At 36.8% G+C, this 137,569-nt stretch overlaps 21 protein-coding genes and 1 long non-coding RNA gene across 34 annotated transcripts; 9 read left to right on the top strand and 13 right to left on the bottom strand.

The window, feature by feature from the left end:
- Positions 1-1,023: 1,023 nt before the first annotated feature.
- On the top strand, positions 1,024-3,345 carry LOC117618894. The gene is made up of 2 exons (XR_004584512.1): positions 1,024-1,104; positions 2,793-3,345. It is a non-coding gene; the product is annotated as an uncharacterized LOC117618894 (long non-coding RNA).
- Positions 3,346-5,944: 2,599 nt separating this feature from the next.
- LOC117617684 (protein TSS) lies at positions 5,945-17,723 on the top strand. 2 transcript variants are annotated; one of them, XM_034347168.1, is made up of 25 exons: positions 5,945-6,258; positions 6,466-6,592; positions 6,704-6,765; positions 7,335-7,430; positions 7,755-7,827; positions 8,039-8,374; positions 8,466-8,533; positions 8,639-8,770; positions 8,897-8,938; positions 9,025-9,549; positions 9,662-9,819; positions 9,917-10,448; positions 10,537-10,599; positions 10,699-10,800; positions 11,313-11,630; positions 12,382-12,474; positions 12,589-12,690; positions 12,776-12,880; positions 13,119-13,252; positions 13,610-13,793; positions 14,090-14,221; positions 14,320-14,432; positions 14,846-14,933; positions 15,154-17,381; positions 17,490-17,723. In XM_034347168.1, the coding sequence occupies exons 2-24, from the start codon at positions 6,532-6,534 to the stop codon at positions 17,218-17,220; spliced, it is 5,586 nt and encodes a 1,861-aa protein (XP_034203059.1). In that variant the 5' UTR covers positions 5,945-6,258; positions 6,466-6,531; the 3' UTR covers positions 17,221-17,381; positions 17,490-17,723. The 2 variants fall into 2 exon arrangements, with proteins under 2 accessions (XP_034203059.1, XP_034203060.1); XM_034347169.1 differs by having other exon boundaries at positions 7,338-7,430; positions 17,490-17,610.
- Positions 17,724-22,416: 4,693 nt separating this feature from the next.
- On the bottom strand, positions 22,417-24,630 carry LOC117619038 (cytochrome b561 and DOMON domain-containing protein At3g61750). Its single transcript, XM_034348858.1, has 4 exons — positions 24,308-24,630; positions 23,481-24,164; positions 23,046-23,358; positions 22,417-22,776 (listed from the first exon to the last, which is right to left on the bottom strand). Exons 1-3 carry the CDS (start codon positions 24,560-24,562, stop codon positions 23,080-23,082), a joined length of 1,218 nt encoding a protein of 405 aa, XP_034204749.1. The 5' UTR covers positions 24,563-24,630; the 3' UTR covers positions 22,417-22,776; positions 23,046-23,079.
- Positions 24,631-25,175: 545 nt separating this feature from the next.
- Positions 25,176-26,892, bottom strand: LOC117619017. Its single transcript, XM_034348835.1, has 2 exons — positions 26,605-26,892; positions 25,176-26,162 (listed from the first exon to the last, which is right to left on the bottom strand). Exons 1-2 carry the CDS (start codon positions 26,842-26,844, stop codon positions 25,524-25,526), a joined length of 879 nt encoding a protein of 292 aa, XP_034204726.1. The 5' UTR covers positions 26,845-26,892; the 3' UTR covers positions 25,176-25,523.
- A 1,000-nt stretch (positions 26,893-27,892) lies between these two features.
- LOC117618314 (O-acyltransferase WSD1-like) lies at positions 27,893-31,835 on the bottom strand. Its single transcript, XM_034347904.1, has 6 exons — positions 31,507-31,835; positions 30,567-31,130; positions 28,804-28,819; positions 28,453-28,697; positions 28,222-28,359; positions 27,893-28,129 (listed from the first exon to the last, which is right to left on the bottom strand). Exons 1-6 carry the CDS (start codon positions 31,804-31,806, stop codon positions 27,971-27,973), a joined length of 1,422 nt encoding a protein of 473 aa, XP_034203795.1. The 5' UTR covers positions 31,807-31,835; the 3' UTR covers positions 27,893-27,970.
- Positions 31,836-32,317: 482 nt separating this feature from the next.
- Positions 32,318-37,433, bottom strand: LOC117617933 (dynamin-related protein 1A-like). Its single transcript, XM_034347565.1, has 16 exons — positions 37,191-37,433; positions 37,041-37,104; positions 36,856-36,960; positions 36,650-36,751; positions 36,332-36,382; positions 36,196-36,257; positions 35,948-36,038; positions 35,430-35,494; positions 34,625-34,819; positions 34,343-34,462; positions 34,172-34,242; positions 33,856-34,081; positions 33,610-33,660; positions 33,198-33,426; positions 32,963-33,102; positions 32,318-32,671 (listed from the first exon to the last, which is right to left on the bottom strand). Exons 1-16 carry the CDS (start codon positions 37,317-37,319, stop codon positions 32,543-32,545), a joined length of 1,830 nt encoding a protein of 609 aa, XP_034203456.1. The 5' UTR covers positions 37,320-37,433; the 3' UTR covers positions 32,318-32,542.
- A 5,882-nt stretch (positions 37,434-43,315) lies between these two features.
- LOC117619976 lies at positions 43,316-45,863 on the top strand. The gene is made up of 2 exons (XM_034350055.1): positions 43,316-44,166; positions 45,286-45,863. The coding sequence occupies exons 1-2, from the start codon at positions 43,447-43,449 to the stop codon at positions 45,445-45,447; spliced, it is 882 nt and encodes a 293-aa protein (XP_034205946.1). The 5' UTR covers positions 43,316-43,446; the 3' UTR covers positions 45,448-45,863.
- Positions 45,864-46,438: 575 nt separating this feature from the next.
- Positions 46,439-49,042, top strand: LOC117619977 (calcineurin B-like protein 7). The gene is made up of 7 exons (XM_034350056.1): positions 46,439-46,766; positions 46,900-46,982; positions 47,104-47,160; positions 47,381-47,489; positions 47,596-47,648; positions 48,156-48,236; positions 48,319-49,042. Exons 1-7 carry the CDS (start codon positions 46,664-46,666, stop codon positions 48,484-48,486), a joined length of 654 nt encoding a protein of 217 aa, XP_034205947.1. The 5' UTR covers positions 46,439-46,663; the 3' UTR covers positions 48,487-49,042.
- Positions 49,043-49,676: 634 nt separating this feature from the next.
- Positions 49,677-52,561, top strand: LOC117617293 (phosphatidylinositol 4-kinase gamma 4-like). Its single transcript, XM_034346621.1, has 3 exons — positions 49,677-49,921; positions 50,062-51,715; positions 51,823-52,561. The coding sequence occupies exons 2-3, from the start codon at positions 50,330-50,332 to the stop codon at positions 52,207-52,209; spliced, it is 1,773 nt and encodes a 590-aa protein (XP_034202512.1). The 5' UTR covers positions 49,677-49,921; positions 50,062-50,329; the 3' UTR covers positions 52,210-52,561.
- A 225-nt stretch (positions 52,562-52,786) lies between these two features.
- Positions 52,787-58,064, bottom strand: LOC117617292. Its single transcript, XM_034346620.1, has 6 exons — positions 55,586-58,064; positions 54,808-55,436; positions 54,329-54,538; positions 53,777-53,994; positions 53,621-53,680; positions 52,787-53,534 (listed from the first exon to the last, which is right to left on the bottom strand). Exons 1-6 carry the CDS (start codon positions 57,996-57,998, stop codon positions 53,486-53,488), a joined length of 3,579 nt encoding a protein of 1,192 aa, XP_034202511.1. The 5' UTR covers positions 57,999-58,064; the 3' UTR covers positions 52,787-53,485.
- Positions 58,065-58,848: 784 nt separating this feature from the next.
- Positions 58,849-60,171, top strand: LOC117618315 (aspartic proteinase CDR1-like). Its single transcript, XM_034347905.1, has one exon. It carries the CDS (start codon positions 58,849-58,851, stop codon positions 60,169-60,171), a length of 1,323 nt encoding a protein of 440 aa, XP_034203796.1.
- A 1,722-nt stretch (positions 60,172-61,893) lies between these two features.
- LOC117618964 (E3 ubiquitin-protein ligase SINAT3) lies at positions 61,894-66,011 on the bottom strand. The gene is made up of 4 exons (XM_034348765.1): positions 65,457-66,011; positions 63,798-64,184; positions 63,034-63,364; positions 61,894-62,480 (listed from the first exon to the last, which is right to left on the bottom strand). The coding sequence occupies exons 1-4, from the start codon at positions 65,649-65,651 to the stop codon at positions 62,434-62,436; spliced, it is 960 nt and encodes a 319-aa protein (XP_034204656.1). The 5' UTR covers positions 65,652-66,011; the 3' UTR covers positions 61,894-62,433.
- A 2,276-nt stretch (positions 66,012-68,287) lies between these two features.
- LOC117619610 (UV-stimulated scaffold protein A homolog) lies at positions 68,288-71,127 on the bottom strand. Its single transcript, XM_034349602.1, has 2 exons — positions 70,828-71,127; positions 68,288-70,436 (listed from the first exon to the last, which is right to left on the bottom strand). Exons 1-2 carry the CDS (start codon positions 71,005-71,007, stop codon positions 68,679-68,681), a joined length of 1,938 nt encoding a protein of 645 aa, XP_034205493.1. The 5' UTR covers positions 71,008-71,127; the 3' UTR covers positions 68,288-68,678.
- A 1,625-nt stretch (positions 71,128-72,752) lies between these two features.
- LOC117618737 (aspartyl protease family protein 2-like) lies at positions 72,753-74,705 on the bottom strand. The gene has a single exon (XM_034348447.1). It carries the CDS (start codon positions 74,509-74,511, stop codon positions 73,072-73,074), a length of 1,440 nt encoding a protein of 479 aa, XP_034204338.1. The 5' UTR covers positions 74,512-74,705; the 3' UTR covers positions 72,753-73,071.
- A 1,736-nt stretch (positions 74,706-76,441) lies between these two features.
- Positions 76,442-78,407, bottom strand: LOC117617202 (cyclic pyranopterin monophosphate synthase, mitochondrial). 2 transcript variants are annotated; one of them, XM_034346485.1, is made up of 3 exons: positions 78,169-78,407; positions 77,682-77,813; positions 76,442-77,193 (listed from the first exon to the last, which is right to left on the bottom strand). In XM_034346485.1, the coding sequence occupies exons 2-3, from the start codon at positions 77,781-77,783 to the stop codon at positions 76,603-76,605; spliced, it is 693 nt and encodes a 230-aa protein (XP_034202376.1). In that variant the 5' UTR covers positions 77,784-77,813; positions 78,169-78,407; the 3' UTR covers positions 76,442-76,602. The 2 variants fall into 2 exon arrangements, with proteins under 2 accessions (XP_034202376.1, XP_034202375.1); XM_034346484.1 differs by having other exon boundaries at positions 77,682-77,848.
- A 411-nt stretch (positions 78,408-78,818) lies between these two features.
- On the bottom strand, positions 78,819-90,137 carry LOC117617200 (lysine-specific demethylase JMJ25). Of its 11 annotated transcripts, XR_004584299.1 has the most exons (15): positions 89,703-90,137; positions 89,469-89,602; positions 89,118-89,214; positions 88,882-89,014; positions 88,726-88,789; positions 87,336-88,119; positions 86,893-87,231; positions 84,825-85,505; positions 84,665-84,737; positions 84,489-84,574; positions 84,201-84,320; positions 83,478-83,548; positions 79,552-79,999; positions 79,322-79,381; positions 78,819-79,056 (listed from the first exon to the last, which is right to left on the bottom strand). XR_004584299.1 is itself a non-coding variant. In XM_034346481.1 (13 exons), the coding sequence occupies exons 1-13, from the start codon at positions 90,009-90,011 to the stop codon at positions 79,020-79,022; spliced, it is 2,928 nt and encodes a 975-aa protein (XP_034202372.1). In that variant the 5' UTR covers positions 90,012-90,137; the 3' UTR covers positions 78,819-79,019. The 11 variants fall into 11 exon arrangements, 3 of the variants coding, with proteins under 3 accessions (XP_034202372.1, XP_034202373.1, XP_034202374.1); XR_004584301.1 differs by lacking the exon at positions 79,322-79,381 and having other exon boundaries at positions 84,504-84,574; XR_004584298.1 differs by lacking the exon at positions 79,322-79,381.
- Positions 90,138-91,866: 1,729 nt separating this feature from the next.
- LOC117618316 (cytochrome P450 703A2) lies at positions 91,867-93,648 on the bottom strand. Its single transcript, XM_034347907.1, has 2 exons — positions 92,719-93,648; positions 91,867-92,505 (listed from the first exon to the last, which is right to left on the bottom strand). The coding sequence occupies exons 1-2, from the start codon at positions 93,646-93,648 to the stop codon at positions 91,867-91,869; spliced, it is 1,569 nt and encodes a 522-aa protein (XP_034203798.1).
- Positions 93,649-94,682: 1,034 nt separating this feature from the next.
- On the top strand, positions 94,683-97,451 carry LOC117619102. Its single transcript, XM_034348947.1, has 4 exons — positions 94,683-95,135; positions 95,571-95,676; positions 95,931-96,021; positions 96,209-97,451. The coding sequence occupies exons 1-4, from the start codon at positions 94,836-94,838 to the stop codon at positions 97,167-97,169; spliced, it is 1,458 nt and encodes a 485-aa protein (XP_034204838.1). The 5' UTR covers positions 94,683-94,835; the 3' UTR covers positions 97,170-97,451.
- A 220-nt stretch (positions 97,452-97,671) lies between these two features.
- LOC117618888 (protein DEFECTIVE IN MERISTEM SILENCING 3) lies at positions 97,672-101,252 on the bottom strand. The gene is made up of 7 exons (XM_034348649.1): positions 101,032-101,252; positions 100,283-100,373; positions 99,792-100,044; positions 99,058-99,249; positions 98,665-98,985; positions 98,345-98,577; positions 97,672-97,987 (listed from the first exon to the last, which is right to left on the bottom strand). Exons 1-6 carry the CDS (start codon positions 101,059-101,061, stop codon positions 98,397-98,399), a joined length of 1,068 nt encoding a protein of 355 aa, XP_034204540.1. The 5' UTR covers positions 101,062-101,252; the 3' UTR covers positions 97,672-97,987; positions 98,345-98,396.
- A 3,003-nt stretch (positions 101,253-104,255) lies between these two features.
- On the bottom strand, positions 104,256-107,118 carry LOC117618673 (transcription factor MTB1-like). The gene is made up of 2 exons (XM_034348347.1): positions 106,693-107,118; positions 104,256-106,463 (listed from the first exon to the last, which is right to left on the bottom strand). The coding sequence occupies exons 1-2, from the start codon at positions 106,777-106,779 to the stop codon at positions 104,616-104,618; spliced, it is 1,935 nt and encodes a 644-aa protein (XP_034204238.1). The 5' UTR covers positions 106,780-107,118; the 3' UTR covers positions 104,256-104,615.
- An 11,894-nt stretch (positions 107,119-119,012) lies between these two features.
- Positions 119,013-119,832, top strand: LOC117619170 (ethylene-responsive transcription factor ERF023). The gene has a single exon (XM_034349048.1). It carries the CDS (start codon positions 119,060-119,062, stop codon positions 119,666-119,668), a length of 609 nt encoding a protein of 202 aa, XP_034204939.1. The 5' UTR covers positions 119,013-119,059; the 3' UTR covers positions 119,669-119,832.
- A 5,419-nt stretch (positions 119,833-125,251) lies between these two features.
- LOC117618971 (exportin-2) lies at positions 125,252-130,900 on the top strand. The gene is made up of 2 exons (XM_034348771.1): positions 125,252-128,463; positions 130,465-130,900. The coding sequence occupies exon 1, from the start codon at positions 125,545-125,547 to the stop codon at positions 128,461-128,463; it is 2,919 nt and encodes a 972-aa protein (XP_034204662.1). The 5' UTR covers positions 125,252-125,544; the 3' UTR covers positions 130,465-130,900.
- Positions 130,901-137,569: the final 6,669 nt, after the last annotated feature.

The raw sequence follows: 137,569 nt of genomic DNA on the forward strand, positions 1-137,569 counted from the left end.
TGATCCAAAATTGTCATTCCATAATTTGTCCCACAAAAGTTCCAAAATTAAGCTTCTTACTATAAAACATGCACATCAAGAGTCCAAAAAAGAAAAGCAACACTAGAAAGTGTTTTTGTAACATAAGCAATTTTTATATATGCCAAACTTATCAAAATACCTTTTGATTGTCATGCATCGCATTTTGACATGTCAATAACACTCCCAAACAGACCCTAAATATAGTTGATCCCCTACTTTACTTTGCATAAGTTGTCTCAACTAAAGGACTAGAATAATAACAAGACAAGTTCAAACCACATATGAGTGCATGGGTGTTAAAATTAGGTCCAAACTCTAGAAGTGATATTAGGGAAGGATAATTCGAATCATGACCTTAAATGAAGGGGAAACCGCTCTTAACATTTGATCTGCAATCCCCTTATTAAATCTAGTGTTTAAAACATGAGATATGAGTTATACATAAGTCGCATTTGATCTAATCTTTTATGTGAACAAAACCTGGTATAATATTGAAATTATTATATGTGCGGTCTAAAGGAAGGATGGACAAAAATTAATTTATATTCAAAGATTTAAAAAGTACGTCGAACAACATGTACATAAAAAAGGTGACAAAAATACATAGTTGTGACTATTGAAAAACTAAGACACATGGGTTCGAAACCCGTTGGAAGTATTTTGTGGTAAGAGGCAAGTCGAACCCTGAGCGGGGATTAATCTCCACCCTTCAGGTGTGGGGACACCTCTTGGTATTTGTCAAAGAAAAAAACTAGGACATGCCCTCGCGCAATTGAAAATTAGGTTTTGTAAAAAAATTTGAAACTTAGGTGAAGATGGGCCGCATCTGGGCCTGGACGTTTGAGGACCATGCTTTACTATATTTTATGAGCCAGAATATTGGGCCTTACTTCTTTCTTAATTTTGAGCTGGGCTTCATTGATCGACCTGGGTGAAGAAAAACAAAACGACATCGTCTAGTGGACAAGGAGGACGCCCTAATAACACTCCAGTATCATTGTTCAAAACTCTTCGCGAATCTCTGCCTCCCTCTCACTCTTGAGTCTGAGGAGTTACCAGCTTAAGCTCTACGGCCTCATTCAGGTATATTCAGTTTTCCCTCTCTAAATTATCTGTTTGGATGCCTAGAAAATCAGAGAAGAAAATGCAAAAATCAACTTGTCATAAAAGTGAGATGGATATGATGGTGAAATAGTAAAAGGTTTGAGCAGGAATTTTGTGATGGCAGTGAAAGAACCGAAGAGGGCCCTAGTCCTTGTTAAAGCTTTTGCATTGCGACTTTCGCAACCTCTTCTAAATCAAACAGCACTGGGGTTTGATCTATAAGCCTCAGTGATGGGTCGTAAGAAAAGGCGTGGGTTACATTCTAATATTGAATGCCAGCCTAGACTGCTCCCAACATATTGCAACAGTGACTTAGCTGCCATCCAATTTCCAGCATTGATAAAAAATCTTTCTGCTGATCCATCTCGATGATATGATTGCCATTCTTCTTATGTGGATTTAGCTTTCGATTGTGATTTTTGTTGTTGTTGAGAAAGGAGCTTGACCTATATAAGTTATGGAAAACACTTTATAATCCACGTATTTTTTTTTTCCAAATTCTGTCGTATGGGTCGAAACCCATGTATATTAGGTTGTCTTTTGATTGTGGGTAACTATTATGTTTCCCCTGGTCCATTTTGTGTAACAAAATTTGTGTATATGTTTTGGGAAAATCAATGCTGGATGGGTTTTGTGTAATGGGCTGCTAAGTTTTTGCGGTTTTGGTTGTTTGGTAGTGGCTTTTCATGTTACTAGTGTTTTAAATATAGTGTTCATGGATGCCAGCCCTTAATTTTTGTGACAGGTTTTGGCCTTAATTTTTGGCTTGAGTTGATCGTTAACTTGTTCTGTTCTTGGTTATGTTGTGCATCTATTTTGTTGATGTGTTTAGTTAATCTCTTACTCATATGTGTTTGTGTGTGTGTTCTCTTTTGGTAGGAAGAATCTGTGCAAGTCCCAAAAGTTCCAGTGCAAAGTTAATTTTTCCCCTTTTAGTTTGAAGAGAATGTCTGCTTGTTTGTCTGTTTTTTAGTTCTAGCAAGATTCTATTTGCCCCCTCCTGTACAGTTAATCCCCACTTTCCCACCCTTGAATTCATTTTCTTCGTCCATATTTGATTTCTGCATCAATTGTACACAAGCATGGCTAGATTTAAGCATCTTTGTTTGGTTCAACAGGCACTAGGGCCCTCTAGCCATGTTATAGTGGTTGATTACTTGTTCATCTGACCATACCTTTGAATTAACTATGTCGAAAGGTTTTGCATATTGTACCTTTTGTAGTAGGAGGTTTAGCCATAATCAGCTCATACGTCTATTCAATCATTTTATGACAAGGTACATATGGTCTGGTATAAATAGAAAACACTATTGTTTGGATAAATTTGAGTATTCTCAGCTCTGGCAACATCTTTGACTTGCTCTGAATTGGGTAAATAGAAAAGAATATCACTTTATCTGGCTGCAGGTAGAAGTGCATATTAGCAATGTACCTAGAGTGATATGTTGTATTGCTTTACTTATTATAGAAAAAATAAGGAAAGATTGTATTGTTTGCTGAAAATGTATAATATAATGACAATGCATTACTAAAAAAAGACAATGTATTCAATTATTTTTATTTTTATTATCTGTATTCTCTCTCTCTCTCTCTCTCTCTCTCTCTCTCTCTCTCTCTCTCAATATTGCTTTTGTTCTTGATAACAATGAAATCATTGAAATGCATAGGAAAAGTGGAGCAATGAAATTGTGGACTAGGGTATTCTAGAGAAATCTGGATTTGATAGCCAGAGAAGGGATTGATCAAAACGAGGCTGTGACGGGATTGCTGGATGGGGAATAGGCTTCAGCATAGATGCCAGAGTGTTCTTGAGAGGATTAGGAATTTAAAGAGTATGTTTCTGTGAGCTTGAAAGAAAAAGGTTGCCTGGACTTTTTTCAGGTGATTGTTGTCTGAGACTGAGAGTATTGTAAGAGAGGATGATCTCTTAGCTCAAATAGAGTATTGAAGCTCAGTATGGAGAGGGGATTTGAGGGTTTATGTCTTTTTCTTATTTTATCAAGAGGTTGATTTCTAAACCAAAACTAGGGCTGAATTTTGATGGGACTTCCAACTGGGAAAGTGATGCTGAGCAGACCTAGACAGACACTCACACAAAGCTCACTAAAGAATGGGACTGTGCTTGGTCACTTATTGGTTTCCCAACAAAAATTATATTTGGCTTGTTTTGACCAATCTCCTATTTGCATTGCTATAAATTTGAGATACACTTTGCACCGATGATATTGCTTCTTGTTGGTGCATAATTGGAAAAAACACCGAGCTATTTAAAATTGATTGTCAAATCCCTTAAAAAAGAACTTATAATTTAATCCAAAAGGTGTTTTTTTTTCAAAAAAGTGCACACACAATCTAGTTACCGCCCCACTCAAGTTGTTCAAGTGCCAAATTGAATAGTGGCCACTAGTTGACCTAACGTTAAAATTGGTCTAGTTTGAGTGGGTTCTATTGCCCACATTTAGTAACGACTTGCAGCTATATGCAAGTGCATCATCATTTCCACTGGGCTTTCCAATAATACTGAAAGGAAAATACTTGCATTTTCTCCTGAAAGTGGGAACTTCTATTTTCTTGTTAATCACAATTTGTTGTGTATGTAGAGATTTATCGTTTTATGTTTTTTTAAAATTATTTTTGCATATGTATCATACTTTGATTTGCAAAAAATAGGAATACCTTTTTTGAGGAAACGAAGGAAGCAATGTCCCTATCAAAATAAAAGAAAACATAGAAGTAAATAAATTCCAAAATTATGTATGTATGCTTATGTGTCGCATATTATCATATGCATGTGTAAGGCAATGGAGGGAATCAATGTCGTGGGAGAAAAAAAAAAAGCAACTAAGATATCTTAGAAAATACTATAATCTTTCGGCTTATGTCAATTAAGGTCCAATAATTATACCACTAACCATTAAATTATTTTACGTGAATAATTACCCTATATATATATATATATATACAGTCCTGATCTCTTGGACCCCTGTAGTCTAAGAGATTTATGGTCACTCACCGTTGGATATAAATTCAACGGTTTACTCATTTATGACTTGAATCGGGTAATAATTATTTATGTCATATTGCATTTATATATATCATTTTGAACTATTGGATTAATATCCAACGGTGGGTGACCACAATCTCTTGGACTCCTGTGGTCCAAGAGATCGGGACTGTATATATCTCCTATAAACAATTAGGTCACCAAAAAAAAAAAAAAAGAAGCAAATATCTCCTAAAATTTGTTAGAAAAAAAAGATGTCCAATCTTATGATAACAACAAATAATTGGTGGAAAATTAAGAACCGTGCAAACAATGAAGAAAATTTGCTCAAGACAAAAAGGAAGGGAAGCGTGTCAAGCAAAGCAACAAATAAGCAACAGCAATTCAATCCTTTTTTTCATATGTGGATCACCACCAAACTTTATTTGCTTCACTTCATCTGCCAAAAAATAATAATAATAATAATAATAATAATAATAATAATTCTTTAAAAAATTAAATAAAATAACTGTATTAATAATGCAGTGAAAGTATCTTTGTCTGTACAGATATTAGATGCTTTAAACAATATTAACAGATTAATTAACAATCCAGTCTGTTGGGAAAGAACAAAAGAGGTAATATTCAAAACAAAGGAATTAAATTAAAAGGAGCCAAAAAATTCATAGGTCTGTGTCTAAGTTACCAAACAAAACATCAGTCTCAGGGACTATACATGCTGGTGGAGTGGTGGTTTCTCCATCCACATATATGCATTATAGCCCTGGATTTGCTTGTTTTTATATGACTTATGGAAACGCATTACAAACGTATAGGTTTTTTTAAACCCTGAAGAAGTAGAACTATGGACTTGACAAGTTTACATTAGTAGTAATGAAATGATGCATACCAAATTGCTATTCGTTCTTGAGATTCTTCACTATAATTTTAAAAAAGAAAGATTTCATATATGAAATACTAAACAAATAAAATTAATTAGTAATGAGTGAGTAGTCAAACTCTCCGAATTTTTTGATATGAGACAACACTTCACATCATCACATGTTCCCGTACATGTGATAAAATTTCAAGCATAACGTGTGAACAATGTATATTGAGTGACGAGTAACATGCGCGGTAGTATGATGTTTTCAACTCAAAATCAATTGGCAACAGAGAGTATTTTAATTCATTCTAAGTCCATTCTAAATACTTTATGATGTATGACAAAACTTCTTATAGTGACTTAAATCTGAACGCATTAAATTGTAAACACTTTCAAGAGGGTACGGATCAAATTGTCATCTATTACCCCCCATGTGAAGTTTGATTGAATTGAATTAGGATCATACAATTACGATTCTATCAATCTGCGGTGGAAAAAAAAGAAGGTAATGTAATTTCTTTAAGGTACGTAACTATTCCTATCACTGGGTGGGTCCCATAAAAATACCAATCCCATCCCAATCCAAAGGGAAGAGAAGCAAGAAGAGATTCTACAAAACGTTTACAACAAGTTCAACGGCTGTGATTTTCTGATTACTCTTACATGGTATCCAAGTCTCAGTGGACCCAACAAGAAAGTGGGCCCCAAATTCCTCCTACATTACAAAGTGCAGCAGAAACGTCATTGCCAACACTTTCCCATTAGATATATATATATATATATATATATATATAATAAGAATTTCAAAATTCATTAAAATTAATAAATTAAATTAGAAAAATAAAATACATCCTACAAAAATGATAATTACTCTGTATAAGCCAGAAAGAAAACTGCCATAAAAAGCCAAATATTTCCTTCTTCTGACTGTTAAATCTCCGCCCTTCCTTCCTTATCACACACCCATCTCTCTATATCTCTTTCCCCTCTCCTATTTTTCCATCTCCACCTTTTTTCTTCTTCCTCTTCATCTCCATACAAACCTCTTTCATTGTTTCTGCTCTCCTCATTATCCGAACTCTGAACCTCACCACTCGGAGAGAGAGTGAGAGCTTTTACTCCTCTTATCTTCTTCATAATTACGGTTTTCTACTTGCATGGTTAATTGGTGCAGCTCAGTTTAATTATCTCCTATTCATTTCTGCTTCCTTCTGCATTAAAAAAAACTCCATTTTCTCTGGAAAAGCTTAATTCCACATACTTGGTAATCAATTTTTTTATTGGTTTTTTATTTTTGTGTTTTCATTTAATCTTCAGCTCAGCTGTGTTTTTGAAGTGTTTCTGTTTCTGAAGTGTTTCTCAGAATAGAAAGAAACACTTTTGAGATATTATTGGCTTGTGCTCTAAACCTTATCTTAATTTATCCATGGAGTATCTTGCATCTTACTAACACTGAATTAAACTTGTTCAGATATCTACTTAGGTGGGTAATTAAGGATATTCGAGTTTAAGCTCATTCATTCAAGAAAAGCTGAAAATGGCACCCAGAAACAGTCGTGGAAAGGGCAAAGGAGAGAAGAAGAAGAAAGAAGAGAAGGGTAATCAATCATTAATCTGTCTTCAAATTGCTTAGTTTAGTCAAACTAATCATTAGTTAAGCACCCGGATTAATTAATCTTTGTGTCGTTTCTTTCTTTCTGTCTCTGCAGTTCTTCCTGTTGTCATGGACATCACTGTGAACCTTCCTGATGAAAGCAGTGTTGTTTTAAAGGTTTGGATGGTTTCTAAATTCAGCTCAAGGCCCTTGTGGCTGCAATTAATTTATAACAAGTTCTACTATTAGCTTTGTCAACCTTGGCTAACTAAGTCTTGTCTTGTGACTTGTACTCTTTTGTAAGGCAGGAACGTTTTGTTTTTGTTGCTTCCAATTCACATGGGCACTTTTTTTTTTTTTTTTTTTTTCAAGTACAAGCAATTGTATAGTGTCAAAGTTGGTTCATTGGCCGGTTTCGAATATGTGCAATAGTCTCCAAACTATAGGCATCACTCACCTACTTCCATAGTAGAAGCTAGCTAGAAAGCCAATGTAATGTGCTTTTTCTTGTCCTTGTCCTTATTGTTATTGTTATTGTTCATACCAAGTTATAATGACCCAATTCACTGTCATATTCTGATTCTTTAAGGACAGAAGTACATTATGTTTTTTAGTTAATGCTACATGTATGGTATATATGAAGGTTGAATTACTTGCGCTAAGTAGGTTCGTATGTATAAATATGTGTCATATTATGGATATTAGCATTATTGAGCATGTAGCGAAATTAACATTGATATTCTCAGCAGGGAATTTCAACAGATAGGATTATCGATGTTCGCCAGTTGTTATCAGTGAACACAGAAACTTGCAATATCACAAATTTTTCTCTTACCCATGAGGTAATTTTCATTACTCACAATACTTCGTCGTGATCATCTTATTCTTGTTTATGTAATCTTATTTCACAACATCTGATTGGAGGAGAAAATGGCATGTAGTTGAAGACTTTTCATTTCATTGCCTTTGACAAATTAGGGCATTTAGTACAAGACCAAATCAAAAGAAACCCTAAAATCAATTTCATGTGGCTGAACGCCTAGCAGAAAAAGTTAGATCATAATCACGTTCGCGGTGATGACTTGTATAATTACCCATGATTTATTGCAAAGAGGCCACACAAAAAAAGAGTCAAACGACCATAATATCGTTGTCGTTCATTGCAGGTAAGAGGGCAGCGATTAAAGGATACGGTGGACGTCTCCGCACTAAAACCATGCGTCCTGACGTTGGTCGAAGGTAAATATTCAAAAAATAAACCCGACGTCGTTTTGTCTGACTTCTATGATCTGTCTTTATGGCCCGTTGGTCTTTAAGCAGTTTGAGGCCCATTGGGCTTTAGACAGTTTCAGGGCCATTGAGCCGAACGTATCCAGAACGTCGTCGTACCCGCGCTTCTTCTTCTTCCTCAATCAAATTTCTCACTCTCTGTGTGCTCTGTTTTTCTCAGAGGACTACGATGAACAGCGCGCAACGGCTCACGTCAGACGCGTGCTGGACATCGTGGCCTGCACGACGAGCTTCGGGGCTTCTCCTTCGCCGACGAAGGACCAAGGTCTTAAGCTCGATGCCTCTTCTACAGGCTCTGGTAAAAATGCGCCGGGTGCGCAGGATAAGAGCGCCAAGAAATCCACCACCACCAACACCTCCAAGTCTCAAGTTTCCACAGGAGCCGATAAGCGAGACGTGGCGGTGGACTCGGAGACCGAGATGAGCCACTCTTGCCTTAAGCTTGGTTCTTTCTACGACTTCTTCTCTCTCTCCCACCTCACTCCTCCTCTGCAATGTACTCTCTCTGTCCTCTTTATCTCCTCTACGTATGTATGTATGTATTTTATGACATAAAAATTGAGTGTAAATGCTGTGAATTGTTGCAGTTATTAGAAGGGGGACGAAACGACAAGTCGATGAGATTTTGCCCCAGGATCACCTCTTTTCCCTTGAAGTAAGACTTTCGTCTACGCAGTCTATGCACACACAAAGACACAATTTTTATTTTATTTTTGAGTTCTCAACATCCAAACACATCTTATGTTTTTGCAATGATCAGGTGAAGCTTTGCAATGGGAAGGTGGTTCATGTTGAAGCTTGCCGAAAGGGATTCTATAGCGTAGGGAAGCAGCGGATTCTGTGTCACAACCTGGTCGATTTGTTACGGCAGCTTAGTAGAGCCTTTGACAATGTTAGTAAGCTGTTGTTGAGTTTCTCAAGTGTTTATTTTTTCTCAGCTTAAGTATGTAATGCGTAGAGCAATTCAGCTTTGCAATTGTGTAATGATAATATGCGTATTTAATTTCTCATATTTCAGGCTTATGATGAGCTCTTGAAAGCATTTTCGGAACGTAATAAGGTATAGGATCATTCATTATGCTTTCTTATATGAGTGTGTATTTTCCCAGTTCTATGTTTGTAACTGAGTTTCTTGATCTTTTGCAGTTTGGGAATCTCCCTTACGGCTTTCGAGCAAACACATGGCTGGTACCACCTGTTTCAGCACAGACACCCTCAGTTTTCCCTGCTCTACCTGTGGAGGATGAAACTTGGGGTGGAAATGGAGGTGGTCTAGGAAGAGATGGAAAATTTGATCTGATACCTTGGGCTAACGAGTTTTGGTATATTGCATCTATGCCTTGCAAGACAGCCGAGGAGAGGCAGATTCGAGATAGGAAGGCATTTCTCCTTCACAGCCTATTTGTCGATGTCTCCATTTTTAGAGCCATTAAGGCTGTGCAGCATGTAATTGGAAAACCGGAATTGACTGGTTCAGTTCCAAACAGTGGAATTCTTTACACCGAGAGAGTAGGGGACTTGAACGTGACAGTTACAAAAGATGTTTCTAATGCAAGCTGTAAGGTAGATACTAAAATTGATGGAATTCAAGCAACTGGAGTGGATAAGAAGAATCTAGCACAACGAAACCTTCTAAAAGGGATCACTGCTGATGAAAACACTGCTGCCCATGTAAGTTATTTTCTGAAATAAATGTTGATCAATAAAAATTTTCTCCACGCTATGAGATTTATTTTGTAACTTTGGCACAGTTAGGTGATTCTTGATAAAATTATGCGTGCAGGATGTCAACACTCTAGGTGTTGTCAATGTCAGATATTGTGGTTACATTGCAGTTGTCAAGGTTGAGGGAAAGGAAACTAAGAAAGTCAGTTCTCCATCTCAAAGCATTGAACTCCTTGATCAACCTGAAGGTGGCGCCAATGCCCTTAATATCAACAGGTACTCATTAATTCATCTGTGGGTATTATGTAAAGATACGAACCTTTTGTTATGGAGTTTTGCTATAAGAGCCTAACTTGTACCTTGTTCCTTGCAGTTTGAGATTACTACTTCACAATACAACACCTTCGGACCAAAATAAACCGGCATCGCATATGCAAATACTGGAGCATGAAGAGCTTTCTGCTTACTGCGTTTTTGTTGAGGGGCTCTTAGAAGAAAGTCTTGCTAAGCTAGAGAAAGAGGAGCTAGATTCTGATAGTTTTGTGAGATGGGAACTTGGAGCTTGCTGGATTCAACACTTGCAAGACCAAAAAAATGCAGATAAAGACAAGAAACCATCAACTGAGAAGGCTAAGAACGAGATGAAGGTTGAGGGACTTGGGACACCTCTTAAATCCCTTAAAAACAGCAAGAAAAAATCAGATGGAGGCAATATCAAACTGCAATCTGAGAGCTCAAAGTCTCCTGCAGATCGTGTTGTTGGGGAAGCTGACAATGCTACATCCCCTTCTGTAGAGTCAAAGTTTGAAACTAATGCCAAAGAAAATGAGCTTGTGCTGACAGATATATTGTCTGACGCTGCCTTTGCTCGACTAAAAGAATCTGAAACTGGACTTCACTGCAAGGTAATATATAATAGGTGTCACAAGAGGCTTTACAACATTGGCTTATTTGTACTATACATCGTGAACTAATGTACCATGTACTTGACAGTCTCTGCAAGAACTGATCGACTTGTCTCAGAAGTACTACTCTGAAGTTGCTCTTCCAAAACTGGTAATGAATAAATATTTTTTTTGCTTAAAATTTCTTATCTTTCTGCATGTAAGTATTGTTATGGTGATTCCTGTTTCTAGAATTTATCATATAATACAGGTAGCAGATTTTGGTTCATTGGAACTTTCACCAGTTGATGGTCGGACTTTAACTGATTTCATGCATACTAGAGGTCTTCGGATGCGTTCTCTGGGGCATGTTGTAAGTTTTCTACTAATTTAGAGTTTTCGTATTTTAAATACATGCCCTGTATAATTCATCTACCTAAGAAACATTTTTGTTTGCGTCCTTACCTTGCTGGGTGTGCTATGCCCCATCTGAACTTTAATAATTTGACATGGTGTTCTGATTTTTGGAGGTTGTTTGTTTATGTGGCTTTGAAGTGTAATAAAAAAAAAACAAAAAAGAAAGAATATATGACAGTTTTCCCAAGATCTGGAGCTAGCAATCCTTTCATCATGTGTTAGTGGCTGTTAGGCAATGTTTTTTTTTTTGGTCTGAGCTGTTAGGCAATGTTAACCAGCCACTAATGTTTGCATAGCGTCAAATTTATAATGTGCATTATCCTTTTGCTTATATCTGATACTTGCATTATCTCTCATCTCCAAACTGGAACTCTCAGAAAATTTGAAATCCTACATGTAGGTGACGTTTGTTATGTTGCTTAAACAGGATGCCATATTGAAAGAAAATTGCCTTTTATTTCTTTACAGGTCAAGCTTTCAGAGAAGCTATCCCATGTGCAGTCCCTTTGCATTCATGAGATGATAGTGCGAGCATTTAAGCACATACTTCAGGCAGTGATTTCTGCCGTTGATAGCACTGAGAAAATGGCTGTGTCGATTGCTGCTGCCTTGAATCTTATGCTGGGGGTTTCGGAAAATGAAGAATTAAATAAGCCATGCAATGTTCATTCCCTTGTGTGGAGGTGGCTGGAGGTATTCTTGCGAAAGAGATATGGATGGGATCTTAGCAGCTTCAACTACGACGATGTGAGGAGATTTGCGATTCTACGTGGATTATGTCATAAGGTATGTAGCATGTCAATGAACATTAGCTTTTGGAGATGGCCCACATTCTTTAATACTGTCTTTGTAAATTCACACTCTAGTTTTTAAGCTTGTTTGTTGACCATGAAGCTAGCAAATATATATCTATATATTAGGAACAAAATATTTCCATTACAAACAGAGTAAACCCGCTGTCTACTGGAAATACATAAAATACCTCTAAACAACTAGCTGCTAGAAAATTTAACGTTGCAAAGCATCTAAAACTAAACAATGTGTTAAGAAATAACGACCTGGCAATCCGCATGAATAAAAAAGAAGGGCGTATCCCAAAATTCAGAGGAAATCAGATCCCCAAAGTGAACTCATGATGAAGGTTGCAACTAATGCCTCAACTTGTTTGTCACGCCAATCTTCATAGATTACTTTTGACAGGTTAAACTCACTTATCAAAGTCAGGTAAAACTCCTATGTAACCATCAATGGTCATTACCAACCACTTTGATGAATCCTTCCAATCGTGAGTTTGCAATAAGTATTCTCCTTCCTGGCTCCAACTTTTCTCTAAATGCATTGATTTCTATAGTATAATTATCTATGATGTTAGATTATACATACATAGATCAGACTAATGTCTTATTGAATTTGAGGATAATCATAAAATAAAAATGATCATCAATCGTGTATTTAATAACAAGTATTTTGCATATGTACTAAAATATGAACACTGACATTTTGTTCTCTCTTTCCCCTTCCCCATCCCCCAAATTAGGTGGGTATTGAGATGGTTCCAAGGGATTTTGATATGGATTCTCCAAATCCATTCCGAAGTTCAGATATTGTCAGTCTAGTCCCAGTGCATAAGGTGAAGACTGGACATAAAATATTAAAAGCATTTTTTTTCTATTCTATTGAGTCTCAGAAGTTATTAGAGTGTGCCCATATTTTGTAATTTAACCTTTTAATCTGCTGTTTTCAGCAAGCTGCTTGCTCTTCGGCAGATGGTAGGCAACTCCTTGAATCATCAAAAACAGCTTTAGATAAGGGGAAACTTGAAGATGCAGTTGCATATGGCACTAAGGTATGTGGACTGGTACCAGAAGTTTTTCTTTCATTCCTTTATTTAGTATTCTATTTAGTTACCTGCTGTACTTCGGCATTTTCAGGCACTTGCAAAGCTGGTAGCAGTTTGTGGTCCATACCATCGAATGACAGCAGGAGCTTATAGCCTCCTTGCTGTAGTTTTATATCACACTGGAGACTTTAATCAGGTCTGTTGTTATCCCTTTTATTTTGGTGTTCCTGTGACATACCTGAGGTCAATTCTGTTACCTTTCATGACCAATCATAGATTAAATTTGGGGGTTGGCTACATATATCCTTTCATACTTTCATTCTAAAAGGCTTCTTGGAACAACATGCGCAAAAATGTGCAAAATATGTAAAGTTTCCCTTTCTTTTGGTAAAGGTTTCATGCCATGGATGATCAACAGTTTGTTCCAATTACAGGCTACAATTTATCAGCAAAAGGCTTTGGATATCAATGAGAGAGAATTAGGGCTTGACCATCCAGACACCATGAAGAGTTATGGGGATCTTGCTGTGTTCTATTACAGACTTCAACATACAGAGCTGGCTCTCAAGTATGTTTTTTTCTTGTTTAAGGTGATATCCGTGTATATAAATCTTTCACAGTTTGCATGTTCAGTGGAATCTGTGTTCTGTGTGATGATGTCAATGGTTGCTCTCATGATCTTATTGATGCATGCTGTTGGTTTGTTTGTCTTTGTTTATTTTACTATTTTTGTTCAAACCTGCTTTGTCTTTTTTACTCATTCGTTCTTGAAGTTTTTCCATTTAAAGGAAAAGAAAACAGGAAGATAAAATAGTCTAGACTCATAAGTCATAACTGCATGATGCATAGTCTCTTCATTTATTAGTCCAAGTGTTTCTGATTTACTTTTTCCTACAAGTATAAGCTCACAATTTTTTCTGATCAGGTATGTAAAGCGTGCTCTCTATCTTTTGCATCTCACATGCGGACCATCTCATCCAAACACTGCTGCAACATACATCAATGTGGCTATGATGGAGGAAGGCCTGGGAAATGTACATGTTGCCCTCAGATATCTACACAAAGCTTTGAAGTGTAACCAAAGGTTACTCGGCCCAGACCATATTCAGGTTTTGTTTTTGTTCATTTATTTGTTCACTAATTTATCTATGTCCTAAAGTTCTAACTTTCACAATATTTGAGGTAAGATGATAGATACAGTTAGTGCCAAAAATGAGGGATCAGTTTGTAACAACTAACAAGTATACCACCAGTGAAACTTTACATGTTCTATGTGTTCACAGATACCCCACTAGAAAACTTATTCAGGATAGTAAATAAATTTTATTTAAGACAGTAAATTTAACAATTTTTTATTATTTTTATATGTTTGAGAATTAAACATTTTAATGTTAAACCTCTCCAGACAGCTGCAAGTTACCACGCTATTGCAATCGCACTCTCATTGATGGAAGCATATCCTTTAAGTGTTCAGCATGAGCAGACAACTTTACAAATTCTGCGAGCAAAGCTTGGCCCAGATGACTTACGTACACAAGTATCCTCCTCATCTTGTCTTAGGCCCCCTTTTTCTTTTTTAAAAAAATATCTCTTCTGAGGATTAATCATTCTAAAATGTTTTAACAAACACTGCAGGATGCTGCTGCTTGGCTTGAGTACTTTGAGTCCAAGGCTTTTGAACAGCAAGAAGCTGCAAGAAATGGGACTCGAAAGCCTGATGCATCTATAGCCAGCAAAGGCCACCTAAGGTTTGATAGCATTGTCACTGTTAATATGGAACTTTATTTAATCGCCCCAGTTATAATGTACTTATTATTCTGCTTTGATGTCTAACCACACAATTGTAATTTTCAACTACCAATGAACTTAAATTGTTGATTGTGGAAGTGCAAACATGAGGATGGATTGTAAAAGGTGAACCTTTTACATGCCTACAAGTGTCATTTGTCGAAACTGAACTTGAAATTGAATATATTCCTTGTGGATTTTCTAGTTGTGAGAAATTACATGATTCTTCTAAGTATATTGGTTATGTTCTATTGTTGAATACAAAAGATTGTCTGGCTGAGATTATTTAGTGGATCATGTTTAATTGAATTTCTTCCTCATAACATGCATATCCTTTCTAATACCTTTTTTATTTTTTCACTAAAATTGGCAGTGTATCAGATTTGCTTGACTACATTAATCCAGTTCATGATGCCAAAGGGAGAGATATGGCAGTAAAGAGGAAAAGCTACATAACGAAGGTACGTTTGGGGCCAGGTCATTTTGTATTGTGGTTTTTTTTTTTCCCTTTTTTCTGTTTTTTCTCTTCGTTTACTTTCTTCCCCTTCTTGAAAAATAGAGTTTTGGTTGTGGTTATGAGTTTAACAGAGCTACACATACTACTACAAGAAGACTCACTTTCTTTCAACTCTCTATTCTCTTGTAACGCACCTGATCAAACTATTTCAATTTGTTGTGCAGTTGAAGGAAAAATCCTACCAAACTATCAGCTTAGAAAGTTCTGATGACTCTTCAAAAGAAACCACTAAAGAGGGTTCAGATGAAGAGACACATATACTTGAACCAAGAGATAAAACAGAGGCCATCCAGGAGAACAGCCCTGCTCCGGTTGAACCCCAGCATGTCGTGGAAGAGAATGCAGGACAAAATCAAACTGTTTTTGATCAGATATCTTCTGAAACACAAGTTGAAGGTGAAGATGGCTGGCAATCAGTTCAAAGGCCTAGATCTGCTGGCTCCTATGGGAGGCGTCTGAAACAACGGCGAGCAACTATTGGGAAGGTGTATAGTTACCAGAAGAAATATGTAGAAAGTGACATGGACTATTCTTCAGCAAAAAATACTAATCAAAACAGTAGGTATTACCTTGTGAAGAAAAGGCCAACATCTCATGGAAGTTACGCAGAAAACACTGCAAATTCCTCTCAAGGTACTAAGTTTGGACGGAGAACAGTTAAAGCTGTAACATACAGAGTAAAGTCTGTGCCTTCGTCTGCCAAAGTAGTTACAGCAGAGCCCTCTAGGAATGACGGCAAAAGTTTCAGTTCTCCATCAGAGCTCAGTCTAAACATTTCGCCACATGGCACTGCTCCAGTGAAAAATTCTATAGTCAGTCTTGGAAAATCTCCTTCATACAAGGAAGTAGCACTGGCTCCACCAGGTACTATTGCGAAAATGCAAACTGAGTTGCCCCATAGCAACGTTCCAGATAACCAGGAACATGGTGTTCAAATACATGAAGAAGAAACAACTGAAGTCAAAGGAGATTCCAAACCAAACATAACTGGGTTAGAAAATATACTTGAAGAAGAGAAGGATTCCGTATTGGTTACAACAGACCACTTACTAGAGGAAACTGGAGCTGCTGAGAAGAAAGGAGAAATTAATTCAACGGATGCAAAGGATGATATCTCTTCACTGAGGATGGTTGAGTGTTTGGATGGACAAGGATCCAGTGGGGTTAAGATTCATGAAGTGGTAGATGATAAATTACTAATAGATGGAGTGCCAAAATCTATGGGTTCTCCCACGAAGGGAATCTGTGAGAAGGATCCATCTGGCACTTGTGAACTGCATGACTCCATCTCCACTTTGCAAGGTGTAGAGGATGCTGCAAATTCAGTTGACACTCGAGGGCAGCCAAGTAAGAAGTTGTCTGCGTCGGCTGCTCCATTCAATCCCTCACCATCCGTGGCACGTGCTGCTCCGGTTCCCATGAGCATCGCAATACCTTCTGGTGCGGGTCCTGTCCCAACTATTGCTCCTTGGCCAGTAAACATGAATCTTCATCCAGGGCCTGCTACTGTCTTATCTACACCAATGTGCTCCTCCCCTCATCACCCATACCATTCTCCTCCTGCCACCCCGAACATCATACAGCCATTGCCTTTTATGTACCCTCCTTACAGTCAACCCCAAGTAATCCGAACCGGTGCCTTTCCTGTTACCAGCAGTGGGTTTCATCCAAATCATTTCGCATGGCAGTGTAACGTGAACCCTAACATACCCGAGTTTGTTCATAGTGCAGTTTGGCCTGGCTGTCATCCAATGGATTTCTCTGCCCCAACACCTGTTGTTGAGCCGATTTCTGATCCCCCATTGGAGTCAAACTTTCATAGTGATGATTCTGGTCCTGTTCTGCCAGTAGACATTGATAATGTGGGGGAAACTAAGAAAGAAGTCAATCTTCTGACATCAGAGCCAATGAGTAATGCAATTGAGAGTGTAAAGGAAAATGGTCCAAACCTTTGTGGGGTTGAAGATGCTCAGAATGAACCAAGTGACAGCCCAAACAGAAAAGCTGGAAGCAGCAGTGAACGGACAAACGATGGAGAGAAAACCTTCAGCATTTTGATAAGGGGAAGAAGAAACCGAAAGCAGACTCTGAGAATGCCAATAAGTTTGCTCAGTCGACCATATGGCTCACAGTCTTTCAAAGTCATAAATAACAGAGTAGTCAGAGGGAATGATGCTACCAAAGCCACCAGCTTTCCATCAAGTGAGAATTGCACGGCAACTGCTACTTAACACCCCTAATTTGCTTTTGTTACCCATCAGCTGCAGCAAGATTTTTGAGCAAAAAAAGTGGGATCAAAATCTTCTTTTGCATTATATCCAGAAGTGACAAGAATCAATTGATCTCTTGTGGTCAGTTTCTACTTACACATGCTTCTCAAAAATGAATTCAGGTTAGTGGTCTGCTTACACCTTTGTTCTAACAGTTTATTGTTATCATCATTATATTATTAAGATTAATATTTATACTTGGTTTTCTTTTTGGAACTGTCGATGTGCAGGTTTTACAGTAGGAAGCTTAATTTTGGAACTTCTGCGGGACTAATTTATGGGATGACAATTTTGGTTCATCACATATAAGAAATTTTGTTATTTTGAATTTTCAGACCACAGCATTCAAAACTGATATCACTTCTTTTGGTTACAATAAATGGGATTTTCATTTTTGATTTGGATCTGTTGTATATGACTTAATTATTTTTCTCCATTGTCCAAGTTGAGATTCTTTTGAACTCTTTTCTTCCTTCTTTAGCTTTGATGCCTTTTGTCACTCTTAGCTCAAAACAAGCTCACTTAATTACTGGTTGAACGTTCAGGTCGTTTCTAACCCTAAACTATAAACCCTAAAATCTAATAGAGGGGTGCCAACATAGAAATGTCAAAAGTACAAGAAAATTCAACATAGAAAAGTCAAAAGTACAAGGTAAGAAATTATGCAAGAGGCACATATTGTTTGGAATATATTCAATATATATATTTCGTTAGGTTGTATGCATGTACCTTCTTTGGCACAAGAAAGTTTTGAAAATTCTTGTATGATTTGGAACCTATAAACAAAGTCTATTTTTATTTCGTTAAAAAAAAAAAAAAAAAATCCCTAAAGCATTTGGTTACTTTGTTATAATATTTGGTTAAAAAACCGTAATAATGTCTTACATGGATTAGCCCAAAATAAAGAGAAAAACTCCGATGTGTTCATAAGCGAAGGTGCTCTTCTTCAACCCTCAAATGATCCATCAACACTTCTTCAGTCAAGAATTTTGAAGCTTGTAGTGTAATACATATCTTTGTCAGGTAATACGAAGATAAAAGTTTTTATTTTGAAAAAAAAAAAGATATTTGAATATTCAAACAGTATTGCCGAGCGGCTATACTTTTAAAATATATTTATATTTAAAGTGTATAGACGCGTGGCTACTCTTTAAATATACTCGAATGTTTTAAAAGTATAGCCGCGCGTCTATACTGAAGTCCTTTAAAAAAAAAAAAAAGAATTTAAAGCATTATCCATTACTATTACATCTTTACCCGAGTCTCTATTGTCCGTTTTTGATTTTTTTACTTTTCCACAGTTATTACTCGTATAAAGAATTTAGAATTTTTCATTTTAATACTCGTATTATACACGTACACATATTTTTCAATACTTCTTCCGTTTTCCATACACGTCTTAAAGAATTCGTAAAATACACATTTAAAAAATAATAAAAAATATAATACACGTACGTACATATTTGTCATGTTTAATGCACGTGTTTTTATTTAAAAAAATCAATTATACACACAAATTCACATATTATACACATAAGATTTATGGGCGTAAAAGTAAGAGGTGGTACTATTTTTCATGTAAAGTGTTGTTTGAAAAGTGAAGCAATTACCAAGACAACTCCAACTCAGAATGCAATTCTCTACGACATATAATGTTTGCAGTTATAGAATTTAATAGCATTCAAGAGAACGAGGTAGATCAAGGCAAACATTCCCTGGAAAAAAAGAAGGAAAAATTGAACTCTCAGATTCAAGATAGATTTGTAGATGGAAAGAGGCCTTGGAATTACTGCAGGAAAAAGATAAGATTCGGGTGCCTAATTGCTAGCAAGGTCATCTTTTTAAAAGTACAGCCGGGCGGCTATACAGTGGGTCCTTTTTTATTTTTTTAATCAATATTATAGCCGTCTGGCTATACTGAAGCCCCTTTTTTTTGCCCTCCTAATTTTCGTTTATCTATAGTAGCAGTTTAAAGCATTATACATTACTATTAGGCCTTTACCAAGTCTCTATTGTTCGTTTTTTATTTTTCACTTTTCCACAGTTTATCTGTGTAAAGAATTTAGCATTTTTCCATTTAATACTCATATTATATACATACATATGTATTTTTCAATAATACTTCTGTTTTCCGTACACGTTTTAAAGACTCGGTAAAATTTACATTTTTTAAAAAAGAAAACGTACAATACTCGTATTATACATGTATGTGTGTATTTCTCATATTTAATACACATGTTTTTTTACAAAATTTTCAATAATACACATAAAATTCACGTATTATACAAATAATTCTCACATATTATTGAATAAAAATAATGTATATTAAAAAATTATATAGTGGCCCGATTAATATCTAGTTGTGATATATATATATATATATATTAAAAATAGTACAACCGTGCGGCTATACTCGGTGTTCTTAATTATTATTTTGAAATAGTATACCCGCACGGCTATACGGCTTTGACAGGTGCCGCCTAGGTGCTGTGGACTACTCTGTTTTTAAACAAAAAAGTAGAGCCGCCCGGCTATACCCCATTTTTTTTTTCGGAAATAGTATAGCCTCACGTTATGGGGTTTTTTGTTTGTTTGTTTTAATTGCCTTTAATAAATAATATAGCCGAGCGACTATACTCTCTCTCTCTCTCTCTAGAGCAAAAGACAAAGAATGTGAAACATTTAAAATACCAAAAAATGCCCCTGGTTAATTCAAACATTAAGAATTTAAGAATTGAAATTATTAATTAAATGAGGATAATATAGTAAATTCATTTTTTTCATATTAAAAAAAAATCAGATAATAAGTCCTACTTCTATGGAACATAATTACCTATGTTATCTTTTCTGAATTCTTAAAAAAAAAGAAAAAAAAAAGAAAAACAATTTGCACATGCTTGAGCATGTGCCAAGGGGCTGGTATATATATATACTGGGATCTTTCTTTTTTCTTTTTTTTTTTAATATAAATTTTTTCTCCAATTTTCATTTATAGATAAGAGTCGTTTGTAGCATTATCCATTACTATTAGGCCATTATCCAAGTCTCTATTGTCCCCTTTTAATTTTTTAGTTTTCCAGAGTTATTATCAGTATAAAGAATTTAACACTTTCACGTTTAATACTATATTATACACGCATGGACGTAATTTTCAATAATATATATGTGTTATGTACACATCTTAAATACACATCTTAAAGACTCGGTAAAATTCACATTTTAAAAAGAAGCAAACGTACAATACTCGTATTGTACATATAAGTATGTATTTCTCATGTTTAATACACGTGTTTTTTTACAAAATTTTCAATAAGACACAAAATTCACGTATTATACAAATATTTCTCACATATTATTGAATAAAAATAATACATATTAAAAACAATTTATAGTGCCCAATTAATATCTATAAAGTATAACCTAATGCAACTAGGAGGGTGCTTTTTTCTTAATTTTTGATTTATAAAAAGGTATAGCCGTGCGGCTATGCCTCTTAAATATGATGTATTTAATAGTATAGCCTCTTAAATATGATGTATTTAGTAGTATAGCCATGCGGCTATACTTCGTGAAAGATCATATCAACACTGCCGCTGTATCGCATGTGCCATTCCACCATTATTCCTTGATGCATTAATTCTATGCCGTGGTGCTTCTCGATAACGTTGTCCACTACCGTGATGACAATAGCTCTCTCCATGGTTTACATTCGGGTGGTTTCTTGAAAGAAGAAGTATAGCAAGCTTCAAGGGCACGACGTAGAATGGAAGAGAGTTATCTAAAAGCTTCAAGATTATCTCATATTATCTCAGGGAGAGGAACTCATTTAGTAGAGGCACTCTTCTTCTTTCTTTTGGTAGCAGATTAAGGGCTTATCTAGTATAGGGCACTATAAGTAGTTGGATGTAAGAAAAAAGGCACCGGAGAAAATATTTGAGATCAAAGGAGAGCTTCGTCCACAGAACAAATGGGCAGTTAAAAGGTATAATAGCAGGGCGAACAGTGCTCTCTGTTTGTGTTTTTGGGTGAATACTCTCTCCAGTGCCCTTTTTCTTACAACCAGCTATGAACAGTACCCTCTACTAGATAAGCCTTTACTTTGCTACCAAAAGAAAGAGGAAGAGTGCCCTCTACTAGATGAGTTCCTCTGCCATAGATAATATGAGATAATTGTGGGAGCGATTTTCGTTCCATGGGAATATTCTTCTAAGATTTCGTATTCCCCTTCGTCTTTTCTTTCTCCCTACAAAACAAATCGGAATAAGAGAACCACACCCCGGGGGTGTTGGCCAAAGGCCATCCGATGCCTAAGTTAGTTCAAGTGTTTGTAGGAAAACAATAGCTAACAGAAAGGGTACGAAGTTGTATATATGGTGTGAACCGGGTAGCCGGAACCGTGTGTGGTGGCCGGAGCCTTGTATGAGAGAGAGAAAGAGTATGACGGCTAGGGTTTGTGAAAGATAATTTCTGCAGAGTTTCATAGAGGAATTTAGACGTACCTCAACCCTTGTGTGTAACCATGTATTTATAGAGCCTCGTAGGGTTAGAGTTTGGAGAAAAATAACATTGTAATGAAAGTTGTGTGTGTCTGTGACTAATGCTAACAACATTGAAGTTGTGTGAGTCTGTGACTAGTACCAATAACATTGTAATGAAAGTTGTGTGATTCAACAATGTAAAAAGCGATGTTTCTATGAGGGAGAGACGCACACTAGTGTCACTCCTCTCAATCTCATTGATTCCGTTCCGCCCCCAAGTCCCTCCATATTCCATCGATTCTGCACTGTGCTTCTTCTTCTTTGAACAACACTAGCAAGATGACTGACGTGTAGTTTTGATTCTTGATGGATTTGGAAAGTGCATTAAATTCCCCAACCCGTGCCCCACCACACATGTCATACAAAATGAGATATCATAATTAATGAATGAGATGAACTTTCAAACAAGATTTATGGTATAGATGTAGGGAAATATGCCCCTGAATGATCTTCAAAGGACATTGACTTGTAGACCGGAGATTTCAGGTTCGAACCCCCCCCAACATCATAGTTGTATGTGTGAGAAATCTCCCTTGTAGTTTAGACTATTACTTGTATCAAATTTATTATTATTATTATGTTCTGGATGAAATGCCTGAATGAAGCTGCCAAAATGATATGTCAGAAGAATAAAAGATATGTCATTAATGCCAAAATGAAGAAAAATCCTCAAAACATCTAATTAACAAATAATAATAATAATAAATCTGGATTTACAATGTTGAGGCATCAAGAAAATTCAATCATGACATCCAAAAGACATGTTAGTTTTGGCCACAAGAGGAACACAAATCCATACAAAGCAATCAACTGTCAAGCATCCACCACCTCATAGACTAGGATCAGCTGCCATGCCTTAAATTTTGGAAGTGCTCTACACTTCAACTCAGTTTGGTTTGAGCTCTTTTATATATTGCTGAAGTCCATGTATTTCTTACAATATTTGCCTGAGATGCCAAGCCTGGAATCATATCTTATCCTGTTTCATATCAGAAAGAAAGAATCAATCTGCATTAGTAAGTGTACATACATATCGTATACTAAAAAACACATCCATTTTCTGTATACTTCTCAATTCTACGAAAAATATACATTTTCAATCGTATACATATTATTTGTGTATTATACAAGTATTATTTCATTTATGTATTTCATACGTACTCTCCATTCTGTGTACTAACTATGATTTGCAAAACTAAAGAAGAAGAAAACAAATTGAAAAGAATAAGAAGAGAGAGAGAGAGAGACCTCTTAGAGGATACTTTAATGGTGTTGCTGCTGCCTATTGAACTGGATTCATTTGGAAGTTTGAAGGCAAAGTATCCTTCTCTGTTCTCCTCATCCTTGCCAATGCTTCTAAAACAATGACAGAGAGCAGAATCACACCGAGAAGAAACCCGTAGCCTATCTTCCAATCATTTCCAGCAGTTCCAATTTTGATCCCCAGAAGTATGTTCACAGCTGCAAAGAAGACTGCAAACCTTCCAAGCCAGTGGTGGTACCAATTCCAGTACTTTCTAATCTTGGCATCCTTGTTGGGTCTTAGAAAAAATGCCAGTATCTGAAACCCTCAAAGTCAAAAACTCAAAAATATCAAATCACAGTTCCTTGTATATAGATATGTACTAATCAAAACTATTTTTATAAATTTTTGTATAATAAATTTAATTGAGAGGGACAAACCTGAAGGATACTAAGCACAAGAACAAAGATCCCTATGGCTCTATGTGTTGGGAAGTTGGCTCCTATTTTGGTATAGAGTTGTTGCCCAAGTACCACAGCTGCCAGCCCGATGACAAACCCAACAAATTGAATAAGTGCATGGAGATAGTACCACAAAGGGTCCTTGTGCTTAAAGTATCTTGGGACAATTGCCCCAACAGGAATTATTAGACCCCATCCAAATATAGCCAATATTCCATGGTTCTTCTTCATCTGCCCAAAGTTTGTAGGTGCCTCAGATGCAGAACCTGCAGAGAAATCGAACAGGATGGTTGTTTTATCGTTGTGTTTGGTTAGGTGGTGGTGCTTAGGGTAACCGCTTCCGATAGCCAAGATAATTGGCTGCCGGGCGAGATGAGTCTGGAATTTCAACTGAAATGCCAGGTAAATTCTGGGGCCATGAAGCACAAGGGAAGCAGGGATGCCGGTGAGTGGCAATTCACCTTTGCCTGGTATAACTTCTGACACCTTTGAACCCTGCAAATAGTATTGCTTAATTCTTGCTTGGCCTTTTCTGTTAACCCATCCCACCATGGCACTTGAACCAACCATCATGCCATCTTTGGAAAATCCCAATCCTACCCATCCAGTGGTGTATACAGCAGACAATATAATGTTCATGACATGATCTTCAGTCTGAGAGTACTGCAACAAAACCAAATTTTTTTTATAATTATTTTAAATTTTGATGTTATATAATTAAGGATGTCTTAAACAACATTGCAAGTTGCAACTACAAGTTCAGAACCAACTAAACATTGAAGTACAAATTGAGAACAGAGACTTACCCTCAAAACAAAAGTGTTCCAAATAGGCCTACAGACTATATCTGATAAATTACCGTATGGTGGTAGCATAAAACTACTCAGCTCATTATCACAAAGCTCTGATACTCCGCCACCCACACCGGCACTATTGACTCCCGGAACATTACTGTCATCATCAGCCACAACCGAAATCTTGGTATCCAAGACAAGGGCCAGAATAACACATAACCTGCAAGCAAACCTCAAAGCCAAAGACCAAGATCCCGAACTCGCCATTCGAAAGACCAAGAACTTTGAATTGAGATCTAAGGCTCAGAACAAGCAGTGACAAAGACCAGGAACAATGTGGGTTGTGAAAGAGAAGCATATTCAGGTCAGGAGGTTGGGAGGTTTTAGTCTCTTGGGTTTGAAGTAAAATGGAATGTGGTTGGTGTTGGTGGGGGCTGGTGGTTGGTGTTGGCGGGTGTTTAAGTTTTAACACAAAAATTAACCAAATCAAAGATTTACAACATGACATCCTATAGCGGTTTGCCATCATTCCCGCCAATTCTTGCAAGTTAACCCTCCAACAATGTATCTCTTTCAACAGTTTATTTATTAAATCCTTTTATTTATTGGGAGAGACATCATTAAATTGCAAATATAGTGCAATTTTATTATTTGGAAATTCAACAATAACAACAACAACAAAAAATGATAATTTGTGGGTCATATAAGATGATGGATGGATGGATGGATATGATGAACGATGAAACCTTGAAGTTGACTTGTTGTGTATTACAAGATACCATGATGAAGGTCTTATAATTTGTTTATTGCTTTCAAAAGCATCTTAGCCATTAACCAAATATAACAGACAGAAACCTCACCACAAGGGAAAATTTGAAAAAAAACACTTGAACAATAGTGACCATTGATGACTTTTTAAGCAATACATAGAAGTAGAGACTACAAAAAATAGTAGAGTCAGTCAGGGTTGAAGTTCAGGCCACATTTTGGATGCAACCCTATTATTGCTTGCTAGAACCTGAAGTGCAGATTGAGTCAACAAATCTGTGAGGGGTGCAAATTCCCCAACCTGCCCTTTATTTATGATGGTGTGCAATGACATTTTTAACCTTGAGACCACTGATCTGATCACTGCACAGACTTGTTTGGAGAGTTCACAGATAGAAGAGATCCTGATCATCTTTTTCCCTTTGCATGTTGACACCAAAAGAGGGACATGAAAAGTGATTTAGCCAGGCACCCTAAAGATATGCTCCTCACCACTCTTCTCATCAACCTCGACAACCCATTTGCTCTTACCACTTCTCTTCTTCCTTCCTCCACCCCAATCTCCCTTTCCAATCTCTTTGTTCTTCCCAATCACGGTGACCTCCATCCCTTTCCCTATCGGATGCTTCGTGGACCTTACGACAACCCTCTCCTCCTTCACTTCCATATGTCCTCCCAGCCCTTTTCTTTCACCAACCAAGTTGTTAGCCACAACCACTGATTTTCTAGGATTCACATCAAGCAACTGCAGCAGCCTTGTGTACTCGTCGTTCTTGCAATCAACCAGAGAGAAATCAATGTTCTCATAATTTGACAATAGCTCAGAGGGGTCCCCGGTCCTGAATTCAACCAAGTCTTTTAGGCCTGAGTCTTTGATTACTTTCTTTGATTCGTCGAGAACTGGCTCTGGGACAATGCAGACCAATCTGCCCCCTGTGTGTTTTGCAGCAGCTGCTAAGGCTATTGTTGATGGGGAAACACTTGAGGCCACCTCCACTATGAGCTTGGCTTTCATGCCGGCTGCCAAGGCCGATACAAACTCATTGCTCCCTGGCTCTTGTGTTTTCCACGAGTCACTTTGTCTTTTTCGGTCATTACACTGCAGATTAATACATGAATTTGGAGTTAGCAAACATGAAAGTTTTTCTCACATTCTTCATTAAGCTTCAAACCATGAAGGGAAAAAAGATTCAAAATTGGAAAACTGTAGTCCTTGAAAATGCAATCTTATTTGACTTCTCGACATGTTGTCAAATTGTCAATCTGGGAAATTGATCAAGTAAATTTTCTTAGAATGTGCATTTGATTAACAGTTGAGCAATGTAACATGTCAAATTTTTGTTGCGAGAAAACATTATCACCACTAAAGTATGTGACAAAGCTTCCATGGTATCATTTCTGTAATGATCTCAAAAGGCAACAAAACCCTAGGAAATACCAAAAATTATGAAGATGAAAAAACCCAAATGACCAATTGAACCGATCATGGTTTCCAATACTCTAAAACAAAATTGAAGAAAACACAAAACAGAGAAATGTACCAGTTTGAGGGTATCAAAATAAGCATTTGAAGCAGAAGCTGCAGACCAATCCATCATCCCCATAGCCCCCATGAGATTAATATAACTGGTTCCAATTCCAACAAAAAACAGAAGATGCAAAAAAACTTGGGCGCAAACAATCAAGAGCAGGGAATCAGAACGTGTTTTTTGCTCTGAAACAGGACAAAAATTACAACGTTTACTGCAGTCCTGGTTTATTGTTTGTGCTCGACTGTTCATCTATGTCTTCTGTTTTGTTTTTTGGTTTGTTTTGATTGGTTTGGTTTTTGGTTTTTGGTTTTTGGTTTGTTTGTTTTGAACAAATATATAAGAGAAGGTGCTTCAGAAGCGTACGATTGGAGCAGAGGAAGGACGCGGAAACATACGCAGTCAAAGCGTGTTAATTAGTTGAAAACCGTAGAGCAAAATGTGCGGGAAAATTAGCTATTACTATTGCTCGTTTGTCTAAAAATGGCAAACTCTTAGTTTGACTAGAAGCTTCTTTAGACTCTTGAACTGGTTTGTTTGATCTTTTTATTTTTATTTTTCACTCTTCTTTTATATATCATAACAAGTTTGAAAGAAAAACAGAAGCCTCATCACTTAGCATATAAATCATAAAGTATGGTAAAAGTTGATCAAAGTTAAGTCAATTTCATTAAGATTTGACAAGTTTGCTGCAACCAAGTTGAAGACTTGAAATTAAATTGTTCCCTTTTCTTGTTAAAGAAAAATAAAATATAAAAATTAATTTACGAGTGTAATTCAATACATGTTGTGATGTTTATTAGTTCACTCTTTCAAGCTAAATAATAGATGTAAGAAGCTCAAGCTTCAACTTAGTGATACTTTGACATTTGGGTTGAATATGTTTGGAAGTGTTTCTGGAAAGACTACTAAAAACGTTTTTTGATAATTAAAAACGCTTCTAACAGCGTTTAGCAGAAAAATTTAGAAGTGCTTATGGGTTATAGAAGTGGTTTATGAGAAGCACCTGTTATGTGCTTCACTCTATAGTGGTTTTCCAAAAAGCACTTGGATTCTTATGAAAATTTCAACATCTTTATTATAAACACACATTTTCTAAAAGCGCTTATAAGCATAAGTGCTTCTTAAAGAAGTAGCCAAATGTCAATTTCTTGGTACGTAAAGAAAACGTATATATAATTCTTATTTACTCCTGAGAGAGTGCTATTGGCACTTATTAACTTTCAGCACTGAAATGTAAGAGTGCATTTACATTCTTATCACATCCACACCATCACAATGGAGTGTGACAAATTCATGCCCGATTTATTTCCCCTAAACTTAAACAAAAAATAATAAAAATAATAATATGAAAAAGCCATTTTTTCTTTTCTTTTTTTCACTTGACAAGCCCTCTTGCTACGACAGCTTCCTTGATAAGGTTGAGAGATTGTACAATATCATCACACAATAGGTGGGGATCAGGAATTGTCTCTTCATCCACTGACAGAACAATAGTCATCTTGTTTATGTAACTTTGGAAGTTAATCACCAATGCCTGTAAATTAATCAGTCCTAGTTAATCAAATGCTACATGAAAGCATTTAATTATACCCATAATTAATGAGGAAAAAAAAAAAAAAAACTTACATGTGGTTGACCATAAGAACTTGGAGCAAGGAAAGCCATTGGATGGCCATAAAAACCAATTTCCTCAAGTGGACCAACCAGATTGGAGAAGCACATTGTTGTGTGGGAGATAATTCTATGGGATAGAGCACTTGCCCTCTGTTAATTAAACATGGATTATTATGGCATTTGCACGATAATAACATACAGACATCTGGATGAGAGAATAACTAATAGATTAATTATATATACCTTAATGCCAAAAAGCTTAAGAACTAGTTCTGCAATGGAGAAAGTGTAAATGGCTTCAAGAGAATGTTTCTTTCTGTCAATTGTGGTCTTGGCTTCTCGAATATAGTCTAATGGATCATCTCTTAAAGCAATTGTGAAAGGAAGGAGGACATAACCAATCCAATTGCCCCATTTTGCTTCTGTGTTCTTCTCCATCATATCAGCTAAAGCCTGCACTCGCAAATATATAAAAACAAATATTGAAGCTTCAAATTATGATTTTGAGAGCTGCATATATTAAAAATCAAACATATTAATTAATAGGGCTTGTCCAATATAGGTCCCTACAATTTCTATTTCCTAGACATATACCCATCATTCTATAAATCTATGTGTAAAACTCAATTTCAAACTTAAATGACCAGTAGGATATAAGAGGTCATAGTATTCCTATGATTTTACATTCTTACCATTAGACTTCATATTTTATTTATAATTTATTCTAAGCATTTCATTAACTTTCATAATTGTAATTAAAACTCCCTATTAATAGCATATCAATCACCCCATTTCTTTTGGTTGCCATTCCCCCTAATATATTGCCCCCTAAAATTGCAAACCAAAAAAAAAAAAAGTAAATTACATATCCAATAATGTACATATGAAAAATATAAATATAAATATATATGTATAAAAATATAGGTATATTATTTACCAAATAAAATTTTTAAAAAATAGGTCAGTTACTTTGTAATTGAAATTTCCGTACATTTTTCATAAATAAAAAATTGGTACACAATAATTTATAAAAAATAGGTGCGTTGTATAATTAAAATTTATGCACATTTTTTATAAATTAAAAATAGGTACATTATTTAGAAGAAAAAAATAAGTTCATTGTACTAGGTAAATTGTTTTACTAGGTATAAAAAAATAGGTATATTATTTAAGAAAAAAATAGATACAAAATTTAGAAGAAAAAAATAGGTTCATTATACTAGGTAAATTGTTTTACTAGATACATGAGTAGATAAAAAAAAATATGCACATTATTTGGAGAGAAAAAATAGGTTCATTTAAAAAATATATATTTTCATAAAACAAACAATAAAAAGATGATCAAATTATTTTTCATAAAACAAGCAATAGGTGCCTTATTTAGAGAAAAAAATGGTACATTACTTAGAGAAAAAATAGGTTCATTTTTAAAAAAATGTTTATAAAAAAATAATAAATAGATTATCAAATTATTTTCAACATAGGTACATTATTAGAGAAAAAAATAGGTACATTATTTGGAGAGAAAAAATAGTGTTCATTTAAAAAAAATTGTTTTCATAAAACAAACAATAAAAAGATGATCAAATTATTTTTCATAAAACAAGTAATAGGTGCTTTATTTAGAGAAAAAATAAGCTCATTTAAAAAAATGTTTTAAAATAATAATAAATACATTATCAAATTATTTTTCAACACAATTAAAATGTACACTATTATTCATAAAACTATAATAAAATAGATTACTAGTCGTATAATTTATAAAAGGAAAACAACATTAATTCCTAAATTTAATATTGAATTTAAATTACTAATACGTTAAATAGATTACTAGTTGTAATTCATAAAATGAAAACAACATTAATTCAAAAATAGATTACTAGTCGTAAAATAGATTACTAATGTTAAATTTAATATTTAATTTCAAATAAGTTTCTAAATTAATTCCTACATCCATTACAACCATTTGGAGATCTTTCCAAATTCAACGTGTGTCATTAGTTACACCTCCCATAACACATTAACTCATAAATAAGGGTAGTTTTGGAATCCAAAAAATACAATAAATCAGATTTTAAGTTATATTAGGTAACTTGATTAGTTGGATCCTAGTCATCGGGTATTATTTGAAAAAATTGGGTATTTTAAATATAAAACTAAAGGAAAGGGTTGTAGGTTATTTAAAATGAATTTTTAAAGGATCTAACATTAGCAGAATTCATGCCGCAGTTGATATTTTAATTTACAGTTGACCATAGTAGTTGACGTAATATATATGATCCTTCTAGTATAATTCTATCGAATTTATTAAATTGATCATGTTTCCGTTACTTCATAGTGTAGAGAAATTTACTTACCAAGTTCATTGCATTCTTTATTAGCTTCATGTCGTCCAAACTCAGAGTCTGATAAACAAATCGTCGAGGGTTGAACTCACTGCCCGGGGGACCTTTAAGAGGTGTCTTTGTGTCCTCCAAGCACAACGCAGTCAACATAAACATGAATACATCAGCAAAAGTATTCCAAAAAAATTTCAAAACCCACCAAAATCCTCTGTTAAAAACCCTCTTATCATCATTTTTCTTCTTCTTCACTGGAATGGTTGGGAGAGCCTCAGGGTTTGAGATTTGGCGGGTGCAAGCGAGCAGAAGAGACATGAGAGACGTGCCATCGCCAAGAGAGTGGTGGACTCTGAAAATGCCAGTGCCCTCTGCCTCGGAGGTTTTGAGGTTGAGGAGGTGTAGGTCCCACAGTGGCTTTGACTTGTCAATGGTTGTCTTGCTGAGGTTGTAGATGTAGTCTTCAACAAATTGGTCTGGTGACTCCATGTTTGGATCCAGGTCTGGAATAATTATGTGCTTGTCTAGATCCACCTCTGTTCTGACCCATTTCATCTTTCCTTCATTTTTCTCATCCACAACCTGTGTTGTATAATAAGTGGCACCAAAATTAAGAAGAGAGAGCTTATTTTAAGAGAGAAGTTCTAAATAGTCGAAGTCTCAAACATTTTTTTATCTAAATTACCGATATGTTTGGGGTTGCTTCTAAAAGTGCTAAAAATGCTTATGACAACCAATTTTTCGGTCATAAAAACACTTTCATGCGCTTTTCCAAAAAAACACTTCAAAGTACTTTATCAAGAACCACTGCGATTTTTAATAAAAAATTTTGGTCATAAAAACATTTTCATGTGCTACGTTGGATGTAATTAATATAACATATATGCATACATAAGTGACATCATGTGATCATATGAACTTAAATAATTTGAGTTTTGTTTGGATAGTAAATATTTACCAGTAAACTAGAGAAGCGAGGGTGCCTGAGCAAAGTGTGGGGCAAGTTGGCCTTAAAAACCTCAGGGTAAATCCTAGTCTTGCACCCCATGATTGCTACAATATGCAGGTTGAAGTTTGGTTCATGAAACAAACGCGCCGCTGGGCTCAATGGCTCTTCTTCCACATTCATCATCTCCTTGTTGCAGTTCCTTATGTCCACGCCAGCTTCTCCTCCATCTCTTCTTCCCTCCTCCTCCTCTTCTCTCTTCGTTTTTATAGGAGTTGGCTTCCTCAACCTAATACCTTCCTCAGTCTCCATTTTTTTTTTTTAAGGCTTCAGGGTAATGCATGCCTGCAGGCTCAAGATTATATATATTCAATATTATTTTTACCTTTTTTTTTCCTTAATTTTTTGGATAATCAAGTCATTATGATTTACAGGTGAGTTGCTGACCGATTTATGTGTCTTTTGCTGAAGTAGAAAACAATCGGTAATTAATTTCTCACTAGAGAACAATAACCGTGTGATGTAAGTCCTGATCCTGATCATCAAGGTTTCTGGATGCGGTTTCCGTTGACCCTATCGCCACGTGGTACAATCTCAATCAATGTCATGATATCCAGGTGGCTTTGATGTTTGACCACCGAAACAGGGAAGCATATGCAATTTTCCTTTTTTTTTTCCTTCTCAATTTTAACTTTTATTTGTAGGATAAGAAAATATATAAAAGTAAAAGATAAAAATAAAAACTTTAAAGTTTAAACAGCTCTTTGTTAATAAGAAAATTAAGCCAATAGAAAGAATGTGCAAAAAAAAAAAACAAACAAACAAACTAAAACAAACCGTGGATACAAATCAGAGCTGATCGTGGCTAAGCCAGGAAGCCAAAGGCAAAAAAGCCATAAAGCTAATCGCTCTTTCTTTCGTCATGGTAATTAATGAATAAAGAAATGGTAAATCATGTGAATCAAAAGAATTACTGCTGCCATCCTATTTACTGACCAAATTCTAACTCCTCCTAGCGAGGAAAATTAACCAACCAGACTTCCCTTCCCTACTTGGACCAAGCAACTGCTTCAATCTCAGACTGAGCACTTCTGTACAGCTCTAGCCTCTTTGCAAGGGACGTCCGCCGCTGCATCACTGCTGGGTCCTCATCCAGCAACTTAGCCAACTGCCTTGCCTGCAAATAAATATTGATTAAGTACATGTTATCAGTATAAAGCCCGAAATGGTAAAACATTCAAAAATTCAATACTTGATTGAGAGAGAAATAACTGACAAAATTCGTTATCCACTTTATAATTTTAGGTTTCTTTCAAATACCACATAAACATTTGTTCATATTTTTATGTAATTGGCACACTTTTTCGCTCGTGTCAAGAGACTAGTTACTTTAATACAATCTAGGTTTTCCCTCTTTTAATATTATTTTAAAAAATATTTCTGTGTGCCTCATGTATTGAAACCTCACCTCCTTTGCACCCAACTCTGCGAAGAAATGATCGAGCAAGCAGCGTTTGGCCTCTCGTACTTGGCAGTAGACAATGGACTTTGGAATAGCAATCCTTAAACTCGAGCAAACCATGTTGACATAGTTCAAGACATTGTGTCCTGTTTGTTTCAAAAATACAAAGAAATCGTGGTTAAAGTCAAAGTAGCATAGCATTAGAGTGAGAAAGTCAAAGTCAAAGTTGAAGCAAACTCACCAACCCGGCGGAGGTATGAATCATTGTATCGATCGAAAAGTGAGACTGTGGGATTTCCACCCTTCTCAATATCTTGAGGAAGCTTGCGGAAGAAGTCAACAGTCAAGTAACCACACTCCATATCAACCAGCTGCAGAGTGGCTCTCTTGCTTTCTTCTTTCATCCTTTCCAGCGACTCAAAAGCTGCATTTGCAACTTCCACTCTTAAAGGGGGATACTGCTTTAGTTCCTGCATACATATATGCCATGGAAGAACCGTTCAATTAAAAATAAAAGATTATATTAGGGAAAAATTAACGAAAGTATTTCTTCTCTCTGTCAATCTTGGTTTTTACTCAATTTCTAAAACCTAAGAACATTTTGGATATTTTATAGGCAATTCAAGAATTCAAGGTGATGTTGAGGGACTTGCCGTTGTCTCACTTATAGACTTCTGAGCCAAATCCTTCAATATGCCATGAACCTGAAATCGGGAGAAAACATATCAAGCAAATCGTTTCAGGCACTGACATAGAATATATGTTATGTAATGAACCACTCACTTATATGTTGAATTTGTTTTTTTCAAGTTTCCGACATGGGATTTTATATTCTTCAACAAAAAATTCCCAAGGTTTAAGTGCCTAGGGAGATTACAGGTGAAGATATGTACGCATACCGCATCAACAGCCGCCTCTGCAGGACCTCTTATGCATATCAGTGAAGATTCAATAAGGCGACGGTATCCTTGTTCAGGAGCAATTAGATGAGGCTGATATCCATCTGCTTCAGTAATTAGCTTTCGGATGTTATCCATTGAAAGTTGCTTGTCAAATTGCAACCGCTTCAAAGCAGCTGGAAATTGATTATCAAACACACCATAAATTTTCTCACCACCAGAGCGCCTGCAGAAATTGAACCCAAGGTTGAATAAGAAACTAACATGAGATGAAAACAAAATTTCAAATAGGACAATATGCTAGCACGAAATATACACGCCATCAAGATGTTCTTTAAATATCTGATCAAAAGTACGAGATATTTCCATGATCACATATAATTTTCCCTGCATGTCAAAAGAAGAGATCAAATTATGTAAACATTAATTAGCAAGATAAAAAGGAAACGGATGAGACGAAGAGAACAATGTGTATGTATATTCTTACTCCAGCATCAGCAGCAATGGGCTTCCCAAGTCGGCTTAGTTCTGATTCTAGTTCACCAATAGTTTTGCTGATGAGAGATTGAAGGCCTGGAATTCGTGACTTGATGACAACTTCCAAATGCTAAAAATTTGACACATTTTGTGCTAGTAAGATGTGTGTCGGTGGAACAAAATAAAAATGTGCTTCCCTAAAATTAACAATCTCAAAGACCAATACTTGTGCATCAAACTTCAACAACAATTGAACCATATGTAATGTATTTAGGAGAACAAACCTGCATACCTTAGAAAGCACCCTTCCTAAATGCTCAGAACCCATCCTGTTTGCAAGATGCCTGTACTCTGCGCTACTTGCAAAATATTCACGCTCTCTATGCCTAGCAGCAATCATATCAATGCTCTTGTTTATGTCCGCTTGGGAGCGATTGACAACACCAATCCAAGGGAACTGTAGCTTATATGATCGTCCTTCCAAAATCTGACAAGTAAAAATAAAATAAACCCTGGGAAATTAGAAACTCTGAAGAGGCCACAGTGAAAATGAGAGGAGACTTTTGAGTACAAAAGAGATGATGAGAGCCAAGAAAGTTGCTGCATCTAATTGCAGCGTCATCTTCATCTTGAAAATTATGAAAGCCTAAACTTTTACTCACTTTTCAAGTTCATCTAAATTAACTAAACTATCTCATTTGCAAACAGGACATACCACAAGAGATAATATCAACTAATATCTGAAAATCAATAACATAAGAAAATACCATTCATTACCTTTGCAAGAGAAAAATAAAGCTAACGACAACTTTCACCTACTCCAACAAGTCATGCCACAATGAAACTAAACCAAAAATATGAACCTTACAAAAAAAAAAAAAAAAAAATGCATGTCATTGATCATCACAGAACACCACCAATACATTTTACTCAAACCCGAAGGCTTCACAACAAGGGCTCTGAAAATGAAACAATAAAAGGTCACCAAGTAGCTAAATTACTTGATTCCACATCATTTAAAAGCAAACAGGTACGGTCCATTTTTTTTTTTTTTTTTTTCCGTTTTCCTCTTGGCTATGAATTTGGAAGCAACTTACATCAACTGCATTTGTACCCTGGTCCATAAGATCAATCTTTGTCAGAACTCCAAACGTCCTCTCCCCTGAGAATTGGAAACCAAACTTAAAATCAATGCGCATGAAAGGTAAACTTCTCCTAATAAGTTAATCTGCAATTTTTCTAATGACATATACGTGTTGACCAATTGAATACTAGTGCATTTCTCTAAACAAGAGGAAACAAGACTTAAGTAAGGTTCTCGTGAAACAAATGGAATCTTGACTTTCCTGTTTACCAAGGTTCAAGAAACATGTAATGTAGTGTTTTATATACATAAATCAATAAAGATGAGTATCACAAATTATAACTTAGATATTGGACATCAAATATAGATGATCACCTTTCAAATGAAAAATCTTTCTGCAAAACTGTTTACAACAATTATGTTCATCTATAGAAAACAAATTTAAATGAAAACAGACTGTTACTATGATCTCCAAATTGTGCGATTCTGCTTACTTTCACATCACTGCTGCAAAATTTTAACTAATCTTACCTTTAGGGTCTACTTCACGAGAGATCTTAATTGCATCAGACGTAGCAAGATCTTGGTTAGCAGGGGAAATTGCCAGAATAATACAGTTGGGCTGCAATAAAAGGCATATAGTAAGGGACATACAGTGCGCAATTAAAAAAACTGAATCAAAAAGCACATAGGAAATCCAATCAAAACCCTTCTTTATTATGCAAGTCTCATAAACTAATAGCTAAAAGATATGCTCAACAATTCTGTAAACAAATTACCTTCTCAATGAAGGCCCGAACCATATCCTCGATGTCCTGCACTGTGCCCTCCGGTTGACCATCTACAAGACCACACAATTAACACGTTCCTAAGTCCCAACTATTTTGAAAACGTTGAAAGGAAATTATAACTCACCAACAGCTACTTTTGTGAGTCCAGGAAGATCAACCAGTGTCAAGTTCACAACTGCCAAGTTCAAACAAATCATAAACATAAATCGAAACAACTTTAATAAAAGCATTATGCAATTACTTGAAGAAAAAAAAGAACAACTTTAAAAGAGAACAATTTATCTTGAGCTCAGTGAAGATAACAGAGAAAAATTTAGTGAGACAGAATTAAAACGATGAATAAAGATAACAATTTCGCGAGCTTCGGAGAATACGATCTCTCTTTCTTTTTGTGAATATCATCAAATCAAAAATATTCAATTTGGCTATAACTCAATCTCACCGTTAGGGGAGAAGATACTAAGATGGATTGGGACGCTTGAAATAGCCTTCGAGCGGCCGGTCTCTCTGTCAGTCTCATCAGATATCTCCTTCCTCACAGCAGCTACAAATAGAAAAAATACAAGATTTTGACATCAACGACGAAAGTCACAAAACCGAAACAATCTGCACAGATAATAATAAAGAAGAAGAAGAAGAAGAATTTACCAAAATCAGTGAACCTCTTCCTTGGGAGATGCATAAACTCTGCGTATTCTCTTCCTTCATCGATCTTATGCAGCTGCAAAACCAGAGGACGACGCGTAACAATCCCTGCGCACAACGTCTTCGAATCAGAATACGAAACGCATAATCAACACGTTTCGCGTAAGAAACCAAAAACAACGACGTACCTGAACCACGAGGAAGAAAGTCCTTGCCAACAATGCTCTCCAACACCGACGACTTGCCGGAGCTCTGCGAAGCCAAAAAAAAACATTGTGAGAATTGTGAAATTCGAAGATTCGAGAAGATTGATTTGGAGAATAAGAGAGAGGAGAGACCTGGCCTCCGACGACGGCGATGGAGGGCAAGGAGTCCCAGAGAGTGGGCATGGCGCTCTCGTCGCCATGGTCACCGAGAGCTGTGCACGCCCTCTGTATTTTATTCACCAGCGATATCAGATTCTCCATTGGATGGATGAACGAGTGGGATCGGTGAGTCGAGTCGAGTCGGATCAGTCGGAGGAGAGAGAGAGAGAGAGAGAGAGAGAGAGAGAGATAACAGAAATTTGGATTGGAAGTTGGAGAACGAAACGACGGGAAATGGAATCTTGGGTCGTTGGTGCGAAAATTTGTAATCAATCAAGTTTGAAAATTGGGTAAGTTTTTGGGTCTAGCCCAAGCGAGGTGTGACCGATTCTACCGCTGATAATTTAATGGACTTTAAACGAGGTCTATGTGAGCCCAATGTTTCTAGTGACCTTTACAGGGAGGCTATAATGAGGAGTTTAATTAAAGTGAGGATGCTATTTGAGGAGATAATCTCACCATTAACAAATATAAAGAAATCATGGGACTTGAACATTTTAAATGTTTTGATGGTGGGATTGGCCTCCACAAATAGCCTCATCACTTTAAACTTTCCATTGTAACCCCTCCCGTGAACTTTATCAACAAACCTGCTTCAGATAAATATGGATTTGAATGTTGTATTTCCTTTGTTCTTTTTACATTGATGGGCACCCAAAAACGTTTTTTTCTTTTATAAAACAGGTCAAAGGAAGACGAGTAATTCAAACTTACAAGAGGTGACTGCAATTGGATGAAGAGGAGTTAGAATTTGGAGTCATGTTGAAGTTGTTTACTAATTCACTCGAGTCAAAATTGAAATCAGTTTGATTAATAAGATGTGAATTTTCTAAATCTATTATTTTATGTAATAGTTAATAATAAAGTGAATGAGAAAATTTGGATTTTAGAAATTACTGTGAATGTACAATATGTCAAAAAGGGGCTCTTGATGGGTCGTTTCTCCAACAATTATATCCTCCAAAATCAAGAGTTTTAATATTTTTGTGGCGCTTATGCTTTCATTCCCATATGATTAGCAAACACATGAGTAATCCATAAAAGGCACTTGACTTACAAGCTTCCACACAGTAACACATATTGGTCACAATATAGTATAAAAAATCACATATACTTGTTACCTTTTATCAACAATGAACTATGTTACAACGGAAAAAAAATCCGGACAAGGGAGTATTGTTAGAGATGAAGTTTAAGTTGAGTCGTATGATCAACATCAAACAAAAGATTTGTATTAGCTTTTATCCAACTTTGTAGATCAAAAAGTAGAATTTATTTCGTGGATTAGAGTTTAAGATGAGGTATAATTTAGATTATACAAATTTTGCGCAACATATTAGAGAATCGATTTAGTTTTCCAATGGGAATGGGGTACCTATGAAAGATGCAAAGGGAAACTCATGAATTCTCCATCAATAAAACCTTCCAATCTCACTTCTCTTGTATGTTGGCAAGGTCTATGCCGGCAAAATTTTTAGGACTAAATTTTCTTTTTAAATAGTATGGCCGCGTGGCTATACTTTATATATATATATATATATATATATATATATAAAGGTGTGCCCATAACCAAGGTGCCACGTGTCAAAACAGTAAAGCCGGGCAGGTATACTATTTTTAAAAAAAATTAGAAAAACGAGTAGAGCCGCACAGCTATACTATTTCTTAAAAAATAAAAAAAAACTGGTATAGCCGGGCGGCCCTACTACATATATATATATATAGAGAGAGAGAGAGAGAGAGAGAGAGAGACGCCAGCGCCTATGCGCCACGTGTAATGACCCAAACCCAAAATTTATATTTAATTAGTAATTTATTATGAGGAAAGACAATTTTGCCCTTGGAATAATTTATTAACGAAAAGTTGACTTTTTGACCGGAAAGGAAGTTGACAATTCTACAGATACCGTTGCGTAGAGCACGATGAAATGAGTTCATAGACACGTAGTTGGCTCGAATCGGAGTTGTAACGATAGAGATATGGTCAAAAGAAACTCAGTGGCACAATCGTAATTATTTCAAAATGAGATTTTATAAAAATCAGATTTCTCTCTCTCTCTCTCTCTCTCTCTCTCTCTCTCTCCTCCCGCGAGCTCCCTCTCTCTCCGCGACGGCTCCTCTTCCTTTCTTCGAAACTCCGGCCACCGGCCACGGCTGTGGACGGGGCCGGTACCAAAATGACCGGGGCGTCGTCCTCTTCCAGCCCCAGCCGACTCCCGCCTCCAGCCGCCGCGGTTTCGCCGATAAATGGAGAAGAAGCGGCCGGTGTTGTCCGATCTTCACAACCGTCGATCTCTCTCCTTCGGCCACCATTTTCGTCGAGCCAGGTATGGATTTTGAACCTCTCGAGTTGCTCTAGCTGCCTGTTGGGTAGGAATTAATCGGTTCTCAGTGTAGCTATTGGATTTTCGAATTTGAAAATTCGGTCGGTTTTCGTCCTCCGTGTTCGGCCACTTCCGGTCAGTTTTTGGGGTAAGTCCAAGAACAAAAGTGATTCCAAATATGATGTTATACCTATGGTAGGAGTTTGGAGCCTTGGTTTTGAGATTTTCCGGCGATGCGTAATCGCTTTGGACACCCAACGCTGCAGGCCCGTGTGGCGGCGCGTGGGCGAGGGTAGTACAGTGGAACTGAGTCTAGTTGCGATCCTTAGGTTGTCACGAGCACGTAGGAATTCGCGGATCTCAATTTGGATACCGTTTGAGCCTCGAACGGATTTTTCATATTGTGCGTTTTCCGGGTTCAATACTATTGAGCCGTTGGATCGTACTCAATTTCAGATTATTTTATTCTAGATAATTCCAGAATCGTGTAGGATTCAACAGATTGTGAATCGGAGTCCCAGATACTCCGAAATCGCGAACCCTAGGGCTAGGGTTTAGAAATTTTGCGATTACACGATCGTGGTCAATCCGACCGTCCAATTCAGACCAGACTAGCAGGACATGATTATGTAAATGTGAGGAACCTACAGGAACTCCCAGATTGACAATTGGATGTCGTGGACCCCACGAGGTTCCGTATTGACCAATATGGAAGTTTATTACTTAGTGAGTCTCGGGTCTTTTCAGACAGTTTTAACCATCGAATTGCTTAAGTGGGCTTAAGAATGACTTTAAAGTTAGTGCACGCACTTCTAGGAGCCGGGGGTCAGGGTTTTAATTAAATACTTATACCGAGCAGTTTTATTAATTAAATATTTATGGTGGTTTAACCAGGCACCCGGGGCCAGGCGGACCCGCAAGAGGGACCTTTAGGAGGTCTAGCTAGCTCGAACCAGGAGTGAGTGGACTTTTATTTTATAAGTGATTTTATGCAAATAAATTCCATTATTTGATCTTAAATAAGTTTTATTGATTGTGGTTTTCCTAGCATGTTTTGTTGAAGTTAAATATCTTTATTTATATGTTGCCTAGTTAAAATGCTAAAAGTTATGGAAAGTAGAGTTTGATATTTATATCAGATAAAATGGCAGCAGAGTTCTAGATTTAATCAAAAATTCAGTTTTTCATCAGACCTTTCAGAAATCTTATATTTTCTTAAGCCACTTTGGGTACCCAGTTACAGAAACAGGTTGCCTTCAGTATATGTTGCCTTCGGATATGACGATGTCCACGGACATCCAGTTTGCTTTCAGTTTTGTCAGTGCACTTGACATTTGCCTCACGAGTTTCGGGGACGCCCGGACCTTGAGAGCCAGGAATGCGGATCAGGCTGACTACGGTCCCCCCTGAATCCTGCCAGTTTGCTGCTCGGGTTGACTTTTTGTCACTGAGACCTGCCAGGGGAATTGACGGATATCAGGAATTGACCGAATAAAAGGGGTACACCTAGGTGGTAGTTTTAAATTGATTATAGTGTTTTTAAGAGAATTTTATTGATCTTGAATATGATTGGCATATACGTATATAAATATGTGAATGCATTGATTTTAGTGCGAATATGATGAAAAGGAAAAATTCAGTTTTTACATAACTATTTTTTTACAGTGGGGTTAGTATGTTCTTATGCTATTTTCTAGACCTTTGCTTTTGTCCACTCACATTTTTGAATGTTTTGCTCCCCCAGGCTGTAGACGTGCACAAAAATCCACCACCGGGCCATTTTTCCGTCTTCCGCACCCTTCCTTTGATGTAAAAGTTCTGTTTTGTAAAAGAATTAACTCATCTGTAAACTCTTAGTAATTGCTCTGATATGTTGCCCTAGATTGAGAACTGAACTGTTGGAAGGTATATTTAAGTATACTGGCAGTTGGTTGTATAAATATACATGCTCGTTTTGACATGTGTAATTTTGGAATTGAACAAATTACAGGGGAGACTCTGCCGAATTTTCGCTAGAAGTCAAGGCTAATTTAAAATTAAGTCTGTGACTAGAGGGGCAAATTGGTCATTTGTGCTCGACATTCGCCAAGTGTCGGACACGCACAGGATCCGACTCGAATTCCAAAGCGAAATTTGGATCGGGTCTTGTCACCACGTGTCAAAACGGTAACGCCACGCGGCTATACTGTTTTTTAAAAATATTTAGGAAAAAAAGGGTGTAGCCAGACGACTCTACTATTTTTTAAAAAATTAGGAAAAAATTGGGTATAGCCGTGCGGCTATACCATTTTTTAAAATATATTTTTTTTTTCATTAATATGTGAGAATTTAGTGTGTCTTATTGAAATTTTTGTAAAAAAATGTGTATTAAACATGAGAAATACGTGCATACGTGTATAATACATTGTTAAATGTGAAAGTTCTAAAATATTTATACCGTTAATAACTCTGAAAAAGTTAAAAATAAAAAAGGGACAATAGATCCTCAAGTAATGGCATAATAGTGATGGATAGGGCTCTTGGGCTATTGACAAATTTAATTAAGACACCCAGACGATTTCACAAAAGGCTTAATAAATAGAAATTAATTATTTTGTGGAAAATTTCTTCAATTATTTAATATTAAATAATAATTAAAATATAATTACTAATTAAAGTAATTTCGAAAAGACTAAGATATTACTTAATTACATATATTAAATTAAAGAAGTAGGCCAAAAAACAAAAGTAAAGAAACTAATTATATATTTTTAAAATAGAAAAAAAAACATGTTTCGGCGCAGGTGTATGCCAGCGAAATTTCCAGGATTAAATTTTCTTTTTAAAAAGTATAGCCGCACAGCTATACAATTTATATATAAATAAGGGCGTGCCTGACGCCTAGGTGCCACCTGTCAAAATGTAAAGCCGGGCGGCTATACTATTTCTTTAAAAAATTCAAAAAAAAAAAATCTAGTATAGCCAAGTTATATATATAAACCCTCCCAACGACTATTGGGCACGTGTCAAAAACGTAAAGCCGTGCGGCTATACTATTTTTAAAAAAAAAAATAGAAAAAAGGAGTATAGCCATTCGGCGATACTATTTTTTAGAAACACTTAAAAACTGAGTATGGCCATGCGGCTATACCATTTTTATTCAATAATATGTGAGAATTATGTGTATAATACTTGAATTTCGTGTTTTTTATTGAAATTTTTGTAAAAAATACATGTATTAAACATGAAAAATATGTGCATACATGTATAATACATTATTCAATGTGGAAGTGCTAAAATCTTTATACGAGTAATAACTCTGAAAAAGTAAAAAAATAAAAAAGGGACAATAGATACTTGAGTAATGGCCTAATAGTAATGAATATGGCTCTTTGACTATGGAGAAATTTAATTAAGACACTCAAACAATTTCACCAAAGACTTAATTATTTTGTGGACATTTTTTTAATTTTTTTATATATTAAATAATAATTAAAATATAATTACTAATTAAAGTAATTTAAAAAGACTAAGATATTACTTAATTATATATTAAATTAAAGAAGTAGGTAAAAAACAAAAGTAAAAAAATTAATTATATATTTTAAATAAAAATTAAATAAAAAAACCTCTTCCGACGAAATTTCGGGAAGAGATGCCTATTCAATTTCCAAAAAAATCCAAAATGTTGAAAATGTACTCTCAAGAGTCTCTAGCATATTCCTTCCTCATTTGGATGTCCAAGGGCAAAATCGTTAAAATGACCCAAAAAGGGCATTTTCCCTGCCACAAATTCCTATCCCATATAAATACCAGTCCTCCCCAGCTCATGTATTCTGCTTTCCTCCACTCTCAAGCTTCCAGAGCGATTCACAAAGCCTGTAAATTGCTCTCTCTGAAATGCTGACTGAAACCAAAGGCCTCACATGGACTCAGTTGTAACAAAGCACGCATTCAGTTCCTTCAAGCTCAGCCCCTCACAGACCCAACAGCCCCTTCACACCACCACAACACACTTCTCCTTCTTCAGATTCTCTCACTTCAAAAAACTCAGAAAATCAACATCTTCAATCTCTTGCTCTCATATACCTCCTTCCAATCCCAGACGCCCAAAATCCATATGGGATTCTCATAACTTTCCCTTAAATCCCATCTGGTTCTTGGTCCCAGTCCTCCAAAGCATCAGAGTTTTAGCTTCTTCACGAACCCAGAAGTGGGTTTCTTTCTTACAGGCTTACAGAGGCACGGAGTGTGTTGTACATGAAAAAAATTATGATTTTTTACATAATAGCGGGATTGGAGTTGCTTTGTTAAGCGTGACATCCAATGCCAAAGTAAAAATTAGTCCTTTCGTGGCTCAATTGGCTGCGAATCCGACCTTTGTTTCGGGCTTGTTCGCGTGGTGTATGGCCCAGTCGACAAAGGTGTTGTTGAATTTCTTTGTGGAGAGGAAATGGGATTTTAGAATATTGTATGCTTCTGGAGGCATGCCTTCGTCGCACTCGGCGTTGTGCACGGCTTTGACGACCTCTGTGGCTCTTTGTCATGGTGTTGCAGACTCACTTTTTCCTGTTTGTTTGGGGTTCAGTCTCATTGTTATGTATGATGCTATTGGTGTTCGACGACATGCTGGTATGCAAGCAGAGGTAAGAAGTCAATTTGGGTTCTTTCTATTTTGTATATCTCTAACATATTGAATCTTTGTCTTTCGGGATGTTTGTTTTGTAAGCTGGGTTTTATTGACAGGCTTTTGTGATGATTGATTAGTGTAATATGACAGTTGAATATGATTAACAAATTGGAAGGTTGAGAGTTAATTGATTAAGACCTTGGTTTGGTTGGTCATTCGTTGCACTTGGAACTCTTGGTCTAAATGTTGGGGTTTAAAGTAATCATGTTACATCATGAGGTAGATGATAGATTTTGCATCATTGTAGTGGAGCCATACAACCCATTATCCTCATCCAGAAATGTCTTGCTTCTGAAAGCAATGAGCCATGAGAGAATTCAAAAAACTGAAGTGCCAAAGCGCAATTCGATATCCTTTCATTGTAATTTGATGTTTGAGTTACAGGCCTCTCCGTAATCACAAATTCAGTTATGTTTACTAGTTCTCTCTGACTGGCCGGTTGAATGTGCAATGTATGTGAGTAGTAATTTTTAGTTTTCTCTAAACAAGGTGCTATAGGATTTATGCCTGTTGTGAGAGTTAACAATTTGTGTCAGGTCCCATTGATCCTAAAAATAAAGAAGGTCCCTCGTGCTTTTCTGGGTGTTTAAAAGGTGAAGAAACAGAGAAAACTATAACTTCTGTGGTTAATGTGTCACAGAGTTTATAGGAGGGCATGTAGCATTGGGTCAGGTCTAATAACTAGGAAAATTTTCACATCTAAAATTTCATGGAATTGAACGTAGGAAAAAATCACAAATCTAAAGTGATATTAATGCTAAAATTTGTATGAATGAGAGGACAATCTAAATTTTGCAGCCTTGCAGTCATAATCTTTGTTGATTTTCCTTCTCATCCCAAATGGCAACCAATTTTAAATTTTGCTGGCCTCTTATAAAATCTGCAAATCCTCTGTATTCTGAGCAATCGTGCAATTAGTCATCTTATAGTTCTGGTAGGTTGCTTAGTTATTTACTTGTTTCCCTTACTTGCCAAAGACCATTCTCTTTTTGGTGTGTGTGTGTGTGTGTGTTATTTGACTTACCGATGTTGTATTTTGATTTTCTTGTGAATATTTGTGACTGCGATGACACAGGTTCTTAATATAGTCGTTGAGTACTTGTTCGAAGGGCATCCCATCAGCCAAAAGAAGCTCAAGGAACTGCTTGGCCACACTCCCTCCCAGGTTATTGCTGGAGCTCTCCTCGGCATCGTAGTCGCTTGTGTTTGTTGTCAGGGAAGCTTGGTTGCTACCTGAGCTGACTTTGCAGGTAATTTTGGTCAGATTGTGTTGACACACACACCATTCTAGTGTTGACATGGCCACAGAAATGATTGTACTCGATTTCTTCATTCGATATCAGATAGACTTTGGTTCACAAAGTTGACGACAGAAATGTTATTTTGTAGCTCTGAAACTGTTAGAGCCATGCCTGACTATAAACAGAATTGAAAAATGTATACAGAGACCCTAGAATGAAGCAAGCTTGCATAACTATCTTGCCATCCGTAGTTAGAAATTTCAGAGACTTTGCTAATTGCTTTGGAAGGTCCTAGGCCAGATAATTTGCTTTATGATGTTGCAGAATTCCAAAAATGTTGGCCAGAAATTTGCCTTCAAAGGACTGTGCTGTAAATTTGCATGCAATTTGTATATAAGTGAATAGTTGACGATGTTGACATTTCCTCCATGGAAGTAGCTGCAAGATTATTTCCTTTTACCAATAATTCCGACCAACATGGTTAATGGAACCCGAGCCTATGCATTTAGAGGTCGTGTATTTATCTACATTTGTTTTTAAACTTTGTTGGATCAACTGAAGAAAACCACATGACACAACGTGTTCTTCAAAAGTTTATGTAAAACTAAATTGCTCTCCCTTGAGAAAACAGAATGGCCGTATTCTACCAAGGACTCCAAATTAGCGTCATGAAAGATTAACGAAGTTAGATAAGCCCACGTGTTCCAGCTCATGTAATGCGACACCGAGGGAGGAAGATGAGGAAGTTGTAGATTCTAAATGAATAAAATAATTTCCCCACCCTCTACTCACCATCTTACATCTTATCAATATGACTCAGTAGTAAAATGTTATAAAAGATAGTTTCGTTTTCTAATTTATAAAGATGACGGGACACTCGAACTTGTAATCTCTTCCAATATTATATTTCAGAAATAACAATAATAAGCAATGTCTTATATCAACAAAATTTCTGTCCGATATGTCATCAAATAATAGAATGGCAAATAACCTAGGACTCGCACTGACCAACAGGCGTTTGACCAATACAATACAGTTTGCATGGATTAATTAAACAAGACACATATAAGTCTCCAATTTTGGCTTAAATCCACCACAAGAACCATAAAGAGATTTTCCACCAGTCGAAACAAGGAGCAACCGAAAAGTTTGAAGATCAGAAACTCGCAGGGAAAAAGAAGGAGAAGGTTGATTGATTTTTGTTGAGGTTGAATGGGTTGCTGCAACTCGAAGAAAGAGAAAGCCAAAGTTGGCCAAAATGCCAAACCAGCATCTGGGTTGGAGCATCCTGCTCTTCTTGCTTCCAAAACCCCCTGTGAGTTTAATTTGAACATTGATTGGTTTCATATGTGCTCACACTTTCTGCTCCCTACCAAATATATTTTGTTGATTTTGTTAAATTCAAGTGTGGAAATCTGATGATCCATTTATGTTTTGGCATTTGGCAGTTTCTGTGAGTGAGGTGGAGTCTTTGTATGAGCTGTTTAAGAAACTCAGCAGTTCTGTAGTTAAAGATGGGCTTATACACAAGGTGTGCTTAATTTCCTCCTTCTAGTGTTTTAATTCTTCTTGAAATGAATATTATGTGAATCATGTATTAATTTATAATCTGTCGTTCTTTGAACTAATTTTAGATTAATTTTGATTAATAGGAAGAGCTCCAGCTTGCACTTTTGCAAAATAGCAGTAAAAACCTCTTCTTGGACAGGGTATGTGGTCTTAATCTTTTTTTTCTTTTTCTTTTTCACTTTTTAAGATGACTGCCGGATTTTTTTATTTTTTTTTTCATGTACCAGAGGAAAGACTTTATGAAATGCAGCGATTTCGATTTACAGAACCTTGTTTTGGATAAAGCTCCATATGATATAGAGCTCTAATTTCATTAAGACTCTCATTCCTAAAAAAATTATGTTCTGCCATGCTTTGTAGGTATTTGATCTTTTCGACGTCAATAACAATGGTCATATAGAGTTTGAAGAATTTGTTGAAACATTGAGTGTTTTCCACCCAAAAATTCCTGATGCAGTCAAAATTACATGTAAGAACTAGACTCATGATTTTAATTCCCTAGCCTTTGAAATCTTCTGCCACAGTACTTTTCGAACTCTTATGCGGACACTAAAATGGGTATATCTATGTGGCAGATGCTTTTAAGTTATATGATTTGAAGCACACCGGTTACATCGAGCGTGAGGAGGTAAGTACATTGGATTCTTACTTTTTGCTCTTGGTTGTTCATTGAGTTAAAAGATCTTGGGGTACAAGTTTTTCATTTTCCTGTGGACTAGCTTTCTATTGAAGACAGATAGATATTCTTGATTGTGCTAATTGGTTAGTCAAATTAATTAAATCAGCTTAGTTAAGACCTCAGACTTATAACCTAAAAATCATCATCATGTTCTGTTTATTTTTAGTAACAAGTTTAAATTTGTCTCTAAATTAAGGTACTCATACAGGAGCTAACTATTTAATGAACTACAGAAAGCTAGACAATTGTAGAACCAGCACCTTACATTCTGGTCTTTGATCTAACTTTGTTTTCACGATTGAAAGAGTGATCCGGTCATCATTCATGAGCCCTGCGGACGATCACTATTTTCTGAATACAAATAGTATGAAGAGAGATCAAATTTCTTAATAGTTATCTTTCATGTTCATGATTTTTACTTTTAAGTGACATAAAGCCCCTCTGTGTTAAAAACAGTTGAAGGAGATGGTGCTGGCTCTTCTGAACGAATCTGATTTGATTCTTTCAGATGATATTGTTGAAATGATTGTGGACAAGGTATGGATTTGACTCCACTTGATAATTGCAGTTCCCCCATTTTCTGTCTCGATGATCATACTTTCTTATATCAATGTCACAGACATTTATGGAAGCAGATAGAAAAGCAGATGGCAGGATTGACGAAGAAGAGTGGAAGGAATACGTAGCAGATAATCCTTCTCTACTGAAAAACATGACTCTTCCATACTTGATGCATGTTGTCCTACATTCTGCAAACCTTGTCTGGTGTTTGGAAATACACAGCTGAGCAAGTCTTGCATTTTTTAGATCATCCCCATTTCGTATTGCACCGCAAGCATCTGCATTTAGAATGCAGATTCACTAGCCTTCAAGTTTTTGGAAAAGTTTAGAATTGTCATCTCCTTTTCTGTTTGCAGGTGTGATTTTCTTTGGATTTTAGTTTTGATATTTCCATATGCACTTTCAGGGACATATCTCTAGCATTTCCCAGCTTTGTGCTGAAATCTAAAGCATAAAAAATCCGAATTATAGACATGAAGCCAGAAATATTGCTGCATCGAATATAGAATATGGAGAAGCATACACTATCCTGTTTGGAAAAGTTTTGCTGACAAAAGATGAAAGAGGATGCTCATCACAGTAAAACAGGCCAAATATACAGTGTAAATATAGCTTCACTGCTTGAGAGCTTCTATACTGATAGACCACCATGGACACGGAGATTCTAATTCTATATGTATAGTTGTTCATATTTGGGTTGAATTTCACCGATTTGTAAGGTCAAAACCAAAATGTTCTCAAATGTATAGCATCATAAATACTGCAAATTCTAGAAAAGTATCATGCCCCCTTCTTTTCTGTTTTTGTTTTCCATTTTGAACCAGACTCAGTCATATACAGTTTATCAACATGTCAAGTTACAAGTTACAATCAAAGTTCAAATTTTCTCCTTTTTCTTTTTTCTCATTAATAAAAAAGAAAAATAGCCGATCACGAAGCCCAAAAGCTGATCTTCAACCAGCCCAACTTGCCCTTATTGTAAAGTCCAAAAAGATAATTATACTTGGTCCACCAACTTTAGCATATTCTCAAAACTTTTAACAAAGTTAATTATTTTATTCTTTCAAAAACATTATTTTTTTATAATTAAAAAAAAAAGATAAATTATTTTTTCATTTTTAAAAATGCCAGTCATGGCTGGCCTGGCCCGTGCTCAGTGCAAGACCAGCTTGCAGCGGGGGTTGGCAATCCAACTTTCCTACTTCTAATTCCAAAGAATTTAAAGCTCCATTTCTTTTTCTTTAGGTCAAATCAAAGGTATAGTTCCTAATTTTACCCAGTGCGTTTTAGAAAATCTTAATTAGCATAATCAACCCATCATTACTCATGTACACGTGGCTACCCCAGATTGGACAACACACGTAATTCAGTGTTTTCATTTTTCCCACCACATCCTTTTAACTTGGTCAGCACTCTAAAAGCTGTCGTGTAGCTTCTGAGAATGTTCCTTACGGCAATTAAAATTAATGGAAATAATAAATGCTCAATCGTCGTCAAAATTCAACCCCTCACCCCTCCACTACGTATATCTCAGGCGGCTACACGCTTCTCTCTCTCTCTTCTTGTCCATCTCTCCTGTTGTCTTTCAAAATTACAAACCTTAGCTGCTATACGACAAATCCTAATCGAGCACCCTTCACTTCTTCAGTTCTTCCTTCTTGGTAAGAATCGAAATCTTTGTTGATAATTTTTTACTTTTTTTTTTTTGGATTTTGGGCAATGGTGCTGTAACTCTAGTTACTGGGTTTTTGATTTGCCAATTGGTTTCTGGGTGCTCACTTTGTGTTTTATTTATTCCCAGGTGATGAATTTATAGTGTTTCTGCCTGGGTTGCTTTTTCCCCTTTGTTTTGGAGGGGGAGGGGTATTCAAGTTTGTTCCTTTTGCTGTATAGTTTGTGAATATTGAATCTAGGGTTTGTTTGATCATCTGGGTAGCAATCAGGTGGTGAATTTAGGATTCGGAATGGCTGCATTCTTGTAAAATTGTGAAATTTTCTTAGGGTTTGAAAGTTCTGCATTGATTTGAAGAGCTTTTGACTTTCTTGGAATTTTTCAAATTAAGAGCAAAATGTCGTCGGCCGGTATTGCTGCTCTTACACCGGCTCATAGTGAGCCCATGTTTTCGCAATCGTGTCTGTCATCAAATGAGTCGATTATGATATTTCTCTCTGTTTCTGGATCAACTACTCCCATGAGTGTTTTGGAATCTGACTCTATTGAGTCAGTTAAGTTTAGGATCCAAACCTATAAAGGGTTTGTTGCTAAGAAGCAGAAGTTAGTTTGTGGAGGTAGGGAACTGGCTAGGAGCGATTCCATACTCCGGGAATATGGGGTGACAGATGGAAATGTTTTACATTTGGTTCTTAGGCTTTCCGACCTTCAGGAGATCAATGTTCGAACTACTTGTGGGAAAGAATTTACTTTCCACGTGGAACGTGGTAAAGATGTTGGGTATGTGAAACAAAAGATCGCCAAGAAGAGTAAAGAGTTTGTTGATCTAGAAGAGCAAGAAGTTGTGTGTGATGGAAAACTACTCGAGGATCAGAGACTTATTGATGACATATGTAAACATAATGATGCTGTCTTACATTTGTTGATTCGGAAGTCAGCAAAAGTTCGGGCCAGACCAGTTGAGAAGAACTTTGAATTGTCTGTTGTGGCATCACATTTGAATGATGGGAAAAGTTATGAAGTTGATGGAGATAATGTGAAGCAACAATATGATGTCGGTGAGCAAGACTTTAGGAGAGGTTATGAAGTTGATGAAGAAGTTGTGCCAAGAAAACCTCCTGACAGGGATTTTTTGTTCGAGCCTGTCATTGTTAACCCCAAGATTAAATTACCATCCCTGATTTGGGATATGGTTAATGAAACATCTAACGGATTAGATAGTGGGAGTTATCCAATCAGGTCCATGGAGGGTACAGGAGGAGCGTATTTTATGCTCGACTCAACAGGGCAAAAGTATGTATCTGTTTTTAAGCCGATTGATGAGGAGCCTATGGCTCCAAACAATCCGAGGGGGCTTCCATTGTCACTTGATGGGGAAGGATTGAAAAAGGGAACAAGAGTTGGAGAAGGAGCATTCAGGGAAGTTGCAGCTTACCTTTTGGATCACCCAAAGGGTGGGCATCGCATGCTGTTTGGTAATGCAAAGGGCTTTGCTGGGGTCCCCCCAACATTTATAGTCAAGTGCTTTCATAGTGCATTCAACCATCCTGAGGATGCAATTGTCAAGATTGGGTCCTTGCAGAAGTTCATGGAGAACAATGGCAGTTGCGAGGACATGGGCCCTGCCGCTTTCCCAGTTGAGGAAGTCCATAAAATTTCTGTTTTGGATATTAGATTGGCAAATGCGGATAGGCATGCTGGAAATATTTTGCTGAGCAAGGAGAGTGAAGGTGGCCAGACTGTGCTGATTCCAATTGATCATGGGTACTGCTTGCCCGAAAGTGTACGTACTGCCTTCGCTTCATTGTTTTGTTGCTGTGTTTGACATTTATTTTTGTTTTGTTTATGTGTGTTAATTTGTCTCTGATTTTATTTTTGTTGTTCCTGCAGTTTGAAGACATTACATTTGACTGGCTGTACTGGCCACAAGCACGCAAGCCGTATGCCGATGAGGTCATTGATTACATAAAATCACTGGATGCAGAGGAAGATATCGCCCTTTTGAAGTTCCATGGATGGGACATGCCACCTAAATGTGCTCGAACACTTCGCATTTCAACTATGCTTCTGAAGAAAGGGGTAGAGAGGCGGCTCTCTCCCTTTGCCATAGGAAGCATAATGTGCAGGAAGACCTTGAACAAGGAATCCATCATTGAGGAGATAGTGCAAGAAGCGGAGGATTCTGTGCTTCCAGATTCAAGCGAAGATGCTTTTCTTGAGACTATATCCGAAATCATGGATTGTCGCCTTGATGAGATCGCTAGATCACCTTCTTGATGATAATGCTACTGGATCATGTGGTGAACATAGGTATATAAGTGTATATGTCATGTGATTGACGTACATATGTTTTGTGTGGCAGGCCGACTAGATCTCCCCTTGCCCATACAAACCTTGACTTCTTCAAGAATTTCGTCTTTGTTTTTTCATTGTAGACCAAATTCCATTTCGTCCTTGTTTTTTCCATTGTAGACCAAAGTCCATTCCGTATTTGTTTTTCCATTGTAGAACAAAATCCCTTCTGTTTGACCTGTAGCGGAGGTCATGATTCATTTCGTGATAATTTCTCATGCTTTTGTAATTGCACCTCAAATTTGTATTGATAATAGAAATTTCATTTGTTAGGTTTGGGATGTTTTTTTTTTTTCTGTTCTTTCTTGATACTGTATGTACCTAAAATGTGTATACAGAACAACCAAATTTTGATAAATGTACAACAACTAATAGAGCAGTAAATAAGTGTGAATTTGTTGGCCTAAAGGTATTACAGAAATACAATCCGATTGATTTTGGTTTTAGTGAGCCATCAGATATTGTGGTATATATGTTGAATTTTCCTCAAAACTAGTAAAGGGAAAGAAGCAGTGTCTCGAATTTCAGTCCTGCTGGAACTTTTTGGCCAGGAAATAATAATTGAATTTCATTTAAGAAACAAAGCCGATGATTCTGCTTGCATGTTGAATAAACTAGAAATTACAGTATTACAAGAACAAAATACAGTAAGGTTGGATATTATTCACACATAAAGCAAACATTGAAACTAATATCTTAAATACAAGGAGTTCAAGGGAATATCAGTTCCCAGTTCCTACGATGAGCTCCCACAATCCACAGCGCAACTGCACGGATGTCCCTCCAGAATTAATTAGTTTTGTCTGGCTTCCCGGAGAAAGTGACCATGGTGAGGAGCTGGAACCTGTTATGGTACACCACAAACCAAATCTTCAACAGCCGCACACAAGCAGGGAATTGAGAGCTGGCTGAACTGCAATCCACCTCCAGCCTTGGGTGAGACAGAATGCAAATGAATCAGGGGCAGTAGCGGCTACTCTTTGCTACCACCAAACAGATGCAGTTTCTTGCCACAATGACTCGGGTTAAAAGGTGGCTTGAAAGGTCAATGGCTTGCACCAAGTCATGGATCTCCGAATGCTTGCAGAGAGTTTGCCCGGCATTTGCGTAAGAACGTGGAGTACACATCCAAAGCCTCCATTACCATGAACTGGTCATATGGTCGATTATCGCTGTCTCTCGGAGTATGTATGAACAAGCATCACCTTTCTTTCTTGCTAGGCTTCTTCAGCGTATGCTTTGATCTTTTTCTGCAATCAATCAAACAACAAGACGTAAGAAATGTGCCTACAACGAAAATAGGACACAAAGATAAAGCAACGCACACGGAATTTACCTCTTAGCAGGTTTGCCACCGAATCCAATTGCAGTCTTCATCGTTTGCTTTGATCTTGTTCTGAAATCAAGACGAACCAAGATACAAAACGTGACTACCCCGAAAAAGAAAGCAATGATTTTTGTGAGCCACATGCCAGGTAAATTATGAAACTACCTCTTAGTAGGTTTGCCGCTGAAACCAAATACACCCTTCATCAATGAGCTTATGTCCATAGAACGCTCCTGCATGATCTTATCATGGTATATTTTGCTCCCGATCTCAGTGATCTGTTCCTCCACTTCTTCCAAAGTTTGGTCCACATTGAGCTGAACCTCTCCTTTCCTAATGACAGTTACACCGAAGCCATTTGCTTTGGCTTCCCGAAAAACATCCTTGAGGGGAGATAAGAGACGGTTCAGATAAATACGTCAAGCACCTCAACAGATCAAGAAAAATTGGACTAAAAACAACTAGATAGAAAGAGCACAATAAACCAGCAGTGAGTAATATATGAAAGTCATAGAGCACCAGATCTTGAGTCTCTTGACTTAAAAGGAAAAACATTACAGGTCACGTATGTGGAAAGCAAGAATCAGGGATGTTCCACCTAAGTGGCCTCTCTTGGGATATGATAATTTATTAAGACCATAAATTGCATGGCAGTTTCCAACAACCGCAACTGAAAAATGATGATCTGCTTGAAAACTTAAATTCCGCATTATTTACCTTAGGTGGCTGGGCAACAACAAAGGCATGGCCATTCCCAAACATATCCATTTGAGCCTGGATGATATAACCAAGATTTTTGCAATCATTAGTGTCCTCGAAAGCAATAACATGATACGGCTTTGGTTCCAATTCAAGATCTGCAGCCATCTCCAATGAGTAAAATCCTATCCTTTGTTCTTCATTATCAACTGTGTACAACTCGATGCACTGGGAAATCAAGAGAGAATTAACTATTGGTTGAGTATTTTCTGTATAATCTGGGAAAATATCTAACATAAAACTAAAAATCAAGATGGATGGTTAGAAAACAAATAGTTGGGGATAAGGATGAGATGTTTGAAACCCAGGACCTCCTGGAACTTTTGATGCTGTGTGTTAGAACCAAAAAACTCCAAAAACATATCAGGAAAAGAACTAACAATGTAAATCAAGCTAAAACAAAATAGCAGAAAAGTCGAAACGCATGTATAGCTTACCAGCACGTAAGGAAGATCTAACCACCACAAGTAATCTTCTTTCTTATCTTCTGCATATTCACGGTATTTGCTCACTACAGCTTGTGGGCCAAACAATTCCATCTCTCTTTTAAGCTTGCTGAGTTTCTTTTCCATGAATTTCTTGTTTTTTTCAGGCATTTTGTTCATCAGATCAGCAGCTTCCTGTATTTCTTTTTCTGTGATCCATCGATCCAAACCCTTCCCCATGTCCCTCATTGTGGCTTTAATTTCTTGATCGGTCTCTGCATTGTAGGATTCCAAAAACCCCTGGGACCATTTTTTTGTGTGTTGCCAAAACTCCTTCCCTGATTTTTTGCCAGCTCTGACAGAACCATCACTCCCTTCTATAACTATCTTTGAATTTCTATTATCCTTCTTATTTGGGTCACTGACTACAGAAGAAGTGGCAATATTCTCATGGGATTGGGATTCTGTTGATTTCTGAAGAATGTTCTGCTCATCTTTTTTCACTGAAATCCCATCATTTCCAGCAAAAATGGCGTTGCGCTGCTCTTGGAAATAATTCAAGAACTCTGGACTCTTTTCTAAAGGGGGACCTTTCCATCGTGGTATAATTTTTTCTGGTGGATCATACAAGCTGATACCCTCTACATGGAAAGCAAAAGTTTTTATTAGCCCAAGCACTTTGAAATCAGAAATCTCATGTCTATGCAATCATATTTTTAAAAAAAAATCTATATCTGCCTCTATGATGAAAAGTGGATCAATATATATGAGCCTAAGAAAGATTAATTACCTGCACCATAATCGAGATTTTCAATGTTTGAGTGGAGCCACTCGTGCAGTTTCGACAGCTTTTTGTTCTCTTTCTCAACTTTCTTCTCAAGACCCTTGAAGAATGCATCCTTATCTTCAGCATCCATCATATAAAACGGATCCCGCCCTCCCAACTCATTTTCTTGGACTTGAAGAACAATTTCCCTGAGACTGTCATCTTTCAACCATTCAAGTTCACTGTCATCTTCTTCATTAGACCCAAGATGTGTCATGTCAGAACTCATACTTGATTGTTGATCTCCCTTTTCTCTTGAAACCATGTAATTATCTCTAAAACCAACTCCAATCTTCTTAGCTATCGGTTCAAATTCATTGAAGTTTTCTTCCATCCAGTTCTCATATTTTACAGATGGCTCTCTAATTGAATCACTGTCATTACTTTCATGATCTAAAGAAACCTGTTGCTTTTGAACATCCCTGATGTATCTTTTCTCAGTTTCATCAGGTTTATCAATCTTTTTATCCTCATATTTCTTATCCTTCAGATCACAATGTTCACATGCATTTTCCATTGATGGAGAATCTGATGCTCTGTCTGGAACTTCAGGTGCAAAGATATTATTAACCATGACCGGTCCCTGACTCACATTGTTGCCAGAGTCTTCATCACTTTGTAGCCGTACAAGAGCATCACTTCCCGTGACAGGTTCAAACTGGGGCTCTTCATTAAGCTTTATTTTGTCACGGGTTTTAGATAGGTACTCCCTAGCTTCTTTCACAGACCTTATGACCCTTGGTTTTACTTGGATAGAACCATTTTTGGGCTTGTTGGACTCCCTAAAAGGAGAATCATCTGTTAAGTGTAAATTATGTTCACTGCCTCTTACATCCTGGTTAGTGCTTTGCCTATCATCTGAAACTTCTATATGCGGAATACTAGAAGTTTGAATATCCCCATCCTTAGCACAGTCTAACTTTTCAAGAGATGCAGTATCACCACTACCCTTAGTTTGTCTGCAATCTCCATTTAAAGGGTTGGTCACAGTATTTGCTTCCTCTTCTTCATGCTGTTTGACAACTTTGATTTCATCCAAAATTTCATCATGCACAATTCCATCTGAAAGTCCGTCATTCACAGTTTCATCTGATATTTCATCATTCACAGTCTGAATTTCTTTTCTATCCGTACCAACCAAAGAATGTTCTCTACCCTCAATTTCACGCGCTTGCCTGGCCATATTTCTGATTTCCTGAACTTTATCATCAAAATCACTATTTTCGGCAACGATCATGGAAGTTGAAGAATCTTGTAAAGCCAGGTTGCCATTTGACAAGTTTTCTCTCATAACAGCCTTCATAAGTTCTTGCTTATCAATGCTAGGCTTTTTAAAGGGACCCAGTGGCAATTCTGAAGATGCTTGAACAACTTCCACGCTGCCCTTCTCTAACATCTCTTTCTCCTTTCTTGATTTTATCTTTCTCCTCATCATTTCCTTCTCCAACTCTGAGTATCGTTCTTCTTTATTTCCAATTGTGAATAACTTCTTCAATGCCCACAATGCAATGAAACCATACAACACCAGTCTCCCAAATCTAGATATCTTTGGCAAGAACTCTGGTTGAAAACTAAAACCCTGAATTCCCTTCATAAAACCCGAGTCCTCACCCTCAACAACAAACTTTGCTACTGAACTATTCCTCGCAATCACATTTTTCCCACTCTCCATCTCTCTAGCCAAACTCTCTGCTTGCAAAATTTTCAAGTTCACCTCTGCCGAGTCCTCCAATTCCAGTCTCTCAACTCGGCTTCTTCTCAAGATTTCATCCTCATTAACCGAAACCACTTTCACATTACCATCAGAATCTTGATTAACAGTAAAAATATGACCAGAACCAATACCCCAATACTCGGTATCTCTCTTATACTGCTCCATCCAACTATCCAATTTACTCAACAAAACAGAATCACCAAGGCTTTTTGCATTTGGTTCTTTTACACTACTCGTTTCAGCCACACTACTATCATCAGCAACAACCCCATTACTAAATTCACTCTCTTTCACACCATCATAGTTCACTTTCTCTAGGGGACTCTCGGTATCATCAAAATTATTATTCAAAAACAGAAAATCAGAACTTGGGTTTAAAGGAACGGAAATCTGGTTCACCTTTTGCTCGTCAATGAGCTTCTTCCTCAGCGAATTTCTTCGGCTTATGGGTCGACCAAAGTGTGCTAAAGCTCGAAACTTTGTGCTATGACATGAGAGTAAATAGATCGAAAATGATGGGTTTTTGTGGAACCCGAAGCTGGGAATGTTGTATCTACATGGGTTTTTCTTGTTCCAAGACTTGGCGGGAAAATTGGCAGGGAAAGGTGAATTTAGAGAGAGAATTTTGCGGTTGGTTGGGGTTGAAGAATAAAAAACCTCCATGGATGAAGATAGAGAGGAGGCTACATAGAGCAACTCTCATTCAGAGCTTTGCGGAGATTTTGGGGAGGTTTTTGAGTATTTTACTCGTCGGTAATCGATACTCGATAATATATACTCTACCCGTCTTTCCAAGGAGAACGACACTATAAAATAAGTCGTTCCAATTACAAAATTTTCACTCTAACTACACCCCTAAGATTTTTGGTGTTTTGATAAATCTAGTTCAAGTAATCCAATCCAAATGTTTGTATTAAAAGTGGAGAGTATTTTTGCTCACCACTTTAATTCAATATGTATCACATCACCACTTTTATCAGTACTTAACACGTATCAATTAGTATTATTTTTTTCAATTTTATAAATTGAGCAATGACACTGAATTTTATATTTTTGAATTTATTTTCGGCAACTTTACTTTATATATATATATATAACTTAAAGAATTCGATATTAGCAAATTTGGTGTGTATGATTGCAGCTGTGTAGACTCAATAAAAAGGTATGTTGTAGATTTAAAAAAAAACAAATAGAATAATAAAAGAAAGATAAAAGGTGGATTTTAGTTGACCATACAATAGGAAAGTAGGGAGTAATAATTTTCTTTATTACTGACATGGTGTAATATACACAAAGATTTACATTCCCGATTTACTACATATACTTATCTCAATCACATCCGATCATGTCATTCCGTATATTTAGTATTATTCTTTTAAGGTTACCCTAAACTTCATCCATATATATATATAGGTTACACCAAAACCCCAAATCGTAAACCTTTGATCCCTTCCCACCACCCTATAAACAGTCAACCTCTCAAGTTTTAGACCTCCAAACAAAGAAGCAAACCATGGCATCATCAACACTCATATTCTCCCTCATTGCCCTTATTTTAATCATCACCACCACCATCCCTCTCTCCTTGTCTTCTCCTGAACAAGGCTTCGCTGCACGTCTCATCCACCGCGACTCCCCCGAATCCCCGCTCTACAACCCCGCGGCCACACGTGCTCATCTTGCGCAATCAGCTAGCCGCAGAACCATAGCCCGACAAAACTACTTCAACCGCGTTATGTCGTCCGGTAACAAATGGGGCAGCAGCCTCATCAGTGCAACCCTTGGCCAGGGCCACGGAGACTTCATCATGCAGTACAAAATTGGCACCCCGAGAGTGGACACCTTCGGCATCTTCGACACGGGCAGCTCCTTGATCTGGATGCAGTGCGAGCCCTGCCAGAAATGTTACATGCAAACCATACCAATATACGATCCTGCAAAGTCTGAAAGCTACCAAAAGGTCAAGTGCGGCTCTGTCGAATGCAGCACAACCGCATACACCTCATGCACTGAAGATGGTGAATGCAAGTACAGGATAGAGTATCAAGACGGATCATTAACAGACGGCGATATCGCCACAGACACCCTAATGCTTGAAGACGACGGGTTAAGCGGCAACGTCAACTTATCGAACATGGTAATTGGATGCGGCCACTACAATCTAGACCCCGTGGAAGACTATAGCCCAGGAGTTGTAGGTCTCAGCAGAGAACCTTCTTCCCTGGTCGGGCAGATTGGGTTTCGCCACGTGTCGTATTGCATCCCATCGGAGGACAAAGGCAACGGGAGCTCTGTGAAAATCGGCCTCCCGGCGGTGATCACTGAGGAGAACACTCAAACACCTATGCTGAGCGGCAAAGGTGGCTTGTACTATCTGAGTCTAGAAGGCATCAGCGTCGATGGCGCCAGGCTCAACATTCCGAGGTCGGTTTTTGACATGACGCCGGAGGGAGACGGCGGCGTGATCATGGATTCCGGCACGTCTTTTACTTTGATTGCACCGGAGGGTTTTGGTGCAGTGAAGCAAGCGGTGCTGGATGCTTTGTCGGAATTCAAGCCGGTAGAAGATTCGGATAAGCTCTATCCGTTTTGCTACGATGATGGTAGGTTTAAACTAGAGACGACGCCGGAAATCATGTTCCATTTCACGAGGCTGGATTTTCCTCTGGCCGCGGGAAACACTTGGATCAGGAATTCTCAGGGACACTTCTGCATGGCCATAAGGGAGAGTGTTGGAAATTTTAATATCTTTGGGTTGTACCAGCACAGGAACGCTAATGTTGGGTTTGACTTCAACAACAACATTGTGTCCTTGAAGTATACTGACTGCCAATAAAATCAATATACAGTCTAGTTTTAGGAACTCTCTTTTTTTTTTTTTTTTTAATATTTTTTTATTTTGATGATTCAAGCGAGATATATTGGGGGAGGGGGGAATTCGAACCTCGTTATCTTTGGGTTTGCATAGTTTTGATGTTGTGCCTTCTTCTCTTGAGCATATTTATGATGATAGCTTAAGTCGGGCTTTGCCTCGAAGTGTTTTTTTGTTAGTTTTTCTTTGCTTATGGGGCTCGCCATGTAACCAAAAATTAAATAGTAAATTTGGCTTACACCCTTCAAATTCAACTTACTTTACCTGCAACTCTTCACTTTTTGTTCCTATAAATAATACCCAATTTTAATGAGTAAAAACTCATGACTAGGATCCAACTCATTAAGTTATCTTATTAAACTCAATTTTTGATTTATTATAATTTTTTTATTGCCAAAATACCCCTATTTATATTTCAACGTGTAATAGGGTGTTGTTTTAATTTTTGGTTCCCTAATTTATTGTGGTGATTCCCTCTAAAAATTTTGTCTGCAATTAATTATCCAATTAATTATTAAAATTCATCAATACAAAAGTATTGCTTTTTGAAATTTTGTTCCATCTTTCCCCAATAATAATCTACCTATTTTAGAACTTGAATTTCATTTATTGTACCTAGTTTTTTAGTGGATAATAATCTACCTATTTTTTTAATTATAAATTATTGTGTATCTATATTTTCTATAAATTATTGTATACCTATTTTTCTGTAAATATTTACCTATTATTTTTTATAAATTATTGTGTACCTATTTTTCTGTAAAAATCTACCTATTATTTTTAATAAATTATTGTGTATTTATATTTTCTATAAATTATTCTGTACCTATTTTTCTGTAAAAAAAATTTAGTAGAAAATATACCTATATGTTATTTAAATAATACACCTATATATTTTTCATAGGTACATTATTGGATATGTAATTTACAGAATTATTTTTTTTTTTTTTTTTTCGGGTTTGCAATTTTAGGGGCTATATGTTAAGGGAATGGCAACTAAAAGAAATGGGGTGATTGATATGCTATTAATAGGAAGTATTAATTACAATAATGGCAATTAATGAAATGCTTTAAATAAATTAAAAATAGAATATAAAGTCTGGTAGCAACGATGTAAAAACATATGAATACTATGACCTCTTACATCCTACTGGTCATTTAAATTTGAAATTGGGTTTTACATATAAATTTATAGAGTGATGTGTATATGTCTAGAAAATAGAAAATGTGAGGACCTATATTGGACAAGCCCATCTTTTAAGGATACCAATAACTGCGACTAAGCTTAAAATTTTGGTTCAATTAGGTTAATGTTGAAGGGACGAACAAATAGTTAGACCTCATCTATAGTTTTATTATATGATATGAAGAATGAACAATCACAACCAAAGATCAGAAGCTCATTCCCTACCATCAGTATCTGGAAGATATCAGCATTTTCCAATTTCAGTCTCGATTAGTTTACAAGATTGAATGGCCAATTCTCCTCTGGGCCCTCGATTTTGTTATGGTCTCTTTCGGGACTGAAGAACCTTTTGTGGTTGGTAGGTGATGAGTTTTAAGTTTTCACAGAAAAAAGAATCAAACTGAAACCGTACAACAGACAATACATATATATATTTCAGGGTCTTGCTTTGCAGCCATCAACACAGCAGAAGTTTGGCTCTCTTGGTAGATTATTGCAACATGCACAAGTCCTTTGCCAACCTGGTCTGAGCCGCTACTGCACAGTACCATCATCTTCTGATGATCATGCGGATCAAAGAGAAGATACTGATGATGGATCGCATCAAACAGTTGTTTGAGCTACGAGATCATTCCACATGTTACAGCAGTGCAAGCATTCATCATCAACGGCCATGATGGAAACCACTACAGATGCAAGATTGAGTGGTCGTCTATCTAAGATCCGGTTGAGGGCTGGGGACTTGAAGATTTCATATCTTATCTTCACTCGTCTCCAACTCATAGCAAACAAAGATGGAGCATGCTTTTCTATTATTTTCATTATTTAGGTTTCATTTGATTCAAAATTGAGCTTTGTATTACAAATAAAAGTCAAGCAATGCCAAAGACAAGGAGTAATTTCCTGTTGAGTAATGTACATTCTGGAATAAAAGTTTACTGTTTTTATATGCATTTGACAATGATAAATATTTGAAGAATTTACCAATTAAAGAAACAGATAACCCAGGATCTACCTGTCTCACCCCACTGCTTTATCACTCAATTTAAACCACAAATGATACGTGATACTTCACAAACTTTAGCCCCTGCAAATGTGTAAAAACACTTATCAAGGTTGAGGGGACAAAGGCTTAGCTTAAAATTTAGCCCATGAAGACAAAGGCTTAGTTTAAAACTTAGGAACTAAAGAGAACCGCCTGCCAAGATTCGTATCCGTATAATTTTCCCATAGTTTTTCCTCTACAAGATTGAGCATAGGACCTACTTCTCTGTCTCAGCCACTGCTTTATAACTCAAGTTAAACCGCAATGGCATAAGCCTTGCTTTTATGTTATGTCACTGAGCAGAGTTTTTGTTAGAAATTATAGGCAACCACTCTGTTGGTTAATCTTATGCTAATCGTAGATTGTAACTAAAACCCCATCAATGACAGAAGTTTCGTATTTCAGCTACGAGTATATCTGGAAGCATAACAGACCATGTATAGAAACTAAAGCTTCCAGCATTGAAACATTTTAAATCAATGAAAGAATCCTTTAACATCTGCATTCACTAATAACATTAAGATAATGTTTAGCACACAGATGAGATAAAAAGATATCCAACCAGGCTAACTACATAGAGGTATGCAGGTACCACCTTCTGGGTTCTGCTGTTCCTTCCATATCCGTCCTGTGACTCGCAGCTTCAGCTCTTTCCTATCCCCTCCAGAGAAGAAAAGTGCCATGTTGCGCTGTATTATGAGGCCATCATGGCTGTCTCTAACCTTCTTGTGGCTATCCCTTATGCTTCTTGGATTGCCCTCCCAAATGAGCTTTCGGCCATTTCCTCCAACCTCCAGGCTGTAGGTGTAGTTCCGAGCTTCTGTTTCATCACCCATGAACCGGAGAAATGCCATGTAAACAGGACCCATACCAAGCTGGAATGCTTCAAAATGGAGACAAAAGTATTGACCAAAACAGTGGAAGACCTATCAAGGTTGAAAAATAAGACAATTACTTTGCTATCATAAAGATCAAAGCATAAATCTTGAATCTGCAACATAGTCATAATTCATCTAGTCTCAAATATTGATATCAACGGTCCCATGATTGCCATAGTCCCATCTTAATACGGAAAGTTGAACCAATAAGCCAAAGTGAGAATATTTTCAACGGTTCATAATGCAGTTCCTGCGGTAACTTGACACTAATGCCCCCATATTGAGAACTCAGGGTTTCTTGATTTATGCAACCTCTACCTAATAATGGATCCAATTCTTGCCAAGACCAAGACAGCTCAAGTCAAAATCTAGTGTAAACCAACTAAGCATTAATAAGGTTTCTATTCATCAAATTCTACCTTGTCAATTTTTCATTTACAGTCGCAAGTTTTAACAGCCAATGAAATACATATATACTTACAGTTAACATCCACGTGGCATTTTCTACTTCACGAGGATTAGACTTAACATAACGATGGTTAAAAGTGCATCCGGAATGCATGTCCACTTTGTGATCATCCCGTAGATGAGTAACAAGGAATGGAATATCCCCAACAGCAGAGCAATCGGATCCAGCATATGGACAGTTGTATGGCCTGAAGTTGCAGACAGCCTCGTGTTTAAGTTTACTGTAATAAGGGAAGATCTCTGGGCACCCAAGAGAGCAGTACTTGCAGGGCAGTTCAAGAGATTCAGCAACCTTTTCCAGTGCTAGGCACCTTATGTCACCAAGCTCTTGTCTACAAGTTGGGCACCGGTTATGGACCCTTGTTTTACAGGTGGAGCAAAGGGTATGCCCATTGTGACACTGCAGAAACAAAACTTTTAGATTTATAAACCATAATGGTCAACCAATCAAAAATGAATTTTACAAGCAGCTACATATTAGAACATTGCCCATGCTTAGCCATTCCAAATAAATCTAAGGGTAGTGATTCATTGAGCATCCCTTGATTTCAATGAGCACAATATCGAAAATATAAGTAACTACTCATTCAAACTAAAGGAAGACGCATCTGGAACTCAGAAAACTCACATCTTCAAACTCATGTCACAACACTTAAAATGAAACACATATGATGGTTTACACCTTCAAAAAAATGTCATGTGAACTATACAGCCGTGAGAGATGTGACAGTACATGGAGAGAGAGAGTACATAGGTCTCTACTCCATATGAATTAAGAGCACTCCACAAATTCAAACAAACTGCTGATAACTTTCATCGGGAACAGCACTAAAAGGAATTTTGAATAAATAATATGAACTCGGAGCACCCAAATTTCAAACCAAATATTCCGGAAATAAAGCATCTTAAAGACCTCTAACCATTCTTGGCCACCTGGTAATACTCTTCACTTCACAAACCAGGTGGTAAACATGTTCTGAACAACATATTCACCAACCCCAGGTATTCCCTTGGCTACCTGGTAATACTCAATCTCTTCATCTAAATTACCAAAGCTCCTAATTGTTAGTATTCCCTTTCCAAACCAAGTGATACATCTCCTCAATTATATGATCACCAAGCCCAGGTATCCCAACACATAGACACCATCTTTCAATGAAATTTGTTGACTTTTGTACTCTATGCTTCCCGTTACTATGAACTCCAGAAACACACTTCAATTGAACTAAATATTCAAAACCTTTGATGCTGATCACTTTATCACAAAACAAAGTAAAACCAAACTAGAGCATTGTTGTAAATTGTTGTTTGGCAAAACAAATTATAGGATTCCAATTACAAGGGTCAACTCTGCTTTATAACAAATATCAGAAACTAATAGTATCTTCTACCCTCTATTCCCTCAATCTCCAATCCAAAGAACTTACAAACCTAAACCCCAGAAACAAAATCTCCCCATAGAATTAAATCCCACAAACAAATAATCAATTTAATACAGCTTTCCAGCCTTAACCCCAAACCAAGCGAGTTCAACTGCACCACAAAAATTCAAAATCTTCAAAAACCAGCCACTCACAAATAAAAATATACCTTCTCACTGCAAGAAAATTGAACAAACCAAGAGGGGCAAAAGCAGAATAACCCATTGAGCAAAATGCAAATAAAGGCGAACCTGATGGATTGGAGGGTACATTGAATTGGTGCAAACAGGGCATTCAAGAAGTTCATGGACACTGGTGGTGCCGGGAATGTTAATGCTATTGTTGTGAGGTTTTGGAACTGAAACAAAGTGGTGAGGACGGCCATGGATCTCATCCTCGTCCATCATATCCAAAGATGTCACACTTTCAATGCCATCTGATTCCATTCATGCAGGGGAAACCAAAACCCCCAAAAATAATTTGGAAGGCAAAGAAGAAATCAAAATTTGGGCAATGTATATGATATGATTGCTACTGTACAAAGCGGAAGATGACGAAAGAAGAGAAAGAAAACATCAAATCTTTCGATTCTTGACAGATGGGTATGATCCGTCTATACGCAATTCTACAAAATTGAACAAGGAATTGGTAGGAAAACGGGAAATTTTCGATTGCAATGTGTACAATAAGAAACAAAAAAATATTTTTCCTCAAAAGGGGTGCTTTTTCTTCGTTGGTTTTACAGATAGAGAGAGAAAGAGATGGGTCACCGTCCAGATAATATCAGCCGTCTGATTAACATCATACGGGTTTCATGTTCTGAAGAAAAGATTCAGTTAAGGGTTTTTCCATGGCAATTTGATTGGTTAATAGAAGAGTGGGGAATGTCGGTTAATTAGGGATTTTTTTTTTTTTTATTTTAACTTTTTGATTTTGGTTATTTGCTGTTGTTTTGTTACTGTGTAATTATTGGGCTTTGTTTTAACCAATTTTCTTTGTGAGTTGAGGGAGAAAGAATGAGATGGCTCTCTGTTCACATTATTGTTTTTTTAATTTTTATAATAACCAATTATGATTAGGGGATATGCTTACCATTTGTCCTAAGGTGGGTCCTCATTTTATTTTTTTTTCCCAAATGTGGGTCCTATTTTATCCTTACAAAACCTGCATACTTGCCAAAGGCATTTTTAATACTAGCCTCTTTGCAGACGCGAATTTTTTTTTAAAATTTTAAATTTATTTTAGAATTAAAAAGAATAATTGGTAGTTGTGTTCTATAAAAATTGAATCTATTATCTGATTTTTTTTTTAATTTTAATTTTTTTAAATATGAAATGTGTGAATTTACCATATTATTTTCATTTAATTAATAATTTCAGTTCTTAATATTTGCATTAACCAAAAGCATTTTTTGGTATTTTGAATGTTTTGTCATTCTCTGACTTTTGCTTTATATATAGAGATAAATTTATAGGTAGGTTTTGGTATGATCAGATTGTTTTGTGATGACATGAGGGTAGGAAGAAATAGATTGTATTCAAAATGCCTTGGTGGCTTGGCTGGTTATTTTGGAAGAATCATTTAGGTTTGTAAATTAACATTTTGTTAAGAGAGGAAAGTTGGACCCCTTTTTTGTGACAGAAAGAAAAGTTTGACTTTGGGGGATTTTTCACATTTATATACACAATCAAACTTTCAATATCTTATCTTATGACATGGAATGAAGATGTTAGTTCAAGTAGATTTGGAAGGTTTACGCTATAATTCCCTGTATTATACAGTCCAATACAATCCTTAGGTCGACACAAGTTTCACCTTGTCTGTTGGTTACGTGGTTTTGGATATTTTGAGTAGATTCAAGTTGATTTGGATTGGAATGTTCTAGGTTAAATTCCTATGCATAACTCCGTTGGTTCACTAGATTAAGAGTTAGTTGGATATTATATACTTAAGGATTAAAAACTATGTTTTTCATGGAAAGAGTACTTCTTTCTTTGATCCTTGAGAGGGGTTATTCGATCTTGGGATCTCTCATAACATTGAGAAAAAATATACCACTAGATTAAGAGTTAGTCGGTATAAACCGAATAATTCGAACTTTCAAAAAGCATGAATAATTTTCTTTTATTTTTAATGAAGGCAAATGAAAACATGAAAATATGCACTTCTGAACATGTATACAATAGCAACATAGAAAGAAAAAAAAACAAGGATCTGTGATCGTTCAATATAAACTTTACCTCAATTCAAACAGAGCTTACACATAGAAGCTATGCCCTTCACTCGTTCAACATCTATCTTCAAATTCAAAGTGTGAACAAAAGAATTACTCCTCCAGATATAAAGCTTAATGTGCCTAATAATTCAAGGGTGGTGAATTTAACAGCTACACCATGGATACCATTAGTTATGCCTTCAAGCAATTAAGTCATTTACATTTTAAGTTGAATCTTTCTTTTACTAGAGAGAATCCAACGTATCTTGCACGGGGGACACACACTCACACACCACTTTGTGATAATTTTTTATACAAATTTCTTGATAGCAAAGCAATGATGTTTACTTCCCATTTGAAAAACATAAATAAAAACCTAGTGAGGCAAAGGTGACTTGGACGTCTCTAGTTTCATAAGCATTCATGAAGTTATCAAATCAAAATTTATTATATTATTAAGGACATATTATTTTAATAAGAATAATCTATTTCACCTAATCAACGGTTCTGATTCATAGTGGGACAATGCAATATCTCGAATTATTTGACTAGAAAGCATTTAGAAATGCTTCTCTCAGAATGTTTACCTTACTTCACATCATCTCTAAGAACTTCTTTATTTGTTACTTCTGGTCATGGGATAAGACAAATGCATGATGCACATCATGGTTTTAAAAAGTAACATTAATAATAGCATAAAAGATGACTTGATCTCAACGTTACTAACATTAATGCGTCATTTTGTGCCACAAGTAGCCATCTAAAAAGTAGTTGAAATTGAAACCTAAAGTTCAGCTATTCAGCCTTATCTCTTTGGTTATGATTCTTTGTCTGTGGATAGCATAACCAAATTGAACAAGGCAACCGTGACACTTAACATATTCTTATATAGCTGTAATTGTCAATGATTCAACAACAGCCAAAGGAAGCAACAAAACTTACAAGGTGATGATAAGAGTAGCAGAATATGGAGATTCAGAAGCCTTTCCCCCACCATTAGCAATTACTTCCAACTTCTTATTTATTCACCTCCCTTTTATGCATACATTTCGAAAGAATTAAATTACGAAAAATTAACATACGTTACAAAACCGGCAAAAACACGATTTACAAAAACCAAACCAATCAATAACACTCTTCAGTAGACAGGAAAGTGGAATCTGGTCTATCCCATTGCGTTGCACCACCAACTACTCATTTTTCGATCAGGCTATTAATTCTCTCAATTAGACAACAAGAACATAAAGAAAGTGTCCAGTTACCACTGATTCGGGAAGGCTTCTCTGTAATTTGCATCCTCACCCAATGTAAGCTGTCTTACAGTGGCAGCACTTGCACGAGTATTTAAAAGCCTCTGAGCTAATCTGTCTTTTGGTGTCTCTTTCTTCTGCAGCATTGAGGCAAGGGCTTTCTTTTTGTTTCTGGATGATCGGTTCTCACCATTAGTTGCCACCCAATCTTCTCCAATATCGGCAGATCTAGAAGTTGAAGCCATTGCAGCATCACGTAAAACTGCTTCATTGTGTTCTCGTATTTTTGCAAGCTTTGCACGCTTCAGTGACTTTTTATCTATTTCTCTCTTCCTTGCCAACTCTTTATCTTTGTCACGAACATTCTTCACGGCTCGTTTCGCTAACTGTTCCACTATATCGGTGCCTAAATCAGGAGTTTTCTCATCTTTTGAAGGGTTCTGATTGAGCGGCTTTCCCTCATCATCTCTGGGTATAATAGGTCCATGAAATGGGCAAGTTCTCAAATCTCTTCTCTGACAAAGTTCACCTTTGCTTAGAGGAGCTCGGCATGGTTGAATTTCAACCTGCTGTTCTTTGTATAGAGTAGTCTGAAGATTTAATTCCGCAATCTTTTCTGCTGGAATAACTGCGTCCTGATCCACCCTGCCCCAATGACTTTCAAGCTCCAATCCCCGATGGTTAGCCAATACATCCCTCTTTGAACCCCAGTTGTCCAAATAAGAGCCCCAATTCACCTCTGGAGCTTCAGCCAAAAGCTTACTCCTCAAAGGGTCTGAATTGGTTGCTCCATCTTTACGATTGAGCCTTTTATTGCCATCTCTCTCATTAGTATGGCATTCAGGAACTCTGTCCAGTACCTCCTTGGAAGTTGATGCCACTGAATCTTCAGTTCTGTTATTGGGAATACTAGACCTCTTACTCTCAATTGATCCAATCTTGCCTTCCTCCCAAAAATCTTCTTCTTCATGATTTGTCGTGTTTGGAATAGCACAACCCGATTCTTCACACTTCTTCTTCACTGATTGAATATGATTCCGGATATCAATGAACTCCTTCAAATAAGAATCTCTGGCCCTGTTATCAGTCAGTTCAACCCTTACAAGAACAGAGATCCATTCTTGCACTGCAACCAAATGCTTCATTACCAATAGCTTGTAAAGCTCTCTCAGTGCATCAAAAACTACTTTGTTTTCACTGTTCTCATGAATTTTATCTGCTTCTTCCAACGAATGCAAGCGCAACTGCCGGAACTCATAAGAATGAAACTCTTCCATATCTTCATCATCTAAAGGACACAATAGCTCACGTTCCTCTTTAGCACGTACAATTTCTAAACACTCCCCAATCTCATCAGCCGTTGACTGTATTTCTTCCTTTATTGATGCAAAATTCTTTTTCAAAGTCTCAAACTTGTTCAATAAGATCTCTTTCGACTTCCTCTCCCTTTCCCTTCTTTCCTGATGAAGCCGAGCCGCATTTGCCTGTAGATTTGGGAATTGATACTTAAGCGTGTTTTTAAGGTAATCAAATCCTAATCTAATCTGCCTATAATGAATCCCAAATGAAGCATTCCACTTCTCCAAAAACTCAATTGCCTTCGAACGCAGAGCAGTCGCAACATTTGTCGGACCTGGGAGTGGCGAATTGTTTCTAAATCCGACACTCAAAGTCAATAACTGATCCAAACTCTCCACAACAAGGGTTCTAAAAAGCTTTGACCTCATAAAAAGCTCATCGATTATAAGAAGTGTGAGGTACCGGACCTGCAAAATTTTTACTTTAGCAAATACTTCTTCTCTCCCAAAAATCATCATACAGAAGCAATATAAAACCCTACAATTTTAACACACATCAAACAAAAATTTCCGACAAAATTGAATACCAGAGTGATGGAGCATAACATACTATCCAAGGTTATATCTTTATTTCCTTAAAATTTCAGCAAAATGAAAAAGCAAAAGAAATCCAATTTGACTACCTCTCGAATTGTGAATCGCAATTTTTTCCTTCTAAATTTTCTCCGAAACCAAACATAACGTAAAAATAAATAAACCCCAGCCAAAATACACCATAAATTTCAAACAGAAACACATAACTGAAACTAAAGATCAATTCTTTTATCGAAGAAAGAGAAATTATATAAATACAAAGGACCTGAGAGTGCTCGCGCTTCATAAGATCCATGAGAATATGGGCGGCCAGTCGGAGCTCCGAATCCGAGCGGCGCACCACCGACTTGATGGCCTTGAGGAGGCGCGGGTCCACCTCTGGTTCGGTCGAGGTCGTCGCCTTCTCTATCAAAACCCTCACCTTCCCTCCTCCCTCTTCTTCCATTTTTCAATTCAGCGAGAAAGACAGCTTCTTTGAATTTTCAAAATTTTAGGATAATATATAGTCTGTCTTTTGGGGTATTTTCGCGCTGAGCAAGGAAGGGGTGGAATGTCAAAATCTGAAAGTTACGAGGGACGCAGAAGATAAAGGGTCTTTGCTATAAAAAGCCCCAATTAAATGAGAGATAAATTAACCCAATTAAACGAATTAATAAATAAAAATATTAAGAGAAAAATTATCATAAAATTTCTTATTAATTAAATTATTTTTTTTATTACTATATAAAATTTATTTTGTTCTAATTTTCAACTTCAATTTCTTTTTTTTCTTCTTATAATGTACATAATTAAAACACAGTGGGCCTCCTTCACCAAACCTGCTATGAAACCCCCAACTAGGGATTATAGCCCATTCCAAATCCAAGCCCAAAAAATCAATAACTAAAAAAACCGATCCCCACAATGTATTTCCAATTTCAATATATTTTATGCAGGAGACTACTTGGTTGACTCAGCAAAGATGGGATCATACAGTCATTGATCTGTGGCACATGGACGTCCAATGGCCACATGTGTTGGGAACAGGATATTAGGATGTAGGTTCCTCTCTTGTTCTTCCACGTGTCTAATTTAATAAACAATATCTGAAAACCAATAAAATATAAAGGATTATTCACTTTTCTTCTAGATCTTCCTTCAATGAATTCTCATTTGGTCCAAAATAATACAATTCAATCAAATAGTGACTACTTAAGATTCTTGTGAGTAGTTACAACAAATGAATACTTTGTTACTAGTTTTGCTAGTATCAATCGAGAATTTAACTATTTAAGATTATTGTAAGTGATTTTATAAATGAAAACTTTTCTAGTCGAGATTTAATGAATCTTACATGCTCTAGATTTATGCGACAATTGTTCCTAAAACACACATCATGTGATGTGTGTACTTGTCCAATCACCCGCTGGCTGAACCCATTAGCCAGGTCCAAATTATGCGGCTAGGAGGGCACCAAACCAACCATTTACTAGAACAATTTTCACCAACAACATTACTACATCATTGGTAGGGTCAATATCTAATTTTTGAAAGTGAGGAGAGAAGCCATGTTGCAATGTTGTGCACTCATAATTGCAATTTCATCAAAGGATATTGCTGTACTTGTGTCCACACACACTTTTAACTTTAATGTTTTGTTTTGCAGCTAGACCCCAACAACATATCTTAAAGGGGGGAGAGAGAGAGAGAGAGAGAAGGGAATTGGCAATTGCCTTGCTCTTTCCTATCCAAACCTACCGCCACTAACTTTTTTGACAAATTTTTTCAGTCCTTGTTTCCATGCTGTGTGTTATTATTGATTGTAATTTCCAAATGCAAGCGCACTTATCTCTCACGTACACACACACCAAACCAAACAAAGTGAGAGAAGAGAAATATCGTCACAAAGAGACAAAGCCTGTACCGTACGTGATCGTATAGTGAGGTAACCGACAAGATTTAGAAAATGACACCGTGTTTTGTCTATAACAGTAGAAGGTCCACGTGCTTAATTTGACTTTACACCTCGAGCCTCTATTCTTAGATGGTGAGTTGATGAAGGCCTTCTTTTGTTATTCACTACTCATTTTCTTAACATTATCAATCAAAAACACCCCCAAATTCCTCAATACAACGCTTCTATTACACGATCAATGTAAATCTGTGAGTGATTTCTAACCGTTGATCAAATCAAAAATTCATCACGAACGATTGACTGTAACACAACTTTAATAATCACATTATTATTTAACGTATGATGTTAAATAATAATTTGTTGAAGTAGATAATACAATTCAAGAAACAACACGTGAAGCTTGTAAATTGTAATTAAGCAGTAAAACAACACAAACATCTCAAAATCCTACCCTTTGATTCATCATCAGATGATAATCCTAATGCAAGGAAGGTTTGCTCTTCCCGCTTTGATTTTATAAATAAAATAAAATAAAGCAAAAATTAAAATTACAATTCAACGGGGAAAGGAAAGGAGGGCTTTTTCTGTTTCTCATTACGCCACTACCAAAATTACTCAAGCGCAGCCACGTGGGGCAAACCCGACCCGAGAGCTTGCCAGGTCATACACCACCCGGAACCCCTGCTGCTGGATGTTACCGATTATGGACAACCCGCCCATCGTACCCGCGAACGCAAAGCAGAAGCTCCCGCTACTGTCCACGGGGATCAAGTAGTTGGTGGCCGGCAGCGAAACGTCAGCGTTTCGGAAATGCAGCACCACGGTCGGGACTTTCACCTCGCTTTTACCCGACAAGTCGAAACACGTGTCGAACAGAGAGAACTCCGGCGCCCGCTTCAGACCCGATGTCCCGGCCCGGAAAGCGTCACGGAGAGAATTGTAAGCGACTCGGGTCAGGCGGGTCACGGACGTACCCGAATCGAGAATGACACCTCCGTTTCCAGCCGGGTCGAGCTTGAAAAGCGATGCCGTGATTCCCCGGACACGTGTCCCGCCGACACTGATACCGATGAGCTCGACGTAGTAAAACGTGTCCAGTTTCGGGTTCGCGAGTAGCGGAGTGAACCGGGCGGTCCGAGAAACGGCAGAGTCACCGAAGACGACGGAGGACGGTTTGGACGAAGCGGACCGGTCCACTAAACAGTAGGAGAATTTCTTGTTGAACCGGACCCCGGTCTGGGTGGGAAATGATAACTTCCCCCGGCCGAGCCCCAAAAGCCCCGCCGCACCGACGAACAAGCCCTCGTTGTCGTGACCGCATCCGAGCGCCACGCGTCCCACTTTGGTGCCTCGAAATGTCAGCGTTTCGGTGGAGAAGTCGCCGAAAGTGAACGAACCGTCGCCGTAGGAGACTTGGTAGAGGCAGGTCTTCCTGGCTTTGCAGCCCGGGGAGTCGAGCTTCCGGCATAGAGGGGACCCACAGGGGATGGTGGAGAAGGTTCCGGATTTCCTCGGGTCGAAGACCGGGTCGGTCTGCGAATAGCAGCGCTTGCAGGGAGCGCATTGGAGCCAAACGACGTCGCTTCCGGTGTCGAGCACCATGTAGACGTATTTGGGAGGCGTGCCGACGCCGAGGCGCGTGAAGTACTCGCCGCTGCCCTGCGCGAGTCCCGAGACGACGGAGCTGCTGAAACCCCTGACGGGTACGCGACCGCCTCTGGCTGTTCTATTCGGCGACGCGGCGGCTGCGGCGATGAAGCTTAGGGTTTTGACGCGGACGGCGTCGCGCTGAAGGCGGAGGTTGAAGAGTTGGGAGGGGGTCTTGTTGAGGGACAAGGCGTCCAAGTGATGCAACTGTACGGACAGAGTGTTCGGGTCCGTGCTGGTTGTCGGGTCCGGTTGTACGGTCTCGGACAAGGATTCGGGCCATGAGAGGGTGGGTGGGTTGGGTAGGGGGTTGAGGACGAGGGTCTGGTGCTCGAGGGCGGTGGAGTGAGAGAGGAAAATGGCGGTGAGGGAAAAGAAGAGAAGGCCAAGTTTCGATTTCCCTTCCATTTTGGATCGCAGAGTTTAGAGAGAGAGAGAGAGAGAGGAAATGAAGTTTAGGGATGGAAAGAGATGAGAGTATAAATAATTGGAGTGAGAGTGAGAGTGAGTGTGGGAATTCTGAAAAAGGCGGTTCTGCAGAGGCTGAAGTTAATCAGTTTTTTGGTTGGGGGTAAAGATGTCAGATTGTCAGGTTTATTGTGTTTATCTATGAAGGAAGAAAAAAACAAAACAAAACAAAAATAGTTAATAATTTTTTCACCAATTAAAACCTAAACTAATTTGGTTAGAACTTAAATATGATTTGTTGTAATTAGATGGGAGTTTATCCTTCAACTAATTTTATTTATGATATGTAAGGGAAAGGACAAAAGTGTCCCTGGGGTTTAAGTGGGGGCAAACAAATGTCCTGAGTTCATTTGCTTGGGCTGGTGAAAGTTGGGTTTGTATTAATTATTGTTAATGAATACTTTATTTATATCAACAAAGATTAATTGGTGAGTTTGAGCTGGCCAGGACCACTTCGAGACTAGTAGTGGAATGATTTTTCCATTTGATTAAGACAAGGCGTTGCTATTCTTATATTTGTTTTATCATGTGATCATTTTCCATTGTAGTATTATGATAAAAGCGGAATTTGTTCATCATCTTACTTTAAGCACATGGGAATCAAACTCGAGCTTAAGGGGGCGAGTATAACGTCTTAATTAACTAATTTAACGCCCACATATGCTCATTCTATTTTGTTAATTCTAACTTACACAATCTAAGATGGAAGATGGTGTTTGTTCATCGAATTATACTGTGGTAATCAATATCATGGGTGTGTAAAGTTTTTTTTTAAAAAAAAGAAAAAATTGCATATTGGACTTGCTGATTGCCGTGACCAAATTCCAACAATCTCGGCAAGATTTAATGTGGATTGGTCATGAGATGACCCATGAATCCTGACGTATCATTTAATCATATCTAACCATTCAGATCATTATACCTTAGGGTTTGACTTTGGAAAAAGAAAACATGAAATTCCCATGCTTAGCCAGAAAAAAAGAAGACATAATATTATATAAGAGTCTCAAGAAATTCATGCCTCCTCCATGCTTGTTTGTCACGGTGGTGTTTCCCCGTGACTCTCTATCTCATCTTTGATTTTTGTTTTCAAATTAATATATACATATAAAATAAAAAAACCTAATGAAGAACAGAATCTAAGTACCAGATTTGTCTTGCAAAGTTTCGAACTTTCGAACTAGAGCTTCACATGGTGGTTTTCAACAACAGGCCAATATGAGTAAAGTATTTATTTTCGAGACTTCAAAACAAAATATAGAAAATGGATCTACATTGTCACACACTGTCAAGGTTTCACGAGAGTTCGAATTTGAGACTACTGGTGTACAAGTCAAGGTCTTTTTCCACTAGGTTAGACCGGCGTCGACGAAAATTGATCTACAATTCAATTGCATAGTTTGGTTCTCGGTTGAGAAATGGAATGAAAATGATGAAAAATATATCTGGTTTTATGCAGATATGTCAGAGTCAGGATTAAGAATTTGAAATAAATTATAACTAGTAAACATTGTCACTTTAAAAAAAAATTGAAAGGGAAAAGGGTTTCTGGTAAGGATGGTTAGGCTGAAGAGTTAGAGAGTAGGGCCATGGCCCTGCGCCAATATGAGCAACCTTATAATTGAAGCCTACTTGAATAACCGCGTGGGGCAAGCACTAAAGCTAAAAAGAGCAGGAAAAAAAGAGGAACCAGCAACTGGAAAGAGCATAAAAGAGTGGCAGAGACTCAATAAAGCATTGCAGGCTTAAAATTTAGGCCACAAAAGACAGATCTGCATACCCAACAAGATGACCTTTTCCAAACACCCAAGTTAAATTCAATGATACTGCAGCTAGTGATCTTCTTCTTTTTTTCTTTGAGCAAAAGAAATAAAGTTGAGAAATTCAATTTATATTAATTTTATTTTGACACACTAGCTTTGTCAAAGGTCATATCCAATTCATATTCCATCTCATCCAAAATGGAGAACTTCCATTACAATGTGGCATCTTTCACTAAAGCATTAACCTGCAGATAGTGACATCTTGCACTTACTCCTTCCTGGACCAATCCCCACTCTTCCCACCAGTTTTACTCTCGAGTCGTATATCGGTGATCTGTATAGATTTGGAGGCAGCTTTGCACATATCATAGACTGTTAGGCCAGCAACACTCACTGCTGTCATTGCTTCCATCTCAACCCCAGTTTTCCCTGTTGAACTGGCTTCTGCCTCAATATCCACACTGAAATCCTTGGGATTTAGTGTCAGATCGACACGAACATGGGTCAGTGGTATGTTGTGGCATAGTGGGATGAGACTACTTGTGTGCTTTGCTCCACTTATTCCAGCAAGTTTTGCCACACTGAGGACATCACCCTTGGCCATCTGGTTAGCTAAGACCAAATCAAACACCTGCTTTCCAAGAATTACCTTGCCACTAGAAATGGCAGTTCTCTTACTGCTTTCTTTGGGAGAAACATCCACCATTTGGGCTTCCCCTTTATTGCCAATGTGGGTTAGGCCAAGTTCACTGTCGCCTTTTTCTTGAGGTGCTAACTGGGGTTCTTGAGGCATAAAATCATTACTCGGAGAACTGGCAGGCCCATTTGCTGGAGGTTCACCAAACACGGATTCCATTTCCTGAAACCAGGAATATAGTTAATACATGGAAGTACGTTCAACATGCCTTAATGAATTTTCTTCAAAAGAGAAAACTTTTCACATTAGATACTGAGCAATTATAAACAACTATGAAATATTTCTTGAGATAAACGGTAGAGCTCGAATCTGATAACAGAAGATAACTTCAAACACTGGAATCATCTGTTTGAACGCAATTATGTATCAGACAGGTCTCCTTTCTTTTCTTTTCATAGAGGATCAAGTCTTTTTTCTGCATTATTCTTTTGAATTTAAGTAACCAATTACTCTGAAGCAAATAAGAAGCAGTGCATTTCTATCCTCATTGTCTGCTATAGTGCATCATATTAGTTGAATCTAATAGCAAAGCAAACAAAGGTAAGCAACTGATTTCCTAACCCAGTATTCAATTGTTTTCAAATCATTCAAAGCAGCTGGTAATAAGAACCAACAGACTCTGTACATATGCAGCATAAACAATATTTTACCTTATTAAGCTCAGCAATAGTTCTTGCAAGATCATGGCTGCTATTACAGCTAAGAAACCGTCTCGAGCGAGAAGATGCTACTGCAAGTCTCCGAAGAAACATAGGTGGCAGAATCTAGATGCGGAATTTCAGCTGCAAGTATCGGAAAAATATCCAACTCTATTTGGCTTCTCAAAAAAGTAGAAAGATAAAAAACCATACTGACATTAGCTGCCTAACATTTTGGAAGGCAATAAATTGCTTTTGGAAGCAACATTTGCTACAAATATGAATGATTGAGTAAATGAGATACATAAATGATAAAACCCAGTTCTTAGTCAGGCAATTTAACAAACACTTTGAGGTCATCATCTAAAAAACAAAATGAAACATAGATTTTCAGACGTGAAAAATTATTTTAAGAATTCCGTATTCATTACAAGAGAAAAGCAGTTTGAGGAAATTATAGAGAGCTAGAAGCCATGCAAAGATTGGGTAAAGCACGTACCTTAGTGAAAGCAGCTATTGGCGAAGAGCATGTACCTTCTGCGATTGCTCTGCATTTTTCAGACAAGAGGGCTTTGCGCAGAGGAGAGGCCCAATAGGAACTAAAAGTGGGCCAAAATCGAAGTGAAAGATATATAGATTAGAGCAAACGTATTTTCAAAAAGATACTTCCGCTTTCGTATAAGTCTAAAAAATATGAACAAAAAAATACGCATTCTTTTTTAAAACGAACGTATTATTCACATATTATATGCACATTGAAGTATTTTTCATGAATAATAAACATTTTTCTTGAATATTTTTACAATAATACACATATTTTTCCCATATCATTGAGAAAAGAACTACTAATTCAAATTTTTTACTGGCCGGATTTTTCGTCGTATATTTTTAAGAAAATTTGTAGAATAATACATGTATAATATTATACTCGTGCCGTATTTTATTGAGTCAATTGTAAGTCTAACAAACAAGTTAACCTTTGTAATTTTTTTTTATGTAGAACTTGGTGGACTCATCTTTTACTTTCATGGGCGCTAGATTGACCTCGCGTGGATTGTTGAATGCCATAAAGGCAACAAATGAGAACTTTTCTGGAGAAAAATCTAACCTTCAAGATTTAAGGTGAAAAAATAACCCACATGACAACAATTAGTGTCAAAGTCACACCAAAAGATAAACTTTAGGGATAGGAGAGCGAAGGGTGTAACAGCTAGTAACTAAGTTGTTTTTGCAAGTATGCAATTAGCAAAGCCTCATACACGACGCCTTCTGTGAATACATAAAATTCTGTTATTTTTAACGAGAACATACAAAAGTAGATTAGAAGCTTTGTAGTTCTTGCCCAACTGGTTACTCCTCCTCTTCAATTTTCAATGGGTTGGATGTACTACAAGAAGACATACCATTCGTTAGCGCATGGAAAAAAAAAGTTCAATAGAAAAGAACATAAATCTTTTAAGATATTAAAAACTATTTGTCAAATCAAAATAGGCTATGCAATGAGAGCACAATTAAGAGTCGAGCTACTGTTGGTCAACAAATTAATGTGATATGTATACATTAACCCCCCATCGAGGAGAAACTTGTGTCGACTGTTCCTTGCCACGTAGCAGTCACAACAAATCAGTCCAGTTAAAAGATTTGGCCTTCACTAGTGTAGTGGCCTAGACTAATTGCTCCCCCAGGCAAGATTTGAATTCGAGTCCTAGCATCTGTGTAGTGTGTATGAGTTTAGTATGTCATATTCAAACACAGAACCTCAGGTACATGAGTTTTTTAGGAGATCACTACATTTTGATTCAACACTTAATGATTTATTAAATTCTTATGAAATTATGAACATTGAAGATTATAGAACCAAAATCTAACTGATTATACTTACACGGGGGAAGTTATCAGCATGCTTGCCATACAACGTTTTCATTGCATTTGTGTGATTGCCACCATATGCTCCCATTCATATCTACTGTCGATACTTTCCACTTTTGCTTTTGAAAATTTTTCTTGTCTTCATTGATTGTTGGGGGCTTCACAACCAAAGTTGTTCATGGAGCAGCCCCAACATTGTCAATGAAGTCTCCACAAAGCTGCAACTCCTTCAAGATTGACTTCAATAGGCACACAGCATAACCAAACAATTGTCTGGCTACTAGTATGTTGGGCAACCACTAAACCCCAAAAGCTTAAACTGTTAGGGAGTGGGCCAACAATGTGTGCAAAACCAACGCCCTCATTCACATAGTCCCTTACGTGCAGCTCCATCCTACAACGTGTAAACACGTCGAAAAAATGCAGGCATAGAGACATAAATGTACAACCTCATCCTCCACCTTGCAAATTAACAAATAAGTGAGAGATTTCGTTTGGAGATTTCAAACCCATAACCTCTTGCAGTCAGAGCTCCGGTATTATAGTAAACGACCAAGTCTGAAAAATTTAAGATGTTACAATGTTTTTGGATGGAGAAAGTAAAACATAGAATTTGAACAAAACCCAGAACTTCTAAAACGACATATGCTAATTTCCTTATGTATAATCAAGGAAATGTATAACTTCTACGCGGTTCAAAAAAACTTGGAATTTAGTCATAAATCCTATGTTTAATCCAGTTGGAATTTAGTCATAATCCCATGTTTAAATCCACGTGAAGAGGTGTCATTTCCAAAACCTCAAGACAATTCAGTTTTGAGAAGAAAAACAATATAACCATAATCACCACCACCACTTACCTCCACCATCATTGCCACCACCCTTACCATTACCACCACACCTGCTACTACTCATTTATAGATTTTTTTTTTTTTTTCACAAGCGATATTCTAAACTACTATAATACAGGGAGGGGTATCAAACTCCGGTACAAGAGGGCGGATACATTGCCTTGACCAACTGGCCTAACCGACATTTGCACCCATTTGTAGTTTGATACATCCATCAAAATAAATTTTGTGTTTCGTATTTAAAAATCCATCATTTTAAAAATCATTAATACTCTTAACTTCCTCATCCAAGCGCCAAAGTTGGGAATGAACAAAGAATGGGTTGAGAACATATGACATCTCAAATGAGAACGTGGGTCAAGATTATGAAACAAGTATAATGTTCTCCTTCTCAAAGAAAAACTCTGGCTGCACAAAAGTATGCATCAACAAGGGAATGCTAGGTTATACATAAGAAGAAACTCTATACTTTGTGATAACGAACGAGACACAATCCAAGCCACACCTTATGAACACGTAGGGACTCTTGTGGCTTCATGGAGTCTTGAGTGTTGGGGTCGGAGCAGTTGTAAGAAAACTTGCTTGGTTGAACCACTAGATAACTTGACCGAGGTCTTCAAACAATGCAAATGTGTTCATTATTATATATATAATTTTAAAAAAAGAGTGTAGAATGCAAAGGGCTTGTAGCTCAAGTGGTTAAGAACATTTAACCCTGCACCCAAAGTCCTAGGTTCGATTCCCCCTTCCCCAATATCGCTTGTATCAATGACAAAAGAAGTGTAAAATGATGTCATCATGCTGACATGGTACCTTTCAAAATAAATGACATATACTTTAAAACATACCATTTAACTTCTTGGAGCCAATATTTGATTGATAAATCCAGTAATTTATATATCCCTCTAGATTCTTACCCTATTTGAATTTCAAATGGAGGGACTATCCCTTAATATAGAGCCTAACTCACTTTAATTAAAATTAGGGAGACTTTGGAAAAGACCAAAAGAGAGAGAAATTTGTTAAAAGAAGCCAAAATGGACAAAATTACCCTTATTTATTTTTGGATTTCCTAAGGAATCTTTTACATTTGCATGTCTTTATTTTGAAAGTTGAGAGGTTTTTCTGTCTTTTTTGAAAAAACTTTGGCTTTTTCTAAAAGTGAAAGTTTTTTTGTGGCTAAAACCTAAATTTACTTTAAAATTATAGACATAAAACTACTATATTACTAGGAAAGAAAAACATTTCAAAATTCATTCACACAGCTAAAAGATTTTTTATGTTCTCCAAAAGCTAAAAATTTGCTTCTTGGAGAAGCTCATATTTCAAATGTACTTCCCTGGAAAAGACTTGGAGCTTGTTCCACATTGCTTTTGGGTTTTGGCCAAAAGTACTTTCTATAGTGGAAATAGACAAAAGGTGCTCTTGGGAATCACAGAAGCTCTTGTAGAGGTCCCTAGATATGTACCTATCCGAGGAAGCCCTTCCAAGTGAATATGCAGGAAGACTTGAACTTTACAAGAAATTTTTCATTTTCTTCTAATAAAACCGCTACTAACAAAAGCTTTATTGAGTAAGAGCGCTTCATACAAAAGCATTTCCTAATTGATCCTTGTCACCGGTATGCAAAACAAACCATAAGTACTTGGAACATAAGTTTTCTTTTTGGGCTTCGGTTTTGGCTCCAACTTTACCCTCTTCAAGATATCCTTTTTTATAAACTTTAATTGTAGCATGAAAGCCCTTCACATAGTACAACTAAAGAACTCCACAAAAGTGCTTTTGGACACCCAGAAGTTACCCCAACCAGGCCCTTAATCTAACTAATATGTGAAACACCTACAATTACTAATCTAGCCTAATATCATCCTGCTCCATGATCTACCTTGTAAATCGATAAGAAGGGCTGCCTGTATCCACCTAATAAATCATCTAATTTTCTGCATTACCCATGATATGCTTGTACCCACCAGCTTCTTCCCTCTTAATATATCTTCTAACTTCACGTGGTTCTTCAGATTCCATTTTACTCAAAGTAACCACTTCCTTCGATTTTGAGGAACATAATAAAATGATCACATAGGAGATGGAGATAAATCAAAATGTAAGAGAATTTATTCATGGACGTGCATCCTTTACTCAGAAAGATGGTGTTGCGATCCCATAGTTTGGTTCTTTCATCTGTTGCTGAGGGGCCATTATCTAGTGGAATGGTATAACTCATAGTGTCAAGCGCAAGCTCGCGTCTTCAATTCTTATCACTTTATACCAAAAGAACAAAGTTAATAGTTTATTTCTAGGAAACCCGAAACTTATATGGTATTGACCTTTTTTGGTCAATCAAATGGTTCACCATCTCTCTCTATATAAAAAAGACCATCAATAATGCAGCAACAGTACCAAGGACCAACCACGATCTAATTCATGCCTTAGAACAAATATTCACCATATAATCAAATCTAGACCCATAAAAAGTAATCAAGCCAGAGGTCTTAGCACAGGCGGTCGTAAAAGAGAATAAAGGATGAGAAATAAATAGGTCATTGGTCTAGATTTTCCCTCTCGGGAAAAAAGGGTATTGATATGGAAGAGGAAGAAAATACATACCAAACGAAGGTTTACAATGACATTCAATAAATAATACTTTCCAATACGGTAGAATGAGAGTGGAGAGATTGGTAGTTAAGAAGCTAGGTCAAGTAATAATCATTGGCTAAAGTGAAATTTTGTAACGCATTAGGGCATCCTATTAGTACCCAGGCAGGTTAATATTTTTTTCCTGCTCTCGACAGTAATCATAGGATAACTATTTACTTTATTTGTTTTCTTTCCTGAGACTAGCATATATGTTAAAATGAAAGAAAGTGTTCTTTGTGCGTGTGTGTGTGCGCGTGTGCGCTCAACACACAATCACGTAGCACAGGTGTGAATGTGACATTTTCACAACCAAAGAAGATACAGGTGAATTAACAGGCGGTTCGGCCAGCTCACATGTCACACTCACACCTTAATAAAGAGAGATAAGATGCTGACTACAATTCAAATCATAGCAGCACATATAAAGCAAAGAAAAGAAAATGAACCTCACTCGAGCTTTGACATCAAACTTTCGGCTTCTCTTAGAGCTGAACTTACAGCATAAAGTGTCATCTTTTTCACCTGTTAAACAAGAAAAGAGAAACCAACATAACCTAAGAGGTACATAAGGTAGTCATGGACTCATGGTGTAGTTAAGGTGCATTTTCTTAATGCATATTGATGCCTAAAATCTACTACTAATTATGACTTGAGTAACCAGTGGACAATTTACAGTGTCGACTAATTAAATTAAAATCTAGTCAACATCAATACAAAAATCCCTTTAATCACATAGTTACTAGCCTCTTGACACATGCTTCAATGCATGCCAAGTGGTTTTTTATACTGTGTATTAAAGAACAAATGAAATTTAGCGGAAACAAAAAGCAGCAGTAATTTTAATCTAAGTAAATTAGTTTACTATTTTTCCCTTCTTAAATAAGAATTACTTTTTTTTTACAATTTTATTTTAATAAAGGGCATATTTGAAATTTCAAAAGTTACATAAAAACCCAAACTTCTCCTTTTACTATTAAAAACAAATACATGAACTTTAAAATTTTGGATTACATCTGTTAATCACCATGAAACCCTAGTAAGAAGAGACAAACGATCAATTGCATTTGGGCACCCTCCTTAACAGCATTCTATTACAATAAGTAAAAGTAGAATATTTGAGATGTGAAAAATCAATGTTTATGATGTAGTGAAAGACGTGAAAATAAATTGATACCTCCAATTTGTCTTCCTTGGCTCTATGGTTTTTTGGGAGCAAACGGAACTCTTCAGTCAATCGAAGACATTCTTCAAGACTCTCAGGAGATACAAAATCAAGTGCTACCTTTATGCAAGACTGAGAGGAATCAAATAAAAATAAATTCAAATGAGGGAAAACTAATAAGAGAGGAACTTAACCAAATCATTGAAGTCTAGAAGACAAATACTTTTAATACAGTGTAGAACAGAAAGGTATAACTTCAAAAATTGAATAATTTGTTCAAAATGTATAATTAGTATTTACTTGTGTATTTCTCACTTGATGAGGACATCCTGCGGGAATAAAAACTGCCTCACCAAGGTATTGCATAAATGTCCAAGGCTCCACATCTGCATTTAAAATCACGCATCAATTATATTGCAGTTGAAGATTGCAACTTATCAAGATTAATTGAAGTAAAAACTAGATAAGATTCTTACTGAACTCCTCCTTTAGTTGTTTCTTATGTCTCTCATTTAAGTAAAGAGTCTGATCATGAATAGGATGAACAACCTAAGACAAAACACATTACACATGCTCAGGAACCATCTTGTACAATGCACACATAGCATAGTGACAAATACTAGCCTTGAAACTTACAGAATCTACAGGATGATTATTAATGTGGCGAAACTCTTTCTTGTGTTTATCCAAGTACTTTATTAACTTGGGAACATCCTGGTTGCGAAAGATGTCCCAAACAGCACCACCATGGGCAGCATCTAACCCATCATTACTTTCAAGAGAATCCTTTGTTTGCCTCACGTTTGACTTTTTTATATCATCAACTGCATTATTGTCTGAGAAACAAAACCCTGAAGCATCTTTCCCACCAAGCCTCCCAATCATGATGTCGGTGGAACATTGAACATGTTCTTGCTCTGCTTCAACCTCATTTGTATGAGGCAAGGTGGATTGCATCCGTTCACTCCTCTGATGATCAAGACTCGGAGTATCAGGAGATTCCGAAACATACTCTGTTTCTTCATGTCCGACAATGCCACCTAGATCCACAGAATCTGACAACTGTTCCTGTTTTGGCGTTAGATGGTCACTCTCCACAATGTTCTCATTTTTAGTACATTCCCCAGAATCAGCACTCAGGATCTGCAGTTTGTGAGTTTTCTTCAACGATTTTCCTCTAACTCTCCCATTGTCGTCATCTCTTTCATTGTAGAGTTCACACAAGTCTTCAGCTTCATGCTTGCGCTGCAAACCTTCTATTTTTTTCTGCTGCCAAGGAGCGATCCTCACTCTTGTTGTGTGAGTCAGAACGTTGACCTAATCCCAAATCAAATAACTGTTGGTTAAGCCCTGTTTAAATAACTATATCGAAGGTATAAATAGAATAAAATAAAATCTAAAAGCGGTGTAAAAAAACTGTTAGCCCATATTAAATGACATTTGAAGTACAATTATAAATTCAATAACCACAGAACATATAAGTCAATATTCAAGTTACATAAATTTGTACAAGATCTCAAAGAACTTCCACTAACTAATCCCACCTCCAAGTTTCAATTCAGTTAGCATTTATAGTGTAGTCAGTGTGCCATAAGTGTAAATTGCAGTCCCGATCTCTTGGACCACAGGAGTCCAAGAGATTGTGGTCACCCACCGTTGGATATTAATCCAATGGTTGAAAAAAGTTTTTTAAAAGGAGTGCAAGAGTGAGTGAACCATTGAATTTACATCCAACGGTGAGTGACCACAAATCTCTTGGACCCCTATAGTCCAAGAGATCAGGACTGGTGTAAATTGTTCAGGCAGGGTGAGATGAAAAAGGAAAGAAAGAGAAAAAATATTTATTACTATTAATATTATTCGGGTGAAAGTTCAATGACATGGAACATAGCCGTGATATCACATAGGTAGATGAAGCTAGCATGAGAATTAAGCCAGAAATGCCACAAAAGCTATGATTGGAGCACATGGACATGGAATGTCTGACATGTAAACTGCCAGAAGTATCTTTACTTGAACTGATCTTCACTTATAAAAGAACCATGGCTATGAGATAATTATGGAAATGATGACCATGTGTAAACAGTCCACACCTTGATAATTTGGCACTTTTTCAACACAAATGAACGTAGGTTAATTTTAAGCATCCAAAGCAGCGTACAACTTGGGTGGACATGAGTTTGTGTCCTTATTTGCCCAATCATAGCAGAAAAGCAATAACCAATATCTTCATAAGGAAGATTCATAAAGAATGATTGAAGTATTGTTGACTCAAAGAAATCAACTGTGAGGTCAAAGTAAAGATCATAAGAAGAAAACCAGAAGAACTTCTAATGAAAGAAAGCAAGCCATATCCAGTGTAGTTGGAAACATGGTGGTGGGAGCCGACAGAGAAAGTAACCATAGTCTTAAGATGGACTAACTGCTAAACCCAAAAGTTGATGACCTTCTAACTTCCATGACTGATGTATGGGAGGGAAACTGTCATTCTCATCCACTAACAATTTATCTTTTAAATAACCCAACTTCGTGCATGATAACAGCTGAAAAAAAAAACACAATCAAATTTGGTATTTGGATAACATGATCACTAAGGACACATCAAGAGAAGGATAATAAAAGTAACAAAATGGCCAAACCAAACTCTCCCAAGCTTAAGCGGGCATTTATGACCTAATAAAAAACATTAGTGAGAACACATTACCGCATCAGACATATCACAGTGTAACTTCGTTACTGAATCGCCTCTACCAAGCTCTTCAGAAAATCCATAGGCAATGTATGTTTTCGGTCCCATATCAGGTTTCAATGAATCAACAGGAAGTTTTGTAGCAAGATTGAGACAACCTATGCCTGAATCTTTTGGATCAGTATAGTCACTGTAGGGGAGTGCTGCGATAAATTCAGCACAATGCCTTGGCAGTCGCTCCTCAAATAAAGTTGATGAGGGCCAATCCTTCAATTTCAACATCTCTGGCCACCCACTTTTATGTACACGACCCTCTAAGTAGCCCGTGAAAAATTGGTGAATATTAATTTCAACCTACATGAAAGTGAAATGTCAAGAATTTCAATTCTCATAGCAGCAGATGCTTTAAAACTCTTCTCATTATCTATTAGTAATTTAGCTAGTTTTTTTATAGCTACCTCACACCAATCCCAGCAGTCAATGGCCTTCACACTTCGTGTCTCCTCCTTAAACTTTACCTTGGCACCCGTTTCTCTAAAAGCCCTCCACATGACCATAGGTTCCCAACTAAGACCAGATGTCTTGTCAAGAACATTTCTGACTATCACAGGTTCCCCATTCATCCAATGCCTCTGAAAATGCTCAATTTCATCATCTGCAATGTCAACAGCACTTGGACAGTATAAGAAGTTATCATCACTGTTTTTCCTGAATGCCGCCTGCCTCACTTCAGACTGTAGGTTATTATCTTCCTCGGAATCATTCGGCTGGCACCAGGAGCATCGTTGAGACATATCGACATCTTGCTTCTTGAAGTCACTAGTAACATCCTCTGCACTTTTTAACAGCTTTGTTACCCAATTAGCTTTACATTTGCGCCTCAATTCCAGCTTTACCTTGCCACAACCTCCACATTCTTTTGGAGGACATGGAATGCTCCCATCAGGATTAGCTCTCCAGTTAGGAAAAGAAAGAGTCACATCAGTTTTAGAATCATCAGCAGCAAGGGTAATTTGGCTCTCCCAGCCATGTCTTTTCCTTTTCAAATTAGTATTGTCCTCGCTTTTAGTCACTTGTTTCTGAGCTCTTTCCACTGATTGTTGGTGAGATGTTTCTGCTTCACTACCTCCAGGTTGGCAGCCTTTCCTTAGCTCTTGGCAACAAGTAAGACAGAGATCGTAGGAACAATGGATGTTGGGGCAGCTTCTGTGGAAATCAACAATAGATGTATAGCAATTGTCGCTGTCATACAAGAACGCATGCATTGTTATGAAAATACGTGAAGGTCCCATAAATAAAAACACAAAAAACAAATGTTTTCTGCTAAAAAATGTGCACGACCTATGAACTGCATATAAATAAGAATATGAAATATGACATTAATTAAGAAAAGAGTATCAAGATATGCATGTAATATATGGGAGTCCAGCCACAACTTTAAACCTCCTATGTGTCTAGTGAAAGAACTCTAACAATATACTATTCCTCTTATTGATAACGGGCAGGGATGTCGGAAACACCATACCAAAAATATTACTTGGCAAGGACCACCATTTTCTTACCAATTCAAATGAATTTTATGGATTTTGCTTCAGCTTTGAAGAAGAAGTGAAAGTGGAGAACAGACCATGGACAGTTTTGTGCCTCAAAAAAAATCATTTCTTGACACCTAAGACCTCTCTAGTCCTTAAAACATTTCATTGTAGTATCTAACACTTGAATGACAGGAATTTAAACTAAGCACAAATTCTTGTAGATTCACTACAGACATAATGACAAAAGATATTCAATAAAAGATGCTAAACGAAATGCATTTCTCAGTTTAATTGTCAGGGAGCCTAGACTTACCAATACATACGTTCACTTTGATCTATTTTAGTTCTCGTTATGTCCATTTCACTCAACTGAACACCTATCAAAAAACCAAAACACAAAATGAGATAAACAGCAATCCTCGGCCAAGGAAGTAAAAACTACATTTACTAGAATCTCAAAAAAGGTCACCTCGTATTTTGGCTTCAATCTCTAGTTCAAAGCTCTGCTCAGTATGAATATGCCTCAGAACAGGTAAAGCTTCATATAGCAAGTACTTCAGCCGCTGTAATTTGACACTGGGCTCAACTTTTATGTTGCAAGGCTGTCGAAACAAACAAAACCATAAGGGAGGGAGAGAGAGATTAGACTCAAAACTTGGTAGTTTCAGATTAAAGTGCAGAGAGACTGCGGGAAAGAGAACCCACTTTCTTAATAAACTGGCGCAAGCAATCTTTGCAGTTGCAGTTGCAACAGCAAAATGGGCAATTCTTCGCTATTTCCTCTCTTGTCTTCCCAGGGTACCTATCTCAGTATTGAACAATGCAAAAACTAATGAAAAAAAGCCTTATCATTCGAAACCAATACATCAAAAGATAACAAAGGCTTGCAATTATGGACAAATGCAAATAATGCAAACACAATGAGCTCACTCAAATTAAAATTTTCAACCAAACTCGCGCAAATATTTACAGAATAATTTTTAAACTGGATATAAATGCAAATACAAAATTAGCTCACTCAAATTAAAATTGTCAACCATCTTAGTTCTTACTTACCATCTTTCAATGCACTCGAAGCAAAATCGCTTTATCTTACAATTAGAACAGTGGACAACGCCACTCTTGTCGTTCCGCTGACACTGGTGGCACATCAAGCTCACACGCTGCTCCGTCTTCTTGTTAGGCTTCTCCTACAAAACCTCAAATTTTCATTTGCGTTCATTTCTCAGATAACTTAGAGCAGCACAAAAAAAAATTGAGAAAAAAAAATTCAAATTTTGGATATTTCACCTCCTTTAATTTGCAATTCTTCACAGGATTATCGGAACCGCTGTCTCCGTCTGATCTTTCTCTCTGAATTTTCTTATTCCTAGTCTTATTCTTGAGCTGCGCCGAGTGCTTTTCAGAGCTCTTCTTAGGATTATCGGCATCGCTGTCTCCGTTGGATCTTTCTCTCTGAATGTTCTTATTCTTAGTCCTACTCTTGAGCTGCGCCAAGTGCTTTTCACAGTACGACTTCCCCGACGACGCCGTTTCCCTGCACCGCCACTTTTGACCATCGTTGCGCTTGCACCGGCGATCATCTGCCTTCGATTCCATCGTCGAAGGATAGTTCGTGTTCGGAAATCAACGGCTCTGATTGCTCAGGAAAGTTACGAAATGCAAAGTGTATCGACTATCTGATTTCCGCGGTTAGGTAGGAAATGCAAATAGGAATTGGATATTGTGGATGCCTTATATTTATATTCATATTATTTTATCATTTTTCATTTAGATAAGTGTACGTTATTTATAACGTCTTGTTTCGCTGGTCACGCGCAAGTGTAACACGTGTTATTTTTTTCTTAAATAATTTCCATTTGGATGATTTCATAATTCTTTTTTTTAATCCACAAAGAGAGAGAGAGAGAGAGAGAGAGAGAGAGAAATATGAAAAATAACATGTTTTGATACCTATGCAGTGCTCTTGCTCTTCAGAAATCTAATCTCCTCGATTCCAAACGCTAAGGGAACTGCGGTTAGAACATGTGCTCTTTGAGCCATGTCCAAGCATTCGTCAATCAAAGGCTGCCTTTAAGAACACTCTATCATGATGAGGAGAGTAGCCTTGCTGTTCATAAATGTAATCCTCTTGAGATCGCTCGTTTCTATGGGAAGAACTACCTTCTCTGGGCAGAACAGATGCAGTCTATACTCAAGCATTTTCAGATGGAGCATCTGCTGTCCGAGTCATGCCCAAGATCAGAGGCTGCTTTTGAAAAATGGATGCATGCTGATCATAGGAGCAACTTATTATATTGGGCTTTTTGTGAACCCCATATATATAAGAATAGTTGGATCGTTCGTTTTGGTAGATATGGAGAACAAGAGTTTCAAACATGGCCTGAGCGATCGAGAAGAGCTTGAGGAGAGAAATATGAATGGTCGATGGGGTTGAAGAAGGAGAGGTGGATGAGGTTGGAGAAGACCGTTTTGTTTACGAGGTGAAAACCAAACCCTAATTTCTATGTTTGGTTGCTTAGAAAGTGTAGGAAACGGAAGGGAAATTGAATTCTATAATAATGGGTTTCTTTAATCCATGTTACGTATAAAGAATCCAAATTTAGGGTTGCTTGTTTGCCTTTTTCAGAAAGATACAGACATTTTTCTCGGTTGATGAAAAATTGCAGGCGAAAAACTGAGAATTTTATATTTGAATGGTTGAAAATTACAGTTTTTTGTTTAGTTTCATTAGCTATCAAACAAGACAAGTGTGGTGGTTCGTAATGTAGGAGGGCTAACTTTTGTGTCAATTGAGCAATTTTGTCAAATCGGTGGAAGTCAAGTTCCTGCTCGCAAAGGTGACTACCATACAACCAAATCTACATTCTAATATGGTTTAGCTCTCATCAAACTGTTGTCTAATGTCGAAGATCTGTCCACAGATTATACTAAAATCGGAGCAAAGCTTAAAGAACTTTGTTGTACAAGTAAATACTATACGAAATTATATCTTAATTTTTAAATGGTTTTTATTTCTTTATTTAAGGCAAAGGGTTTTTATTTTGCGAACTAAATTTGTAAATTATATATATACTAAAGCTCAATTCAGCCTACACTGTTCTTAAGCACAGTACAATGACGGGAATGCCCCTCTTTTTTAATGTTGTTTTCAGTTTTGTTTTCTCTTCAGCACAGTGAATTGCCGAAAATGCCCTCCACTAAACCTTTTCTACTCTTCCCTTTTTGCCCCTTCTCCTTTTCTGCTCTTCCCTTATTTAATTTGTTTCATCCACTTTGTTATGTTTCTATTTTGAAAGATAACAAGCAACATATAAAACATGTTATTAGTCTTTATTTTGTAACTTAAACTTGCTACATATTTTCATAAATTTATACATATTTCAGATGGTTTTAAAACCCGCACCTTTGCTAGTTTTGCACTACATGGGAGAATTGAAAATCTTCCACAACCCTAATGGTACATATGGTTAGGCAAGCGAGGCTTAGCAATGGCCATCAAAGGTTGGGCCTTGGGCATGGTCATCCCATAAACCTCTTTGGTATCAATATCTTGAGGCCTCAACCCATCTGGTGGGGCCCAATCAAAACCATGAAAAAGCCGAGCCAATGCCATCAAAACCAGAGTCACTCCAAGTGGCGCACCGGGACACTTCCTCTTTCCAGCACTGAATGGCAAGATCTTGAAATCGGCTCCATGGCTAATCTCAACTCGGCTCCCATCAGAAAGCCAATGCCTCTCTGGTCTAAACTCCTCCACATTGTCCCATATCTTGGTGTTTCGGCCTAGTCCATGAGTATTGATGAAGACACGTGTCTTGGCGGGTATGTAGTATCCGTCGATCCACGTGGCACGAAGTGATTCGTGCGGGATGAGGAAGGGTCCAGCTGGGTGCATGCGAAAGGTTTCGCGTACAACGCATCGTAGGTAGTTAAGGTGGGCTAGGTCCGATTCGTTGACCATTCGTTTTGGACCGACGACGGAATCGAGCTCTTCTTGGATCTTACGAAGTATGCATGGATGCTTGATCACCTCAGCCATTGCCCATTCGTTGGTCACAGCTGAAGTGTCCGTGGCAGCGGCTATCATATCCTGAAGAAATTCATAATAAATTTTTAATTAAATATTAGATAATTAAAACAAAATATGGTTCTTATATGAGTTGTGTTATAATCAATCGTTCATGTGTGTTTAGGTAATTTCTAACCATTGATCGATATGAGAATTACATTTCATCAACGTTCAGAATGCGCATGGGGGATTGACATTAGCAAAGTTCTTCTAATATTATTGGAAAAATATTACCTGAATTAGAGCTTTGATTTCCACATCATCCATGTGTTCTTTCCCATCCTCACCTGGCAAAGACAACAAGACATCAACGAAGTCCATTTCTCCTCCTTCCTCCCCTCTCGTTTTTTTTCCCTTCTCCTCCCTTGCCCTCCTCCTATGTTCTTCAATAATGTTGGTGTGAAAATCATCCACTCTTTTCTCCACTTCCCTCATTTTCTTCTCACACCCATAAGGATCCACCCACCTCCAAATTGGCAAGTAATCACCCAAATATATCAACCCCAACAACCAAAACAACTCATGGGTTATGTGCATGAACTCCATGGCCTCTTGTGGGCCTGCCGACCCAGCCCCAAAATACTGCTTCCCAAGTAGCATCCTAGTCACATTGTTCATGGAAAACCCACCCAACAAGTCCCTCAAGTTCACCGCCTTTCCCGTCTGGGCCATGGCCCAAACATCTCGAACAAGGTGTTGGGCCTCTTCAGCCCGATGCCGTGCGAAAGAGTCCAGCCGCTTTGTTGTCAGCAAGTGCTCCATGCATATCCTCCTCATTCGCTTCCACCGCGGCCCGAACGGGGCAAGTGCCACGTCACCACACCCATAGGCCAAATGAACAGCAGCAAGAGTTCTTGGTCTGGATGCAAAAACCTCATCTTGTTTGAGAAGTATTTCCCGGATGATTTCTGGGTCATTGGTTGTGATGGCATCAACGCTACCAAGTTTTAGGTAAACCAGAGGCCCATATTTGTCACATAAAGAGGCTAGGTCCCTATGTGGCAATGGACCCAGCTGAAGCAGGTTGCCCAAGATGGGCCACCTGGGTGGGCCCGGAGGAAGCTTTTGGGGTTTGGGTGAAGATCTGCATTTCAGCCTTTGGTATATGATGCAGGCAATGATGGCTGCAAAAATGAGAGTTAAATGAGAGGTGTCTAAATCCATGTATAAAATTGTACAGGGAAGGAAAAGCTTGGGCTTATGAATCTGTTTATAAACTTAATCAATGGGAAGGAACAAGATTGGCCAACAACATTTTTGGGTCAACCCATGCTCTTTATATGCATGTATTGTTGGTTATAAGTGATATTGTCATGTTATTCAAACATTTGTGACTAGAATCTTTACCAAGAACAAAGAAATGAGTTTTGTATGTTTTGCTAATGTATTAGAATAAAGGTAGAAAAAGAGTACCAAGAATATGAGCCTTTAAATTAGGTGAAGACCTAAGGCTAATTTGGTAGCTTATTTGTAATTTCCTTTTGTAACATTTTTTGGATGCTTTCCATACTCGGCCTACATTTTTTTTTTTCCTACATCGATCTCATTTATTTATTTATTTTTTTCTATATAAGAAATACAAAGCAAGCAGCCCCATATTGTCGGTGGCCTTCCCGCCTTTCTCCTCCCTCCCCGCTCCTACTTCTAGTCTCTCTTCGTAGAGAGAGAAAAAGGGATTCCAAAAAGAGGGAGAAGTTGAGTAAAGGGGGAGTTGCCAATGAGGATAGTGGAAGAGGAGCCAAGGTTTTCAAATAGTTTTATTTTCTGATTTTGTAAATAAATAAATAAAAGTTGTGTTAGGGTATAGAGCACAAATAATACAGTACTTATTATTAAATAAGATGGGACGATTCCATTATATTAAGATTACTAGTGTGTGTTTTGGAAGGAAAAAAAAAAAATCTTGTATACGGAACGAACTCACTTAAAACATGTACACGTAATTTGAATTTAAGTTAATTTAAGTAAACTTGTAACATCACGTGGCATTCTCAACTGTTATTATAATTTTATAAGTAAAAGATAAAAAAATTCTAAGTTATCATTGTGACTCCAAAAAATATCTCATGCATAAGCTCTTGTAAAAAGAAAAAAAAAAAAAAAGAAATTGTAAGTACTAGATTACCGTGACAATAATCTCATATTTTTACTCCCACCACCAAAAAAGGGCAAAAAAAAAAAAATTAATAAAGACCAAAACAAATGTTTGTGCCTCCGAAGTCGCTCCAAGCCGTTTCTCCGAGTCTGAACTCTCCTCCACTCCCCCCGCCCTAATTTAACCTCACAAAATCAAAACTCGTTCTTAACATTTTCTGAGAAAATTATAATTTCCCGAGAAAACCGGTCAGAAAATGGACTCTGAAAGTCGACGGAAAATCGAGGATACGGTTTTGGACATATTGAGAAAAACCAACTTGGAGGAGATGACTGAGTTCAAAGTCCGAAAGGTAACCTCGGAGCAACTTGGAATCGATTTCTCTGATACAGAGCACAAGAGCTTCGTGAGAAGCGTGATCGAAAGGTTCCTGCTTTCGTCTCCGGAGCCCGAGGTGAACGCTCGGGAGGAGCTCATGGAGACGAATGTGCAAGAAGAGCCGGGCACGAGGTCGAAGAAGGAGGTGAATGAGGATGGACACCGTGTTATTTGCAAGGTAAAACCCTAATCTCTGTGTTTGGCTGCTCAGAAAGTAAAGTTTAATCTTTTAATAATTGGTTTCATCCGTTTTAACTTTCAGGTGAGTGTTTAGTAAAGTGAAGCAAATGCAACTATTGGGCTACTAAAATGTTGTTGACACTCAAATGTGAATAAAGAATTGAAATTTAGTGTTTTTTTTTTTTCCTATTTGTTTGTATCATTTTTTGAAAAAGTTTTATATATTTAAAACAACACTAGATTCTAGTTGGTTGATGACAAATGCAGGCAAATAACCAAGAGAAACTGGGATTTTATAAGAACACAATCATTGCTCGAAATTGAGAAATTCAGAACCTTTTGTTTTCTCGCACTTTGATCATATTGTGTGTGTCTATGTATCTGTGAGACTCTGTGTGTGGATTTCTGATCTGAAGTTTTTTGGTTTCATTAGCTATCTAACAGGAAAACTGTGGTGATTAACGATTTCAAAGAGAAAACTTACGTGTCCTTCAGAGAATTTTATCAAAAAGATGGAAAGCAACTTCCTACTGCCAAAGGTGACCCCATATCTGTGAAACTGCTTTATATTTTTTTTATTGGTTGCGTTTTATGTTTTTAACATTCACATTGCTTTCCTGGTTATTGATAAGAAATAATTTGTTTTATTTACTGTGTTGATTATAGTCCTAACAATATGTATTGCTTGCATAATCACATACTTAGTTGTATATTGCAGTCCATTGCCCTGTATCTTTCTGTATATTCAATGCTTTTGTTTTAATATTGATTTGTATTGATGTTATGCTTTCAGGAATTAGCTTGCCAACTGAACAATGGGCAGCGTTCAAAAAGAGTGTCCCTGCAATAGAGGAAGCCGTTAAAAAGATGGAATCAAAGATAAGGTGAGAGTAAACTGTTGATAATTTGTTTGAGTGCAGATCTGGACTCTTAAATCCCTTTTTTTAGATTTCTGATCGTATTCACCTTTATCTTGAGCAAGTCGATTCGGAGGCTTCTCCTTGATAACTCTTTTGTCGCTGAAAAGCAGGTAGTTGAACAATTGACTGACTTTAATTAATTATAATGCAGATCTGAACTTGACAGTAAACGAACTGAAAATGGTAAGCAAACTGGAGACATGTCTAATTCATTAAATGGTATTGCTCCTCAACAACTTGTTACCATTGAGACTAGCCGTTTTGATGGGAAAAACTACCCATTCTGGGTGGAACAGATGGAGCTTCAGTTGAAGCAATTAAAGATTGCATATGTGCTCTTTGAGCCATGCCCAAGCAGTATGCTTGGCCCGGAAGCAAGTAGTGAAGAAATTGCTCATTCAAAGGCTGCTGACCGGAAATGGGTGAATGATGATTCCGTGTGTCGTCGTGGCATCTTAAACGCTCTTTCTGATGATCTGTTTTATCTTTACTCAAAGAAAACCATGACTGCTAAAGAGCTGTGGGAAGATCTAAAGCTAATATATCTTTTTGAGCAATTTGGAACAGATAGAACTCGAGTTAAAAAGTACATCGAATTTGTGATGCTCGAGGGGAAATCAATTGTGGAGCAAGTTGAAAATTTTAATAGGCTTGCTGATTCCATTGTAGGTTCTGGAATGATGATTGAGGAAAAATTTCATGTCAGTGTCATCATCTCCAAACTCCCCCCGTCTTGGAAGGATGTGTGCATTAAGTTGATGCGTGAGGAACATCTACCTTTTGCAATGTTGATGGAACGTTTGAGGGTTGAAGAAGAGATGCGTGTTAGGGAGAACCAGGGAGCACCTTTTAACCTAGTAGGTGATCTAGCAAGGAAGTATGCACCAAGGCAAAGAGATATGAAGCCACGAAGTATGCAATGGAAGAGGCAAAAATTGGAGACAAATGGCAAAGTTATTTGCCAAGTTTGTGGCAAGAAGGGGCACATCTCTCAACATTGTCGTTATCGTAACAGGAAGGATGACAAGGAAGGTAATGATAAGGACCATGAGGGAAATGGATCAATGCCTACAAGTATGGAGGTCAACATGTCTGAGAGGGCAGCGGAATAGTTAAATTCCATACAGCTTCCCTCCCATCTCATTTGCACTAACACAATTTCTAACTTACAGAGCAAGTACAAAGGGAATGTGTGATATTGTTCCAAAGCCAGGCACGGGGCTTATGTTCAGGTGATAGTCTGCATTAGAGGATAAATGTGGGGCTTGCATGTTTTCTTTTGAAGCAGGGTTTTGAAACTGATCTGTAGTTTTGTACCATAAGTTTTTCTTTTTAAATTTATTGTAAATGCATACCATTCTTTCCGAAAAGCGTATGTTGGTTTTGGTACATGAGATTCATTTAGGTCTGATGTTGTGAAGTTTTGCATACAAAGAATGGCTACAGTTGCTCTCCAATATACTTATAAGCAGACATCTATTGCTTCTCATTTGCAATTGTGTTCCATAGAAATCGATTTGATGAAGTTGAATATATAAGTGATACATAATTAATACGTGAAAGTTACACCAACATCTTGGCTATGGAGAGCATATTGAAGGGAAAAGTAGAAAGTAAAAAATAAAAAAGGGACAATAAATATAACAGGGTTTGATACACATCCCATAAGGGGGGAAATGTCGTTCCTTTATGTTTGTATCGTTCATGCTAAAGAAAAGGAATCCACAATTTTTAAAGTTACAAACCAACTTGGCTTGAGGATGTACAGGTTGTAGCTAAAGCCAACCAACCAAAAAACAACAGAAGGAGAGAATCAATACATTTTGCTGCTTTTACAATTTGATACAAAGAAGGCACATGAAGCAGTAACTTAGAGATGGAAAAAAAATCCAAGCAACCTGCTGATGCCTCCATCTTGGCCTGCATGCTTCTGTTATAGCCAACACAAGAAAGTGTTAGTAATATTCAAATATTGTCTAGAATAGCAAGAGCTTCAGGACACCAATCATGATGGTTTATGCATGGATAGTTTATAAGCATCCAACATCTTGAATTACTAACAATATGGAGAGGCAACAATCTTTCATGACCTTAACAGAAATGTCCTTTAAAATAATATGGAGGAATTGCCAAAACAAAATGCTAAAATATGAGGCATAGAAGCTCAGATTTTGACTTGAAATTTTAAGCATAATGAAATTAGAATCTGATCCCTTGAGTTTCATTCAAACGCTACAGTTTTCTGATTAAATTTTCAAAGATAGAGGTTGTATGAATCAGTGCTTACAGTCTTCAAGAGATCCTTAGGCCAGTACCCATTAAAAGGAAACCCCACAGAATCACACTTGTCTGGTGAAGTTTGCCTTAGCGAAGTCCAACAATTCTTGTTCTCTTTGCATATCCTCGGTAACATGAGATCGCTCCCATTTCAGCTTCTTGATCATATCCTCAGTTTCAAGGTATTTTGCAGACATACTAGATTCTCCGGAGGTTGCAGGAAATTTGACCTCTATATCTTTCCTGAGAGTAGATAACACTTCTATAAGAAGAAAAAAAAACATAGCAATAAACAAGGTTTTCGAGAGTTTTATTTAGTTCCAAACTAACCTGCTTCCCAGGATGAACACGCCACTCTTTTTAATAACCCCGCCATCTAAAGACAGTGCTCCATCATTTATGCAGGGCAGAGCAAGATGCATCTCCGCTCTGGTTCTATATATTTGGAGGCGAGAAAAGAGGCTATAGAATAGTGTCTCTCTGAGACCATGCCCACCGCTGGTGAGACAATCCAAGTTTTTGTCATCCAAATTGATTGTGTTCACTGCATAATCAAGAAAGGCAGGCGGACACTCCCCATTTGGTAGTTTTGGTTTTGGAAGAGAAAGCTTCCTTTGTGGGTCATCAGCTACAAATCCCCCAACATATGGGCTAAAAACAAACGACAGTTAGAAATTGTATAAGCAATAACCACTTGAGAGAAAAGGGGGACAGGTTTCTTGCCTTAAATCTTCAAGACATATAACAAGAAACCGCCCTTTTATGCTCTTCCCAATAGAAGATCCTAGCCCATGTATACCGGCAGTGCTGATTATTGTACCATCCGCATCATACTTCTCTAGAACCTTAACACCTTCATACGTCCTGCATACAATTGCTAGCATCGTTTCCAGTCCCAAGTATTCTGAGAGAAGCCTAGTTCAAAGTTACAGGAAAGCAGCATGTCAGGCAACTTTGTAAAAGAAAGAAATAGTGTTTGTGATAGACAGTGATCTATCTTTCTTCTATATTTTTATACTTATTACGTAACTTAATCAAGAGCAACAAACAAAATAATAAGTTTATTTATTTATTTATAATATTGTGGTCTTTCTATCTGTACTTTGTTGGAAATGCTGAACTGGGACATAGATTAATCAGAATAGCATATCATAAAATTTTGAAAGACCACATATGAATCCCACATACAAAGTTGGGCAAATTATTTGTCTGGTCTAAACAAAACTGATGGATTATTTTTGTAATCAGAAATTATATGAGTCACAGTAAGTTTGAGCAGTAGCAGGAAGAAACTCGAGGAAGCAACCTAATAACCCTTATCATGAACTCTATCATCTGGATGATCAATAAAACCAATCAAGAAATATGATCTGAAGAAATTTTGACTTCATCCAGCCAAAAAACTCTCTTTCATATGGGATATCACGAGAAAGAGATGGACGCCAAGAAAAACAGACCTGCTAAGGTTGTCATCATCGACTCTGCCAAGGGTGGCAACAATGCCAACAATACCCAGAACATCCTTTGTCAGAGCCAAATTCAAAGCCTGAGTCGTGTGAGGAGATTTCAACAGGTTCAGCCTGCACAATAAACTAGCTGCAGATTTCTCATGCCGCAATATCTGTTCTGTTTCATCCTTCTCAGCAAGAGTAGTGCCGCTTTCATTTGTTGTTCCAGTTCCATTGGCTGGGAGATGCTTTCCAAGACTCACTAGACAAAAAGAAGCAGAAGAATTTTGAATATCACAATGATGTCCAGCTAGTTAATACTGAAGTAGAGGTGGAACTTATTCAATGCGAGTTGAACTTTTAGATCAAAAGAAAATGAATAACCAAGTTTATTACATTTGTATCAAAAAGCATCATACTTTTAACTGTGATTCGTATGGATACTTAGAAGGGGAGAGGAAAGGTAGAGAGAAGAAAATATATAGAAGATACGAAGATACCTTGCAAATCAAGTATAGATTCACTCAAGCGGTTTATCTCACTCTGCAGAAATTTAATATTATCTTCATGCCGCTTGATTTCTAGATTAATCTGAAGAATGTTAAAATGAGCTAATAAGAAATTGGTTGTTGTTGGTTCAACATATGGCAGCAGTTTGCAGCAATTACTTGGCATATAAAATGACAACACAAACTGGAGGGACAGTATGACAAATTTACAAATGAAAGTACACAACTTGACATATAGAAAATTCACATTACATTGCCCCATTCTCACACCACACTCAACTTCTCTTTGCTCACCAACGTTTCAATTATTTAGAAAAAATTAACAAAACCCATATCCAGCATATATATCTCTCTGTTAATAACATTCCAAATCTTTATCTAGGTTTTGCATACCAACTAAAAAAATTAACTCAGCATTGTCCAAAAAATAGTTAACCAATCAATTAAGACTTCATCACAACCACATGGAGCAATCTTACACAATCCCAGAAGGTTTTTCAAATATGAGCCCAATAACAGCAAGAAAGAACAAGTAAACATTCTGGGTACTTAGAGAATCCAAAAAAAAACAAGGGTGACTTCAATTCATAGTGCAAATTGAAAGGGGGCTTCAAGCCAAGAAATTAGAGAAAAGAAAATGAGACCTTGTGCTGTAACAAGAAGCTTAAAAAAAATTAAAAAAAAGCAGTGATGAAGAAATGGAAAGTAAGAGAAAGAAACAAAATGGGCAGAGAAGTAACCTGTTGCTGGTGGTGGTTTGGTCTAGACATGGCTGCGAAGAAGTTGACTCAGCAGCTCTCTGTTTCGGTCTCTAATTTTGCTCTGTGGAGCTGTCGGATAGTTCAAAACACAGCGGCAGTTTCGTAGGTTTTCTGTAACTGGAACTTTCTTGGCATTTTTGTTCCTGAATATCGGCCATCAAATCAAATGCATGTGAATTTGAAGTACAATGTGAATTTCGTACTTCTTCCCGCAAATATATTTGTATTAAATGAGTTTGGCTAAATTGTTAGCAATCCTAATTCCTATGTAGAAAAAGTCCAATTCATCGGGATTTAATTTTTAAATTTTTAAACTTTTTATAAAGTTTACATTTCATTGGAGTTTTTCTTTTCCAAAGTGATTATTGGAGTTTATTAGTGTTAAGATTCCGTATGGTTTAAGAGGATTAGCTTAAAATTTATGGTTGCTTTTAGAATGTAGAATTATGATATTAAATCTTAAGATTTAGAGTTCATTAGTTCTTGAATTTCGGCTTAAGAGCCATAACTAAACTTGAGTTTGAAGTGAATAATGCAATTCGAGAAAGATAAACAAATAAAAGCACAACCATATATGTTTAATTGTGTCACGGCCCCTTTTTGAGCACATCCGATGTAGCCAAATTCTCTTACAAGCAAAACTACCATTTCTGCTACGGGTTGCAAATGGCCCAAATCCATATAGGACATGTCACCTTGGTTTGGCCCAAAGCTTACAGGATTTATACCTTTTAAGCCCGAGAATGTCACTAAAACTTGTCATGTTCAAGTGATAGTTTTAAACTACAAGAAAGATGAGAGTTTTTCACACTAAATACTTTGTAGGTTTGAACTTAGAATTACTAGTCTGCAAATTAAAGCTATTTTGTTTTCCACTAAGATGGACTCCGTATGCAAACTCAATTTTAATTTTAAATTCAATCTTGTGTTGACAAGTTAGATATAAGATATTTGAAGGAAAAATAATTAATTAATTAAAAAAACTTCACGATAATGATTCCTTTTTGAGAGCTCAGGATAATGAATTTTATTCTTCAGACTGTGGAAACAATTTCAAACACGCTAAGCTAGCTGATGTTTGTATGTCTATTGCATTGGAATTGACTGAAAGTCTGAAACTTGTTTGCCAAGTACCATTTTAGTTGCGAAAAGTCTGCATGAAATCAGTCAAACTCTTCATCTTCTCAGAAATCTTAGGAAAGCCTTCTTACTGCTAAAAAGTCTTAGGAAAGCCCTTCAACCAATATCATTTTCAGCTGCTAAAAAGTCTGCACGAAATCAGTCAAATTCTTCATCTTCTCAGAAATCTTAGGAAATCCCTTTTTCTTAGACTTTACTTTTCTTTGCAACCAATATGCTTGTGGACTAGTGGTAGGCATGCATTTTGACAATTGAATTCAAGCTACGCATTCTTGATAACATAAAATAAAACATAAGTTTTTCTTCTCAACTAGTCACTGGTCCACAGTTCCATTTAGGTCACATATCCATGGAATTGGACAAACTCTATTTCTCTATTCTTCTTCTTTTTCATACAATTGATATTCTATTTTAAATAAACTAAACTACGGGACGGGAATTCCAATTCGAGTGCAGGAGATGGAGCACATCCATTCTAACCAACTTAGCTAAGTTCACTCTTTTTTTACATTTTTTTTTTATCGCAGATAAAAACATGTCAACATTAAATGCACTTAACCACCACAATTTCTAAATGTGCAAAGAGACGTGGGCACAAAAGCAAAACCCTAAACCCCACATGGACTTGTAATCAGCCTTCCCCATTTAGCCATATATATATATATATATACCAAACCTGAAAAGATTAGGCACAGAAAGCACAAATGTGGGCATGCGTGTGTTTGTGTTTTGGGTTGCAATCTACTCTGTCAACTTGCACCAAATTGTTCCAAAAGTCCTTGCAAATGAAGAGAGGCATTTAATTCTACAAGCAAAAAAGACTGGAACCTAAATAAGTCTACGCAGATTGGACAAGAGCGCTTCTTGGTTTTGTTCTCTAGCAATATATGAACCACATATGTTTGGTTATATATATATTTATTTATTTATTTATTATTTTTCTTTTTTGCCTTTAACTTTTCATAATCCTTGGCCCTTTTTTTGCGAGCACACATGGAGAACATGGTTTCTGTCACTACAAGAGGACCACATGGTTTATATATTCTTACTTTATTCTTTTTTATTCTTGATCATAGTTTGTTAATTATATATGCTGATCTCTGGGAACCATGGGTTCAGTTTGTTTGCTTTTTCTTTTTTTTTTTTCTTTTCTCAAATTCTTTTCTGGCAAGGTTAACTTAGAGAGATACCTCAACAGGTCCTTTATAGAAAGGAGAAATATTAAAAGGGGTGGCCTAGAATTTGACCACAGGATCTATTCCTTGCTCCTTTCTCATGTGCATCTATGCAAAGCTCTTTTGTCTGCTAAGACAAGAGAGGGAGAGGGAGAGGGAGAGGGAGAGAGAGAATTGAATTTGAGAAGGTACTTGGTTTTGTTGTTTTATGCAGCAAAGTATTTTCAGATTGGTTCAGAACCAAATAGCAAACCAAGTTTACCATTTCAACTGCGACCAAACAGAAGACATACGAAAAATAGTTTTGCTGTCAACATCTCCAAACAGTCTATAGAATAGTAGCTGCCCTCGTGAAAAGCATGCTGACCACAAAAACTTATATCTCATTTTTATGAAAGAAATATGAAACATATGTGTCACCAATATGAAACATATGTTACCAAAAGTTTTGAGGCAGACAGGGAGATGTTACCAAAAGTCCACCTCTGCTGCTTGCCCATAGACCACAATATTTTCAGAGCTGTTGTTGTTAATGTCAAGGGAAATTATTTGGAACATGTTTCTTTCTTTCTGTTGAGAGATCAACTTGAAAATGGGTTTCATAAGTGTTTCTCGGTGCAGAAGGCTTTCCTTCCAACAATCTAAGAGAACAACAAATTTACCTTGATTTGGGAACACGTTTGGTGACTCAAACTCGATTGAATTGGATAACTCACTCAATTTAAGGTATGTCGAAGGAACAAATAGCGGCCAATTTTCAGAATTTGTCCAAGTTGAATGTAGAAGATGGATTAGTCATAAAGGAAACTCACGTGAGAGGACAGAAGAAGAATCCAGCACATTTATATAACACTGGTATCCAGTAGAAATAACAGTCATTATGATATATAAAAAAATTATGGTAAGATTCATATGAGGAGCAAATAACAAAAAAGAAAAACAACGAAACTAGCATTTAAAAAACAAAACAAATCTATGAGCTTCTTGATAACCAACAATTTTAGAGTCGGTTAAACTTACAAATGTAATCGACCTTGCAAGAATACTTAGGACAGAATATGTATGCTATAAACAATCATAGAAATTTTGCGCCCCTACTTGGTCATTAGGTAGTTATTTTTTCTACTTCTAGCTAGCAATGCTATTCCTTTTCAGGATCCCTGGCTGTATATCAAAACCTCTGAAGAAACTTTTAAATGGGTTCTTCACTTACTATACCTATGGACTATGTTAATTGCAATTCTCCTGCTACCCAACCGATGACAATGACTGTAAGGAGTTGGATTCCCGGGAAAATGCTGCAATCAACTTTTCCTTCGTCAACGGCTCGGATCCCTGAGATTTTATGACAAACGTATGAAACACAGTATCGTCTGCTGCGGCAAGTTTTGACTCAACAACAGTGATTTGTGCCTCTTTGAATGCTTGGATGACTCTTGATGCAGGGTGGGAATCCAAAGGGCAGCTCACCCTTACAACAACCTCATCATGCACAGCTTGAATATCAACATCAGGTGCCTGGCTCTGGTTTTCCATACTGATACCTGGATTTGCCCCCAAAGCTGACGCATCTCTTGAAGTGCCCCCGAGGTTCTCCCTATCTGCTTCCATCATCTTAAGCTTCGCCTGGAGCTCATTGATGTAAGCAATGGCATCTCCCAACAAGGATGCTTTGTCCATCTTGGATATGTTGGGTACAACAGCTCGTAAAGCATAAAACCGCTGGTTCAGCTTCTCACGCCGCTGCCTCTCTGCCTCCACATGATTGAGGGGTTCTTCTCTTCCATTTGCAGGCTTCCTGCCCCGTTTTCGCGGCCTCCTTTCATCAGCTGTGCCTGGCCGCTCTTCCTTGCATGGAGCTTCAGCATCTGAGTTCTCAGAATCAGCACCAACGGGTCGCGCAACCACAGAAGGCCTTGAAGTTGCCCCAGAAAAGTCAATTTGCATGGGTGCCTGCTTCTGTGGTTGATAATGGTTGAGACGAAAATCATCCCTGACCCCATTAACAAGCTCCTGTATATTATTCACAGGACTTTGAGAAGCATACATCTCAGTTGGGCTCCCCTGTTTCGCATCATGAATATGCGGCCAACTTGAAACTTGAATAACATTTCGAGGACTTGAAAATGCAATCCTGTTCCCATTTGAGTACACATCCCACGGCCTCTCCTCCACCTTTCTAACGGCAAGTTTCTCTCTATAACGAGGCCGGCCTGAGTTCCCTGAGTTCAAATCTTGCCCAAAAATTTTGGGAACTCCTTCCCCTCTCTCCACAGGGCTCAAATTAGTTAGCTGGGCATTTTCATCTCTCCTCTTTCCCATCACGGGGAACCCTGTCAGGGGCTTAGACCTCGTGAGCGAGGACTGAGTCGAAAACAGTGACCTTATGGATTGCAACAACTCTAAACTCTCCCCTACACATCTCACTGAACCCAATTCAACGACACCCACATCTGTTGGGACTAAAACAATTGTCTGAACTCCAGCAGACTTAGCAAGAAATGATCGAACACAATAATCTGACCCCGATTTCAACAAGTCCGAGAGCCAGACATGCTTCCCGGACGCAAAGCACTTGCCAGGGCCCCCTTCTCCTCTTGGAAACGAAAAATACATGGAAGCAAGCAAGAACATCTCTGTATCAGTGACCCGGTCTAATCCAAGAGCACCATTATACTCATCTGAGCTCCCAAACAAAGTGTGCAACTTCTGAAGCACTATCTTCCTCATCGTCTGCTGGGTCTCATCCTCAAGCCTAAGATTAAGATTTCTTGTGGCTTCAGACTCTTCACCCTCCTTAGGCTCTCTACAAGAACCATCCCCCCAACACAAAGCCCAATCACCAGACTTGGACCTTGAAATTTGCCAGAAAATTGCATAATTCCAGCCAAAATTTGAAGCATTCGGAGGCTCCACAAGATCCGAGAGCTTATTGTGCAAATTTTCATCAGTCCCTATACCCATGCACGAATTCTCATTCGAAGAAACCGAGCTCGATATCAAGTAATCGAAAGCTCGAGTGCCTAAAACTGCAGCAACCATAGCCTTATCTCCATCATTCCAAACCCCACCTCCTAAACCCATCTCAATCTTCATCTATAAAATCCACAAAATCAATTACCCAACAAATATCAAACTTGAAATTTCAATACCCACATCAAATCTCAGCCGCAAATATCTGAAACTTTATACATTCAACCAAATCAAATACACCCAGCATGGCTACAATTTCAGATCTCAAAGAACCATAATTTCAAGCCACAAAGAAAACCCAGAAACAAAATAAATCCAGAAAACACAAGGGTCAAGAGAAAACTATACACACCAGTTTCGGCATGCAAAATGGGATCATGAGGAATTGATTGGATAAGGCAGCAAAGCAAGAAGAGTCCTTCTTTGGCACTGGAACCATTCCCGGGAAAGTGAGAGTTTCAACTGAGGGACAGACTTCTTTTTTTCCCGGAAAACAAACAGCCAGTTATTTCACGAGCAATAATGAGAGCCCGGAAAAGAAAAAAAAACCATAAAAAGCTTTGGCCTTTGCTTTGTTTAAAGCAAAAGTATGGAGGTTTGAGGAACTGGGTTTTGTCTGTGTTCGTTCTTTGTTGTTGGGCTCTCCTAAATCCTAACTGCATGAATGTACTCTGGTTAAAAAGCTTAAACTCTGATTTAGGGTTAATTCTGAACCGTGGTTAAAGTCCTCAGGTTGGTTTGGTTTGGGGTTGAGGAGAAGTAGTCGGCAAAGATTCTGTGTGGGTGTGTTTTTTGCCGAATAAGGGGAAGGCACCTGAGAGAGAGCCTTAAAGCTACGAACTTTTTAATTAATTATCTCATGGGATTTATAGTAAGTCATGACTTTTCTTTTTATAGGTAAATTACAACCTGCGACTGACATTAGTTTCTTTATTTTTTGGGACTCGTTCGTTTTTTTCTATGAAAAAAATATGTAAAATTATCGTATACGTGTAATCACCGACAAAATAGATGCGGGAAGTAAACTCATGAACAAAACTGTTTGTTTATTATTGACACTATTGGCGCACGATATATTGTCATAAAATTTGTTATACATGCAATTACCAACAAGTTATATGTATCAGATAAATTCAAGTGAACGTTTCAGTTTACACCTTTAGAACTTTTTACATATTTGTTTCACTATTAACATTCTTGACTCGTGGTCTAGTGTCATGAAATTCTCGTATAATCACAAACAAACTATATATATATATATGAGATAAATCAAAGTATGAAACTAAGAACATTCAACTTACTTATTTTATATTTGTTATTCTTGTAATGACATCATTGTCTCATGATAAATTCCTTATACCGACAAACAAACAATATCTATAAAATAGACTTGGTTCGAAACAAAGTCGTTCAAGCTTAACACTCTTGCAAGTTGGGCATAATCGAGTTTTAGGTATATTTACCAATAGGTTTAGCATAAAAGATTACAAACTAGTCACCCTTGGTCACTGAGTCAAAAGAAGAAGACCATTACGTTACATTCCTTTACCTTTGGCTTAGGAACATGATAGATTATATGGTACCTTTGTTAAGGAAATTGCTTTAATGCTCCATCTTTTGAGATTTGAACTCGTTTCCTTTTATACTTTTTTCAAATAAGATTTAGACATAGCATTATGTATTATCTTTTTATTAAAACAAAAAAACAAAAACAAAAATAATCAATAAAGAATCTAGTAGTGTAGTGGTTTGAAGTAATTGCTCAATTATGAAAAGTTATTGATTCGAGTCCTAATATATGTGTAGTGTGTGTGAATTTAGTATACTATCACCTATTTCAATAAGATTGAAACTCATTAATTTAACAAAGACGCGTATACCTTATCAAAATAAATAAATTAACCAAATGATTAAACTATAAGAATTAAAATAGATTTCCGAATCAAAATTCTTTTTCATAAGACTACTCAATCATTAATTGTGTGAATTTTGATACACATACTTGCGGGTGACTTTTTAAAAAGGAACCAAAATAGGAAAAAGGATAAAAAGATAAATGTGGTGAGCGATGACTATGTTGTCTCCTCCGATGCCATTAAATTATCTTCATTCATGTGCCTAATAGTTCTTGGTAGGATCCACCAAAAAAGTAAAATGAGGTTGACCCGTGTGGGTCCCCAAAACATAAACAACCATAAATTAATTAATAAATTGAGTTTAGACTTATAAATTTCATTTTCAATCATTTACACTCCTTCTCTTTATTTTTATTTATTTAAAATATCGGCTTTTTTCAAATAAAATTCAATAACTATGATTTAACTAAGCAAGTTATCTAATTTAACTTAAATATGATTTATTATATTTTTCGGATTTCAAAACTACACATATTTACAAGTTAACGTGTTATGTGATGAGTGTATTAAGTATTAGTTCATGAATTTATTGTTTTGATTTTCTCCCACCAAATTAGCCTGCAATTCAATACTCTTTATGCATAAGTTTTAAGTTTTGATTATAAATTTACTTATGATTTAAATAATATACCCAACTTATTTAACTCATTTTTAAAAATAATATACCTAATATTTTATAAAAATAATTTACCTATTATCAATGAGAGATAATAGATAAATTGACATTATCAATGAAAGATAATAGGTAACTACGTAGGTACATGTCATAGAGGTAAATTATTTTTATTTAAAAATGAGCACCATTGTAGGTTCATTGTAAAAATAATGTACATGCCATTTATATATAATAATAAAAATCCCTATCAGTACAGCAATTATTTTTATTATGATTTTTATTATTACTTTTTATGGAATCAATACAAATTTACGACAAGGAAAGGATCATCCATATCGAAGAGAATGAATTAATGAAGGTTAATGGCACATATTGTAATTTAATTGATAATACTAGGACAAATATTACCTTAAATGACAGGATATTTCAAATTTGGGTTAGAAATGGTTGAATTTATATATAGAAAATAAGAATTGCATGGGTATTTCCCTTAAGAATCCCGGATGGAAACACAATCCAACGGTGTGTTCTATTTGATTGTGTTTCGCAGGGCATCATGATGTTGAAAGTTAAATGAGAAAGAGATAAAAACCAATCCTTAAAAAACCCAAAAGAATTTGATAAGTTTGAGGTTAGAAGCTTAATGAAGATTAAAAGTAAGATTAGGAGGCATGATAATGCGGATGGTGGCCCTTAATTGAGTAGAATCAAAGGCACACGAAAGTTGAAAGCGATTCTTAGCTAAAGGCTTTCTTTTTTTTCTTTTTCTTTTTTTGTTTCTTTCTTGAGCAATAATCCTAAGAATAATGGAGCATGCCCGAAAGCAATTGAATATTGTTTACACTTATCTTATCCTTATCATATTCAAATGTATTATTCATAAGTTTTAATTTGGTTTGATAAAAAACTTACTAATTAGGTACGTAACATTGACATGTATGCCTATATCATTATGGTTTTAATTGATAATTTAACAACTTAAGATATTTATCATAATTTAGTGCGTCAAATTGTTAATACAAGTAATATTGACAAAGGAGGAAATAGAGATTCCCAAATTCATATGTTTCACGCACTTTCAAATGCGTGAGTTACTTTAGCCCACGAGAATATCAATTCATTCATTTCTCACGCATAACACGAGTCAGCTCGCCCTTAACACATTTTGAGCGAATCCATCACTCTCTACCTACAACGCCAACAAACAAAACTCATAATACTCACGCCACATGGCTACAAGCTTGTGGGCCTCGGACACGTGACTGGATTTGATCAATCAACAGTTTATCAAAAAACTTATAAACATTATTATTGAACCACGAGTGGTAATTGACACTAGGAAACTGTGATGAAGCTTGCAAATAACACGTGGTATTATCAGGAATCGAGGGGTGGTCTGTGTATGAGAAGGAATACTTACATGAAAAGGAGATAGCACTATTTTGCTATTTCCGTTTTATACAAGTTTTTCTAGTGTATGAGGTGTGTCCATCAGCTTGTGAGAGGCAGCATTTATAATTTTAATTTTTTTATACTTATTAATAAAAATGTTTGGATCTTTATATGAATTCTCTATGAAAAGTATACATAATGTCAAAACAAAAAATACATAATGTCAAGAAAAAAAAAGAAAAAAAAAAAAGAAGAAATGTGGCCTACAAGGAGAAGGCCAATTATGGATAGTTACTATATAGGATATTTCTATAAATGTATCAGTTGCAAGTTGCAAGAACACGAGGGCCACAAATTGATGAGCTGAAAGCTATGTTGGCTTATGTTGTAAATTGTAATCCAACCCAATTTTAACGTTAAACGCTACCGTTAAGATGTGTTATATTTTCTAGTTATTGTATTCTATTTTCGTTTTTAGATGAAAAAACAAAAATAGAAACAGTAAAATAATAAATGGCCCAAAACGCACAGTAGCAGCACACGGTTTTGGTGTGCTTCTAAGTCGGTTGCAGCACACGTGAGAAACGCTATCGTTACAAACTGTCACACTGCCGGGCCGCACAAGGCAACAATAAGGTCGACAGGGCTGGGGCCCACGTGAAGTGAAAGGTCATGAAAGTCCCCTGAAGACCTTTGTTCTTGCGCGGTTTAATGGAGGGTATTTTATTTTTCTGGCGGGTGATACTGGATTGATGCACCGCGTAATGCGACGACCGACGTCAGAGGTGACGCGGTTCATGTGCTCGTAAAGAGGCGGGGGGTAGGTTGGGAAGTGAGCCTTATGGGACTTTTATGCCAATAGGTGGGGGCCAGGCCAGGGCTGGTCAGAGGGTCCACGACCGAGACACTGTAGGCGATCACAGCCCTACCACCGGCTTCGACTTTGGCTGAAAGGGAATGAATGGCTGTAGGGCTTCACAAATTATATTTGTGAGAGATTCTGTTTGGTTTTGCAAAAGTCCAAGTCTGAAAACGCGTTTATCCACGGTCACGCCACGTGGTGGACCATCTCCATTGATTTTTACCCTTTTTTTGTGGAGTTTTACCTTTTTTACCCTCATAAATCATCACGCGATACGGTTGAAGAAAATGGTCTCACACATATCTTGTGTCATGTCCTGTGTCGCGTGTCACTTTCGCAATCAGTTGTTTCTAGAGATATTTTTAGCCAATCTTTTCAAATGTGAAAGGAAATAAGTTTCACATTCTTTCTTTCTTTTGCATTGTTTTTTAAAGTTTGTTTGTACAATTTTAGAACGTACTAACATCATTTTCATTTTATATTACAACAAAACGTTTTCATACAAAAATTCTCTTATGTGGATGTTCATACGTTATTATTATGCATACATTATATATTTTTTATTATTTTTTTTTATTTACAATGACATATGCATGATAATAAAATACGGACATCTGGATAGTAGAATAATTTATGATTAATGCAAATAAAAGTCAAAACTAGGTAATTTTTGGATTATCGTAACACAAACGTGCAGATAGGTGCAAATAAGAGATGACATGTATTTTTAGAAAAAAACAAAACAAAGAAATGTTTTACTTCGGTTTACAAAGAACCAAAACCAAACCGAACCAATACAATTTGCTTTAGTTTTGAGACCATTTAACTTTTAATCATCGCCAAGCTATGTTGCGCTAGCTCATGACTCGAGCGAGGGCATTGAAGTGGCAGAAACAACAGTTTGACTCATCTTGCAGAGTTGGCGGTTGCAACTTGCCGGCTCACCCATTCTAAATTGTGAGTTAGGTCATGTGAAGGCTCGAGCCGTGTGTCTCTTTAGACCAGAGGGCACACCGTGAGGCTGCTTTCACATAGCAGCGAAAACCTCCCACTCAGAACAGTATAGGGATAATGGGTCAGTGCCCGCCAATCCACATTTGCATGATGGGTTCAGATGAATCACCCATTTTTAAAGAACTTTTTTAAAAAAATCATCAAAATTAAAGGTGAACGGATCTGATCTAATGAAAAAGTACTTTGATTTGCATATCAATAGTTTTATGTTCAAATCTTCATGACACCTTAATAATGCGTGTGAAAAATTCTCTTTCTCTCGAGTAATAAAAGAGAATGTGATATACAAATAAATAGATAAAGACAAAATGTAAAATTATTGTTTTATTATCAACAGCGAAGATTGAGTGAGTTAATATTCTTTTCTTTTGATATTAGTATTTGATTCATTTTCACTACCTTATGAAATCCTTGTGTCACTTTCGTTATGCTCATAACAACTGACCAAAAGGAGGTCAAGAAAATTGTTTAAGATCATTAATCAATATAAGTTTTGCTAATCATATTATTACACAGTTACACTTATACAAAGTGTGGTTAAGAAAATGTTTTTTATATGAAGAATATGGTAAGCCATTGTCGTGTTGTGCACATGGAGAAGTGAACATGGTCAAAGGCTAGCCTGCTTGGTCTCGTCTCGTGCACCTAATAAAAAGGCAACGAAAGGTGAAGGTGCAAAGCACGTGGGCTGATTGAATAGGAATTGGCCAAGGCTGTGTGCTGTCTGAGATCATAACGTAATTGAAAGCTCTGCACGTGTACAACATGCACACATTTAACTTCGCACGTTCTGCTTGTGTCTGCCTACTCTCCATCTATCTAGCTTTAGATCGATATGCGGTCACAATTAAAATCGTTTTACCATCTTGAATCGGATACACGCATACGTGAGTTAGATCAATTGACAAAAAAAAATCCATTTTCTTGCATTCGAGTTCGTAAAAAAATATGAACTTTTGTTTCATATGCTTTTTGAGTTTGTACCGGGGTTGGAGGAACATGCAGCCATTTAAATATTTTGTTTATTGAGTTTGATTAGGTCACGAGACTATTTCCTATCATTACATGTGACATCTAGATCCAGCTACCCCAACTTTTAATATACTAGAAAAATGTTAGGCATGTTGTCTCCCAATAATTTGCACTAGGGCATATATATGTTGCCAATTGTTATAATCAAAGACAAAAGCACACAGAGTTTATATTTAATTCGTATTTGACGCTGGATTTTGATATGAACTAGTTTCACAATGTCTGTTTTTGTCTCAGTTCATCAATTTCTCATCCTTGAAGCCAAAATTTATCTTTGGAGTTTCTCATGTTTTGTCTGTTGAAAACAACTATATATATGAACCCTAAATCCGATTGAGTAAATAAGAGAATACTGGAGTTGGAGAGGACGGTCACATTTTTTTGGTTTCTTCCCAAAAAACAAAACTCTGAGCGAGCAGATAAATAAATCCACCCACTACCCATTAAAACACAACCTAGTTTGACGCATCAAAGCTCAGCTTTTTCTGGTGGTGTATATCCTATTTAGACCTTATCCATTTTATCTTATTATACACGTCCGGTTTTAACGTTCGTCAAATTTCAGCAATATTAACAAAGTTTCAACAAAAAAGTAAAATATTATTTAACACATGTCAAAATTACATTAATTGTAAAAAAGAGCTCCTCCTCAATCGTAAGGAGCCAAGCTTTTTCATTATATTTTTACTTTTATTCTTCTCTTGAAAAAGAAAGAAAAAAAACCTAAAATGGAGGTGTGATTTATGGGCCTTTTGAACCGGCCTCATAGGCCTCTGGGCTGCGTTAGATAGAACTTAGCCCTCTCTTTTTGGCTGGGCTGAATAAGAGGCAGCCTTGAGGTCCATCATTTTTATTGTTTTCTTTCTGGGAATGGGAGGCTGCTCAGCTTTCACTGCTCTGTCTCTCCTGATGAAATATATATATATATATATATATACAAAAACAAACACAGTGGATGTAACCTCATTATGGGTGAACCATTCAAATTCGTGTCTATGTATGTGCGACAGTGCAATTGTGATTTTATCGTCTAGCTGTGTGGATCAACAATTCGACATCAACATGGGACATATTCAACAACCTCATGCTTGTCTTCGATTCCCAAATGTTCCTTCTTCAGTAACTTGTAAAATCCGTTTTCATTTACGGAATTTAAGAATCTGACAAGGATGCTCTTCCAATTTTCCACACGCATGTAGATATACAATAACATTTGCCAAATATAAATTATTTTTTTTATACAAGCAATAAATTACTCTAAATTAATCTAATCTACAAAGAAAGGAATTCGACTTTAGTATAAGGTGGGGCGACTCACTGCCTTAACCAAACTGGCATAACCCACATTTTAGACTTAAGGACCCAAGAATAAATTTGTTAGGACGGAGATTTTTTGAAAATTAGATGCAGTTACTAATTTATGATCTGACATGTACATAATAAAAACTTCATTCTCAATTCTATAAGAATTATTATGACAACCTTCCATTTGCTTATTTTTGATATAAATTTTATTTTCCCAAAATGTGTCATCATTTTTTGCATAATTCTTCTTCTGATGACCAATTCAACCTTGATAATAAATAAAAAAGATGTACATTGGTTATATTTCATATCTTCAACAAGTTTAGTAATCCTAAAGCGGACAATTTCTATTACAATATAAAAGACCTTGAAATCTAAAGATGTGGAGTAATGTACAATGACCAGACTATCCTCGATTCTTTCTATCTATAAAGTACTTTTGCCATAATAGTTATTTATTTATTTTTATAAAATATTGATATTATCCCTACTTCATATAAGTTTTTCGGCATTTGAAGAGTCATTTCAACAATGAGAGTAGGACCATTTGATGGTTACCCTAGAAGCGACACATTTACTTAAATAATTATCAATTAGCCAGATTTGAAGATGCCTACTTTCGTCCTCTTTATTTATTGTCTTGGCCTTTCTAGTTAATAATTATTATTGTTCTAGCTACCCTCTGTCCTTTACTTAATAGATGCAATGTTCATATTATGTGGCTACTAACTCATAATTAAATTAGTAGTTTGTTTAATTAATTACGTCATATATAATTGTTCTCAGAGACGGACCCACAGTGGGGTTAATGGGGTCAAACGACCCCATGGACTCCATGGAAGCAAGGTACAAGGTGCCTTTGAATTGAGGTTTGACCCCATGAGAGAGAGAATTTGCAGACAAAGGAAGAAGAAGATGAACAGGGAAGCTATGTTCTGTTTGAAAGAAGCTGGCCAAAACGGCGTCGTTTTGGCCCAGCTTCTATTTTTTTTTATAAAACCAGACTGGCCAAAACGGCGTCGTTTTGGACCAGCCCGGGTTATTTTTTTAAAAAATGCACTGGCCAAAACGGCGTCGTTTTGGACCAGACGCACGATTTTTTTTTAAAACTCGCTGGCCAAAACGACGTCGTTTTGGTCCAGGTGTTATAAAAAAAAAGAAGAACAGAACAGATGCCCAGTTCTTCCTCCCGAATTTTCTTTCCAAAACACCTATTTTCTAAACCCTCAAACCTAAATCCCCAATCTCCACCCCCCACAAACCTTTACACTATGACCCCACGACACAAAATTCCTGGGTCCGTCCCTGATTGTCCTCCCTATTTATGAAGGCTTTTCTTGCTGCCCAAAATAAAATAAAAAGAATTAAATCAGTGGATATATATGAGAGCAGGTATTCCAATACGATGGCTTAGTTCATAACCAGCAGCAGCTCCGGCTTAGTTCTCTAATTGAGATTTATGGTGATGGTACCCGTGCTTTCTCTGCATGTTCCTTTTCAGTGAACTGATAAGATTTTACTGGCAGAGATTGTGGCCAGCCACAGCCCAAGCCAAAAGCCTTGAGGTCTTTCATTGCCAATGAAGGGATTCTAACATCCATGTGCATTATTATGATCTTTCCCGGCAAATTTATAAATACGAATCTCTTTATCTTTTTCTAAAGATTCTTAATTTTTTTTGGTTTTAAATGTTGGTTGATGGTGGTGCTGTCCACAGAAGTGCACTTCCTTCCAATCCATCTTTCATTTTCTTTCTTTGATTGCTAATCTATGTCGAAATAGACTTGGAATTTTGAGTGGTCTCCTAGCTACTACCACTCTCTTATCTTCCCGTACAAAATGAAGTGAAAGTTACTTGATTATTAACCACCTTTTTCATCACCCGTTTCAACTATAGAAAGAAAGGAAATCTCTTTCTGTTTTTGGTCAATTAATTGGAAGCAATTGTTACAACAAAGTCAACAAATAACACAATTCTTAGCTATCACTCTCTTGTCTTTCCCTATAAAATGAAGTGAAAGTTACTTCAGTAATTAAGCGTGTTTTCCATTCTTATCACCGTTTTTTCTATAGAAAGAAAAGAAATCTCATTATCAAAAGCAATGGTTACGACAACATCATTATTAATACACAACTTCTAACTACCCTCTCTTATCGTACCTTATAAAATAAAGTGAAAATTACTTGATTAATTAAGCACCTTTCCATTCTCATCACTCTTTTTTCTATAGAAAAAGGGAAAATCTCATCAATCGGAAGCAATAGTTACAACAAAGTCATTAATAATCTATTTCATAGCCACTTTAACCTTCTTCTAATCAATAAAAAAAAGACTCCATTCATGTAAAGTAAAAAGGGCAAGGGCATAAGCCACTTTGTTACACTCTATCTAGAAGAATAACTAGTCACAATGCTGCTCACATCTGCATAAAAAATTACCATCACCCACCCTTTATTATTTTCACAAAGCTAATTATGATACCCAACTAAATATGAAAACATATTTATATAATTTTACGGTGTTCTTATTTTATGGAGAAAAAGACAACTATAACCTTATCTCAATCCATGTAAAAGGGATAATGACCTTTATCCATTTTGAATTATTTGACCCTATAACCTCTTCTTTTTTCCCTTTTGCCCTTTGAATTAATGGCAAACTGGTATTATCACTAAAGATAAATCGTTCATTATCGTATGAATGTTGAATTATCATTTTTCCTTTTATGACAATACATGCATCATTATCATAATAATGATTGAATGAATTAGTAATCCAAATTCCAATGGTGATTAGAAGTCTCATAGTACGGATGCAAAATTGTGGTCCTTATCAAACTCATTATCTATGCAGCAAAGAGAGAGGCCAATTAGAGGAGCCGTCCCTCGTAGATGGATGTAGAGGCGGAGCTAGTAGCTCGTTTTTAGAAGGGCCAGCACTGTAGTTTCTAAGTTTTATAGTTTTAGAGCCTGAACAATTATGTTTTTTGTTTTTTAGTTAAAGTTTAGCTAAAAACACACAAAAGTTATTTTATGAGCACTTTATAAAATTTAAACTCCAATCATATCCCTACTTTAAAGAGTCATAAATGCTATAATTATTTTTTAATTCAATATAATTAGTCCATCTCTATAAAATAAAATAAAAAAGTTTGCATGAATTAAAGTTTAAAACAAAGCAACATTAAATTATAGGGAACCACTAGGAGTTCTTTCTCTCTCATTAGATTTAGGAGCTCTTAGAGGTATTCTTATTTTAGGAGATGGATAGGTAGCATGGTTGAAGTTATATTTTTCCAATTCCTCCCTAAACTTTGTTTAATGAGGTGGTTTAGCAAGCCCATTGTGAATGCTCTTATATTTCAACTAATATTGCAGCATGTGTTTAAGAGTTATTAGCTTTTTCATAGAGCTTGGGGGCCACGACCACTACAGGCTAAGGGTGTCATATATGGACCTCTCATGTGGACATTCATATTAGCCACATGATCATTTCATTAAACTTAAGTGAAATTACTATTCAAATGAATCGTGTGACTAATATAAAGGTCAACATCTGTGATCTATATATGACACATTCACTATAAAACGAGTTGAGATGAAAGGGAGGGAGGAGCAAAACTTTACATGGGCCTTCTGTCTTTGTCAAGTACACATCAAAGCTACGAAACCCACCAACATATCATGAACCAGAAACCCCCCCACCAAAAGGCCCATAAGAGAAAGAAAGGACAAAAGCTAGAAGAAGAAAAAAAATCATCAAAATCCCGTGCTCATTTCATTATGGACCATGTGATGAGTGAACCTGCCAAAACCCACAGGAACTAAAACCAAAAGCAAAGCAATAGCTAGCTAGCCCCCTTTGAGTATTTGATAATGATATTGCTTCAAAGGGTAGGTTAGTCATTGTATGTTGCTGCTGCCTTTGTGACAATCGTCCTCCACCACTCCTTGTAAGAGAGGCAGATAAAATTGGTAGAACCACGGTGGTGGTTGTAGAAATCGCAATCATATTTCATTTGGGACCAACCTAGGTGTAATTACAAGGCTAAAGCCTCACCTTTTGGTAGTTAATGATGTTTATGGAACCCTAAAAAGGGTTTCTTTTTCTATAGTCGCATTCATATTCACTTTTAAAAAACATATAATGACATGTCAAACTGTTTGACAATAGAATATTTCACTAATATTATTACTTTTTGCTTGAGTTTACGTGACAATTGAGATCTTTCTTTGTTTGGTGAGTATATATGTACGGCATACATACTCAACATATATAGTAGAATAATTAAAAGGATGGAGGGGGGTTATTTTTCTTATCATAATTTTCACTTTTCTTGGCCCTGAGGGCGTTTTGATTTGTTATATCCAATTAATCATGCATGTAGTTAGTAACCATGGCCCCATCCCACAATATCACAATCACTTGGCGCACAGGGCACTGTAAATTAAATGCACTTTTAATTTGTAAGGCAAGGGCACAACAGTCATTTCATGGGCCGCTGTGAACTTATAATATAAGGCCAAGGCTTAAGACAAACTAAATTATAAATGTGACACTCCCATCCAAAGTAGTGTGTACATGGAGATGGAGCAAACACCATACACTGAGGATGACCTGAGCACCACCTCCACCTCCACCACAACCACTACCCAGAAATCTGACTCGCAACACGCCTCCACCCGCCACCCAGTGTACCGAGGCGTGCGGAAACGACGGTGGGGCAAATGGGTGTCTGAAATTAGGGAGCCACGAAAGAAATCACGCATTTGGCTAGGGTCTTTCCCTGTGCCTGAGATGGCAGCCAAGGCCTACGACGTCGCCGCCTACTGCTTGAAAGGCCAGAAAGCGCAGCTGAATTTCCCCGAAGACGTTGAGCACTTGCCTAGGCCCTCCACGTGTACGGCTAGGGACATTCAGGCAGCAGCAGCTCAAGCAGCACATACAATGAAGTCAAATAGTACTACTCCCAAGGAAAACGATCATCATCATCATCACCATGATCATGATGGATTGGACGGTGATGATGATTTTTGGGGTGAGATTGAGCTGCCTGAGCTGATGAATAGTGGTTGCCACTGGAATTCATCATGTGGTTGGAATACGACTGCGTTTTCAGGTGATGCAGCAGCATGGCCGGAAGGAGAGGCTCCACAACAATTTATGGGGATGGTGCTTGTCTCTGATTAAGAATTGTGTTGTGGTTGGTATGGTCCATTTATGTGTACCAATTAAGTTAGGTAGATAGCTTTGTGTGTTTCACTGTATCTTGTGCTTATTTGTTGTGTAGTTCCTCAAGTTCCAATAAATCCACGCATAAATTTGAATCTAATTACCTCCTATGTGGATTTGCATACGTGAATTAGGCAGTTGATTATCGCATTGCGCTTCTCGCACCCGAATTCAATCCCCCTTATTTACTGTAGTTGAGTTAGACTAACTTTTAAAAAAAAAATCTCAAACGTAATTATCAGATATATATGACAAACTCTTATGCATGCCTCTCAGCTATTAATTAATTGGTTTTTGATGAGTTTCAACTTTCAACAAGTTGGCTATCACAAAAAGCTTTTCATCATTACAATCATGAAGAGATTTTAAGTGAGCCGTGAAGTTTGACTTAAATGAATTAATTCATAACTTTAAGCTCATCAAATCAAATTGACATTATGGTAAAACACATGCTAATTAACGAGGAAAAGAATATTGGTCAACAAATCATAAGCATATGTTTCTTCTATAATCAGAGCAATTTCACCGAAAGACAGCCCAGTCTTGAATTAATTGCCACATCAACAAAGGTTAGACTGGGCAAGAATGGGCCCTATTTATTTCGGGCCAGTTCAAAAGCAAGAATTGTTTAGGCTGTTGCCTGAGTTTGTTGACATCATCGTGACACCATCCACCAATTTAAATACCCAATTTTTTATTATTATAAATACTTAGCCATATTCTTCACTTCCCACACTCAAACTCCATATAAATTCCTCTTCTCATATCTTATGTGAATAGTGTTTGTTTTTACTTATCATGGCAATGGTTGGAAAAACAAAATTAAAAAGGTAAAGTCGACACTACTCACATGAATAATGTATGCCATTACTTGTCCTTTCCCTTTGCTATGACACAATAGATGAAAGTGCTCTTACCAGTCAAAATATATAGCAGCAAGCCACTCTGTGAGTGTAAGGGCTAGGGAAAAGAATTGGTCAACAAATCGTTAGGATTTTGGAGGTTGATTGAATAATTCAAGGCATGGATTGATATTGTTCTTGTTTAAATATACCAAATTTTGGATATTAGCCAAACTCACCACATAGCTTCAGTTATAAATTAGGCCCGTAATTTTAGCTGATTGATGGTTACTTGCAGATGAGGATTTTGATCAAACACACATATATCAGGGGAAATGTTAAAGCAGGCCCCTTAAATTTGACCTTTCTTAAGAAGAACAAATACCTAGGACCAAATTCAAACTATCAATCTGGAGCACATCAAGCTCAAATTGATCATACGTACCAACGATTGAAGACTGCCAATTGAATGTAACATTCATATTGGAACCTTCTTCAACTACCTAGCATTGGCTGTGATGAAGCGCCAGTGCCATGCATGCCCACTTGAGAGACAAAGACTAAAGTAGATATTTTAGGTGAAATAGAGAAGACAAAGAGAGATAAAACTAGCACTTCGAGGCCATTATCAATGCACCTGCATATGAAATGCAATAAAGAAGAAGAAGAAAATACGTTATTACTGTTCATCTGTAAACAAATAGACTAATGAGGTGTCACTAGCCTTGTAAAAAGAGAACTAAAAGTTAATAATTTAATTCTTCAATTACCCTTTACTGTAAATTGCATGTATAACGAGTCCAAATTTGGACCACCAAGCTTTTGTTCTATCTTGGCCGCAATGTGTGCAAGCTTTGTTCTGCAGTGTCAATTTCTCTCTGGTTTTTTCTCCTTTTTTGGAGCTTATAATTTGAAGCTCAAATTGGGTTCATTTCCAAATTTCCAGTAAGTCTGCTCTGCAATATATACTCACACAATCCCATATCATTAAAGAGCCATGGAAGCAACAAATATTGCAGATGAGATCAAAAGGCCACTTGGGGAGATTATTGAAACCTTTAGATTTTAACATGAGGAATTTCTGCCATGAATTATATGGGACAGTTCTTTCAGTGGTGGGACCGTTTCAGACAGAATATCATTGCTTTGAAAACACCATGCAAGGCTCTGAATCAAAACAAACAAAAATCTCAAGTTGCCTGCAATTTGTGGAGCCGTCCTATAATAACAAATGAACAACGTGTCACCAGTCACCTTATCCTACTTTACTGCAGCAACATATGACCAAAATGCAGAGATATTTGATTTAGAATTTGCATTTCTTTTTACAGCAGTGACAGTTTGACACCATAGGAAACAGTAACGTTTTTTTTTTTTGGCTCAACTATAAGAAACAACAATCAACCGTTGTGTTGAACCACTGTGAGTCTGTGTCTGTAAGAATCATATACTTTAACTACTGTAGCATAACGCTTTAGTTTTGGCCTTATTTTAGGTATAAAGTTGTGACGCAGTATTGTGATCTGTGGCTTATCCATGGTTCTCCGGTGGGGTGGCCAATCCCTGTTGGCCACGGTTATATAGTGGCTTTTGCTATTGCTTGCCACAGATCTTTCGTGGCCCTTTTTGAGGTTTTCTAAAAGAAAAAGAAACAAAATCCCAAGAACATGTTAAAACAGAAGCTGGGGTTGGGTGGGGGGAGGGGGGTGTGGGGTGGCACTGAATTAATGACTTTGTTGGGTAGCTCCAGTTTGTTGTTTTGCTATTTCAGACCACAGAAGCAGATACCAAATGTAACACGTGAGAAAAAAATTCAAAGAAAGACGTGGATGGAAATTCACTCACTAAATTCGGGGGGCCTTGTCAGAGTTTTAATTTTAAACATGGCCCGAGAGGGAAAAGGAAAGATGTATTGTGCCTGTCTCGTATTTTTGTTGAATAGGATAGCAGCATGATAAGTGTTCTTACTTCATTGGTTATTAGGATTTCAATCAAGTGAAAGCATTGAGATCTCTCTGTGAAGGATGCTATTGCTTAGAAGAAGCTACTGTCAATATCATTTTGATGCATCAGTAGAGGATTGTTTTCTATTTCATTTTTCAGTATTGTAAGGAGGTTTTATATAGAGAGAGGAAGCGAAAGCGAAACTCTTTATTGAGAACGTAAAGAGTAAGTACTTTACCACTAAAGTTATAATCGTGTTTTCAAATAAAAATGGAAGTTAAACAATACCCCAACTCTAGAGTTACGATTTTACGGATACTCAACACCTAAATTTTGCAGAAAACCACCTAGGGTTGGCTGGCAACCTATAGTTTTTTTTTTAAGTTTTTGCCCTTAGGCTTTGTGATGATAGGTACAAAATTGGAAATTTCAGAGAAAAGAATTGGAGGTTGGGTGTCTAGAGAGCACCATAGATGATTGTGTGTTCATGGAATCACTCCTCTGTCAAGTTGGCGGGCAGGAAAGATTTTTGGGTCATTTCAAAAGAGCCAAATAATGAGCCCAATCTCAGGCATGGCTTGTTTGCTTCCATGAACCCAAAGCTCAGCCACAATGTAAAGATATTAGCCCACTCAGCAGGACCAAAACTTATAAGCCTGCGTAATGCCTGAATATTATAAAGGGAGATTCACTATTATACTCAATATAATGGCCCAAATTATAAAAATACTCCATATGAAATGGATTTTAAAAACACATCCAAAGCCCATTTACAACATAATAAAAAGGCTTTTAACTTCTTATAAATTACAAAATTGCCATCAATTTCTTAAAACAAGCCCAACCCCAAAATCTCATAAAAATACCCAAAACACTCAATAGGACATCAAAGTAATTTAATAATCAATATTAAATTCAATAAGGCAAGCTATCATTTTTTGGGTTTGTTTATAGAAATTCAATGGTGTAGGGTTTATTTATAATATTAGTGCTAAAAATGGGTATATCACTAAATATCTCTATTATAATTAGGACCAAACCAATCTTGCAACTCAAGAGTTTTATCTAAAGCCCTTAGATGAAGCTCTATCTCTTAATTATTGAATTACACAACTAATTTGATCCAACGATTAAGGGATAAAACATCATCTAAAGTTCTTAAATAAGACCACGCTATAGAATTATACTGTTGTATATATGGTTTGTTTCAAATGTGTCAATACAAACATGCAAAAGAAGAAGGGTTTTTTGTGCATTTATTTAGGTCCATTGGGCTTTGGGGCTGCAAAGCATAGAGAACCCTTGTAAGTGCAATAATTATTTTGGCATATATAGAAAAGATTTTAAAGTTCAAAATTCTCCTATTATGAAATAAAACATAATCTATTTATTTAGGAAGCTGATTTTTTCACTTCTCTTTTATCAATTTACACTCCTCTTGTTATAAATTGTATGTTCTCACTCATCTTTTGTCCACTTACACTCATTTTTTTTGTTATAGTAAAAAAATATTTAAAAAATAAAAGGGAGTGTAAGTGAACAAAAAGGAAGTGAGAAAATCACAACCCTTTATTTATTAGTTAATTATCTAGACATATATATGATATATCCCATGAATCACAAATTCAAGATTAGTATAACCAAATGATCGCTCATATGGCTTTCTAAATAGGCTTAATTGTTGATTTGACCCTGAATTTGTAGCTAATTTTCGTTTTACTTCTTATACTTTTTTTAAAAAGAAAATTACAGATATTAACTTTTTTTTTTGCCAATTTTTCCCTTGCTGTCTGAATCCTAAACATTTCATCCAATTTTTTGTTAAATCATTTTAAAAAAATATTTTTTTGGAATTTGAAGAAAAAGAGAAAACAAATTCATGGGACCTACTAAACCAAACCTAACGCCAACCCCCTCCCCCCAACCCAAAGAACCCAGTCCTCCTTCCTCTTTTGTCTCCCCCATCCCCCCCTCATCCTCCTCCTCCTCCTCCTCCTCCTCTCTCTCTCTCATGCAACCCCATCAACCACAGACCCTATCCCAATGCACCCCCCTCACCAACTCAACATCACAGAGCCCACTTCCTCTACCCAACCCCCAATCCTGCCTTCCCCGACCTACTTCCTCCCTATATTCCTCTCTCTCACCCTCTGTTTTTCTTTCTACCCAAACCACCCCCAAGCCCAATGCCACCATACAACCACCCCCATCCCCAAGTGAGATCCAGCCTAGACCAGTCCCCCAGCCCTTGCCTCTTCTCCTGGAGATCTACCCCCAGACCCTCCCCTCCCCTCTCCCCTGTGGCGGCAACTGATCCCTGCTCCCACCACCCACCCACAGAACCTAGCACGCAAAAAGAGAGAGAGAAAATAGTATTTCAATTTTTAAAAGTTTTTATTTATTTTTAACATAGGATATGACTATTTTGCCCTCATATTTAATGGCAAATTGAATGAAATGTTGTGGATTTAGACGGCGAGGGGAAATTGGCGAAAAAAGAAGTTCATATATTTAGTTTTCTAAAAAAAAGTATATGGAGTAAATTAAAAGTTAAGTACAAGTTTAATGGGCAAATCAACAGTTAAACTTTCTAAATATCATTAACTTGATCCAAATTCTTAATTAGGATAACCAATAACAAAAATATATTTAAAAATTAATTAATTAATAATTAATTAGGTTTATTTGGGTATAAAAATTCCCTATTATAGTTAGGGTTAATTTGTACTTCTATAAAGAATAAAGAAATTTCCGCATAAAACTTTCACCTTCACAACCTAAATACGACATCGTTTAGAACCAGGGCGAAGAAAGCATCCCAACTTTTCTTGGTCAGCAGTACTCAGTTCACAGACCAAAACCCCAAAATTAAAATCCCCGAAAATCTTTCGTTTTTCCCTCTCGCCAAACTCTCTTCTCTTTCAGTTACTTGCGCAAACACCTTTGGCTCACATTCAAAATCTCCACATCTCGCATAAACCCTAGTCCAGTAGCAGTCTCCCTGCAGACAAAACCCTAGGGAAACGACAGAGCTTCAAAAACCCATCAATGGAGTGGAACGCCGAAAACTTACAGTTCCTCTCTCAGTGCTTCCTCCACACTCTCTCTCCAGCCCCGGAGCCTCGCCGCCGAGCCGAGGCTTCGCTCTCCGAGGTCTCTCAACAAGCCAACTACGGCCTCGCAGTCCTTCGCCTCGTCGCCGAACCCACCGTCGATGATCAGATCCGGCAGGCCGCCTCCGTCAACTTCAAAAACCACCTCAAGGCCCGATGGGCCCCCGATTCCTCTTCCGACGACGAGCACTCTATCACCGAAGCCGAGAAGGAGCAGATCAAAGCCCTTATCGTCTCCCTCATGCTCTCTGCTGCGCCCAAAATCCAGGGCCAACTCAGTGAAGCACTAGTCCTCATCGGCAAGCACGATTTCCCAAAGCGGTGGCCCGCTTTGCTCCCCGAGCTCATTTCCCGCCTCCAGAACGCTTCGAGCGCTGGCGACTACGCCGCCATTAACGGTATTCTCGGCACTGCTAACTCTATATTTAAGAAATTTCGGTATCAGTACAAGACCAATGATCTTTTGCTTGATTTGAAATACTGTTTGGACCATTTTGCCGCACCCCTTTTGGAAATTTTCATTAAAACTGCGAATTTGATTGAGTCTGCCAATTCCGGTGGTGGGTCCGTTGTTGTGCTTAAGCTGCTGTTCGAGTCGCAGAGATTGTGTTGTAGGATTTTCTACTCATTGAATTTTCAAGATTTGCCTGAATTTTTTGAGGACCATATGAATGAGTGGATGAGTGAGATGCAAAAGTATTTAACCACTAATTATCCAGCGCTTGAGAGTAGTGCTGATGGGCTTGCCGTGGTTGATGAGTTGCGCGCAGCCGTGTGCGAGAATATTAACCTTTATATGGAGCAGAATGAGGAAGAGTTTCAAAACTTCTTGAATGGTTTTGCTCTTTCTGTGTGGAATTTATTGTCGAATGTGTCTCAGGTGTCGAGCCGTGATCATCTTGCTGTTACAGCTATAAAGTTTTTGACCACCGTTAGCACAAGTGTGCATCATAATCTTTTTGCTGGAGAGGGAGTGATACCACAGATTTGTCAGGGCATTGTGATCCCTAATGTGAGGTTGAGGGATGAGGATGAAGAATTGTTTGAGATGAACTATATTGAGTTCATTAGAAGGGATATGGAAGGTAGTGATCTTGATACTAGGAGGAGGATTGCATGTGAGCTTCTTAAAGGGATTGCTACCAATTATAAGCCACAGGTTACCAATTTGGTTTCTGTACAGATACAGAATTTGCTAAGCTCTTTTGCTGCAAACCCAGTTGGGAATTGGAAGGATAAGGACTGTGCTATATACTTGGTTGTATCACTTGCTATTAAGAAGGCTGGTGGTACTTCTGTTTCGACTGATCTTGTTGATGTTCAGAACTTCTTTTTGACTGTAATTGTTCCAGAATTGCAGAGTCAGGATGTGAATGGGTTTCCAATGCTTAAGGCTGGTGCACTGAAATTTTTCACAATGTTCCGGAACCATATACCAAAGCCTATGGCATTACAGTTTTTTCCGGATTTGATTCGGTTCCTTCGTGCCGAGTCAAATGTTGTTCACTCTTATGCTGCAAGTTGTATGGAGAAACTTTTGCTTGTAAAGGATGAGGGTGGAAGAGCAAGATATACTTCAGCAGATGTTTCTCCTGTGCTGCCACAACTGATGACCAACCTCTTTGAGGCCTTGAAGGTTCCAGAATCTGAAGAAAACCAATATGTAATGAAGTGTATTATGCGAGTTCTCGGGGTTGCAGACATCTCTCGTGAGATTGCTGATCCTTGCATTACTGGGTTGATATTAATTCTCAACAAAGCTTGTGAAAATCCCAAGAATCCAGTATTTAACCACTATATTTTTGAGTCGCTTGCTGTTCTTCTGAAGCGTGCATGTGGGAAGGATGCCTCTCTAATATCAATTTTTGAGAGAAGCCTATTTCCCAGCCTCCAGAAGATATTGGGTGAAGATGTGACTGAGTTCTTTCCTTATGCATTTCAGCTGCTAGCTCAACTAGTTGAGTTGAATAGGCCACCAATTTCACCGGCATACATTCAGATTTTTGAGATACTTTTGACTCCTGACTTATGGAGAAAGGCTTCTAATGTTCCTGCTCTTGTGCGATTGCTTCAAGCATTCCTTCATAAGGTACCGCATGAACTCAATCAAGAGGGGAGGTTGACACAGGTGCTTGGGATATCCTATAAACTTGTTTCAGCTCGTAACACAGATGAACAGGGTTTCTATGTGCTAAATACTATTATTGAAAGCCTTGATTATAGTGTGATTGCGCCTTACGTTGGCCAAATTTGGAGTGCCCTTTTCACCGTGCTCCAAGACAAACAAACAGGAAGGTTCATCAAGTCTCTCTTGATTTATATGTCACTCTTTCTGGTCAAGCACGGCACTAAAAACCTTGCAGATACAATGAATGCTATTCAGGCCAACATATTTCAGGTGATCTTGGTGCAGTTTTGGATATCCAATCTTAAGCTTATTACAGGAGTCATTGAGACTAAGTTGACTGCAGTTGCATCAACTAGACTTCTATGTGAATCTCCAGCCCTTCTGGATGCTGCAGCTGTTGAACATTGGGGGAAAATGCTGGACAGTATTGTGACCCTTCTTTCACGGCCCGAGCAGGATAGGGTTGAAGAAGAACCAGAAATGCCTGATATTGCAGAAAATGTGGGTTATTCTGCCACCTTTGTTCGTCTTCACAATGCTGGGAAGACAGAGGATGACCCTCTGAAAGATATAAGGGATCCGAAGGAATTTTTGGTGACTTCTTTGGCTAGGCTTTCTGCAATTTCCCCTGGCAGATACCCTCAAATCATCAATCAATATCTTGACCAAACCAATCAGGCAGAACTACTTCGTCTCTGCAGCTCTTATAATTGTGCAATTGTTTGAGTGAGTATGCATCTGAAGTTAAATTTTCTTGCTTTATTAATTATGGACCGTTTTCTATTAGGCCTGATGTGTATGAATCATGTCGTTATTACAATTTGGAATTGTTTGTGATATATTTATATTCTGAGTCTCTGACAATAGTTTGTTGAATAGGCATGTGAAACACAATGAGGATTAAAGTTGAGTCGGTGCTAGACTGAATTATATTTATAAAAGGTTGTTTCCTTGTTATTTGTTTCTCATTATCTTATACTAATTAGAAACTGATTATGTGCACTGACCGTCAGCAACGATTTACCTTAGTCTCTCTTTTCCATGATATGCTCTCCTTCCCCTCTCTGATATGTAACCAGAGTTGCTTTTTAGAAAATATGTATCCGTCTCTTTATATCATTGCTTTTACCTTCATAGAGTGTTATTCTTTTTCAATCATCCACACCATATTTCTCAGTGATGTGTACTCATAAGAATTTTTGTGCATCTTATGAGATATTTAGTCAAATACCCATTCTTAGCACTAAAACTATAAATAAACCCTACACTATTTAATTTCTATAAACATACCCCAAAAAAACCCAAAAAATAATAGCTGGCCCTATTGAATTTAATTTTAATTATTAAATAACTTTGATACCCATTGAGTGTTTTGGGCTGTTTTATGAGGTTTTTGGGTTGGTTTGTTTTAAGAAATCAATGGCAGTTTTGTAATTTAAAAGAAGTTAAAAGCCTTATTGTTATGTTGTAAATGGGTTTTGGGTGTGTTTCTAAAGTCCATTTCATATAGGGTTTTTTTATAATTTAGGCTCCAATATTGGGTATTATAGTGAATCTCCCTTGATATATGAGATATTGTCCATCAGCTAAGAACATATGTGCATTGGACCCTAAAGTTACCCATTGTATAAAAATCCAGGAATACATCTTGTTTAGGCAAGTGCTGTGAGCATCTTTGATTCATGTTGCAAATACTGCCACCAAGAAACTACAGATTTAAAGTAGGATGAGAATGAAAAGTATCACTTGCTTGGAAATATTCATTGATTAAAGTGTAAACAAAAGTTAGTTGAAAATAGATGGTGAGTCTGGGGTATTAACAGTGGCCAAGGAGCATTAGACTTCGGTGTTTTGTGATTTGTAGGTACATTTTTATGGTGAGTGTTTTTGTGGTTTGCAAAAACTTTTTTAGGTTGAATGGGACTGGTTTGAGGTTTGAGTATTGCCAGAAATTGGTTTGCTCATGGTGTGACAGGAGGAAAGCAACAGCCTTGCTGATGAGTTGACTATTAGTTGTGCTTCCTTGGCCAGTTTTGTGAGTATGTGAAATAATGATGTATGTCTTGGTTTCATTTCTGCACTAGAGGAGGGGTCTTTATGGCTGATATTTAGCCTTGTTGGTTCAATGCTCAATTGGTTTCCCCAAGTCACAGTGAAATTTTACCTGGAAATATTGGTAATGATGGATTAGTTGGTCCTGTAGGTCTTTGAAACATCTGAAACCTGCTCAAACCTTTTTTAAGCTCTGGCTGTATTTGTCTTCATTTCTCAATCTAGCAATGTTAGTCAGCCCACGAGTGAGTGTGTTACGAATTTCCCTGCGTTCCTGTTTGTGTATGTTACAGTTATGTATGACAAATTTTCCTTTGTCTTTGATGCCATATCTTCCTCTATTGTGGTAAATATGATTAGGCACGTTTATCTATATTTTCAATATAGTTGTTGAAGTTATCCCAGTATGCCATGCATAACATGTAATTGTAACCTTTTTTGTTGGTAATGTATATTTCTTCTTGTACTAGCTTGTTAATGGCATGTATGATATGCGAAAATTTGTTCTGTCTATCTGTGTGAGTGCATAAACCAGTCAACTTACTGCTCCTCTTTTGTACAGTTTTACCCCCTTTAAATCTTTGTTTTATGTTCTATTTTAGTTTCTGTTCAATCGAAATTTAATTCGTGCCACCACTTCAAGAAATCATCTAAACTTCGTTTGTGAACTTCCAGAATTTTATGTGGCGATGAAGATGTGGACTATTTTTGTTTGAAGTTTCAACAAGTCTTGGTCAGCATGCATGTGTGAGCAAACGTATACCATCTTGCAGTCTATTGGTTTGGATGATTCTCTTCATCTCTGCAACTTTTAAGATCTTCAGCAGAAATGATGCGGGATTTTTGGTTACACTTCTCTGAGTGGATCTACCGTGCACAGCAAGCACCCGCTGGTTAATTGGATTTTGGGTTTTAAATCATACATCATCATGGGTTATTTCTTTGTGGCTTCCTGCCCTTTCTCAGCATGCATTTGTCTAAAAATGGTAGATCTGTATTGTTATCATGTAAGTTTGTTTTTGTTCAGTAATATTGCATGTATGCATTATTTCACCACCGTCTTCTCAAAAAGATTTATATAAAAGAAAGTTATTGCATCATTTTAAGTTAAGAAGGTTGGTCATTTTTCTTGTTTAGCAACTAGCAAGTGTGTGCAGAGACCAAAAATTAAAGTAATCATTTTGCCTTGCGTTTTTGAGAAATGAAACTTTAGATAATTTGCTAAACCATGGAGAACTGGAAGCCTTTAGGTCTGAGGAAGAAAAGAAAAGAAAAGAAAGCTTTACGTTCAACTTTGTCGATGCCGAAGAAAGGAAGTTTTAGCGGAAGCATGCTTGCAGCACTAATGCAAATAATGTGCATATTGTGTTAGTGCACTGCATTCTCGAGCACCCTGCAATCTGTGGTTCCCAATGGACAAGGCACCTCAGAATCTTGTTCAGAAGATTGCAAATGTTTTGGTTGGCCAGCTTACTTAAAGTTGTATTTGTTGGAGTTGAAAATGTCGTTGTTAGAGCATTACTCTAATATATGGGGAGGGAGATTGAACTCGGGTTCAAAAGATGGACATACTGCATTAGCCAACTAGTTTAATGCCCAAGTGCTGATAGAATGATATTTTAATTTCTCAGCCAGTTGGTAAGATGTTAAAAGGCTCTGCAACTGAAGTTATAAGCTAAACAAGTGCTAAAAGCCTTCTTAGATGTTAATTAATTACACAAATATTATGGCCTTAACTGACATCATGCACTTGCCATGCCCACGTAAGTTTTGAAAATGTATTTAAATCTTTCTTAAGCCAACGCCAACCATCGTTGCTATCAGCTTTATACCATGACTCTTGAGATAACAAATAAAATAGCCATCGTCTCATAGGACCAGGCCCAAAAGGTTCTTCCTTTGATGTAACAAAAACACAAAAAAACAAAAACAAAAAAAAACAAAAAAAGGTTTCTGTGGGATTCTTTTCCTCTCTTTCCCTATTGAATGCTGATCAAATAAATGAAATGTAACTAGGTTTTTTTTATTTTTTTAATCAACTAATGATTTTCGTAAACAAGCACTAACCATCTACATAGCAGTGTTTAACGAAATGTGTTATGCGATAATCAAATTATGATCAGCTAATGCTATGAAGTTTGCTGGACTGCCTAACTGACTTCCACTAAAACCTTTTCTTTTTTTTTTTTTTGGTAATCTTTTCTTGGAGGATTAATTAGTGTATGGTTGACATAACATAACTATGTCTTTTTAAGTGCATGATATCATGTTCCTTACCAGCAAGCCTTCTCCAATCCAAATATTGATACCAAAGAAAAACTATGATTGGTCATGTCTTATGGGGACCCCGCCAAATGGTCCCAGGGATGGCCAGTGGTCCCCACATCTATGCCCTGATAACCTACCATCATCATCACCAAGTTGATGGTCCAAAGGCCATTTTAGTAATTTCGTTAATCTACTTATAGTGGTAGTGGTGTGACTTCACCTAATCCCTTTGACCAATTCTTTGCCATCTATATGCGTATGTGTATGGCTTGTATTCTGTGTTTCATTGAAAACAATTGTTCCAAGAAAGCATTTTCTCTTGTTTGATGGAAAGAAGACATTAGACCAACGCAACAATGCATATATATATTTCAAAGCTAAGATCCTTTCTTGTTTGAGGATTATTAGACCTCACAATTTTAAGTCATTGAGAAAGAGAGCAATAAAAATTCACGTCAATTTAACAAATAGGAATATTATTAAAAACTAGATACGTACTATTTAGACCAACATCATTGACAGAGTTATTGACAGTCTGTTTAGGAGAGTTTTTGAAAATGTTAAAAACATTTATTGACAACCAAAAATGCTTATAATTGCACTTGACATACAAAAAAGCGCTTTATGGTTGAATTTTGTACTAAAATTTTGATGTTCTTCTAATAAAAAAAAGTTTCTAAAATAAAATAGTGTGTGAACAAATGTAATTGTTATACGAGCAATTCCATTGCATCAACTGCTATTAGTCATATGTAAACAACAAATTCAAGAATTTCAAAGGTATGAAAACTATACTGCGGAAACATTTAAATTCCAATCAAACCATTTCCCATTAGGGTTTCAGAAATAAAGTGAAGAAAACTAAGGAAAATGACCCCACATGTTTGTTTTCTAGGGGCGACTTCCACAGAGGCCTCACCTCCTTTTTCTATACGTATGTAAAGGCGAAATGAAATGAGGTTTCTTACCCAAAAGTAGATAAAAGAAGGTGGAATAGAAAGGGCAGAGAAGCATATGAGGTCCAATGGATCTCAAAGATTCTGAGCCAAAGAAATGGATCCAACGGCTTAGAGAGTTTCAAACTTGGTCAAAAGTGGATCATGATCCTGGACCAATATCTCACTCAGCCTCTCTTGTATAGTTTTAAAATGTTATGGACCATCAAAGTTATTATCAGGCTGGAATTACAAAAGTAGAAAAATCATTCTTGCATAATTAATTTTTCATTAATTTGCATTAAACAACTCTGCATTATTGACTTTCTATAGAAAAATTTATAAATAAATATGATATTAACAATGCAGTTGATATCTTATTCATAACTCGTGAAGTAAAGATATAATTTCGAATAGAGCGACGTTAATTTACTTCATGATTATTAAAAATCGATTGAAATTATATGAAGAAAAAAATATCAATTTAAGATGCTAAATAGATTGAAACTATATTATTTGTTGCTACCATAATTCTACTAATGATTGTTTTCACATGTGTTAACATGAGTTTCTAACCTCTAATTCTTATTTGTTTCATTAAATTTAGGTAGGGTAGGGTAGGGTATGGTAGGGTACCCACATCAAATAATACTAAAACCTTAGCGGAAAAGAAGGGTAAAGGACTAAGGTACCCCAGCCTCAAGCTTCTTCTTAATGATGTGTTAAGGATTAGGGCAGCGAAGAAACACAAACTGAATTGGTCTCCACATGGGGTTTGCATTCAAAATCAATAGTCCCACCAACAATCATGCTTTTTTTCAAAATATTTTAATGTCACACAAGTAGGGCACATACCCTATATGTGGAGGTCACCTCTCTCTCTCTCTCTCTCTCTCTCTCTCTCAATAAGAAAACATTTATTTACAACCCAAAGTAATGGGTACAGTAGTTTCAGAAGATTCTGCCAAGATACCAACTCTTTTTATACAAATTTGTGGCAAATAGAAGCAAAGGAGATGCTAAGGTCAGGTCAAGAAGACAAAAGAAGCCATCTTTCTATTAGCATGATCCTTAATCATGTTATAATTTTCTTCTTTGTCAATTTTGAGGGATCTAATCTCCAATCCAAATGGAATCTACAGATCACACATAGATAAGAATATAATTATACGATAGGGTTAATTCTACTTTTTTTCTTATTTTTATTTGAGTAGTAATTATAAGTAATGGAGATCTTAACCCTTAAGAGGTGGGAAGAGTCATTTTTCCTTATTTTAAGCTTAAAATATAATTTTTAACCTGAATACTAATACTCTAGGGTTAGCTGTAGCTGGAGCATTGTTAGCCATTGGCCTCATGTCAAAGCTCTTTTTTTTTTTTTTTTTTTGGCTGGTTAGTGGGAATAGGGAGGAAAGACAATGAGTCAAAAAGCTTGCTTAATGTTGGAAAAGATGCAAAGCAAGAATCAAATCCTCCTCTTTACCCTTAATTTAAAGTTGTTTATTAGAACATACCCTCTCATTATCATCTAATTATTCTCTAAAAAGGAGATTAACTAAATAAGCCTCTTATCCACCTAGATGCATTCCCATGAGTCCATGATTCACATTCATTTGCCAGTTTCATCATATAAAAACAAAGAATAAATAAATAAATAAATAAAAGAAAGGGCATAAAAAAAAATTAATGTTTAATTTTTTTCTTTTTTTACTTAATTTTAATGGAGATTTTTCCTTTTAAAAAAAACTCAAACTTACCTATATATGAAGCTAAAAGCCTTGCATTTCATGGCCTAAGCAAATATATTTTTTTAGAGATAAAGACGATAAAGACGATAGATTGCATTTATAATTGAGGCACACAATCTTCACTAATTTTTTTATTAGGCCTTTAATTAGGCAGTGAAACATATTAGCATTATATATAAAGAGTCATTAATTTGGTGGTATATATAAAATAAATCATAGTGTAGAGTATAGACTATATATTGGATCCTACTCCACCACTAAGCTTTTCTTAATATATGCAAAAGTATCCCTATCCGTGTGCTTTGATTATGCAATAGAATATTACTTTGTACATGGTTAGTGGTTGCTTTGGAAGCAATGGTTCTCATTAAGCTTCAAAACTACCTCTAATTATATGTCTGGTCAAAGACTCAAGGCCAAAAATAAAACTAAATCACACGCATGCATGCATGCATAAACATTCAACTACAACATATGTAATTTAACTAATAACATATTTTAAGAAATAATTAATCAAATTTTATTTTCAAACTTCAAAACCCTAGCACCACCAGCCACTAATTTGTTTCCAAAATATACAGGAACTTAAAAACAGATTAAGGGACATCTAATTAAATATTTAAAATACACCATTTATTGTAAATTATTGTTATATGTACATATATCCAAAGTAATATTTCTTGCTAAACCGTCTAATAATCACAAAATTAAATAATAATTCATTTCATAATAGTTTCAAATACCTATTTGGTTGAAAAATATGATTGTACATGCGAAGTTATAAACTTAAAATTTCTAAGTTCGAAATTGGAAGTCACAAAACAATTTCCTCATTGACCAAAATATGATTGTATATAATTGATTTCGATTACAGATTAATAAACACGCCTTGAAAGAATTAGATGGTAAACCTGTTCAATTTAAATTTTCAGGAAGCAATCAAGTGGGAATTGTACTTTCCAATGTTTCCTTCATTTCGTGGTCAACGATGTGGGAATGTGGCCAACTTTTGCTTCGTTTTGTATGCTTAATAATAAGCATGTTATTTTTTTTGAGAAGAAGTAGAATTGTTATATTATAAATTTGCGTATAATATGTGATATTTACTTCAAATACAATTGATGAAATACTCGAATTTGAGGTTTACAATAAAGTTGAAAAAAAAAAATACTATATCAATCTATAGCTTCTTTAGTTTGCAAAATTTTAATACACTAATTTACAGAGGAGAGGAATCGAACTCGAGTGCAAAGGATTAGACGCACTGACGAGACGAATTACGCTAATCTGCATATGAAAAGGAAAAGAATTATGACTAATATTCCTTAAGATAAAATGCTCCCACAAGTCAGATGAAAAAAGCTCTAGTATAATAAGGAATTCAACTTTGCTCGTGCTTCTTTTGGCAATTGCATTTCGTTTTAATGCTCTCTGTTCTTTTCTTCTATTTTTTTCCCCTTCTCTATAAGATATTCTATTCTGCAGTATCATTGATTTATGTTGTTACTTTGTTTCTGTTTTCTCAATCAATGTTCTCATCTTGTTGAAGGTGCCAAAAGAATATACAAAGAGGAAAATAGAAAAATAAAAGTGTGGTCCACTGCAAGAGAGCTGTGATTTATCAGGATCAACTTCAGTTGACTATTCAATTTGATTTGTAACAAAGATAAGGTAATAAAATGTTAGATTAATGAAAATGAGGATCACCATGTCCGACGATTTGGGACAACATAATAGGCAGATTATTAATTAAATTACTTATCGCGAATGTGAATATGTATTCGTCAACATTCTCAAGGACGGACTTAGAAATTTTAACGGAAATTGGCTATAATATATATTTTTTCTTCTATTTATTATGTGTGGCTGATTGACTTTATATAAAGAGTAGACCAATTCTTAGAAAAATTTGGCGAAAATATCATCTTGGAAATTGTAATAACGACGTGTGCTTGTAATTTTTTTAGCAACAAAAGAACGTGGAAAACCTTGTTCTTATTTTTTTGGTTTTGTTTTGTTGGAAAATAAGAAAAAACCCTGTTCTTAGAACAACCAACTATTGTTCTTTTTATTTATATTCTATGAAATTATTTTATAAATAATCCATTGGGTTATGCTTTATCCAATGACTTGGAAACAGAATGTCCTGCATCGGAGAGGAAAAACTAGTGGGTTCATGACACGTGGGTACGGAAACGACCAAACCACGTGGCTAAGCTTAATGAGCTAGGCATTATGACGTGTACGGTGGGACCACACACAAGGTTTTTCTATTTATTTTATTTATTATTTCATCTTCGGGAGCAGGACCACCAAAACAGATCGGAGTGGTCAATAGATATGTGTGTGGTGAAGTGGCAAAGCCAAGCCCCAACCCCATCTTTGTAAGAAACTGCATTTCACGCTCATCTTAAATTCAAACCAAATTATAAAACCGAAAAATGAAGTAAATTAAAAAAGAGTATATCATTTCAAGACAATGTTATACATTTTGATGTTGGGTTTTACAACATTTTAAATTTAAAAATAATAATAATATATGTGGGTATCATGTATAAGTTGGGAAAACAATAATTCAAGTTGAATTTGATAGAGCATGTGACTTAAATGGTGGAAAAGTTGTTAAAGAATGGATGCGTGATTTTCATGCTTGGCTTGGCAATTCCTGTGCAATAATTTTTTGCCTTCGAGCTACTGAAATTATGGATTTGAAAGTGGGACTTCATTTTGCAAGAGAGGAAGGCATTTCTAGCCTAGACATTGAAAGGTGATGCACTTTATGATATTTGAGAAACTATACATAAAATAAGAATTTAAGCATGGAAGCAC

The sequence above is a fragment of the Prunus dulcis genome, chromosome 2 (genome assembly GCF_902201215.1).
Source record: "Prunus dulcis chromosome 2, ALMONDv2, whole genome shotgun sequence".
NCBI classification, from domain to species: Eukaryota; Viridiplantae; Streptophyta; class Magnoliopsida; order Rosales; family Rosaceae; genus Prunus; species Prunus dulcis.

Excerpts from the sequence above, each read along its gene's own strand:
- LOC117617202 (XM_034346485.1), bottom strand. The coding sequence starts at position 77,783 with ATGTTTCTTCGGAGACTTGCAGTAGCATCTTCTCGCTCGAGACGGTTT. Across the intron at positions 77,194-77,681 it reads CTATTGCTGAGCTTAATAAG|GAAATGGAATCCGTGTTTGG; the intron begins GTAAAATATTGT and ends TCCTGGTTTCAG.
- LOC117618964 (XM_034348765.1), bottom strand. The coding sequence starts at position 65,651 with ATGGAATCAGATGGCATTGAAAGTGTGACATCTTTGGATATGATGGAC. Across the intron at positions 64,185-65,456 it reads TGTACCCTCCAATCCATCAG|TGTCACAATGGGCATACCCT; the intron begins GTTCGCCTTTAT and ends TTGTTTCTGCAG. Across the intron at positions 63,365-63,797 it reads ATGCCACGTGGATGTTAACT|GTCTTCCACTGTTTTGGTCA; the intron begins GTAAGTATATAT and ends CAACCTTGATAG.
- LOC117618888 (XM_034348649.1), bottom strand. The coding sequence starts at position 101,061 with ATGTCTAGACCAAACCACCACCAGCAACAG. Across the intron at positions 98,986-99,057 it reads ATATGTCTTGAAGATTTAAG|CCCATATGTTGGGGGATTTG; the intron begins GCAAGAAACCTG and ends GTTTGTTTTTAG. Across the intron at positions 98,578-98,664 it reads GTGTTCATCCTGGGAAGCAG|GAAAGATATAGAGGTCAAAT; the intron begins GTTAGTTTGGAA and ends ATCTACTCTCAG.
- LOC117619017 (XM_034348835.1), bottom strand. The coding sequence starts at position 26,844 with ATGAACAGTCGAGCACAAACAATAAACCAGGACTGCAGTAAACGTTGT. Across the intron at positions 26,163-26,604 it reads ATTTTGATACCCTCAAACTG|TGTAATGACCGAAAAAGACA; the intron begins GTACATTTCTCT and ends ATTAATCTGCAG.
- LOC117619977 (XM_034350056.1), top strand. The coding sequence starts at position 46,664 with ATGGGTTGCTGCAACTCGAAGAAAGAGAAAGCCAAAGTTGGCCAAAAT. Across the intron at positions 46,767-46,899 it reads TCTTGCTTCCAAAACCCCCT|TTTCTGTGAGTGAGGTGGAG; the intron begins GTGAGTTTAATT and ends GGCATTTGGCAG. Across the intron at positions 46,983-47,103 it reads AAGATGGGCTTATACACAAG|GAAGAGCTCCAGCTTGCACT; the intron begins GTGTGCTTAATT and ends TTTGATTAATAG.
- LOC117619976 (XM_034350055.1), top strand. The coding sequence starts at position 43,447 with ATGGACTCAGTTGTAACAAAGCACGCATTCAGTTCCTTCAAGCTCAGC. Across the intron at positions 44,167-45,285 it reads ATGCTGGTATGCAAGCAGAG|GTTCTTAATATAGTCGTTGA; the intron begins GTAAGAAGTCAA and ends GCGATGACACAG.
- LOC117617200 (XM_034346481.1), bottom strand. The coding sequence starts at position 90,011 with ATGGAATCGAAGGCAGATGATCGCCGGTGCAAGCGCAACGATGGTCAA. Across the intron at positions 89,215-89,468 it reads TTCGAGTGCATTGAAAGATG|GTACCCTGGGAAGACAAGAG; the intron begins GTAAGTAAGAAC and ends ATACTGAGATAG. Across the intron at positions 88,120-88,725 it reads CAAAGTGAACGTATGTATTG|CGACAATTGCTATACATCTA; the intron begins GTAAGTCTAGGC and ends CTTGTATGACAG.
- LOC117619102 (XM_034348947.1), top strand. The coding sequence starts at position 94,836 with ATGGACTCTGAAAGTCGACGGAAAATCGAGGATACGGTTTTGGACATA. Across the intron at positions 95,136-95,570 it reads GACACCGTGTTATTTGCAAG|CTATCTAACAGGAAAACTGT; the intron begins GTAAAACCCTAA and ends TGGTTTCATTAG. Across the intron at positions 95,677-95,930 it reads GCAACTTCCTACTGCCAAAG|GAATTAGCTTGCCAACTGAA; the intron begins GTGACCCCATAT and ends TTATGCTTTCAG.
- LOC117618314 (XM_034347904.1), bottom strand. The coding sequence starts at position 31,806 with ATGGAGACTGAGGAAGGTATTAGGTTGAGGAAGCCAACTCCTATAAAA. Across the intron at positions 31,131-31,506 it reads CTCGCTTCTCTAGTTTACTG|GTTGTGGATGAGAAAAATGA; the intron begins GTAAATATTTAC and ends TATACAACACAG. Across the intron at positions 28,360-28,452 it reads TTAAGCTTTTTGGCATTAAG|AGGGCAAGTGCTCTATCCCA; the intron begins GTATATATAATT and ends TTTAATTAACAG.
- LOC117619170 (XM_034349048.1), top strand. The coding sequence starts at position 119,060 with ATGGAGATGGAGCAAACACCATACACTGAGGATGACCTGAGCACCACC.
- LOC117618316 (XM_034347907.1), bottom strand. The coding sequence starts at position 93,648 with ATGGATTTAGACACCTCTCATTTAACTCTCATTTTTGCAGCCATCATT. Across the intron at positions 92,506-92,718 it reads AAATCAAAGCTCTAATTCAG|GATATGATAGCCGCTGCCAC; the intron begins GTAATATTTTTC and ends GAATTTCTTCAG.
- LOC117618673 (XM_034348347.1), bottom strand. The coding sequence starts at position 106,779 with ATGGTTCCAGTGCCAAAGAAGGACTCTTCTTGCTTTGCTGCCTTATCC. Across the intron at positions 106,464-106,692 it reads CATTTTGCATGCCGAAACTG|ATGAAGATTGAGATGGGTTT; the intron begins GTGTGTATAGTT and ends TGGATTTTATAG.
- LOC117618737 (XM_034348447.1), bottom strand. The coding sequence starts at position 74,511 with ATGGAAGGGAAATCGAAACTTGGCCTTCTCTTCTTTTCCCTCACCGCC.
- LOC117618315 (XM_034347905.1), top strand. The coding sequence starts at position 58,849 with ATGGCATCATCAACACTCATATTCTCCCTCATTGCCCTTATTTTAATC.
- LOC117617684 (XM_034347168.1), top strand. The coding sequence starts at position 6,532 with ATGGCACCCAGAAACAGTCGTGGAAAGGGCAAAGGAGAGAAGAAGAAG. Across the intron at positions 10,600-10,698 it reads AAGTTGCTCTTCCAAAACTG|GTAGCAGATTTTGGTTCATT; the intron begins GTAATGAATAAA and ends CATATAATACAG. Across the intron at positions 13,794-14,089 it reads TCGGCCCAGACCATATTCAG|ACAGCTGCAAGTTACCACGC; the intron begins GTTTTGTTTTTG and ends AAACCTCTCCAG.
- LOC117617292 (XM_034346620.1), bottom strand. The coding sequence starts at position 57,998 with ATGGAGGTTTTTTATTCTTCAACCCCAACCAACCGCAAAATTCTCTCT. Across the intron at positions 53,995-54,328 it reads TTGTTGCCCAGCCACCTAAG|GATGTTTTTCGGGAAGCCAA; the intron begins GTAAATAATGCG and ends TCTCCCCTCAAG. Across the intron at positions 53,535-53,620 it reads GGTGGCAAACCTGCTAAGAG|AAAAAGATCAAAGCATACGC; the intron begins GTAAATTCCGTG and ends GATTGATTGCAG.
- LOC117619610 (XM_034349602.1), bottom strand. The coding sequence starts at position 71,007 with ATGGAAGAAGAGGGAGGAGGGAAGGTGAGGGTTTTGATAGAGAAGGCG. Across the intron at positions 70,437-70,827 it reads TGAAGCGCGAGCACTCTCAG|GTCCGGTACCTCACACTTCT; the intron begins GTCCTTTGTATT and ends AAAATTTTGCAG.
- LOC117618971 (XM_034348771.1), top strand. The coding sequence starts at position 125,545 with ATGGAGTGGAACGCCGAAAACTTACAGTTCCTCTCTCAGTGCTTCCTC.
- LOC117619038 (XM_034348858.1), bottom strand. The coding sequence starts at position 24,562 with ATGGCGAGTTCGGGATCTTGGTCTTTGGCTTTGAGGTTTGCTTGCAGG. Across the intron at positions 24,165-24,307 it reads GGAACACTTTTGTTTTGAGG|TACTCTCAGACTGAAGATCA; the intron begins GTAAGTCTCTGT and ends GTTTTGTTGCAG. Across the intron at positions 23,359-23,480 it reads TTGTGCTTAGTATCCTTCAG|ATACTGGCATTTTTTCTAAG; the intron begins GTTTGTCCCTCT and ends TGAGGGTTTCAG.
- LOC117617293 (XM_034346621.1), top strand. The coding sequence starts at position 50,330 with ATGTCGTCGGCCGGTATTGCTGCTCTTACACCGGCTCATAGTGAGCCC. Across the intron at positions 51,716-51,822 it reads GGTACTGCTTGCCCGAAAGT|TTTGAAGACATTACATTTGA; the intron begins GTACGTACTGCC and ends TTGTTCCTGCAG.
- LOC117617933 (XM_034347565.1), bottom strand. The coding sequence starts at position 37,319 with ATGGAGAATCTGATATCGCTGGTGAATAAAATACAGAGGGCGTGCACA. Across the intron at positions 36,961-37,040 it reads CTTTCTTCCTCGTGGTTCAG|GGATTGTTACGCGTCGTCCT; the intron begins GTACGTCGTTGT and ends CGTTGTGCGCAG. Across the intron at positions 35,495-35,947 it reads TCGTGAAGTAGACCCTAAAG|GGGAGAGGACGTTTGGAGTT; the intron begins GTAAGATTAGTT and ends TCCAATTCTCAG.